We start from the raw sequence: 144,179 nt of genomic DNA on the forward strand, positions 1-144,179 counted from the left end.
TACACATCCCTCCCCTTTCTCAATGTACAGCATCCATCTGGCAAGAGGAGGCTGTGTGGATTTCTTGCTGTTAGAAAAGGCAACGCAGCACATTTCCCTTCAGAACAGCCTATTCAGCTGTTTTCCTTTCTACTTTTTTAAAAAAGAAAAAAACTGTAATCTTTTGTAAGCAAACTATAACTTGAAACTTAGCCATAGGTTGTCTGCATTGCCCTGCAGAAGGTGTTGTCAATCTCTCTCCCTCCCCGCTCCACAGCGTTTGCTATAACCTGAGCCTTCTGGCTTCTCTGCTTGATCCGTGTTGTTGCTTGTGTCTTTTGCGGGGGCTGCTGAAGCGGGTGGGGAGGAGAGAGACGCTGCACAACTGTGGGGGGAGACAGCTGATCTTCCGGAATGAGTGAACTGTCACTCATGCATACCCTAAATTTGGGGGTGGGGGGAGAGATTAAGGCAGCACTTTTCCTCCTGGTTTAATTAATAGCTATAGGATTAATAAGGCAAACCACAGGAGGCAATCTGAACGCGATCAAAAAAGAAAAGAAAGTATCGTGGAAGGAGACTTTTGCTGCAGAGCCGGCTTGAGACCTCTAATTCAGGAAGGAAAAGGAAGGAAAAATGATACCATCTGCCAAGATGACTTCACAGTCCTCATGTACCTGGAACTTTATTGCTGACAGCGTGGATCCTTAAATCTCTGCGGCTTGTAAGTGTATGGCTCATGGCTACATATGGGATGAGTCCACCTGGAACTTGGAATGTGTAGGGGGGGGGGGAGACAAAAGCAAGCCGGATCTCAATCTACTCTGGAGTGAGCACCATTTTTTTTTAACACTTCTCGACTCTTTGTGTATATACAACTGTCTTACGGAAGTGACATCCGATTTTGGCTGCTACCTTTGAGTGGAAGTAAGCCCCATAATTGAACCCAGTGGAACTTATTTCCGAGTGCACCTGCACGGTGGGTGCAATCCTAGCATGCATATAAGTTAACAGGAGCTTCTGAATATACGTGTGTATAAGATCAGGAACGTTTAGAGTGGATGGGGCCGCTGTCACGTCTTCTTTCAAGGCAACTGGTTATTATGGATCGGGCTTTGGAGTCTGACTTTGGGTCAAAGCATGCATGAGATGTGACTGTCCAAGTCGACGTCTTTTCATTGGCGCAAGGGACAAGGGAAAGGATCTTTATATTTTGCAGCTGACTGTCTCTTTCTCCCAGCTGAGAACCCCCTTTCCGTTCTCGAGGGACAACACACCACTCCTTGGGCTTCTTGGAGTAGCAGACATCCGTTCTTTTTGCTCAGAAAAGTCGCTTGCAAAAAAATCCATGTTGTTTTGTGAAACTGACACCAGTTGGGAACCAGTTTAAATTAAAAGAAAAAGAAAAAGCAGTCATCTGAACCTGGGTCTTTCTTGACATCAAGTCCTCTTCCAAAGCAAGCTGCCCGATTTCGGCTGAGATCCCCCTACTTGGGGGGCGTAAGCGGCCATAGAAATCCGCAGGGCTTACTCATTCAGCAGGAAGATTTAGGCTGCAAGAGCCGCGGAGCCCTTTGCAACCAGAAGTGCAGTCGGAAGCATTTGCGGGAGGGGAAAGAGGGCTTGGAAAGGCCCCCTAGTTTGTTTGCCTCAAGTCCATCCCTCCCCCCCCCGCGCCCAAACAGGGCTAGCTTTGCAGGTTGTCTCCCGCGCTTAGGACCCCCATCCTCTCTTAGTGGCATCTAGAACAGAAGAGAGACTCTTCCCCTTCTCTGCATCAGCTTTGGAAGCAGCAGGTGTTGGAGGAGGAGGAGCTGCAGCAGCCGGAGGAGGAGGAGGAGGTCGAAAGGGGGTGCATGGTTCCCCCTCCCTTCTGCTCCTTAACTATCAAACGATTTTATTTTCAGTCACCTCTCTCTTCTCCCGCCTCCCTCTTCTTCCTGGGTGGATGCCTTCGCCAGTGGGAGAGGGAGATCGAGAAGGAAGCAGCGGCGGCGGCGGCGTCTGCCGGCTGGGAAATCCTTGTGTGTGAAAGAAGCGGGTACTGCGGACTTTGCCCTTGGCAGCAGCTGTGGGTGCCGCTGGCAGGAGCCAGAAAGAAGGAAGTTGTGCCCTGCGGGGGGGGGGAATCTCTGTCCCCTTCCAGCTCCCGCACTAGGTCTCTAGATGCCCCCTTCCCCCCGCCGCCTCCTTTCTCACCCTTGACCAGCATCTCCTCATCCTGCTGCTGCCGGAGCGCGCTCGCCGTCTTTGGGATGGTGCTGCCTTGATGGGGAAGAGGCGGCGGCGGAGGAGAAAGGCGCCTACCTAAGCGGGTAGGAGAGAGGACCCCTCCCCCCCCCTTCCTCGCCTATCTCTGGAGTGAGGGGAAGAGGCAAGCGTGCGATCAGCCGCCAGAGGATCCACAGCGAAACTTTTATTGCAGCTTCCACCCACCCACCCATCCCCCAGCCATCCTCACCCCCGGACAGCATCCTGCGCGCTTGCAAATGGAGGGACTGCGGCTCGCAGGAAGATTCCTGGTCTAAACTGGCAAAGGGGGAAGCAGCAGCAGGAGGAGGTGGTGGTGAAGAGCAGGGCACAACTTAAAGGGCGATCAGAGAGGAGGCGCCCCCTCTTTTTTTCCCCTTTTTAATCATTTCTTTTTAATCTCCGCGACTCTCCTGGCTTCTCTTCGCCCCTCGCCACTTAGGAGGCTCTCTAGGGGGGAGAACACACACCCAGATTATTGTCCTGGACTGTTGAAGAGGACACCCCCCGACCGGCTTTCCTTTCCTTCCTCCTCTCTTCCTGCCCTGCTGCTGCTGAGCAATGGGCTTCTTCCAACCCTCCGCTCCGGCTTGATCCTGTGTCGCAAGGGAGGCAAAATGGACTTGGCCGGTTTGGAAAGACTTCGGCTGTAACTGAATGGCGCGCAGAGATCCTTAAGCCCCTCCTTGGGTGACTCTTTCTTCCTCCACCCCCCTCCACCCTCTACCCCCTTTTGCTGCCTCTCCCCTCTTTGGGTGTCTCTCCCACCACCTTGCCCGTCCGAGAAGCGAGATCGAGGAACTGATGACGGACCCATCGCTCACCCCCCCTTCGATGCATCAAAAGAACCTCCAGGGCCGGGAAAGGTTGGCCTCGAAATTCTCCAGGAAATACTTGGGGCTGCTTTTGGTGTTGTATGAAACTGGTGATTAAAGGGGGGGAGCCTGGAAAGGAGGAGAGGAGACGAACCCTCCCCCCCCAACCTTCACTTTCTCGAGCCTAGTGGCTCCTGCCGGTGGTGGACTGCGATCTCTGGAAGTGGAGCTTGTGCGTCGAGGGCTCTTGCTCTCCCTTCCCCGCCTTGCCCTTCTCGGTCAGTTATGCAGACTCCCTGTGGTGGTTGCTGCTGCTCCTGCTGCTGCTGCTGCTAGGATCCGATGCTGGCCGCTCCGGAGCCAGGGGATGGAGATGGGGGGCTGATCATCGCCAGACGACGGTGAGAGGGGAAAGGAGAGAAAGAGCTGGAGAGACGGGGGCGCTGATCCACTTGGGTTCAGCGCGAAGCGCGCGTGGGCTTCAGGCTGCTGCTCGGGTCTCCCTCCTCTTCCCACCGCAGGAAGCCCTCTCGTCTCTAAATGGAATTAGTGGAGATCGAAGCCCCTTGTGTAAGGAACAGACATGATCCATGGGCGCAGCTTGTTTCACAGTAAGTACCGTAGATCTCCGCCGGATCCCTCAGGGCCAACCGTGCCCTGTGCTGCCCGCTGCCCACATTGGCCGCCGCCACCTTCTTGGGCAGAGAGCATTGTGTGTGACCCAACTAGTAGAGAAATCAGGTGCGGAAAGCTTAATGGCGTAGGTGTAAATATTCCCCTCCTTTTCCTCCTTCGCCCCCCCATTAAAATATATATAAATAAAATTTAAAAATGTAGCTACTGAAGATTTGTTTGTTTTGACTAGGATGAAGTTCCGGAGGTTCCAATCCTAGAGCTTGTAGCTTTCAAAGTCATGCGTAAAAGAAAGAGGTGGGGGGGGGGGAGAGAGAGAAAGAAGGATGCCCTGCAAAACTCTCTTTACCTGCCCCCACCCCTCCTTGAGCTATTGAGGTTTCAGGCCGCGGTAAGCTCCCTTACGGTAGAAGTCAGCAGCACTGGAATCGATGGGACTTAACCACGTAATTGTGTAGGGGCAGCGATTAGACGTTTACCAGTCTGGCTGCAGTCCTAAATCATTAACTTGGAAATAAGTCTCATTGAAATCAGTGGAGCTTACTTCCATGTAAATGGGTCCAGAGCCCTCTACATTTTCTAACTCTTCAGCTCCATTTCAGGTTTGATGCTGCGATTTTGACCAAACCAAAATGACACATCCATCTTCTGTGCCAGTTCTAGGACATCAGCATTAATCCGAAGTATAAACTCATTGATTACTGTAATTACTAAGGATTAGTGCCAGTACTGAATTCGGACAGTAGTTGTAGTCATCATCACGGAAGGATGAAATCCAAGTATTTGGACTCAAGTTGCTGATTGTTGATTCACCCAGTTTTGGAGCAGCAATCTTTCTTGGACTTATTTCACTAACTGGATTTTTAATTTTTTTAAAAAAGTTGTTATTGTGTGTGCATTGTGTTAAGCACATTGCAGTTAAGCAAAAGTTACAGTAATGGAAGGGAGATGAGTGGTTCCACACACATACACACAATTCATTAATAGTGGACAGTTTTGGTTTTTTAAAAAAGAGAAAATAGTACAAAAGTGGAGGGCATGCACGTATTGACATACAGAGGGCACGCAGCTGAGACCAACTACTAGGATTAAAGCCAATTTAATTTTGTGTGAGTGTGCTCACAAACATTGTGTAAAATGCCTCTGATATCTGTTTTCTTTGTGAAGTATCAAAATGGTTTGGAACATTAGTAATGGCCAGGGAACTTGCCTTTGTCATCTACTTATTTGCCCTGTTCGTGTCTTAAATTGACTTAAGTTCTATCTAAATAATGTGCAGGAAGGCACTTGGAGTCTACACAAACTGCACACACAAAATCTAAGCTTCCTGAGCAGTGTGGAATGTGGGGAAATAGTGACAAGGATGACCCAATGAGAACAACTCTTGTTTTACCTCTTTTAAAGCTCAATGAATGGGACTTCTGTGTCAAGATAGCAGACTGTCCCTTTCCCCATTTGCTGCACAGTTTGCCTTTTTGATGGAGGCCATAGAAAAAGTAATCAAAAGAAGGGAAGATAGATTTTGTATTAGTACATTTCTAATCATGTGAATGGAATTAATTTAAAAAATCAGTTATGTATAACCACAGCCAAGTTGTTAGTGTTCAGTTGCCTAGTAGCTAATAGGAATGCATAACATCTACAGTACTTTTTAATGTGCAAATGGGTTTGTGCTATCTAGCTCCATTTGATTAGAATCAAAGAAAATTCTGCCATTAAATTTAATAGGATGTGTGTTCCTTTTATTGTGCCTGCAACAGTAAATCACCATTATGCCCATTTTTCAGATGTAGGTGGAAATAACTGTATGATACCCTTCAGTTTTGTAATTTTCAGGAGTTGACTTCCAGAGCTAACTGAGGTTGTGATTCCATGCAGACTTAATGACCAAGTTCATGAGTTTTTGGATCAGGGTGCAAGGCCACAACATTTGATGAAGTTAAACTCAGGACCCAGTCATCGGTATTTTATGTGGAAGTCTATTAAAATGAATGGTGACTAACTGCAATTAGAATTGAGGTATTTTCCCAATTCACGTTAATGAATGGTGTTAAGCATGCATGAGATGGCACAGGACATAATGCATTTGTATTATATGGCATTGCATAAACTTTCTGTTAACATTGACTTTAAAGCCACCAATTCACAATGCATTCTTCAAAATATCTTCTTCCAAGAACAGCGCTGTTCCTTACTTTTCTGGAATTTTTGAAACATCACTGGCTGTACATGACCAAAAAGTGTTGCTCAGGGAAATCAAAATGTTTTGCACACTGCTAAGAATTATGACTTCATTTTCCTATATTATTAGAAATCATGTAAAACTTATTGAGTAACTTGGCATATGGATTCCATTCTGACCTCTTTGGAGTTATGTCAGGCATGCTGGAACAAATGTTTTCAGCTATTAGAACAATGCAACTGGAATATAGTCCCTATTTTACCCCTCCCCTTGTTCTGTGGCCTCCAGCAGGTCACATAAGTTTTATGAGTCCCGGTCTCTGCATTTCTAAAATGCCATGAAGCAATTCCTATGCCACATAATTTCTGAAAAGTGTTTTGGGACTCCAAGGCAGCAAAAGATATGTGCTTGAAATTACACATTGGCTAAATGAAGAGTTTTGCCCATGTCTTACAGAGTTATGAATTGGCCTTGTTGCTAGGTTGTCCTTGAGTGCTAACTAACCTTTGTGGCATGGAATCCAGCTATGCCACCTGAAGGCAGTGCTTCTCTTTCAAGGATGTCACACATTATATCAAAAGGCAAACTATCTATCTATATAGCTACTAAATGAACACAGTCTTCGCCATCTAGCAGGACCACTGCAAATCAGAGTGACGTCATGGGCACCTATTGGCTACATAGTCCCCTGACATCCTTCTCACCTCTGCAGCCATTTAGGATGCAGTTTCAAGGCATAGTCTGAAGTTGGTTGGACGAGGTATGTGAAACTGCCAAGTTGTTAATATTTATTAATTACATTTTTTATCCTGCCCTGCCTCCAAGGAACTCAGGTCCAAGATCACCAAGTGAGCTTTGTGAATGAACAGAGGCCTGAGTTCAGGTCTCCTTCTTGTAGCCAGTGCACTGACTGTTTCTTCAGTGTGACATCTCCAAATGTTGTCTTGAAACTATGTATAAGGTTTCAACTCCTGTGTGAGACTTTTCCAGGCTGAGCATTCCTCTGCCAAACACTATTCATCTAAGTGTTTTTTTTGGGGGGGGGAGAGCGGGGGGGGGCAGGGATGGACATATTCATCTGTGTATGTGTGTGAGAGACAGACAGACAGACAGAGAATATATATAAACTCTCTTGTTTCTGCTGAATCGTTATGAAAATCACAGTACTGCTTTTAAATTGGAACCCGTAGGACAACCCCACACTGCGTAAAATGAGGTGTGACTACATTTTGAACTGATAATATAGCTGATGCCCCAATATTATTCAGAAAGGGCCTCCAACCCTGCAGAGAGGGTGTTTTTTTAATGGGGGGGTGGATTGCAGGTGGCTGCAGTGGAGAAGAGGCAATGAAAAACTTTCTTTCTGTGATGTTCAGTAAGTTAATTTATCTTAAGATCGAAGCCATAATTGTTAGTGGCATCCATGTGACAAATGTGAAATATCATTTCTCTGGTCTAAGATATGTGTATCTTAAGATAAAGGTTTTGGGCTCTAGCAGTGTATCAAACTGGCATCTTGACTGGAACAGTGCAGAGATGGAAGAAAGGATGGAAAGGTGCTCCATCAAGACTCAGCACTTCAAGACTCTAGAAACTAGTGTGTCTGTATGAGCAGGGCAGGTACAATTGATATTTTATCTGATTTATTTAAACCCAAGTTTGATTCTTCCTAAAGCATGTCTAACAATATTTCTTGGTACCCACAAAGGATGAATGAGTGCTCAGGATAATGTGTATTTTCAGTAGTTTCTTCTCATTTTATCCCAATGTCTACTAGCTTGGAGACAGTAGAATTGATATGGCCTGACTGATGGAGGCTTTGTTAAATTTGCTCATTGGATGACCTTGAAGAAACAAGTACATCTCCTAGTCTTTGTTCATCAAATATAACAACAATTAACTATGCCATCACATGATTACCACCTTGCTTGTAATAGGGATTGTGGAGAACTAAATGTGCTAAATGCACCGTAGAGTGACCAATTTTTCAAGCCCTCAAATTGCAGCTGCACTGATTCACAAATATGTGAACCCTTATCTAGAAAAGACATAGTGTGTAGTGCCTTCAATAAGCACAGAATCAATTTCTTATTTCTTTGCACATAAAATACACATGAGTAAATGGGTAACTTCATTGTGCTCATGTTTCAAATGGTAACAGCTCTGAAGCCTTACTGAGCCTCATGCATTGCAGCAATCCATCTCTGAAGAAAAAGTATGTTGACAATCATGCAAGATTTATATAAGAAACAAAAACTTCCAAGTATCATTTGCAAATTGCTCATGCAAATGATATTCAGTAAACTGAATGTATTCTTAAGTATGGAGTAACAGCAGCAGATGCTGCGGCTTACAGAAATGGTGGTTATGCTCTTCCTTCTTATTAAGTCCTTATTATCTCAAAGTATTTTCTCTGCTGAGTCAGCTTCTGATCCCAAAGTGCTCTGCCAGTACAAACCCCACTAAACAGGATTTCTGCTGGAGGCATGCTTTGAGGACTGGCTGGAAACCAGCTTGGCCTTATTCACATGTCTAAGCTCACAATATCGCAAGTTAAGCAGGCTTCTAACAATATTTAATTAACAGAAAACAACTGAATTCCTGTGGTCCATGTTTTAGTCTAGTCAGTTATATTACTGGCACACTCCACAAATGGTCTCTCGCTTATTAGCCGAGGTACAAGGCAAGCTACCAGAATAGTTCCAATGGCACTTACAAAACACTAGATGCAACACAACAAACTTTTTGAGAACTGAGCAGTAGTAGAGTTAGCTACGGAACCTAGTGGAGCATGCTGTGGCCAAGGAGGTCATATAGGTGGGGCCAATGTGGTCACATGGGCGAGACAAAGGAGGTCACATGGGCAGAGACAAGTTGTTCTGGTTTTCTTCCCATCCTCCTACCTTGCAAAGGTGTAGACACAAAAGGATTGCAGTTGTTTAAGTCCTTAATACCTAACTAAACTGAAAAGTGTTTAACAATGGTTTTAGAAGGGGTTCCTGCTGTCACAATTTCTAGTGTGGGTTAATGTCACAATAACCACACACTACTCAGAAGTCAGCAGCACTAAATTCTATGGGGATGGCTACCAGATAGGACTGAATCCTCAGGTTAGTCTTAAAGGTGCCACATAGAACTGTTAACAAGGTCCTTTCTAAATTTTCAGCATTATGGAAAAAGGTTCCCCCCTACTTCAATTTTTTCACTTCTATGCCTTCTTTCCAGATTATGGAGGGCTTTTAAATGGACTAAGGGTGCAGGAGACCAGGGTTAAAGTCATCTATGAAGCTCCCTGGGTGAACTTGGGCTATTCACTGTCAGTCTATGTCTCAGGTTTGTGAGGATAGAATATGTAAGAGGAGAATAATGAATTGATTCAACCCAGAAAAGTTGGTCATGGGCAGGTTGCAGCATGAACAAGTCAATTCTATGGGTTTTGGTGGCTGCCTTAGGGTGCAATCCTAACCATGTTTACTCTGAAATAAGTCCTGTTACATTCAATGGTGTTTACTCCAAGGTAAACAGAGTTGATTTAGTGACTGTGTTTACATCACCTCCCCAAACAGGAGTTCTCTGGATTTCTCACAAGCAAAACACAACAGCTAAAAATGTGCATTGAAATCAAAACATTATTAATGTGCAATTTAAAACATTGTTAAAAGTAGACTTCAGGTTAATACTTTCCCAAGAATATACATGTCAACATACAGACGCTATACATAACACAGGACATGAAAAGAGTCTGAAATGCGCTTTTTAGCTTTAAGTGATTTTTGAGTTGGGATAGGAGTGAAAAGGCTGTGGGGAGGAAAGACTGAAAGAAAGGAGTGGGCTGGGAGGGACAGGGCCTGAGCACTCATAGGAATTAAGGCAGGAATGAAATCCACCATCCTACCCAAGCCATTTCTTTGGGGCAGAATTGCTTGTTACAGGGGTGTGACCAGCTAGTAGTGATTGTCTAAGCAGAGATGGGCAGAAGCATTTAAGAAGCCCCTCAGTCAGTGGAAATGTATTAATAATGACTGTGGGTGACAAGAGAAAGACTGGACTATGGCTCTGGAGATTTTGGGGGGCTCTTGGAAGGGTTATGCGCCACTTTGCCCAACAGAGGAGCCTCCCTTGTGGACAGGCCAATTACAAAAATAGACCAAGAATAGACCATGTTGACAAAACCATAATATTTATTAAAATTATACTGAAAGACACTGGAGGATTTACTGTAGTATACCAGTTCACCTGTTTGTGAACCAAACAGATGCTAATAATTTGGTGTGGCTTAAGTAGACCAAATAAGATAATTCAGCCAATTATTAAGTGTCCTTGTAGCAAGTGGAATGTCAGATCTAAATAACACCAATAGTAATGGTTTCTAGAGTGCCTACAACTATGAGGAACTTCTATCTAAATTAATACCCAGTTCAATCAAAGAGTATTAAATTGTGTTCCTGTCACCAATGTGCCTTTTGATCTTCAACACTGTTCATATCCAAAAATCAGATCACATAGCCAAGCACAACTACAAGATATACAGAAATCGCTCCTTCTTTGTTTATTATTTGTGAAATGCTGTAGCTCTTTTGATTGCTGTTACAAATCTATTATTATAACTAATATATTTCTTTATTTTTTTCAGTTGTAGCAAGTTTTATCATCCTACATTGGGCTGGGGCAACAAAAAAAGGAGCAGGTATGTTTTTTATGGAGAATATTTCCATTATCTAGAGTATTTTAAATTATTCAAGCCTTTAAGGCATAAACTGGGTTTATATTTATGTTTTTATTCACCTTAGTGATTTTCGTATAATGTTTGCATCCTTGACAACTAAAAATGATTATGGAACTTCAAAACAGAAACAAAAAAACTTAGGCTTACTTAAGGCTTAAATAATAATTAAAAACATAGTAAACAAGATTCCTTATTTACAGATAGTATGGATAGTGGCCATACTGATCAGTTTATTTAATGCTGGTCTGAAGTAAGGAAAGTCCAGGACACAGGAAGAAACAAGAGCATCTTTTAAGAAAGGAAAGGAAAAGGAAATGATTAGCTGATAGCCATAAAATATCTGGGTAAAGTAAATCTGTGGTGGCTACATTTATAAAATCAGTGAATCACAGATCTGGAAAATGCAGAAAGCAACGCAGCCCTGTCCCCAAGGATAAGGTACAACTTATGATGTCACTAAAATTCATGTTTCCTGGCTTGTAACCTGGAAGGCTTGTATTGTCCCCCTCAAATATAAAGTGAGTATTACATCCATGAGAGTTCTTGTCTGACTTGGAAATACAAATTCAGCATCTCCACAAGAACAGAGAGTGTTCTTTAAATTTAAATCTATTCATAGTCAAGTATAATAAAAAAATAACAGTCCATTGTAGTCCAATCTTATATCAGTCTAATATAGTGTACCCAACACTGTTTTGCCCATTTAGAATTTTCAGGTGATGGTAGGGAATGCGGGAGATTTTTCTGAGAGCTCTCTAAAAATACTTGTAATTAGTGATCTATTCTTAAATTATTACTGTTGTTATTTGTTTCATTTCTATAGTGCTTTATACTTTTAAGAAGAAGAAGAAAAATCTCAAAGCAGTTTACAACACATTAAAACATCAAATAAAACAATCCAGGACAAAACATTACTGAAGAAAGTTAAATATATAGTATACATTCAAAGCAACATAATCAACAGAAAACTAAAACGTTATCTTAAAATTTTCAAACTAAAACACTACCCTTTCACCTCCACTCTCCCATTTTATTCATTTGTATCCCACTTCGCTTGAAAAAACAATCGTGGCATGTGCGGGTCTCCCTTTCCCCATTTTATCCTCACAATCTTCTGTGAGGTAGGATAGGCTGAGAGGCAGTGATTGGCCCATCGTCACCCAAATGAGTTTCTTGTCTGAGTGGGAATCTGAATTCTAGTTTTTCAGGCCCTAGTCTAACGGTTGTACGATACAGAAATGTTCCTGTCTAGCAGGATTTCTACCCAATGTGAGCAGTTGCAAGGATGCGCAAAGCCCCAAGTCTAACCAAAACTCTCTTACTTACGCAGCATTCCAATATAACTCTTTCACAAGTACCATTGCACACAGACATATTGTGCTACCATCATCCTGTCCCTTTTAGATGTGGTAGTCCCTGTTGCCCTGAAGGGATTAACTGAGTTACGCAGAGAGAGAGAGAGAGAAGTACACAGTGATAAGTACACAATTATCGAACTAACAGAACTGAACCACAGGGGCAAAGCAACTGCTTGTATACATTGTTGAAGGCCTGGGCCACGTGATTGGCTGTCTAAACTCCCAAGCTGCAAATCATGACTCGCAGTTTAAGGGCCAATGCAGAGGCCCAATTCCTGAAATGTTCTGTGATTGCATATCATGTATTCAGGGGCTCTGAATCCTTAGTCCAGGCTCAGGCTCAGGCAAACACAGGCCACTGAATACATAACAGAGAGGAAAAAGCAACTCAGGACAGATTAATAGAAATCACAAGATCTCCTTCATAAATGTAGCCATCTGCCTATGCAGCTTGAAAGTCAGTAAGTCTCACAGTCCCTCCCAATCCAGCCCAAGAAATTGGGGCACAATTACTTTTGCACAATTACTTTTAAAAATTTGTTTTTGACTTCTTCTTTTTTTAAACACAATGATTTTAATTTTTAATTTTATATTTTTGTAAACTTAGAGGCTTGTTTGTTTGTTTTTTTACAATCAAACAGTAATTACATTTTGTTAAATGCAAAGAAAAATGAATGAATAGTTGAAATACTGTTATTCCAGTATCCATTGCTGTCTATGGAAAAGTCTCCCTGTCTATCTAATGAGTTCACTTTCACCATTATAGGCAGCAACTCTGGAGCATGGCTTCAATGCAAAGGATGTATTTTGTGAGATGGAATATAGGAAAGGGAGTAAGAAACTCCATGCAATTCTTTCCCTCTTCTTTAAATGTATTGTTATGATTTTTTGGGGTGCATTATGTTTATATTGGAATTCTGCCTGGGTCAGAGGAATGTGCCACAGCGTAGGCACCGGCAGATATTCCTGTCGACCTCCCCGCGTCTCCACTCTGCTGATAAGCAGGCGAGGTCTCGGCGATTCATCTCAGATATGTGAGAGGAACACACCGTTCATCCTCTCTCCCCTTTGGTGTCCCCCAGGAGGGGAAAGAAGCAGACAGAAAACTATTTACATCCTTTATTTCTGCCTCTCATATCAGTACAGAGAAACATGTCTGCACTCGACAACAGCAAGAAGAAACTCCTCCCATGTACTTCCAGTACAGGTCATATGACACACACTCTGAGCTAACATCCGGTGCTCAGTACAGAATGGACTGCCCCTTTGTTTCCATGGCAACAATCAAAAACATCCTGTCTGGCTTTCCAGCCACAAGCAGCTGACTGAGCTGCTGGAGCCTTTGCTTGCTGCAGCATTGGTGCTTTATGGTAACATACTCCCCCTAAAGTATCAATGCGTGCTGCGAGCAAAGCGTCATCCAGAGAAGAAAACAAACAGTTGTTATACTTATAACATTCCCCTGTTGCTTCTGTTCCACCCTTGGAACTACCCGCCACTGGTTTTACCAATGTACCTCTCTGGTTGTGTGACTTCACATTTCCTTGGTTAACAACTCTCTGTTGTGCCTTTGTCTCTGACTCAGACACAGCTTCAATCTGTCCTTGATCATTTACAACAGCAACATATGCAAGGTTAGCAAATTCCTCTGAATACCTCTTGGGTGGTACACCCTTCGTTGCTCTCTCAGACCTACGTAAGAGCTGCTGCTCTTCTCTGCTTTCTGGTTCAGCCTCTGAACACTCTGGAGAACCAGTATTAAGCTTTATCAGTGGTTTATCTTCCTCTTCTGAGGGTCTAGTCATCATTTGAGATTTCCTCTCAATGACTGTGACAACTGAGCTGTCTGAGCTATCAGTGTCATCATCATCAGTCCCACTGAACCCAATAAGATCAAACTCATCATCATCATCATCAGAATCATCTGTGGAAAAAGTTTGAACAATCACTCTTTCCTGTTCGGGAGCACTCTCTAGAAATTTTGTGAGAATCACCTGACCAGATTCAGACAAAATTACTCTGTAGAGACCTTTTTCATAACCTACAAAGATGCCTTTGGCATTCTTTACCCCACTTGGAGCTTCTGTACTCACATGAGACCCGAAAACCTTGAAATAGGCAACCGAAGGTTTTCTATTAAACAGCTTCTCAAAAGGAGAACATCCCAACTCTGTTGAGACTTTTCTCAACCACACATGAAGATAGGACGCTAGAGATTCGGCCCAATAATCATGTGGTAAATGTGAACTTAGCAATTGCGCATGCATCCCCTTTTGCAATTCTTTGTTCACCCTAACACAGACACATTTCTTCCATGCTTCTTCGGAAGTAGCAAGTTTGTGTCTTATCCCTTTTCCATCCAGGAACCTCTGGAAATCCTGTAAAAGAAAAACTGGCTTGTCATCTGTGAAAAGACAATCAATGTTAGCATCATGCATACTTTTAACCTTGTCACAAAACTCCTGAAACTTTTCTAAAGTTTCCTGCGGTTTCTTCATCATATAAACCCAAGAATAATTAGTGTAACAATCAACACACACAAGGTAATATTTTGCACCGCCTCTAGATGGTTCTAAAGGACCAATCACATCAGCATACACCCGCTGAAAAGCTCTGTGGACCTTCTTAGTCACCTTCTTGGTGTTCACACTGGTCACACCTGCAAGAGAAATTTCGTTAGAATCAGAAGTATTACATTTCATGTAATCACTTTGATCAAAAGTCAACAAATACAGTCCATCTTTCTCTTTGGCAGTAAGAAACAGTTCTCCATCTTTGTAGATCTTGCATCTTTTAGCATCATAGGTCAGTTTCAGTCCCTTCTTTGCAATCTGCGACACACTCAGCAAATTAAATCTCAGTTCTGGAACCAGGTAAACATCGCTTATAGTCAAGTTCAGACTCTCAAGATACACAGTTCCAATTCCGGTCGCTTCCAGTTCTTGACCGTTGGCTTGTTTCACAGTGAAGCTTTGCTTCTTCAACGTCGAAAACAGTTCTCTGTGTGGGCAGAGGTGCTTCGTGGCGCCGGTATCGATTATGAATGCGTTCCCAACATCTGGCGTGGTTCCTTTCGCCATCATAGCCTTTGCAGGTTTCACCTGGCACTTGGTACGGCTTTTGCTTGATGCCTCAGGCTTCGTCGAGCTGTTCTTGGCTCCTTTTGACTGTCGTGGCTTCTTACAGTTCCGCTGTAGATGCCCAGTCTGTCCACAATTATAGCATCGGACGGCACTCAATGCTACAGCATCACCAGCAGTGGGAAGATTTGAACTCTGTTCTTGCCTCCCTCTGTCTTTCACTTCCAGTGCAGCAAGTCTGTCGTGTTCGTTCAGGACGACGGCAGACACCCTTTCCGCGGTTAGATCCTGAGCAGGTAGCGAACCAAGCTGACTGGCAACAACTTTGTAGGTGCGGTTCAGGCTGTTTATCATCATGAAGCAAAACACTTCCTCCTGAAGACGAAAATTGCGTTCCACCATCTGTTGACGCAGAAACTTCATCTCTGTCAGGTGCGCTTGAACATCTTCATCAGGCGCTAATCTCAGATTGGTCAACTTCTCAAAATACAGCAACGCTGAAGAACCAGCATCTCTCTGATGCGTTGTACGCAGCGCGTTCCAAACCTCTTGCGCAAATTCCAAATGCTGTATATGCACAAGCTGCTCATCTGAGACACACAGAATTATAGCAGTCCTAGCCTTCACATTCTGTGACTCCCAAGCACGCGTTGGTGCTGCTGGGATGGGATTCTCAATCACCCCAAACAGTCTCTGATTCTGCAGCAGGGCCTTCATCTTTACAGACCAAGATGAATAATTGTCATTGGTCAGGAGGGGTGGAGAAGGCAAACCTCCCCCCTTCTTGGCATCCATTTTGAGTCCTTGCATTGACTCTAAAAACACAAGCCTCTAAAATCCAATAGCTGGCTTGTTTACTCTCTTGACACCTGGCAACTCTGACACTGGCTGCGTTGGAAAGTCCCTTCCACCAGTTCGTGAGGACCTAGTCATAACAAAACTTTGCTTTCGCTTCTCTGAAGCACAAACTGACTTCCAGCCCTCTCGAGTAACTTTCCATTTCTCCTCTCTGAGGCACAGCCTTCTGAAGGACGTTGCCTAGCAACAGCGCATTCCTTTCCTCGGACAGGAAACCACAAAAATGCCTGGTATGCAGTCCTCTTCTAAGTTGGAGCTGCTTTCCCACACTCGCTTTCCGTGAAGCAGAGAATGAATCATTCTGCATTCACTCTTTTAAGCCCTTAAAAGTCTCATACCTTGAGTATCGGCTTGGCTGTCAGCTTCTTCTGGTCAGCTTCTGGCTGCAGAGAATCAGCCTCTCAAATCAGGCTTCCATGGAGCAGAGGAGGACAATTCACCAACCTCTCATCCAGATGTCTGATGGACAGCAACCATCCGAAGGCTGCCACTGTTGGAATTCTGCCTGGGTCAGAGGAATGTGCCACAGCGTAGGCACCGGCAGATATTCCTGTCGACCTCCCCGCGTCTCCACTCTGCTGATAAGCAGGCGAGGTCTCGGCGATTCATCTCAGATATGTGAGAGGAACACACCGTTCATCCTCTCTCCCCTTTGGTGTCCCCCAGGAGGGGAAAGAAGCAGACAGAAAACTATTTACATCCTTTATTTCTGCCTCTCATATCAGTACAGAGAAACATGTCTGCACTCGACAACAGCAAGAAGAAACTCCTCCCATGTACTTCCAGTACAGGTCATATGGCACACACTCTGAGCTAACATCCGGTGCTCAGTACAGAATGGACTGCCCCTTTGTTTCCATGGCAACAATCAAAAACATCCTGTCTGGCTTTCCAGCCACAAGCAGCTGACTGAGCTGCTGGAGCCTTTGCTTGCTGCAGCATTGGTGCTTGATGGTAACAGTTTAGAGCCTTCTAACCCCTGGATCCAATAAGTATTAAAATATAAGCCAGGCTAGCTTCCTGATGAGGTGTTTGGTCTGGTTGATGGGCCAATAAGAGGAACAGAGGAAAGGGCTTGTGTGCCAGATGGCAAATGAATGGGTAGGGGGCCCTCTCTCAACTCACGAATAGTTAGAGTTGAAGGCAGAGAGTTTGGAGTGATGCGGGCTAGAAGCAAAGCAGCAAGCTGAATAAAGTGTCAGAGAATTGTTTGAATCCAAGGCTGTGGCTATGGGAGAAACAAGACCCTTTTGGGGTGTTAATGCTGTGAAGCCCTCCATCATAGGTTCATATTGTATATATGTATATAAACCATATATTATAAAGACACCACAGTCTCCACTGTGACTCATTCTGAAGGAAACGCAAATTGGGTAAGCACCTGGAACCCCTGGAATCTTATACTGCTCGGAGATTGGGGTGGCATGCAACAATATTGTGCCCATTGTAACCTTCACCAGAGCCTTGGGTTCTAGAATGCTTCCTCTTCCACCTGCTTGTGTAATTCTTGGGAAGGGAGATCCTATGGCACATATATTTGACAGCTGAGTTTCTAAGCATATTCATCTGCAGCTGTAGCGGAAAACTGCCATAGACTAAAAAATGAACAAGATGGTAATAGGACCCATGGTATTTTTATATACATATATAAAACCAGAACTAAGGTGTAAGCTACATCTGCTATCATTATTGTAATCTTTTTCCCCGCAGAAAAGCAAACCACGTCAGAAGGACAAAAGACAGTACAGTGTGGAACGTGGACAAAATACCCAGAAGGAGGCATCTTCACTTCTCCCAATTACCCCAACAAATATCCTCCTGAGAGAGAGTGTGTCTACATTATAGAAGGTGATTACCCAAGTCCTTCATTCTTAAATTACCCTTTTATCATAATTAATGTATCTTCTTCTGTAATATCTACCTTTGGATAATGACAGTTTGGTCAAATGTGGCTGCAATCCTATACATACCCAGGAGCAGGTCCCATTGAATGCAATTAGGCTTTATTCTGAGCACACACACACATAGTACACTTCTGAGATACACACAGGCTTGTGTTGTATTTATTTTTAATTAAAGACTTAATAAAGCGGGAGGGGGTTTATTGGTAGAGGAAAATAGCCATCTTCTTGGGCCTCGGTCATTACTATGCTTTCACAGCCAATTATAAAAGAAAAGAAAAGCTATATTATGACAACTGTTTGCTTTGTCTCAGCCTCGTCTTTCTTTCTCTTCCTGAAGATAGTAAGAGAGCACTGGAAACTGCCATATTCAAACAATTTACACAGTCAAGGACATATAGTACCATGCAATGGCAGCTTCCAATCTGTTACTCACTCTCTTTTGGCCAACAGAGAGTACTGCTAAAATAAAAAGATTAAACACTGAGAGTAACAGCTGCTATACTTCATTTCCAGTAGGTGATACATGGCATGGCAATATACTTACTAGTCTTTCTCATCTCTCTTGTTGCCTTATTGAGAGATAAAAAAAAATATTGAGTCTAAAATGCTAGTTTATCAATATAAATTGCTTTTTAAAAAGAAAAGAAAGAGTATCACTGTTTGTTACAAGAGTATCTCTTATTTCCTGGGGCCAGTCTGGAAATGACTGATTATAGTGATCTACAAATAGATGAACAGAACTTGGCGTATTGGGAAAACAGAAGTATCAACAAATGTTAGAATGAATTTTGAGATCACGGATCACGCCTGATGCCTATTGTCCAAGTCCCCACATTGTTCAAAAAATTTAAAAATCCTGTAGAGTAAATGAAGCAACTGATAATTCAGTTTTTCTATATTATAGTTCTTTCTTTAAGGTAAGCCACCATTTAGGGCCCTCATAAGCTGGCTTCCAAAAAAGAAGCCAAAAAATTCAAATCAAACAACATAAATAAGTCAACCATCATTAAATTAATAACATGTATTTAAACTTAAATCTAAGAAAATGCATCATGAATAGCTCAGTAATAAACTGTCTGCATGAGATATGATGTAAGATTTGTATGCTTTACACGTCATCAGGAAAGCTGAGGCAATATGTTAGTTGTAATATCTTTCTATATAATAAACATGAGTGACTGCCAGGGTTTTAAGTTTCAGAATACAAGAAACTAATCAGTAGGCCCTCAGGCTGAGACTGTTTTAAAAGAAGAGTCTGAAAGCCTTCAACTTGCTTCAGTGGAGATGAATATCATATGATTACCTAGATATTTATGCCTGGAGGAAGTAAAGTTTTATAAACAGACAAAAAACCAAACAAACCCAAGTAGTGATTCATCTAAATTTCTTCTGTAATGGGAGTCTTGGGAATAGGGAAATACTTAGGTCAAGGGTGAGAAATTGTATACAGTACAATAATTGCACTGCTGCATAAGACCAGTGGTCCATCTGGCACCCAATTTTGTTTAACCACAGTGGCCTGAAAGAGATGAAGGGACTAACAGTTCTATCTAAGATTTGGTGTTAATCTGTAGTTAGGGGTAGGCTGTTGTTCTAAACATAAGAGGTTGCAGTTTTAGCTTCTGTGGCCAAAAGGCACTGACAGATTTGTCCACCATGACATTCCAAAATTCCAAAATTTTGGCATTCACAGCATCTCCAGTCACCCTTGAGCTCTGATTGGGAGACATCAGTTTCCATATCTACAGTCCAAGTACCATGATATGATGAGTACCTTATTTTACCCTTTGACTTTGCCAAGCCCAATAATCAAGGACCGTTTTTTTGATTCCGAAAGTTACCATTCACACACTATAGAACTTGAACCTATAATAGACAGACTAGAGAGCATGAGCAATTTAGAAACCATATCTCATGCTTCAACTCTAGTAATTATCATCATTATTATCATTATTTACCCCTTCCTTTGGTTAAATAGTGCACTTGACATTTTACTTCTTTTAATGCAGATTTTTGAGTACACCATGTTTTGAACATTCCTCAGATGATCAGGGTAAATTAGGATATATAATTTCATATTCATCTTATATAAAGCCCAATGGACAGCACTGCATTGATCTTATTAGATGAAGGTCTGGTGGTGTGTGTGTGTGTGTGTGTGTGTGTGTGTGTGTGTGTGAGTGTGTGTGTTTAGAAATATTCCTGAAAGAAAAACTGTGCAATACACAAAATTGCAAGATGGTAAGTGAATGGAAGTTATCATTTCCTATAAATAGTGTGGTATTAAGGCCAATACTGAATGCTGAATGTGGCTGGGTTTTTATGTTGTAAAAGACATAATATGCCTAGATTCAGGGCAATTTTACACAGTTCTTGGCAGCATATTCAGGTTTGCCACCAAGTGTACCAACAGGGAGCTGCAGCCACATGTGTCTGTGTGATACAGGCCTTTGATGCTTCTAGACAGAAAGCATCTTAGTTATACTAGGAAAAATATGTAACATGTGTAGTGGACCTTTTCCCTACAAAAAAGGGGAAAGAAATGTAGGGTTGTATCATTCAGAATATTTTATGTATGCTTGGTCATTCTTTCCCACTTAAATTCTTGTTTGTTATCATAAACATTGAATGCTTTAAAACTGCAGTAGCAGCCACAAATTAAACCTTCCACTCTGCACATTTCTATAATGTGGATGAACTTGATGTATTGGGCTTGATGTACTATAAGCCATGCAAAATTAGCAGCAGCATTCCATTGAAGACCATCTCCATTTTTGTAAAGCTAATAACATTTTTCTTCTTCCTTTGTAACACTATCTGTGTTGAAGAGCAATGATATTTTGCTGTTCCAAAGCACATCTATATAATTATCTGCTTGAGTAATAATATTCACTAATTCCATTCACATTCCTTGTATTCATAATGCTTTCTTCAAAGCCAGCAGAGAATATCCGTTTGAAAGAAAAATGACCCTAGCTTCCTCTGTTCAATTGCTGAGCAACTGGAGATATCAAGGATTATTCCAATCCATTAGTAGGGAACCAGCTCACATTTATGAAGGGGAGATTTTTAGATCAATCTCTCCTTTCCAGACATTCTGTTAAACTGAAACAGATTTTTTGCTTAGCTTCAGCTGTCAGCTACATGAAATTACAGGCTGGTAAGAATTAAAGCCTTAATTGTATGGGGCTATTTCACTGCAACTGTTCCTCTGCTTCTAGTTAGAACCCAAAGCCTTTTTAAGCAGATGTAAAACCTCAAGATGGCACTTGTATAAGATAATTAGATGAAAAAGATGACAAGACATGCAAGCATTAAGCAGTCTTTCCCATGTTATTAGGAGTCTTTGAAGAAAGGTAATTAGAACCTAAATTAAAAAGATTGCTAAGAGTTCAAGTAGTAAAAGCTCATCACAGAATGGCTGCACTATATAGCCTTTAAATTTTGTAGCAACATTTCCTTGCATCTTAGGCTTTTACTTTTGGTACAGAACTCAGCCCCCTGACCCCTAAAAAAAAAAAGGAACCTAAATAGACTTTCTCAGCCACAGCAAACTATATCAGCCAATAATATGTCTGTTTGAGGCCATGCAGCTCTTACATTCTTCCTTTTCTCTCACCAAAGTTATGGAGAACAATAAGGTACAATGCAAGTAAGGTGCAATTACAATTGGTTCTTTTGTAACCTCTGTGGTTGTTAGCACATGAACAGCTCAATATCATCCTGAACTGCAAGTATTGTATTACAAGCAGAGACATCCACTGCAGTAGCAACTGCGGGATCCTATGAGAGACAAGCTGGGGAAAGTTGGACAGCTCTTTCAACTATTGCTTAAATAAAGAAAAGAAAACTGCTTGCTTAAGCTTTCAGCTAGAGCAGCCAACTTGTGATTTTAAAAGTGCCTGATCTCTGGGTGCAGCCATGGCCAGAGTCAGAAAGTGCTTGATCTGTGACAGATCAGGCAGCAGAGTCTGGTGGGTTTTGTAAGGCCAGGAGAGAAGCCTCAGAAGTCCAAGAGCAAGTGCCACCCCCACTTATAAAAGCTACAGATAGTTAAAGGCCAAAAGCCTGGTTACAGAGGAAAGTTTTTGCTCCTAAAGATATAGAGTGATGGCACTGGGTAGCCTCTTTGGGAAAAGCATTCTACAAAGGGAGTCACAACAGAAAACGGCTCATTCTTGTGTTGCCACTGTCCAGAATTCTCATGGAAGGGGGCACACGAAGAACGGCCTCAGATGATGAGTGCAGGGTCAAAGTTGGTTCATATGTTGGTAGTCCTCTCACAGCTGAGGGTGTATACACTGTGGTATTTTCTGTTTTATTAAATAAGCTGCCACTGTAAACTTGAAGTTAATGTTTTAGACAACTTGCGTAGCCATCCACTGAGACGTGTTGTGTTGCCAAGGCGAAATGCAATCTTTCATGCTGTACCTGCTCACTTTAAATGGAGTAAAAAATAAATACAGTCATACCTCGGGATAAATGCGCTTCAGGTTGAGCGCTTTCAGGTTGTGCTTTGTGGTGACCCACAAGTAACGGAGCGCATTACTTCTGGGTTTCGCCGCTCGCGAATGCTCAGGTGGTCAAAATGATGTCATGCGCAGAAGCAGCAAAACGCAGCCCACGCATGCACAGTCCCACTGTCGCGTCTTACGTTCCGTTCAGGATGCAAACGGGGCTCTGGAACGGATCCTGTTCGCATCCCGAGGTACCACTGTAAATTGTTTGTGTATTTTGTGCCCAGGGTCTCCAATTCATTGAAGGTGAAGTACTAGAATTCTAATGCTCTTGCCATCAATGCAACATAATTCTAGTCCATTGCACTGATGGCAACAGGATTAGAATCAACTGTGATTTTTATATTTGTGTCTACTGTAGAATACCACACATGTATTTTGCACTCTAAGATTTTTAAAAAGTGACCACTTTTTGGCATATGACAACTTACAGATCATCTGTGCAAAATCCATGCTGTGTTAGAATTTTCCTGATGGGACCTTAAATAAGTCTGTTTCTGAGCCTGAACTAAAAACAACAAAACCTGAAGTATTGTCTTGTGGATTCACCTGCATGCACACCAGAAGATTGAAATAGAAGTATACATGAAGACCAGGAAACAAACAGTCAAAAATCATCTGAAAAGAAAAGGATACTTAGCTCAATCACATTTTGTTGGAAAAGAGACTTTGGCTGGATTTTCTGGCAAGATAACTTTTATTTTAGATTTAGGCGATGAAGAGATAAAGTTTTCTAAAACAGGGAATTTAATTCTGTTTCTTGTTTTTAATTTGTCATGTGACCCCATTCTCTGGCAAAGTGCATAGGAAGCTCTTAAATAATCCTTTGAGCCATCACATAGTGCTTCTCCGGAGCTCAATCTATTTTGTTAATCCAAAGCATGGCTATGAGGTGAATGGCTGTATAGTTTAAACATTCCTACAGGGTGAACCATAAAACGCAGGGGTTAAAATCTGTAATATATTAATTTCTTTTTTTTTTTAATGCCTTGTGGGCTGTAGTCCAACTCACACTAACTTTGGATTCACTTAACAGGGCTTACTTCTGAGAGGACATGTGTAGGGTTCTGGTGTTAATGTAGTTGTTAAAGATAGAAGAAGATGAAACCTGAACAACTCCAGGAGTTAAAGTGAAACATTTACATAATGTGTATAATTAATTAGTGCTTCAGTATCTTAATTCATTTTGCTATTGTCAGTACCATTTACCATGAAGGAGTTGGTGGTATGCCCCCTGATCAGGAAGACCTCCCTGGATCCAGAAGTGTTAAACATCTATTGCCCAGTGGGCAAGGTGGCAGTCCAGATTCAGACAAGTTAGCTTCAATCATGGCACTGAACCTGCCTTAGAGATTTGGGAGGGGGCAGTGTGACCCTGCTCATTCTCCTCATTGATTTTTGATACATTTGACCATGGTATCTGTCAGGGGTTCAGGAGCAGAGGCGAGGGAAAGGGAGGAAACAGAGAGCGAGGGGGAGGAGGCAGAAGAAAAGATGAGTGATGACGACGACCCGAGATCTCCGAGTCTTTCCAGTGAATCAGAAGATTCACAAAAAGGAGCACCAGTGGCCAGGGCAAGGGGGGAGACTAGGGGGACACCCCAGGAAGATAGAGCCAGAGGGGACTCAGAGGGGAGCAGTTGGAAATCGGGACCGGCGTCACCGCCAGAGAGCAGGGATGAGGAAGGGCGCCAGGGATCAAGCGCTGGCAGCTCACAACAGGAGGGAGGGCACGAGTCAGGAGTGGCCACACCTCCATCGGGGAGCGAGGAGACGGTTAGACGGAAAGTGGAAGGTTGGGCGCGCGCGCCAAGTTCAAATGCACAGGAAGGTGGCGCAGTAGGCAACCCGGAAAGGGAGCCAGGTCCTAAAGCCCGGCGCAAGGAGACAGAAGGGTCCGGGGGGTCAGCGTCAGAAGAATCCCGGAAGGAAGAGACCCCGGGGGGCAGAGGGACCCAGAGGAGAACTGTCAGGCGGAAAAGGTGGAGCAGGGCTAGGATATTAAGTTGGTGCACAAGGGGCGGAGACTCAGACGGAGCTTCGCCGATCTAAGCATAAGACGTAGAGTTGCACGCAGCAGCTTGAGAATGGAGACTGTAACTCAATAAAGACTTTTAATTAATGATCGCTGGCTGGCGTGATCCTCTGTGAGCTAGGATCTGGAAGCAACCCTGACAGTAAGCTCCGTCTCATCAAATTGTGGGCATCCATGGCCTCGCGGAGAGGAGAGAAAGCGGGTGCCTACTAGCGAGCTCACGAACGGCAGACAATATGACGGCCGAACAGCAAATAGCGGAACTGAGAGAAGCAGTGTCACGACTGAATGCCGAGGCGCTGGCATCCAGGAAGAGAGAGGAGGACGCAGCTGCCGCCTACAGGGATCTCCAGGTCAGGTTGGACGTGCTTACGAAGCAAGGGCAACAGACACCCAAACCAGAGGGGATTGGGTTGGGGAGACGCACAGGCGGTCTGGTCTCTCACTTCGATGGTAATTTGCAACAGTACCCCAACTTTAGAGCAGACGTAATGTGTGCACTGCAACTACTGCACAAAGACTTTAGAGATGAACAAGAGAAAGTGGGGTTCATCATGTCCCATTTGCATGGAGACGCAAAAGCATGGCTGCGCAATTTGTGGAGAGATAAGGATCCTGCGCTCCAAAATGCGGACGCCTTTATTAAAGCGATGGATGGGTGTTTTTTATCAAGCATTGACGTGGATCTTGCCCGGAAGGAGGTGCATGGACTAAGGCAAGGGAGAGCCAGCGTAAGGCAGTACCATGCCCGCTTTTTCGCTTTGGTCAGTGCCCTGGAATGGGACAGAGATTCGGCTCCTGTCAGAGACCTTTTTTGGGAGGGCTTGCACAGCTCGGTAAAAGATGAGATTGCGAGGGGGGAGAGACCCCGGACCACGCAGGAGATCGTTCAGAGGGCGCTGGCGGTGGGGGTGCGGCTGGAAGAACGTCCGTGGAGCAGGGAAGAAGGGCGCAGCAGGCGCGAACCAGCCAGGGGCTCCTCCTTCCTTCCCAGAGAAGCAGCGCGTGCGCAATCCACGCCTCCAACAGGGGGAGGGGTGGAACCGATGGAGGTTGGGAGTGCAAGGGCTCAGTCAGCAGCCAGAGCCCTAGCACCGGCAGCAGTGAAAGCGAAGCCTCCTAGAGGGAACAGGAAGTGTTACATCTGCGAGGATCCAGGGCATATGGCGAAAGAGTGTCCCCGGAGGCTCCACAAGCACACTGCAGCTTCGGCAATGGTGACTGCAGCAACGCAGCAAGGAGAACCACAGCAGGGAAACGACGATGTCTGGCTGGAGGAAGAGGCACTGGGGCCCAGCCAGACGTGTCAGTGAAGCAGTCCCCAGGGAATTTACCGCCCATGGACCCCCTCCCGCCCAAGCCAGTAGTGAGGCTCACCGCATCGCTCCAGCTACCCAATGGAATCACCATGGACGTGCCAATCACCGTCGATTCGGGAAGCAATGCAGACTTCATAGGGCAGGACTTTGTTGACCGGCACGCTATACAGTTGCTGCCTGCCACGCTGCCCCTGCAGGTGGTCACGGTGGATGGCAGGGAGCTGCTAGGGGGGCAAGTGGTGAAGCAGACGCCACCTATGGTGCTGCGGCTTGGAAATCACAAGGAAATCATCAGCTTCAACGTCACTCAACTGTCGGACACGCCTATTGTATTGGGCATGAGTTGGCTGGACAAGCACAGCCCGACGCTGGCTTGGTACCAGAGGCAGCTGACCTTCGGCTCTTCCTTTTGTGCTGAACACTGCATCATGCCCCGGCAGGAAGGGGAGCAAGAGGAGTCACAGCTGCTGCTAGGCACGCTGCAAGCGATTCCCCACAAGTACGCGGAATTTTTGGAGGTTTTCTGCGAGAAGGAGGCGGACAGGCTACCCCCCCACAGACCATATGACTGCAAGATTGACCTGCTGCCGGGGGCGGCGCTGCCCAAAGGGAAGCTGTATTCCATGTCTGAGGACGAACTGCAGGAACTCAAAGAGTTCATAGATCATAATTTGGAGCGCGGTTTCATCCGAGAGTCCAGGGCAGCGGGGGGCAGTCCGGTATTCTTTGTTAAGAAGCGAGACACGCCCCAAAAAAGACTCGTGGTGGACTACCGCATTTTGAACAGTGTGACCAAGCCATCGGACTTCCCCATGCCCCGAATCGACGACCTACTCGCAAAGGTACGGAAGGGCAGCGTGTTCACCAAGTTGGACCTGCGAGGGGCGTACAACCTCATTCGCATGCGGGAAGGAGATGAGTGGAAGACGGCCATGTTCACGCCCCTGGGCACCTACGAATATAGAGTTATGCCTTTTGGATTGCAAAATGGCTCCCACGTTTTTCAAGCTTTCATGCATCACGTGTTGGCGGGGCTCCTCTACAAAACGTGCGTCTGTTTCTTGGATGACATCCTGATCTTTTCGGAATCGCAGCAGGAGCATGACAGACATGTCAGGGAAGTGCTGAGCAGGCTACAGCAACATAGGCTCTACGCCAAGCTGGAGAAGTGCCAATTCGACGTAACGGAGGTGGATTTCCTGGGCTACAAGTTGTCTGACAAGGGGCTCGCCATGGACAGCGCCAAGGTTCGAGCGGTGTTGGATTGGAAGAGCCCACGCAACCGGAAGGAGGTCCAACGATTTGTCGGCTTCGCGAATTTCTATCGCAAGTTCATCAAGGGCTTCGCTATGCAGACAGCGGCCATCACGGACACGCTTAGCTCCAAGAAGAAGAAGTTCATCTGGACGGAGAAGGCGGAGCGGTCCTTTCAGGCACTCAAACGTCTCTTCGCGTCGGAAGAGCAGCTGCTGCATGTCGACCCCAGCAGGCCGATGAGGGTCGAGACAGACGCCTCGGACAGAGCCGTGGGAGCAGTCCTGCTGCAGAGAGACCCGCAGGGGGTTTGGCGGCCGGGGGCGTTTTACTCCAGGAAGCTCAGCAAGTCCGAACAGAACTACACCATCTGGGACAGGGAGTTGCTGGCCATTCATGCAGCATTCAAAGCGTGGCGGCACTTCCTGATCGGCGCCAAGCACACGGTGCAGGTCTGCACGGACCACAAGAATCTGGAGCACTGGCGCACGGCACAGTTCCTGAACCAGAGGCAGATACGTTGGGCTGAGTTCTTTGCGAACTTCGACTTCCGAATAGAGTATGTCCCGGGGGACACCAACATCATGGCGGACGCGCTCTCCCGTAAGCCACAGTATCTGGAGGACGCCACGCCAGCGGCCGCCATGCACATCTTCGCACCCACAGTGTGGGCGTGCGCTGCGGCGACGGTGGACCTGGAGGCGGTGCGACGAGCGTTGCAGAATGACTCCTTCGCGCAAGCTAAGATGGCAGAGATGCAAAGAGGCACGGCGGCGACCGATGGGTTCCAGCTGAAAGATGGATTGCTCATCCGTAAAGGGGCCCTCTACGTGCCGGGAGACGAACTTCGCGCCAAGGTACTGCATCAGCTGCACGACGCGCCCACTGCCGGGCATTTTGGCAAGGAGAAGACGGTGGAATTAGTCGCCAGGGATTTCTGGTGGCCCGGAATGAGAGGGGAGGTCGCGGACTACGTGGCGAGGTGCGACACCTGCCAGAGGGCCAAACCAGTGCACAGACCGCCGGCCGGACTGTTGGAACCGCTGCAAACTCCGGTCGAACCATGGGAGAGAGTCGCCCTGGATTTCGTCACGGATCTGCCCAGCTCGAGGGGCAAGACGGCTGTGCTGGTGGTGGTGGACTTGTTTTCCAAGATGGCACATTTCATCCCGTGTGCAAAGGTGGCCACGGCGGAACAAACCGCCAAACTGTTCGTAGACCACGTGTTCAAGGTTCACGGTCTGCCACGGTCTATTCTGTCCGACCGCGGGCGGCAGTTCATCTCGAATTTCTGGCAGAAGCTGATGGGCTTCCTAAACGTCAAGATCAACCTGGCGTCGGCAAGACACCCGCAGACCAACGGGCAAGCGGAGCGGGTCAATGCCATCATGCAGCAGTACCTGAGATGCTATGCGAATCAACAGCCTGCGACGTGGGTGGATTACCTGCCGCTCGCCGAGTTCGCCTACAACAACACGAAGCACGTGTCCACGGGGGTCACGCCGTTCTTCGCCAACAACGGGAGGCACCCCAGAACCTTCCCGGGACTGGAAAGAATGGTGGAGGGGGAGCCGCAGACAGCAGATGCGTTCGCGTCGGAGTTGCAGGAGGTCCACGATCAGCTGCGGCGGCACCTGGAGCTGGCCAAACACGCATACAAGGTGCAGGCAGACAAACACAGAAGGGTTGGCGAAGAGATCCATGTGGGAGACTGGGTCTGGTTAGCAGCCCACGCAGTGCCGGCCAGGTCGTTGGCCAAGAAGAAACTAGGGCATAAGCAACTGGGGCCCTACCAAGTCGAAGAGCAGGTCAACCCGGTGGCTTTCAGGCTGGCGCTTCCGGAGGGTTCCAGGATGCATCCGGTGTTCCACAGATCGGTGCTCACTCCCTACAAGGCACCTCACAGATTTCAGGAACCAGGAACGGCGCCGAGTCCGCTCCGAGAGGGAACCGGGCAACGGGGAGTGGCACAGGAGGTGTGCATCAATGAAGTCACGGAGATTTTGGACTCCAGATGGGGGGAAGAGGGGGTAGAATACCTTCTCGCTAAGGAGGGCACCCCGGCCAGTGCCAACAGCTGGGTGCCGGGCTACGCTTTAGACGAACCTCTGCTCAAGGAAGAGTTTCATGCCCTCTTCCCACATAGGCCAATGCCAGCGGACTTTTTCGACGACTGGCTTTTCACGCCCACGCTTTCAGCCAGCACGTTCCGGGGGTTCGACTCGGATGAGGAACCGACACGAGACGCCAGTTCCCCGGAAGGGTCGCCCTTGGGATCTGCTTCAGAACCCTCGTATTGGTGGGATGATCGACCAGAGGAGCAGTGGCGCAGGAAGTGGCTGGAGGGTCCAGGACGAGCAACGCCTCCAGAAGGAAGCGAGGGAGAGACGGACATGGACGTTTTCGGGGACGACCAGGGTTTCGAGCACGGCGGCACAGAGATGGAAGCAGAGGTGACCGTCGTCGACGAGAGCAGGGAGGAAGAACCGGAAGACTTCAGATGGAGGCCCGCCACGGGAAGCGAACTGTACCCGACATTCGTCCCCTTGACACGGCAGCACCCAGCTCCAGCAACGGAAGGCGGGGAGGGGGGAAGAGGGGGCTTCGAGGGGGGGATGGATGTCAGGGGTTCAGGAGCAGAGGCGAGGGAAAGGGAGGAAACAGAGAGCGAGGGGGAGGAGGCAGAAGAAAAGATGAGTGATGACGACGACCCGAGATCTCTGAGTCTTTCCAGTGAATCAGAAGATTCACAAAAAGGAGCACCAGTGGCCAGGGCAAGGGGGGAGACTAGGGGGACACCCCAGGAAGATAGAGCCAGAGGGGACTCAGAGGGGAGCAGTTGGAAATCGGGACCGGCGTCACCGCCAGAGAGCAGGGATGAGGAAGGGTGCCAGGGATCAAGCGCTGGCAGCTCACAACAGGAGGGAGGGCACGAGTCAGGAGTGGCCACACCTCCATCGGGGAGCGAGGAGACGGTTAGACGGAAAGTGGAAGGTTGGGCGCGCGCGCCAAGTTCAAATGCACAGGAAGGTGGCGCAGTAGGCAGCCCGGAAAGGGAGCCAGGTCCTAAAGCCCGGCGCAAGGAGACAGAAGGGTCCGAGGGGTCAGCGTCAGAAGAATCCCGGAAGGAAGAGACCCCGGGGGGCAGAGGGACCCAGAGGAGAACTGTCAGGCGGAAAAGGTGGAGCAGGGCTAGGATATTAAGTTGGTGCACAAGGGGCGGAGACTCAGACGGAGCTTCGCCGATCTAAGCATAAGACGTAGAGTTGCGCGCAGCAGCTTGAGAATGGAGACTGTAACTCAATAAAGACTTTTAATTAATGATCGCTGGCTGGCGTGATCCTCTGTGAGCTAGGATCTGGAAGCAACCCTGACAGTATCCTTTTGGAGCATCTCAGGGGGTTGTAGGTCAGTGGTTCCCCTCCTACCTCCAGGGCTGTTTCCATAAAGTAGCTATAGAATGCTAGTATTCAGTGCCATTGGAGTTGTCCTGTGGTGTCCCCCCATGCTATTTAACACCTATAGGAAGCCTCTGGGAGCTGTCACTATGAGATTTGGAGTGAAGTGTCATCAATATGCAGATGATCCCCAGCTCTGACTCTCTGCTTCAAATGAATCAGGAGAACCAGCTGAGGTGTTGGACCAGCGCTTGGAAGCAGGGGTGGGTTGGATGTAGACCAATAAACTGAATCCTGAAAAGACATAGGTGTTATGTGTCCCAAATTCTCATGTCTAGGAAGCGGAGAAAGGGCCTGCCTGGGATGGGATTGCATTCAGTTGGAAGAGGCAGATTCACAGTTTTGGAGGGTTCTTGGATTCAACAGTCACTGGAGACTCAGGTAGTCTCAGTGGCTAGGAATGAATTTTTTCAGCTTCAGAAGGTTGGTCAGCAGTGGCCCCGGCTGGACAGAGATGACCTGGGCAATGTATTCCATGTTCTGGCAACTTTCAGATTGGATTAGTCACAGGAGTCAGCAAACTTTTTCAGCAGGGGGCCGGTCCACTATCCCTCAGACTTTGTTGGGGGCCGAACTATGTTTTGAAGGGAAAAAATGAATGAATTCCTATGCCCCACAAATAACCCAGAGATGCATTTTAAATATAAGGACACATTCTACTCATGTAAAAACACACTGATCCCTGAACCATCCATGGGCCAGATTTAGAAGGCGATTGGGCCAGATCCAGCCCCTGGACCTTCGTTTGCCTACCCGTGAATTAGTGTAATACATACTACATGGGGCTGCCCTTAGAGTTGACTTAGGACCTTCTATTGGTCCAAACTCATCAGTCAGATAGGTGGCTGGGGTTCCATTCAGATTTCATATAACTCCTGTTTTAAAACAGCTGCACTGGGTGCCAGTTGATTTCTGGGCCCAATTCATGGTGCTCACATTAAAGCCCTAAATGATTCAGGCTGCAAATACCTGAAAGACACCCTGAGAAGACATCCTTGGAGCTTTTTCTTTTTGTATTACATCTGTCTTTAACTTTCTGGTGTGAAATTCCAATTCTTCATTATTTAGGAAGTCAGAATAGATGCTGAAAATTATAATTGATTCAGAAATTTCTGCACCAAAGCACTTTGGTGACCATGTACATAGGGCAAGATACAGCAAAACTGTTGCATGTGCGAAATGAGATCTGCTTGTGCAATGGGACGTTCCCCCCTTCTCCTTCCTCTGTGCCCTCTAAACCCAGAACAGGTTTAGGGTATGTGTAGGAGGAGCTAGTATTCCTGTTGAACAAGTAGAACTTGTTCCCTGCATGCACGTCCCACAACAGAGACAGGTACAACTTACCACTTTCTGAAGCAGTTACTACTAGATTTGGGCAGGCAGGTGGGTGGCAGATTACAAAACAGATTTGGAAATTGCTTCGTTTGTACATGTCTGTTTTATGGTAGTATTTTATTTCATTCATAAGTATCAGCATGTCTGTTGCTACATAGAATGAAGGACTAGGCCTTCATATATGAGCATTGCCCTTATTCCTTATTAGGAGCCCTGCTATAGAGGCAGATGGGACTCATCAGCCTGAGATGGTAGCCCATCTAGAAGAAAGAAAACTCTGATCCTAAACCTCCGCTGCCTTGCAGGATATCTTTGAGAGAAGAAAGTCTAGGGAGTAAACCCTACACAAATCCAGAGTGGAGACCCTAAGACAGTTGGATGGTGCCTTGTACATCTCCTACTCACAACACCTGCAGCCAAGCTGGTGCCAAATGTATTTCTCTGCTTTCCTTTGGACCACATCAGCGAGGCCAAGAGGTGGGCCTCGTCATCAGGGGAGCTCAGGACCTACATACACACTGCCCAGGCTTGAGTCCTGGGGATGTCACTTCAGTGCTGGAAATGTAACAGTTTGACTACATCCCTGGAGGATGTAGTTTTTCTCTTGAGACAGGTGGATGCCAACAACTGTAGAATCATTGCCCAGGGTTATGCTTAGAGTTCCATTCACCTTTACCAGGAATTCTGAGGACCACTTCTTATAGCAGGTGACTCTCCCTTGCTTTGTCAAAGCTTGCAAGAAAAATTGCTCTGCTGCTATGAGAAGAGCTCAAGCAAGCACAGGGTCATGAACAGAAAGCTTTGAGTACACAAAGATTTAGGTTCTTAGTTTCCTGATTGTTGTATTATAAGATGCCAAGTGTTGTCCCAGAACATAAAATCCAGTAGGGTTTTAAAAAACAAAACAAACAAAAACAAAATAGAGTTTCATAGGAAAATCAACAGATCCTGCAAATTAATAATGTGAAATATGTATTTTGCCTACTCCAAATAGTGTAGCTTCTGAACATAAACTAAGTTACTTTTCCTTAAAAAACAAACAAACCCTAAGGATATATTGTGTTGAATAGTTGACAGACAGACTCTGCACTTGAAAGCAAACATAGACTAGAAAACTAATGGTTTTGTTTTAATTTTAAATTTCAGCTGCCCCAAGACAGTGTATTGAGTTACACTTTGATGAAAAATATTCCATAGAGCCTTCGTGGGAGTGTAAATTTGATCATATTGAAGTGCGGGATGGACCTTTTGGATTTTCCCCAATAATTGGTCGTTTCTGTGGACAACAAAACCCACCCAAAATAAAATCCAGTGGTAGATTTCTTTGGATTAAATTTTTTGCTGATGGTGAACTTGAATCTTTGGGATTTTCTGCACGATACAATTTTACACCTGGTGAGTATAACCTCTAATTATTTTGGAGGAAATATTTTGGTATTTATTCTGAGTGGAATTTGGTGATATAATGACATAACATGGTTTTAATATTAAGGCAGTGGCTGTATTCAGACATAACATAAAGCCATGGTTTGCTCAGCAAACTGTGAACTATCTCACAAACAAGCAAACAAGCTATGGGTTGTTTCTCCAAAGCTTAGTTTGTTTTCCAGTTGATCTTGCCTTGTACTTTTGTACCTTGCCAAGTGTCTGGGGTGCGGTGGCCAAACCATGATTGAAAAAGTCTGTTGTGTTTATGCGTAATGCCAAACCTTAGTTAAAAACAAGTGATGATTCATAAACTAATAAGAAACCACGACCTCACTTGTAGCTTGTTGGTAAAAAAAGAGACTTTGTTGGGTGCACTTTCAAACAGACCACACTTGGGCTAACAGTGTGTGCATTGGCCAACCAATTGGGCAAAGTTGAGAGATATAACTTAAACAGATAGTTTTAATGGAAATAGAAATATGTGTGTTCTCCTTTCCTTTTTAAAAAACAGAAAACAGCACTTTTTTCTGAATTTATTCTTGGCTTTCTACGGTGCATTTTTTAATACACACCATTTCTGTTTATTGCTATAGAGTGGCTTATAATGGTTGAAAAAGCTGTAATCATCTTCCTTGAATGATGAAAATGTTGGATAATGTAACTATATTTTTCATGCAGGGAATATTATGATCACACAATAGCCAAGTTGGTTCAAACTTTTCACCACATGTTGGCTCTCTCCATAATAGCATCTTTATTGTGTGCAAGAAGGATGGAAGTTGCACACAATAAGCTTAGTCACTTGGTGAACAGATTATTGGTAGGCTTATTAGAGTTTACCTAATGCCTTTATGCTGTTGATAGTAGAATAAGTGCACTAATGCACTCCATACAACAAAAGTGGAAATATGTCATTAGTTTGTTTTAAAATGATTTCAACAGAATAGCATTTGAACATTACTAGTAAAAATATTTTGTATTGCTACTTATGCTGTTCCTATTTCCTTTGAACATTGCCTTTTATAAAGGCAGAATCTGCTGGAGTAATTTCCCCCTTTCTGTCTATTAAAGCAAAATGTTTTGCCAAAGGATTCTGAGATCCAAAGAATAGCATGCATTCAATTAAGTGCCTCCATGAAAGATTTCCCTAATCTTAATTGCTGTGGTCCAATTATGCCTTTTGTCAAATCATCTGGTTTAATTTGTGAGGCTAAAATGGAGATTTGCAGTCAAGTTTAGTACTGAAGTATTTCCCCATCTCATTATATATATTTTAAAGTTTATTTTAATTTGTGCACTGCAATCAGACTGCAGTGCAGCAACTTTCAAAGGATTGAATGGCATTCCGTAGGTTTATGGAGGAATAAGTGGGAATTTATGGAGGTTTTATAGATTTATGGAGGAATATTGTTTGTTCTGAGAGGGATATGCTTTTGATCATTTATGCTATTTTATAAGTTCTTTTAGTTATTTAATCTATAGCACCTGCCACAAATACCAGGTCTGCACTTAGGTATTTTTCAACTGTCCCCACATGACTAGGATGTTTAAGGGTACCTAATTTATTAGGGTGTTAAAAGATACCTAATCTTAATTATGTATCATTACTTGACTGAGCACCAGTCATTTAGACCTTTCAAGTACCTTTCTTATTAATCAGTCCAACAACCTGCATCTCAGCAGGGATTGAAAAGGACCTCATAGCAATAGTAAATAGTGGCAATTGAACGTGCCTCTGCATTGGCACTACAGGTTGCCAAATCCAGCTGCATCTAAGACAACTCTGTTTAGTACTCCAGTCTAGCAGCCTCCATCAAAAAAGTGTGTCCAGTTTTTGCACACAAGTGAATTCAGAGTCGAGAAATTCATAAGAAGAACTAGAAAGCTTCCCCACATTATGAATTGGGCCCATATCATTCTGAAATTGGATGCATGAAAAAGAGGACATGTCCTGGAAAAAAGAGGGCATATGGCAACCCTGTGGGGAATTATCACTGTGAAGGGTGAGGGGTTATTGGTAGTAAGGAAGCATTGATAGAGACAAAATAGTAGACCTTGACTGGCAAAGATGCTTACAACATGCTCAGGAACAACCTGTCCTTCCAGGGATCATGGGACTGTATAGTACAAATCCCATTTCCCTGACTTATTTCTTGCCAGGAAGAACTCTGTTATATTTAGCAAACACTCCCTACACCTTCAGTTACCACCACCTTCTCCTTCTCAAGGGCAACTGTCCCCCCACTGACCTTGGGGCAGAAGCCTGAAGTAGGAGGGTTACCTAATAATGGGATGGATCAAAGATTGGGTTGAACAGGAGTAGTTCTACACTGTTTTGAAGGCATGCATACCAGCTGTGGTGGATCAAACTCTTTATATGGTGCACAAGAACCATAGCCACCGAGTATGGGTGGAAAGTAGAGCCAGTTGTAGTCAGTAACTAGGTGGGGCAACACAATCGTTTTTCTTTGTTTCCAAGTGAGGAAGTTGAAACTAAAAGTCAACTTATAAGTAGCAGGAGCATAGAAACAAAATTATGGGACTGCTCGTGATTATGGGACTCCTCATGTTTATAAAGGTGTGTAGTATGAATGCACACAGTAATATTTGATTAAAGCAGCCTGAGTCCCAGCAATAGCAATTGGATGCATCACGGAGCGGAAGATTAATTGTAAATGCTTTAAGTCAGCCTATGACTTAAACTTCTGCATTTTGGGCGAGTGTTTTCGTTCAGTCTTTTGCATTTTTCCATTTCTAGGTTCTGTATAAGTTTCTCCTTAAATCCCCAGATAGTAGTGATCTGCCTGCAATTACAATTTAAATGCTTATATATCCTTAAAAATGGTTTCAGGGACTATCTGCTGAATTGTCTCTTTGGATGTGAACTTTATTTTGGCTTACACAGCACAAGTAAATGATCTCTTTATACAAGTAGTTAGTTCTTCCACGATAGCTACTTACCAGCACTTTATGTACAAAAAAGGGTAAAGAACTGCAAGAAAGAACTAGTGACTGATCCAAATATTATTGGAGCACAGCTCAGAAGGTGCATATAGGTAGACTTGCATGCTCACTTCAATATGAAGCAAGCATTTCAACCCTGAGCGTTCTTTTTCAGCCCTCATTTAAATCTGAAACAGAGAGGAATTTAAACTGTCGCTGCCTTCCTTCTATACAATCACACACAACCCCCGCTCTTGCTTTTGCTGTCCTGACAGCAGAGAAAGTGAAGGGGAATCAGTCTCTCTCCTCCTTTCTAATACATTGCCATGCTGTAATGGCTGTGTGCCACATGCAGAGAGTGCTAAGAAATCAGTAGTGGTGTGCAGTGGTGCAGAGTTGCCCTCTTGACATTGGAGTGACAAGGTCATGAGCATGTGGTTGCACCAGTGGGACCATTGCCACTCGTGTACCCAGATAGTGCACCTTTTCTGTCACCTACCCTGTCCAGGTAAGTGGCAGGGACACCAATGTTGGGAATGTGGTAAATGGCTATGGAGCCACCGTGAGAAATTATGCATATCAATAACACTTGAAAAACCTTGTTGCCAGAAATTAATTGAATTTGGCATGCAGCCATAGGAACGGGGGTGGGGAGTAGAGAAACTTCCCTCCTTCCTCTTACCATTGCTACCAAAGCAAATTAAAGGTCAGTGAAAATGAGAAAGGACTTGGTAGAAGGCAAGCAAGCAAATGGGTGAGTGAGCGAGCTGCTGGATGTTCAGCAGTAGGGACCACCCCACTGTGTTTAGTTACATCATTGTGGGCACAACAGACTCTGAAATAGACTTGGGATATGATGTGAAACAACTGATATATTTTGGATTAAGCCATTTAATTTTTAAGCCAAATTCTGTCTTTGATTAGATCACTAGAAAGAACTAAGGAGCTTCACCTAAGGCAGGAGTGGGTAACCTGTGATTCTCCAGTTGCTGGACTGCAAGTCAGCCACAGCCAATATGGCCCAGGTGTGCTGCAGGTGTGCCTAGAGGAAGCAGTAATCTGGACCCATTCCAGTCGTCTTTCAAGTTTGGTTTTAGCACTGAAGCAACCTGGGTCACCCTGATTAATGACCTTTGTTGGGGAAGATATAGGGTATATGGTTCTCCTTGACCTCTCATCATGTTTTGACACCATTAACCATGGTATCCTTCTGGAGTGACTCAGGGACATAGGAATTGCAGGCACTGTATTATAGTAATTTTGCTCCAACTTGCAGGGTCAGCACCACAAAGTAGTATGAGATGGTTGCTCAGTTCCATGGCTTTCACACTGTGGGACACCACAAGGTCAATTCTGTCTGTATGTTAGTCACCATCTACATGAAATTGTTGGGACTTATCATCCAGTAATTTGGAGCATGGTGTCATTAATATGCTGATGACACACATCTCTGTCTGAATCAGGAAAGGCTGTGAAAATATTGAATTGGTGTGTGTGTGTGGTTTCTATGTCTGGGAATTAGGTGGATGACATGTTCTGGGATGGGTTGTATTCCACCTGACAGAATAGGTTCATGGTCTGGGAGTCCTGGATTCCATGCTGCCACTTGGCTTTTTTGACTAGGGGTGCTTATGCCCAGTTTAGGCTAATTTCCCAGCTACAGCTGTTCTGGGCAAGGGTATCCTAAAATAGAGCTGGAACAGATTGAAGGTGTTAAAATTGAAGTTTGGAGCAAAGCAGAAGCAATAGGTCAGCAGAAGGCTGGTGAAAGAATGCAGGAGCTAAACTGAGGGATGCAGATTTATAAGTATTTGGCTTGGTTAGGGAAACAGTCTAGTCTGGGTTTAGCTGGAGGAATTTTTCCTTCTTACTTTCAATTCACCTTTTATATACACATTGTTCCATTACCACCATGCAACAGTGCTGTAAGTGAACCAGGTATACGAACCAGTTTTATTTACAATGGCCTAATCTCTGCAGTTATGCCCTACTTTTTGTAGGAGAAAAGTTGCCCAAATAGTATCACCAAATGTTTGGGCCTCCATATATGAAATTCACATTTTGTGTGGAGGGGAGAGAAGGGTGGACAGTACCAGTTGGCGGGGTGCTGTTGCTTATCCGACCTCTTGTCAGCATTGTCCCTGTGACATGCTGGGAAGGGTGAGTTACTGTGGTGACAATTCAGGAGTTCTGCTAGTGTGTTTGCACTCCACCAGCCTTGCATTTGATTCAGCCTTCCCCTTCACCCTTCTGGTATGCCACAGCAACAATGGTGACAGACGGTCAGGTAATCAGTGCTCCACCAGGCTCCACCAAGTGCAACAGGGGAAGGGTATGCCATTGTAATACAGGCCCAGTAAATATGTGAAATAATCTATCTGCCTGTGTGGAAACTGATAATTATTTCTTATTTTCATTGATGTCAGGCTTGTATGATGCTGATAGATATTTCAGACTGATTCTGATCTGGATTAGCTTGATGTCAGACATCACACAGTGTATGCATTTTATTTTGCTAATACTTTAGCATTTGTCCTGTCTGGAAGTATTAGAGGAAATGATGTTGTTGGGATATTTGTTGAAGTTACCTCTACTTTCGGAAGGTGGCCCACTGGTGTGGGCATTTTGTCTTGTTGCAATAATTTCCTCCCAAATGGCATGGAATTCAGTTTTCTTCTGTCTACACAGACAGATGTTTTGAAGGCATCTGTTGCTCAGAGCCATTTTCTGCAGTGAGTCAATTTTGTAGTGCAGCAGACAGTGGAGATCCAGACAGACTGAGGCTGTGCTCTAAGCTGATCACTCTTATTCATCTGGAATAATCAGATTTCTTTTTATCTTGGTTTCTCCCTCTTGGAATCTGCAAGGCTGTGGCCTCAGATGGCACATTATTATTCTCAATTCCATCAGTTGGTGGAAAGCATCTGTGTTTCTGTTTGGCTTCATTGATGTGAATGTCAGCATACTGTATAGTCAACTATATTGCCTCTCATCAGAAACGAAAAGATATGTGGAACATATGAACAACAGCAGGCTTAACTGCTGGGAAATCAAAGGAATATAAGCAAACATGTATGCTCCTGAGGACTTGCAAAGCATTTAGGAAATTCTAGAGATTTTGAGCTTTGGATCTTCAAATTTTACATCTTAGGATCAGTGTCAGTATTATGATCCTTTTGGCTCTAAACCCAAAACCTGTAATGTTTGAACAACAATGAAATAATATGTAAACTGTAAGAATGTGAACAAATAAGTGCACAAATAAATTTTGAACTGTAGTTTTGGAAAAAAAGCTGAGCTCATCTGAAATTACAAACATGACTGGACAGCAATATTTAAGGAAGGAAGGAAGGAAGGAAGGAAGGAAGGTTGATTTTGTGGCAAGCCAGCCTTTTCCTGTGATTGCATTTCCTCCCACTTTTAACACCAGGAAGTTCAAGCCAGGCATTTGAAGACAGAGAAGTTGTTACAAGGTTTATTTCTGAATCTTAGTTTCTTTTCTCATAACAAAAGAGGGGGGAAAGGTTGTGTTTTTAGCTTTTTATAAACAGAGCTACTCAGAAGGTGCGGAACTCCCTGATACAGCTCAACACATCTTGTTAATATTACGATCTGATTCAGGAAAGTGGGAGTCTGTCTTGAATCACCCCAATTTGCATCATTATTCAGAGAACTCACCGGGGCAGTTCACACACTTACTAGTGCCTGGGCTGGCACCATCCCTAGGCTAAGGCTTCTATCCCCTGGTCCTCTCACTCTGGCCAGGTTGTTATTGTTTTAATTTGTGAGCATTAGCATTAACAGAGGGCTTTTGTGCCAGACTTTGTGCCAGAGGTGCTCAGACCGAACCACAGGAATTGCTCTGCACATTGAAATGCTACCTGGAACCCATCCATGTACAGGAAAGTGCATTGAGAATGCTCATTGGGTGACAGCCAATGACACTTATCCAATTGCACAACAGATTTCTGTTTGCACAGTGGGACTTCTCTTTCCCTTATAGCCCCCCATCCCATGTCCCAAAATCTTCTCTTGAGGGCCCAAGGACCACACGGGAGTAGAAATGCACAATACTGAATGTCACCCATGGTGCTTATAAAAATGCGCCAAGTTTATCCCTTTTGTTTCTCATTTAATGTATTTGTATGCGGGGTCTATCAAGTTTCCTAAATCAGAGGTACTTCTGTGTATATTAAATCTGAATATTTGCAATGTTGCTGTCTTGCCCAGGCTGTGGTATTAGTTACTGCAGCTGGGTGGTTCCCCCCCCCACTTCATCCCCCCCTTCAAATGTCATAGGATTATAGGGATACTATTCTTCTCCATTTTGGGGAGCATATTTCATCTGATCTTTCATATGACAAGGAATGTATGAGATACTACATAGGGTTGGTTCAAAGGTCACGTGAACTTTTACTTGCCATTGTAACTGGCTCCAACTGGTACATATGAATTTCTTTTGAAGAAGTAAATGAAGTGCATACATTGCAACTTTTGACCCATCCCAAAGTTGCAATGTATGCACTTCATTTATTTATTAATAATATTTGTTAATAACTGGCTCCAACTGGTACATATGAATTTCTTTTGAAGAAGTAAATGAAGTGCATACATTGCAACTTTTGACCCATCCCAAAGTTGCAATGTATGCACTTCATTTATTTATTAATAATATTTGTATAATGCTTGAGATGTAAACTCTCTAATTCATTTACATTAATCACAATAATATCATTCAAAAAGAAAAAATATATACATATAAGCAAGAATACAATTAAATACATCAATCAAAAAAAAGAACCCACCAATCATGATAATGATTAATAATGCATAATATCCCAATAATACTGGACACTGCCTTGAGATTAAGACTAATCCTGCTGTTGCATAAACAAATGCACTGAAAATCTAAGAAAAATGTTGATAATGGACTTTCAAAACAGCTGCAGAATAAAATCAAATAAGAATAAATTGTGTGCCAGTTTTAGATTTGTTGCAGACCAAGAGATGCAACCCAATAATTTGATGATTGGGATGTTTGGTGAATGACACCAGATAATGAAAATTGTTAATATTTCTGAGAATGCCGTGATCACTGTGTCATACTGAAGTTCTTCTGTAAGGATTGGATGCCACTGTTCCTTATACTGAGCTATTTGATGTTCTTACACAATTAGGTTAGCTATTGTGCATCTGTCATAATTAAAATGTTTGCATTTTTGTCTTCATTTGCTCTTCTAAATCTGTCATTTGTTTTGGAGAGAGGAATATAAACATGTTCATATTTCTACTCATCTGTTCTGGGAAAATCTGTTTCTTTTATTGATACATTTCTAGCGTTTTAATTGACATGCACATCTCTCTTTAACACAATTTTAACACTCTACGTATTCTTTTGGCTGTTGCTCTGTGGACACTTTGTTAAGGAAGTGGATACTTTTTCCCTTTTGTGGTACTTTGACAATTTTTAACTTCACACAGGAGAGTAGAGGTCTCTTTAAAAATATGTGGCTCTCTTGCCTTATGATTTCCCTTGAGAAAAGCATAGGTTTGTTTTTGCTGCTTGAGTATTAAAGATACTTCTATATAAATCAACAACAGCAGTCAATCAAAATGATGGCCTCCAAAACATGAGAGTTTCCCTAGATCAGTAACAGCCAACTGCCTGAGTGACAGACCCCTGGCATCATTGCAAATTTCTCTGGGGAATCTTTCTATTTCATGCTTAGAGGGTACTGATGACTTAGAAGTGATATGCATGTTTCTCACATAATGCTTTTAATCCAGAAGAACATACGTTTAAAGAAGATTGGAAAATGTTTATTGAATATATGGGGGGAAATTGTGTACACTTGAAAACATTGACTGCATTAAGTTAAATTCAACAGTGTAAACAAATTTTGAAGGATGTAATAATGGAATACTGAATGGTTTAGTTCATGTAAATTATGCAGGGATTTATGATATGCAAAATGAATCATGGTAAGAGAAGAAGGGATGTCATTGACATTTTAAGGTTGTTTAAACAAATATTCTAAAATGTGAAACAGAAAATGTAATTAAAAAATTTACAAAAAGAAGAAGAGTATAGCAACATCTTAAACCATTTGGGAAAGACAGTTTATAGATACACTTTTCAGATGTCATGTATGACCATTTGGTGGAATCGGTATAATTAAAAAAAATGCAGTCCCCTTTCCAGGAAATAAACATCAGGTTAAAAGAGGACGGGGAATAGAGTTTTGATGCACAACACTTACACAAGCCTCAGTGCAGCTCAGAATGGGATAATTAACATATAAGCATGGATGGTGTTCATCTGTATTGCATTGCTCTCAATGAGATGCACGTTCTGAGAAATATTCCTACTGTATTCCCAAATAGTCAATATTTATACACTAGCCCACTTCTGCAATACAGGCATGCTTGTTTTTTTAAGGATAAAAAGAGTCCTCCATATACATAATTGTTTCAAAAATGTATAAATAATCCAGGAGGATACTCTGAATATATTCCAAAGATAGCCAAGAATATTTCAAAGTAGGAAAAATCTCTGCAGAAAAAATGGTCAACTGTGTGACATTTCATCTTGGAATGTAAGGGCAGATCTTATTTTTCCTACTAGATATTCTACTAACAGATAGTTCAGTCCATGCTGTGTCCCAAGTCATTGAGAAGTAAGTACCATTTTAATGAAGCAGTAATTCTCTCACAGTATTACTGGGAAGGTTTGGGCATATACTATAAAATATTGTCTCATAGTAGGTTATGATATCCCAGATAGTGAATCTACTTGTGACCAAACACTGTAGTGTTCTGAGACAACCTTTACAGGCACTGTGGGAGCAATCCTGTACACTGGTACCTCAGGTTAAAAACTTAATTCATTCTGGAGGTCCATTCTTAACCTGAGGTACCACTTTAGCTAATGGGGCCTCCCGCTGCTGCACGATTTCTGTTCTTATGCTAAAGCAAAGTTCTTAACCCGAGGTACTATTTCTAGGTTAGCGGAATCTGTAACCTGAAGTGCCTGTAACCTGAAGCATCTGTAACCTGAGGTACCACTGTATCAACAACCAAAATGAGTGGGTTAGGATCCAATGGATCTTTGGCTAGAACATGAGTTTCTCAGAGCAGCCAAACTATGCTAGTTTAACTCCCTCATCCTTGGCTGAACCAGAGATCCACCACCAGATCTCCCCCATCCTGGCTCAGCAGAAACCCAGCTGTTAGCTAACTCAGCAAAAATGGTGTTGTAACTCAACTCAAATACTGTTTTAAAGACTTAGATGTAGCCTGCTGCTGAACAGAGCTTGGTTCTGGTGGAACTTTATACTGACTTAACTTACACTGGCTTGTTTTATACCAGCTTCCACATGTGCCACCTTGCCCCCACAATTGATGGGGCCCAGGGCTGCAAGATGTCAGCACGCCCCATGATGTCAGCATGCCCTGTGGCTTACTCAGAGTTTCCTGAAATTACAGCATTGGCAGTAAAAAAAAGTAGCAGAAAAAATATTCCAAATGACTTTTTTTTTTTAAAAAAAAGGAATACAAAAAGGATCATACAATCTTTTGGTTAGCAAAGATGCAGGCTTTAAAATTTCATTTTAGAGAGGTTCAGTTCACTTGCAGGGAGCTGTGCAGCCACACAGATCCTTCTTCACTTGCTCCAGGATGCTTGAAAGGGGAAAAAGAATGGGAAACAAAAGACTGCAGGAAGCCTTCTAAGCCACACCCACATTTGTAACTTGAGCTTAGGGCTCACCTTAACCCTTTCATGGATGCAAGTGTGAGTTAGCAACTGTATATTACAATAATGTAATGTAATTATAAATGTAACTGGACTGAACTTGTGTATCATGGTATGGATATGCAATAGCTGGTTGTTATTCCTGCTCCAGGGCAAGCATTGATTCCTGTTAACAGACGGGCATGTATATAACATCTACCCCCACCACATCAGTTCTTGATTCTACCTCCCTGGCCCCAAGCCTGGAGCAAGTACTAAGACATCTTCCTCCTAGCCTATCACATACTAAAAGTGCAGAGGACCAGACAGCTTCTATACCTCCAAGCTGATGAACTCTGGCCCATTGGCACTGAATGGTTCCTGTACCAAATCCCGAGCAAATGATCATCATGACTCAATTTGTTCACTTTTGTAAACCCTTAAAAAAAGAAAAGATATCTTCACAATACCTGCCAAATATAACACCTTTCAGACATATTTTTAAAAAGAAAACTTCTGTAGTTCATTTTTTTGTTTGGGTAATAAAAATGTTTGAGTAGTAAAGGTGTTTCCCTGAATTGTTAGCAACTAGTCCCTTAGTGTACATGATTCAATGTGACAGGAGAAGAGCACAGACAATCCATATGCCATGTCTACTCAGGAAGACCCACTGAACATTCCCCACAGTGTGCTGAGACAAAAAGTTTGCTTCTCTTGTCAGCCATCCTTCCTCCAATGAGCACAGATGAAGTGTTATCATCAACTTGGCTGAAAGTGGGGAAGAGGGCTATATTGTTTTTCTGCTTCCAAGACCAATGGTGCAGGTCAGCAACTCAACAAAAGTGGCAGGGATATTGTTGTCCCTCTGGGAAAAGAAATTACAGCTTTCAAGCACTGGCATAATAAGCTGATAATGATTCCAACACCAGCAGACAAGCAAGCAGTCCTCTTTTGTTTTAATTTGTACCATTTGGCTGCCATATGGAAGAAAAAAAATGAATAAGCAGATTGTTAAATCCTTTGCAAGCAAGCTAAAAATGATTAAAGTTGACAACTTTGCAGACCAATTATTTGATTATTTTTGTGACACAGCCCAAGCAAGCACTTATAAGTGCCATTGATTTCAGCAGGGAAGATATAAGCACATACTTAATTTTACTAGTCAAGTGGGAGCTAGAAAATCAATAGCTTTAGAACTGCTGAACTTTGGGTGGATTGTGCCCCATATTTTCTGAAGAGAGGTATTTTTAGAAATGTGGATTATACTGATTTTAGGAAATGTAAAGGTAAAAACATTAGGGGGCATGTAGTACTGCATTTTGTTCTAAACCATCTAGTACAAAATCAGCAGAATTTATAGAGAGGTTAGATTATTCTTTGGTTTTCCATCTTTGGAAATAATGTTTCAAAGCATTTTGAAATTCAGATAAGTCCTATCCTAATGCTTTTCTGTTTGTGAAGTTCCAGTTTTGCTGATTGTCTGTTCTTGCAAGACAGGAGCATCTGGTCAGTCCTTTGCCCCTTCTGTGGACTTTTGGTTTATGTTAATAGTTCTAAGGTGGCAGGAAATAAGCCATTACACCACTGCACGCATTGGCCAACCCAGCTTACTGTGAAACTAGTAATGCTTCAGAGAGCAATACCATTTATCTGCACACTTCTTTCCTTTCCACTTGAAACTCCACCAAAGTGGTAAACCAGGGATACCCAAAAGGGGCTTATTTGGAATTTTGAGAGATTACCCTGTACACTGTCACAAAATGACTATGATGGATGTGTAGCCAGCCACAAAACTACCCATTTAACAGAAGGCAAACTCTCTCAGGGAATGCAAACACACATTGAGAGAAGCAGAGTACCAACCCCACAGAGGAAAAACAAGGAAGTCTACTTCTTTCCTTCTCCCCCTTAGGTGGCTTCATCCCTCCTCCCCATTGCGTTGGGTCTCGTTGTTGTCCTTCCTTACCCTTTTCTGTTTGCCTTTTAAAACATTTTTTACTGGGGGCTTTCTATTATGGTCTCACTGCTTTCTGTTTGTGTGCTCAGGTGCTATTGTAAAGTGCTTAGAGATCTATGATTGTAGGTGATGCATACATTTTAAAATAAATAATAGTTCCTGATGAAATGAAAACGAAATCTAAACCCAGTTTAGACTGCAGGCCTAAATATACTAGGAGTAAGGAACACTGGAAAAAGGCGGAGTAACTTTATTTTTTTATTTTTTTAAATGTTTATTGGATTTTCACAAAATATAAAAACACAAACAATACACAATACAAACATACACACACACAAACAAACATGTATAATTTCAAATCCTTCTTTTCTTAATACTTACTTCACCGACTTCCCCATACCTCCCCTTTCTGTATCCCAATTCCCAAATTTGTTTCAGCAAATCCTCCCCCTTAATTTTATTTAATTTTTCCTTATTCTTTTCTTTTACTTAATCTTTTACAGCTGTAATCCCCTATTTTTTGTAACCGCAACATTTTAGCACTCATTAAGGCGGAGTAACTTTATAGTAACCATGAACTGTTTACATAGTAATCTACCTTCCACATTTATTATATTTTCTGTTAAAAGATAATTTAAATATTATTTATATGTTTATGCTCCTTGATAAAGTAGATGCACATGTTATTTGTTTAGCACTTGTGTATAGCAGCAATACAGCTTGAACGCAACAAATGTTGGCTTCAACTTCCTCACTTCCACAGGGTAGTAAAATGTGACGTCTTCTAGTCAGGCTCATGGTACTTTTGAATATTTGCTCATGCACAAGTTTTCAAAGTGGGCATGCAGTAGTAGCTGTTTTGCTTAACACTCAAAACATACTTGTAAGTAGCCACTAGCCTGGTCACCAAATTACCTCCACATGACCAAGCTGGAAAGCTTTTATAAATTGTAAGAGAATTACTTAGTTATCTGGACCACAGAGGAACTACAATGACTAACACATATACTGTATATGTCCCCAGGTAAACTGCTGAACATATTTGTGGGCTAGTGGTAGATTATTTATAGGACTAATTTGCATACATATGCAATTATCTCTTGTGTGATGCTTTGTGAGTTACAACTTAATAATAATAATAATAATAATAATAATAATAATTTATTTATACCCGCCCTCCCCAGCCAAGGCCGGGCTCAGGGCAGCTAACAACCAATAATAAAAACAAGTTGATTGAAATACAACTTAAAAAACAAGGTTAAATACAACATTAAAACATTAAAATGCAGCCTCATCACAGGAGGAGAAAGGAAAAAACAAAGAAGGAGAGGGAATCAAATTGACTCCCAGCCAAAGGCCAACTCTGTCTTACAGGCCCTGTGGAAAGAAATCAGATCCTGCAGGGCCCTGGTCTCATGAGACAGAGCGTTCCACCAGGCTGGAGCCAGTGTTGAAAAGGCCCTGGTTCTGGTTGAGGCTAATCTAACTTCCTTAGGGCCCGGGACCTCTATGGTGTTACTATTTATGGACCTTAAGGTCCTCCGTGGGGCATACCAGGAGAGGCGGTCCCGTAGGTACGAGGGTCCTAGGCTGTGAAGGGCTTTAAAGGTCAGAACCAGCATCTTAAATCTGACCCTGTACTCCACCAGAAGCCAGTGCAGCTGAAAAAGCACTGGGTGAATATGCTCCCATGGCAGAGACCCCGTGAGGAGCCTCACTGCAGCATTCTGCACCCGCTGGAGTTTCTGGGACAGCTTCAAGTGCAGCCCCGCATAGAGCGAATTACAGTAGTCAAGCCTGGAGGTGACTGTTGCATGGATCACTGTGGCCAGGTCGGGGCGGGAAAGGTAAGGGACCAACTGCTTGATGCGGCAAAGATGGAAAAATGTCGCCTTGGCTGTTGCTGTAACCTGTGGTTCTTTGGAAAGGGAAGCGTCAAGGATTACACCCAAACTCTTACCGGAAGGCAGTGGCACTAACTGGGCCCCCACAAGAGAAGGGAGAATGATTTGTAGACATTTTCAAGAATCAAAGCACTGAGTCATTTCAGGTTTCGTGAATGGCCCTGTTCAATCACTCTGGAATCATACAGTCTGACTAGCCAACTTGAATCCAAAAGTTTGTGTATATCAGAAAGTACATTCATTGCTTCCCATTACTCCTGCCCTGATTAAACCTGGTGGGTTTAAGTGCATTCATTTCACAAGTGTTTCATAAAGGTGTTTTGATAATGCTGAATGTAAAGCATGTAAGTTAAACCCCTTTAGTGCAACCCTGTGCATGCCTACTGACGCGCAAGCCCCACTGAGTTCAGTGGGGTTTGCACCCAAGTAAATAGGTATTGCATTGCTGCCTTAATTTTATAACTGTTTCCTAAACCATTACAGTACAAAACACGAGCATAGGCAAGTTCTTGCTAGCACTAGTGGGTTAAATTCCCCTGGGAAATGTATCATTGCAGCCATGTTTTCCAATAATGAATTTGGCTCAGATATATTATTTTTTTAAGAGACAAAAAAGCATGCAAAAGAATAGAAGGCTGAATGAAAAGACCCTGCAGTGCTTTTTCTTTCTTTCTTCTTACTTTATCTGCAAGCCCATTCATGTGTTAAATGCTCATCTATCCCTGCCTGTCAGAGATACTTCTATGTGGGCTGACAATCTGTACAACACAGTACAATCCATATTGCTTCATTCAAAATATTACAGACGCATACAAACAAACCCTGTAATATTACTGTCAGCAGAATTATTCTTGCTCTTGGAAAGCAGAGGCAGCAGATTTTTGCCGTGCTATTAAAATGCCTACCGATATCACTTCGACAAATATTTGCTCTTGCTTGGAGTCTGGGTTCTTCAAAATTGTTCAGACTCTGATGGCTGAGCTCAGTTGCATTCACATTTAAATCCTTTTCATGATGGCAGGACATGGAAATTGTTATGTAGATCATTAGTTCTTGCACCCATTTTCAGTGGGGGGGATTGTAACACAAGATGAAAACAGTATATTATATTGGATGCCATTCACTGTCTAATTACGTTAAGACACTTAGCCACCATCAAATAGTTCACTAATGTATCAAAAGCATTTCCACAACAAGTATACTGCAGTTGCTTGGCACAATGACCGCTCCCCGCTTAAAACGGGGGGCGCCCTTTGCGTGGATGCGCGCAGCCCTGGATCTGGAGCGGCCCCAACAGCATAGGCTTGGCTTTGCCTTCCCTCAGGTGTGATACCTGGAGGTCTCCGCCTACCTCAGTCAGTTGTCCAATCCCACCTGGGGGAAGCGTTGCCAAGGAGACCAGGCCAGGTAGGGGAGGGATTACCTGCCCACACAATAGAGGGAGGATCTTACCTAGGAATCCTCACTTGGCTCCAGAGCTTCTCCCACCCTACCCACCCTCAGTTAATGTCTTATTTTGCAGGTTAACTTTTCTTCACAGGTTTTGCAGGTTAACTTTTCTTCACAGGTATGCGGGCGCTGCTACGTTAAGGGCGCTGTTAAAGGGCCGGAAAGGAATTTCCCTGCATTGGCAGGTTTCGCCTTTCCCGTAGCAAAACGTCACAACTTTGGCAGTATCAGGCCTTGGGCGGAATCCTTTAGTCCATCTTCCTCTTTGCGGCAGCGATACCAGGGTTCCCCGTTAAAGGGGTTTTCTGAAGGGAGGCTTTGGCCGTACACCGAAAGGTCGTCATTGCTCTCTCCTGCGGTGGCGGCGTTACGGGGGCGGCCATCTCTGCTTGAACATATGTTCTCCAGAGCCGGCCCTTCCCCCCCCCCCACACACACTGGATAACCCTGATGCTCCCTAGGTCCCCGGCTGGGGACCAGGGAGGGAGAACGCCCAATGCCTGAGCCAAGGTCTACCCACATTTGAAATTTAATAAAGTTGTGGCCAATTTAATCCCATAGCACGTTGTCTTGAGTCGTTATTCCACATGACGGGGGGACCGTGCAGGATCTGGGGGCTCCGCCTGCCCACGCAAATATAATCCAAGACCGTGTAATTATCAGAAAAGTCTGGAAAGGGGACATTTTTAATACATGTTGTCTATAACTGCTGATACATACAAATTCATACTAGGAGGTAACAAGCTACAGTAGGCCTGCTATACGGAATCATAGAGGTTTACTGAGGTAGCATTAACCCTGATTAGTTGTGTAGTTCTGAGGGATTTTTTCTTCTGTGTGCTTGGTTGAATGTCTCCTTGCAATGTACAAGGCCTGAAGTAAAAATGACAACACCTCCCTGTTCTTTCTCTTCAAATTATATGCTATTTTGTTTGGGTTCCTCAGTAAAGCGTTATCAGGATTCCCCCTCCCCGCACACCTCCAGAATCTGTATTACTTATATGACTTTGCTAACAATCCTCCTCTGTATGTGCAAAGTCCTAAATTATACTTATCCAGGTTCCTTGAAAACTCATTTGCCTAATAAGAGCCATAAGACCATTACAGTGGTACCTCGGGTTAAGTACTTAATTTGTTCTGGAGGTCTGTTCTTAACTTGAAGCACCACTTTAGCTAATGTGGCCTCCTGCTACTGCCGCGCCGCCACTGCGTGATTTCTGTTCTTACCCTGAAGCAAAGTTCTTAACCCAAGGTACTATTTCTGGGTTAGCGGAGTCAGTGGCATAGCGTGGGTTGTCAGCACCTGGGGCAAGGCAAGTAATTTGCGCCCCCTAACCCGTGGATTTGTGCCCCCTAACCCGTGGATTTGTGCCCCCTTAACCCTAACCCCCAGATGTTGCGCCCAGTGCGCCGGCCCCCCTGCACCCCCCATGCTACGCCACTGAGCGGAGTCTGTAACCTGAAGCGTATGTAACCTGAAGCATATGTATCCCGAGGTACCACTGTATATTTAACCTTGTTAGTTCTGCCATGATGGATGTTTATCAGCTGGTGGCAACATGGAGATTTTTTCTTTCTCTCTGGTGGCACTAGTTTTGCATAATGCTTGTCCTGCTGAAAAATGAGATTCCCTACTGGGGTTGGCATTCTGGCAGCCCTTGAAGTCCCACCTGTTTAAACATGATTTCCCTGATCTTCTGACTTGAACCTCCTGGTGTAACTCTTTTAATTGCTGCTTTTACTCTTTTAATTGCTGTGCTCCTTTTAACAGATATGTTACACTGTACATATTAATTCTGAATGTTTTGACAAAATTATTGTGGGTTTTTTTTAATTCTTTGTATTTTGTAACTAAATACATTTTTAAACCACTTTGAAGCCACCTTCAGGCAATTAGGCTATATACACATTAATAATTAATAAAATAGTAATCGATTTAAAATGATGAGAGTTTTGAATCTACGGTACTTCCCTCTTAGCATTTGTATGATTAGAAAGTGTCACCTTCAAGTTGTTAAGTTTCACCTTTTGTATTCAAGCAGTCTTTTTAGTGGCTAGATAGGCACAGGGAATATTTGTACTTGCATATTTATGTGGATGTCTGTGTGTGCTTTGGCGTTTTATGTCTTCAGATTAAAAACTGGCCCCACGCTAGAAATTGAGGATGTTTAGAAATGATTGTTGCAGTAAATGCAATCCAAAAGAACTGAGGCACGTTAAAGTTCAAATGAAATCAATGCGACATAAATGCTGCAATTGTAATTTAGTTTAGTTGTTTACAACCACTGATCATTACAACAGTTTTTAAACTATTAACAGCCTGATGCTTCACAGGGAGAAAGTAAATGTGCATAAGACGGCAACCTTTGTCTCATTGATTTCAGCATCTAATTGGATTGCAGTACTTGATGATGGTGATGATAGCAATGCTATGTAATTTGAACAGGGGCAGGAACCAGAAAAATTGATCACACTGTCACATTCACTGTTTATAAAACGCTAGTGAAGAAAACAGTGTTAACATATCTTACTCTTCTCACACATCAGTCCTTTAGATAGCACCGGGAAGCCAGAGTTGTTGTGTAACAAGACTTACAGACATTATTTGCCAGATGGTATGTGCTAGCTGAGGCTCAAGAGACAACGTTATCAAATATGTTTCAGAATAAGAGTTTTTAAAGTATGATGATTTCTGTTCTGTTTTCTGTAGAAATTTTATACTGGAATCGTGGAAATTAATAAGTGTACATGAGTATTTGCCTGCAAATGTTTTATTATTTCAGTATCGTATGCAAGAGGTTAATAGAGGGATCAGGCAACTTGGTTATTAATGGTTACAGACTATCAACAATGCCTTTGCTAGGATGGATTTAAATAGTATCTAATAATTATAGCCTATATTGTGGGAAGAGATTATGCTGTACCAGGAATTGTTCCTATTGTATGTTCAACTGAAATTGTACAAGGTATTATAAGATTTTGCTAACTATAATTCATTTTAACTAGACTCGTGCAGTGACTGTTCATAATGACATTGTGCATATAATGCTATGTTTGGATAAACAATTAGTATATGTCAAGTCTCATTTCTAGTTACCCCAATAAGGAGCTGGTGGTTCTGTTCACTCATGCATCATGCTAGAGGCTACTTCATTTACTTCAGTTTTCAGAAATGCTCCACTCAGATAGTAGTAGTAATAAGAATGGACTGTGTCCAATCCTGGTAGTATTCAAAGTAGACCCACTGAAATTAATGCACATGACTAATTTAGTTCCGTTCATTTCACTGAATTTACTCTGAGAATGACTTTGTTGGCTACAGTCCAGGAATAATAATAATGGCATAATTAATTCAAAGTTAAGCATTGATTTTAAGTTCCCTTTATTTCATTGGAGAATTAAGTATATGCTTAACTCTACTGAATTCAATGGGGATTAAAAATGCATTAGAATTTATAATCTGTTTTTCATGGGTGCTAAAATCACATCTGAGTGGTCTGTGCGAATGCCTTTACTGGATGCCAGTGTTATTAGCCTCAGCTCCCCATAAGTAATATGGAAATGAGAGCTAGTGACTTGCCTTAAGGCTGAAGACACTCAAATTTCATCTATGACTTTCTGGCTCAAAGCACATTCCCTACTTAAATGTGGCACGTTTCTGGGATACTAAAAGTGTTCCCACTGAGCTCTGTGTTCACATATTCCACCATACACAAAAATACTCTCACAGAGTTTTAAAGTGTAGTAACAGCAACAATCACAGCCAAGTCCTATGTATGTGTACTCATACTAAGACATACCAACTGACTTTAGTAAGCATGCATAGGATTGCTGCAGGCTGAATTTGCTATCTGATCAGAGGTTGGCACAGGGATGACACTGTGTCAGTTCATGACACACTTTCGAATGAAATATTCTGTTTAAATGGGAGCCATTATTACTGCAGCTTTAAACGAGTCCTTTTGATTAGGTTAGGAGAAATCCTCTCATTTGGCAGCCAAAACTTTTATTCAGTTGAGTGAAATTTAATTATTGCCTGCCTGCTGGATAAGCTGCTGACCTACACATCAAAATCCTGGATGCTTGCACTGACCAATGTGCTTAACCTGATGCTGAAAATGAAAAACTGTCCTCCCTTAAGTTCTGTGTAATTTTTTTAAATTTTTTTTGAATCAGAACCTATCCAATCTACTTCTGTGTCGCTTTAACTAGAGCACCAGTTCCTTTACTATGATCACATGTTGAATCTTCCCTCTTCATTGAAGCTAAAAACACATGTACTGGTGGTGTAAGTCTTGAATAAAGGGATGTAGCATAGCAAAACCAGATTTGGGGGGGGGGCTTATGCTGGATCCTAAGCCCATTCAACTTGGCCATGTGACCTGGCAACCCAGAAGAAATTAAGCTGGCAAAACGAGTGGTGTAACTCAAGCACTATTTTTTAAAGGCTTGTTCTGCCTTTGCCATGCTTAGGTTGACTCAGCCAGTAGTAGCCAAGCTGTTAAAAAGTGTTTGGATCTGGTGTTTCTGGTTTCTGTCATGGTGTCCCATTGCAACAGAAGTCATGCTGACCTCATGACCCGGAACACGCCGGCTCCTTCGGACTGAAAGTGGAAATGAGTGCTGCACCCCATAGTCTAATTCAGGCATAGGCAAACTCGGACCTCCAGATGTTTTGGGACTACAACTCCCATCATCCCTGACCACTGAATTAGACTATGTAGTGGTTAAGAGCGGTAGACTTGTAATCTGGTGAACTGGATTCGCGTCCCCGCTCCTCCACATGCAGCTGCTGGGTGACCTTGGGCTAGTCACACTTCCTTGAAGTCTCTCAGCCCCACTCACCTCACAGAGTGTTTGTTGTGGGGGAGGAAGGGAAAGGAGAATGTTAGCTGCTTTGAGACTCCTTCGGGTAGTGATAAAGCGGGATATCAAATCCAAACTCTTCTTCTGAGAGAGGGCCGAGTTTGCCTGTGCCTGGTCTAATTGGACTGGACTTAATCGTCCAGGGGTCCTTTACCTTTTTTCATTCTCTTATATGGAAAAATGAGGGCATAATGATAAGCTATTTTATATGGTATTCAGTGTGCAATATACTGTAAATTATAGCATGAAAACAGCACAATATGACAGGTGTTTCTGGGCTACTAATATGGAATTATTCAACATCACAATGTAGGAAAAGAAGAAAACACTGCTGTTTTGTAATTGAAATTGGACCCTGCAGAACTTATTGAAAAGTGAACTATGATCAAATGTGTAGATACAGCACAAGCAGTGGCCCTAATTTCACATTATGTGGTCATAATCACTCTTTTTCCAGTCTTGTAGCAGTATTAATTTGGACTTGCACCAAATTGCAATCATCTGTAAAGCTAACAAAATATATATCAGTCAGTGCATGTAAGTAATCAAAGACTCTGAATTTGATGTTTAGTTATTCTTTAGACAATGTGAAGCTAAATTTCTAAGACTGGTGAGGAAGTGCCACACTTTAGGCAACAAAATATATTATAATTAAGTGTGGATCTTATATACATTAGAGTGATAGGGGTGGATTTTTAATAATAATAATAATAATAATAATAATAATAATAATAATAATAATAATATTGGTGTCAAGCTTCTCTGCACTGAGTTTTTCTAATTCACACCTTAGTCCTTCATTTTTTTCCTGGTTCCACTAAAAATAGGAGTAATCATTGCATATTATGTGCAGTATTACATTTATTTGTTTGTTTATTAAAAATATTTTTGTGCTGCTTTTCTGGGCAAATGTCTGCACATATTCGCTTATTGTCAGGCTTCCACCCCAAAACACAACTACAGCGACTTTCACTTGAAAGTAGGGAAGAGATCTTTATTCAGGCTGATAGCAGTGTAGGCTCAGCAGCAAGCACAAGGTCCCAAAGTCAAGAATCCAAGGTATATGAGCGAGGCAACTGAACCGAAGCTACAAAGATATCCCAACTGTTGATATGCCCCTCCTACCAAACTTTTAAATACAAGGTGGGGTGAGCTCACTTGTAGGACTTCCTTGCCCTAGGGATCTGCCATGTGCACACATATGCACACCGCCCAGGCAAATTTGTCTTATCCCATTAGAAACACTATTGTATTCTTCCCTGTTGCCTCCAGCTCCACTGCCACCTCCTCCCGTTTAGACCCTTCCTTTGGCTAGTTGAAGTCCCCAAGCCTCCATGAAGATGTTCTGAAATCCACAGAAGAGACAAGAGATAGAGCCCCTTCGACATCCTCTCTCCTGCATCCCTGGATGTTCATCTTCCACCCCATTTCTACTCCTCCTCCTCCTTGCTCCTCCTCCTCCTGCATCTGGGACTGACAAGTCATGTCAGATCTTGATTGGCACCATTAAAAGGGGCCCATGACACATATGATCAGGCCCATGCAAGAGTGGGGAGTAGCTGGGTACACTTGCCTCAGACTTTGGAGGATTAAACTGGCCAGGGGCTGCTGCCAGGGACCAGCTGCTTTTTTGTTTTAGTTTGTAACTTTATTTTAACAACACTCCTGTCCCAGGCTCAGACGAGCTCTGCAAAGGCCTGTGTATGATCAAAACATACACATTATTACATGAAGTGCTTTTTTTGGTTAAAAAAAAATAAGGTGCCAGTGTTCATATATTGATATGTGGATGCCAGCACAGAACGGCTGCCATGGGGTGCTGGTACTGCATACTGCCTTGGTTTTATGCATAATATGCATAATATTATTTGCATATTGTGCACATATACAGTAGAGGTTTCCTAAAATAACCAGCACATAAACAGATAACTGTGATGTTGTCTGTATAAAAGGACTTAATGTGTACTTTTACGAGCGCCTTAGACATGAGCAGGTGCTCAATGAAAGAGGCAGTCCAATGCACAATTGGGTTGGAGCCACCAAACGAAATGTATAAATACATTTAAAATGCATTTCTCATCCATCCTTAACCCTTTACATACATCTGAGAACACTCTCAGCCAGAACGATTTTCATTTCAGCTGGTGGACATTATAAGAACTTTGTAACTAAGAATCAGTGCCTGAGTTTTTCTCCTCCTCTGCCCATCCCTTTTCTTTTTACTGCATGTCTTTTGCATTGTAAGCCTAAGGGCAGGGACAGTCTTATTATTAATCTTTGTAAGCCACTTTGAGACCCTTTGGGGCTGAAGAGCAGTGTGAAAATGCTTTTAATAAATGTGCACGTTGTTCAAATTTTACAAGGTTGCTTAAAGAAACTCCGATATAACGTTAGTGCACATGCAGCCGTTGGATTTACTGGTTCATTGTGAAGCTGCCCTAACTCTCTGCAAGGATAGAAGCAAAGCACATAACTATTTGACAACAATTGGGAGAAATGAAGAACACACAAGAAAATGTAGGAAGCCTCTTGGTGGTACTTTCCTGGGGAATTTGCCTACAGATGAAGCTGAATACATTAGGTATGCTCCTTTCAACGTAAATTTTGCTTTCAAATGGAAAACACTGAAGTTACTCAGCTGATATGATAAAATCTTCTGGGAGATAGACTGGAGAAAATTTGAATCTCTACAGAGAATATTGCTCTGTTCCTTCACAGCTTCTTCTGATATACATTAAGATAATAATATTTCTACAGGATTTTGATGTGGTTAGAGTATGAACGGATGGGTTTATCTTTAGCCAAAAGAATATAGCTCTAATTCACTTTTCAGGTATAGGCACACAACGTATTTGGGCAAAAGACAATAAGAATATGGCATTTTCTTCATTTTTGCCTGGTGAAACATGGTCTCCAAAAGAAAAAAAGAAAAAAATTTGCTGACCAGGCGACTGTGTGTGTGTGTATTGTATTGTTCTGTGTGTGTGCGTGTAATGTGTTGCTTCATCTGTTTGTGTGTGACTTGTCATTGTGCATGTTCCTGTGTGATATATTGGGACTCACGGTTGCAAGTGCCAGATTGCTACACATCTGCCAAAGAACGCACATTAAACATCAATAAAAGTAGCCCATAAAAATGAATTAATTCACATTTACATTTTACCTGTGTCAGATTGTGCCTCCAAATCTCATCCCAGCAAGACATGTGTGTTTGCATGTGATTTTTTTCCTATATGTTTTTGTGCATGGCATGCTGCACTCAGTTGCATGTGAAATGGTGATATAGTATTGCATGTTATTCTACATGTGTGTAGCTTGTTGTAAGTTAGGGTACTTGTCTTAATTTCTGTACCATATAAGCAGCAAACACATCTTTTAGACTCTCACATACATGCTTTTTGGTCATCTTAGCACTGATTGACCTTCTAATTCCATATTAATTTGTCACTGATTGCAATATATATTGCAGTGACAACTTGTCTAATGTCTGTTAAACTGTCAAACTGCATGAAGATATTTATCAGGTACAGTCATACCTCGGGTTGAAGCAGCTTCAGGATGAATATTTTTGGGTTGCACTCCACGGCGACCTGGAAGTAATGGAGCGTGTTACTTCCGGGTTTCGCAGCTGAAAATGATGTCACGCGCATGAACGGAAGTGACGAAACGCAACATGCACATGTGCAGACACGCAGTCATGTCTTAAGTTTACTTCAAGATGCGAACGGAGCTCCGGAATGGATCCTGTTTGTATCCAGAGGTACCAATGTATTAGGGAGCAATCCTATGGCAAGATGCACTGGGTTCGGCAGATCTCTGGCTGAGTTGGCAGGTTCCCAGCACAGCCATGCTATGCCAGATTAACTCCATCAAAAATCTATTATAAAAACTTGAAACTAGGAAAAATAAAAGTTAAGTGAAAATTAGCTCCAGGACTAAGATGCTGTCTTTTTTTTTTTTTAATCACCCTTGACATTCCCGATTTTATGCATTTTGATTTGTCCCTTTCTCTTTCCCCACTTTCTCTTTCTACAAAATCAGTTCTATGCTGGAAACTAATAAGTCATAGGACAAAAACCTGCAAAAAGTTCTGCGCTGAAGACAGACATTCAGGCCTCCTTCAGCCACGAGCCAGAGCTTCTTGAGCAAAGTTTTTCTTCCCTTCTACTCTATAGCTTCTGGGGTGATCACCTCCACCATGCATGCAGGTTTGCCCCCAAAACAGAGCTCACTAACAATTTACAAGCATCCACAAACTTATTTTCCACCATTCATTCAAAAGCACTTACAAGCTTGTTCTTGCTGAGGTGTCAAATCTTCCTAGGAATAGTCTGCCAACCAGCAAACTGAGGGAGAAAGCTAGCTGTTGTCTGTTGTAAGGGGTACAGAAATATTTGCCTTGGACTGAATGAACCAGCTGGAAAGATGTGTGCCTGGCAGCGTCCTAGAGTCCTCTAGCCTCCTTCCTAAAGCCTAGTTAGTGCTTTCCCAACTTTGGGAAGAAGGTGGGAAGACTCTAGGACTCTGCCAGAGCCTCACACCTCCTTCCCAAACCCCAGGACCTCACTTATACAGCTTTAGGAAAGTTAGGGGGCATCATCTTTTGTCTTCATGTGCCCCTTGTGTAACATAGCAGTGTGTGGCCTGTAGGTTCCATGTTGAAGTACTCTTGTGGCCTACTTAGCATGAAAAGCTGGACCTGATCTAGTCCATCATCCTGTTCTCAAAGTGGACAACCCGTGAAAAGCCTGCAAGCAGGAACTGAAGAGGATTTGAGTGCAACAGCACTCTGTCCACCTGCAATTCCCAGCAATTCAGAGGTATACTGCTGTGCACTCCAGATAGTTTTCATATGTGAAGGCTTTTTATATAGGCCAGCCAGGAAAGATTTCTGTGTTTATCATGGTTAGCTGGTAAGTTACATACGCTTCAGGTTACAGATGCTTCAGGTTACAGACTCTGCTAACCCAGAAATAGTACCTCGGGCTAAGAGCTTTGCTTCAGGATGAGAACAGAAATCGTGCTCTGGCGGCGCAGTGGCAGCGGGAGGCCCCATTAGCTAAAGTGGTGCTTCAGGTTAAGAACAGTTTCAGGTTAAGAACGCACCTCCGGAACGAATTAAGTACTTAACCCAAGGTACCACTGTATATATATTACAATATATAATAAAATATAATAAGGTTATCAAGTCACATCATGCTTATTTATTCCCCCTCCTTTTTGCAATTAACTATACTCCATTAAAAAACTGACAAAATCACAGTTCAAATAACCTAAATAATCAATTACAACAATGCTAACAATTACAACAATTTCTAAGGCCAGAAGACTTTTCATTCATTTAGAAGAGCGAATGCTTTTTTTATGACTGAAATTAAAAACAATGATGTATAGACATATGAAAAACCACCATTATACAGCATATGCTACTTCTCAATAATGATTCCTCATGAATCTTTGTGTTAGTGTTTGATATGCTTGCAAACATCTAGACAGAAATGTGTGTGTGTGTGTTTTGGTATTTTCAATTACATGGGCATTTCTTCCTGGTGGATCTTGTCATGTCTTCCTGTCCTGTAGCATCATCTTAGTGCTATCTGTGACAAGCATGCAGGCTGTTGGTTGATTAGATAACTAGCTGTCTCCAGATTTTCTTCTGCTTCAAGAAAAAAAGAATATATTTCTTGCTCAAGTAAGACTTCTGATAGCCAGGCTAGACTGTTCTGACACTTTGTGTGATTATGATTTATCATTTTAAGGCCGGCAATACAACCAACTGAGCACCTTCCTTCTCTCCTGTTGTTTGGCTTTGGACATTTCATCATTGCTGAAGTGTTTCCATCCCTTGAGAGACAGAGAAGAATTTCGAAGAAGATGTGCTGTGGAACTGTGAAAAATGTGTTCTTTGACCCTCCAAAGTAAATGCATATTGTACATCTGTTACTGTAATTCCCCTTATTCTGTGCATGGTAGAAAATAAACAGAACACAAGTGATTTGAAGCCAAGCTTAAGTAGTTCTGATCCTGTAAAGCCTGTCCTCTGCTCTAGCATATTTTTCACAGGAGAGTGGTAAGAAGGATGTGGTTTTTATGTGAACAGCATCATATTGGCTAATGTGATGGACAGCAAACTCCAGAAGTGGGGAGGGAAAATGGTTATAAACAATGCTATCTTCCATCAGGGTAGCACATCAAGAGGGTAGCATCCAGTCAGCTGAGACCACAAAATAATAATTTGGTAAGTAATGCAAAACAGAATTTATCTGAACACATAGAAAAACCATTTACAGATGGGTAGCCGTGTTGGTCTGCCATAGTCAAAATAAAAAAATTCCTTCCTGTAGCACTGTGTATCTGAAGAAGTGTGCATGCACACGAAAGCTTATACCAAGAACTAACTTAGTTGGTCTTTAAGGTGCTACAGGAAGGAATTTTTTTATTATAGAAAAACCATAACTTTTTTCAGCTGATGGAAACAAGCCCTGTTAAATTAAGCAAATTAAAATCAACCTATATAAAATATAGATTTTGTAAGGCAGAAATATAAATAAGTTTCAAATAAATTCATATAAGAAGATACACAGGATCCTGAACACCATGTTTCTCTTGTAACATGCATTTTAGGGGCAGTGTTTTCAGGGTGTTCTTAACCTAAGGCTACCAGATGTACCCGTTTCCCGGGGACAGTCCCCGGCTTTACAAATCAGTCCCCATACAAAATCCTATCATTCCTAAGTAAGTTGAAAAGTGTCCGCGGATTCATTGAAAAAAAATCCGGTAACCTTAACCCCGCCCCCCACTGACTCTCCTCTGCAATGCTGTTGTTACTCATCTTCCCCAAGGTGAGATCCAATGAACTAGCCCAGCCATGTGTCAAGGGAAACATCTTGTGAATTATCTTAGCAAATCACTGTTTGAGAGAATGGATTTGTCAAGGCAATATGTAGATCTGCCCGTAAATACCTTGCTCAAAGATGTTAAGCAGTGCAAATCTATGCATGCTTATTCAGAAGTAAGTTCTATTGAGTTCAATAAAACTTATTTATTATAGTATTTATTAATATATAGGTAAAGCTTCCATGAACTAAAAAAAAGTCCCCAGAACTTATATTGACAATAGATAAATATCAATAAAGCAATTAATCTTTAAGTAGAGTTTGGTCACAAGCTCATGAGTGCTAACTGTGCACCCTGAAAATCATAGATGTTCTGGTTTCTAAAGCAGAAGTACAGCCTGATCCTATTTATATTAACCTGAAAATAAGCAACATTGAGAATTTACAGAAAGTGTATGTCAGATTGAATTCTTAGGCCTGTTAATAGTGTTTTGATTGATATGAGTTATAATCACATTAATAACAAAAAAAAAGAAACCTTTCAGGGACCTGAAAGGCAATCTTAAAAGGAACCTGTCTCATAGTTTTGTGATAATTAAAACATTTTGTTGTGATTTTTGTCTTATCTGTTGAAACAGGAATAGCAATGCGTTAATTCAGATTGATTCATTCTTGAAATTATTTGCTCTTCTGACCCAATAGTGATATTTTGGAACAGCTGATTTTGAAATAGCAGCTTTCAAGTCTGGTGCAGCCTGTTCAGTTGAAGGGCATGGATTTAAACTGAATTTGAAAAGCCTAACATTGGCTAAAATACTAGTACATACTTCAGCCTAACTGTGCTGGAATGAGAGTGTTAGAAGTCTAGTTTTTGTTTGTAATTCAGCTGAATTGACTCAAAAATAGATGTCTTTTGCACACATGAGAATGTTTGGTTTGGGTGTGCTTGGGTTCCAACCATGAGTTGGCATCTGACTAAGGAGGCAATCCTGCAGCAAGACCCACTGGGATGAGCTGCTTAGGATGCAGTGGATCTCTTAGCTAGTACACCAGTGTAATTTGCTCATCCTGGTTCAAAGCTGGGTGAGCAAGGCTGGCATAGATCCCCAAAATGGAGCGTAGTGGGACAGAAAGGGAGGACTTCGGCTGGATCCCAGCCAGTTCAGCTCAGTTATGTAATCTGGCGACCTGGCATAGACCACTATTTTAAAGGTTTGTGGCCACCCAGTAGCCAGGATTAGGCAGAGCAGCAGCAGGAGTCTTACTACTGAACAGGGTTTGGATCTGGTCTACTCTTAACTGATACTAGTTTACTTTACATCACATTCTTGTGCATAGGATTTCTCCTTAATCTACTATTTTTCTGCCTCCTTAGCATGCAGAATTGGTGGTTTTGTTGAAAAACCCCCTTTTTGCACCCACTTGCACCCTCATCTGTATGTCATACTTTGGAGTGGATACGATTTGCTGCTCATCAATCCCTTCCACCCTTCCTTCATTCTCAGGTTAACGTTCACTACCTCAATCCTCAACGTTGAAATAAAGGCGAAAAGGAACAGGATAATCTGTCCTTGCCAGTTTAAAGGACTTCATGTTTCTGCAGGAAAATAATTATTATAATTGATTCTCTAGTAACTTTTTTGATGGGGTTTTATTGATATCCAGCCTGGTCCGCGAACCAATTAAACTGGATACTTGAATTAGCTGAATTCGTTCCACTGTAGCCTGTAGAATCAGCTTAAATCCAAATAGGCCAGTTTAATTGATTTGTGGAAGGAGCCAACAGTGTAATTGGAAATTGGGAAATTTGCTTTTAGTGAAATCAGTAGGAACTTAAAACTTTGACATACTACAACAACCACTGCTCTTCCTCACCCCTTTCCTTCCCAGTAGAATTGGGATTGATTTGCTTTGTTGCAGTTCTTTGTTAGACAACACAACTAACAGATAATGTATCTGAGCTGTGGGGAAGGACTGTAGTTCAATGGCAGAGCATCTTCCTTGTATGTAGGTTCAATCTCTGGAATCTCCAGGTAGGACTGGAAAAAACTTGCCTAAAACTCTGAAGAGCCACTGCCAGTCAGTATAAAGAATGAGGAGATAGATGGACCGCTGGTCTGATTGGGATAAGGCAGCTGCTTCCTATGTTTTTAGACATGTGCTAGGGCAGGGGTGGCCAAGCCCTGATCTGGCACCCCAAGCATTCTGCCCCACTAAGATGCCATGTATTTTGTTGGTGGTAGCAAAGAAACAAAACACACACAAACACACATATTATAAATAAAAATGGGGCATGGGAGTAGAACCCAGTGCCCTGATCCATCTGTTGCATCTCAATTTCTTTCAGTTTCTTATTTTTCAAATTAAGTTCAGTTCTCAATATTCCCACATCAGTTTTGCATTTTTTATAAACAAAAACAAAACACTCTTATTGAACACATTTTTGCAAAGCAATGTCCCTTAATATTAAGCATGTTATTTCCCTCCACTGATACGGGATGTGCATTTTTATGCTCCACCACTGAACAGGGTTTGGGTTGGGGGTTTCTTTACAACAGCTTAATTTACACCAGCATGCTTTCTTAGTTGAAATATGTGTCCCTCCTCCTCCTGCTGCTTTCTTTGTTGGCTGATATACAGATAGCATTTTCGTGGATGCGTAACACACAGATCACATTTTTCTACAAGGAAAATAGTGAGGAAGGAAAAAGGTTAAAATTCCACACCTCGATTGCTCTAGTAGCCCTGACCTTAATCTTTTCTGCCCACAGTTTCCATTCTTTAAAACTATGGGAGAGCCAAGCTCAGTTGTCCCTACGGCTCTGAACCAGCCGTTGATGCGGCTAAGTACTGTTGAATGTAGGTCAGAAACAGCTACTTCTAACTAAGATGGCTGTACTTTAAATGTGTAACCTACCGCTCCCATTGCATCAAAAGCTTCATGCCTTGATACTTTTAAAAATTCCATGTTAGCATTACTAAGCAGCCATTCAAAAATGTTTTCTCTTTTTTCTGTACAGTTTTTATTTGATACCTATGTGTCCCCTCCCACATTTTGAAGTGTAAAGTGTCAGGTCTGATTTTCAACCCAGCGGAATTAGTATAGTGCAACCGTACCCTACAAAACTGCAACACAAAAGTTGGTTCTGATCCCTTATTAGTAAACTTCAAATTATCTTCTTTCTTTTCTTAAGAACCGGAGGAGGGGATTATTATTTCTTTTATGAAATAATGAAACTAGCTGTTGCAAGAAAGACTAAGCTGTTGCCACTACATGTTTCGTGTATCTTTCCGCCTTGTAAAGTATAATACAAAAACAACAATAATAAAAATCAAGTCCCACTCTGTGAGTCAGTCTGTGAATGCTGGAGTAAACTGTAAGGGAAATTAGAAGGTTCCCTTATTGAAGGTTAGTAACAAGATAAAGAATTCAATGATGTTTATTGATTGCATGTGCAAAGTAGAACTCACTATAAAGAAGTCTCTACAATAGAATTAAACTCAGTACGCACATAAATACAGCTGTGTAAAATCATCAAACCCTCCCTTCATTATGTTAGTTTATTCAGCCATAAAGCATCATTTAAGTGACACTAACCAATTAGCAATTTACACCTTTTGACATGTGCAGTTAGTCCCTTTTGTTGCTACCATATTTTACACCACCAGCTATGCGAGAGTGCTTAATCTGCATTTCTCTTTGAAGTGTCTACAGCATGATTTGTTGCATTTTCCAAGTCTCCTGATGACTCTGAATGTTTCCTTATCTGTAACATTAGCCTGCTTACTCCCTTCCAATAACATCAAACATGGCTTTGCCCTCTTTCCACCTAGCAGTTTCTCTTCAAGACAACTTAACTAAATGATTTAACTATTTTGGTCCCTACAACAGCATGACGGGAGCACATCACATCAATATTAGTAAATGGCAGCACTATGTTTCCTATTGGACTGGTTCACAAGGCACAGGAAGCCAAACAATGGCTTCCGAAGGCTTTGGAAAGGTGAAGGCTCCTGGAAAGGAGATCACAGCTGTTATTCTTTTTAATGCTATGCCATACTGAGTTAAGCCAATGTCCTCTGAGCTGGGACTTTTGGTTACTGAGAGTTCATGGTTAGTGAGAAGGGAGTTTAAGCATGGGTCCTAGTTCGGAAGATAAGCTAAGCCAAAAACCATCAGAGATCTAACAAACTACAGTTCCCAGAATTCTTCTTTTTTGCCAGGGGGTGGGGGGAGAGAGAAGGTGCTTTAAATGTGTACACAGCGTAATTGCTTATGGTTACAGTGTATGAAGGCTGGACTTCCTACTCATGTCCATTTATTTGGATGGGTATGCTATGAGTGAGGGATGCGGGTGGCGCTGTGGGTAAAACCTCAGTGCCTAGGACTTGCCGATCGCATGGTCGGCGGTTCGAATCCCCGCAGCGGGGTGAGCTCCCGTCTTTCGGTCCCAGCTCCTGCCCACCTAGCAGTTCGAAAGCATCCCTAAGTGCAAGCAGATAAATAGGTACCGCTTTACAGCGGGAAGGTAAATGGCGTTTCCGTGTGCTGCACTGGCTTGCCAGAGCAGCTTCGTCACGCTGGCCACGTGACCTGGAAGTGTCTCCGGACAGTGCTGGCCCCCGGCCTCTTAAGTGAGATGGGCGCACAACCCTAGAGTCGGACACGACTGGCCCGTACGGGCAAGGGTACCTTTACCTTTACTATGCTATGAATATAACTTATAGAATCATAGAATTGTAGAGTTGCGAGGAGCTCAAGGGTCATCTAATCCAACCCCCTGCAATGCAGGAATCTCAACTAAAGCTCCAAAAAAGGGGAGTCCACCACTACTCAAGGGAGTCTGTTTCATTGTTGAACAGCTATTATCATAGAATTAGAAGGAACTTAAGAGGTCATCTAATTAAAGCGCCTGCCAATGCAGCATCCCTGATAGGTGGCCATTCAACCTCTGATTAATAACTGCTAAGCTAACAAATAAGAGTCTACCACCTTCCATGACTGCCTTTCCTACTGATGAAGATATCCTACCATCAGCAAGTTCTTCCTAATGTTTAGTCTACATCCCTTTTCTTGTTAGTTGAACCTATCGGTTTGGGTTTCACTCTCGGAAGCAACATAAGACAAATTACTTCCATCATCTATGTGACAGCTCTTCAAATATGTTAAGATAGCTGCCGCATCACCTCCAACCATCTCTTCTCCAGAATAAACATATGCAAGTACATCAACCATTTCCCACCGGGCTTTGCCTTCAACCTCCTCAGCATCTTTTTCACTTTCCTCTGAAAACACTTCAGGTTTTTTTGAATGGGTGAGATGCACTCATGAACTCATAATGTATCTGTGACTGCTAGTCAGGACAGCTGTGTGCCTCTGAATACTAGCTCTGAGGAACAACAGTGGGAGACAGTTGGTATGATTTTGCTGGGATAAAAGTATGATATGTGGTTGCCTTAGGTCAGTTGAACAAGACACTTCTGCATGCAACTGAGCGGTAGCTTGATTTCAAAGGGCTTTACTGTGATCTTAGGTACTTGTGGTGGGTATTTTTGGCTGTAAATAAAAACCCCGCACTGTTAGAAAATGATCAAAAGGGGAGAAGTGGTAGAAATTTCTGTCGCAGCATTTTAAAGCACTATTCAGCAATTATGACAAACCACATGTGGTTGTTTCTGCTTGTGTGTTGTTGTTGTTTTGGGGGGTTTTTAGGGAAATGTAGCAGATGGGGGACTGTGAAGCTTTTTAATGGTAGCATTGGGAGTGGGTAATAATTGGCCCTTAAAATCCCCCCAGTTCCAGGACCTGGGCAATTTAATTCAATACAGTCAATCTAAATTAATGCAGGAACTAAGAAAAGATTTATATAACTGGGGAAGTTTAAATCTCTCTTGGGTAGGAAGAAGCTCCATCATAGAAATTAGCATTATGTATTGCATTTTGTTCTTATTAAATACCATGTTGAAAATGAATGATTGTTTAATTTAAAAAATGGCAGAATCTTCTGTTAAATGTTGTGTAAAGGTAAAGGTAAAGGTACCCCTGCCCGAACGGGCCAGTCTTGACAGACTCTGGGGTTTGTGCGCCCATCTCACATCTATTGGCCGGGGGCCAGCGCTGTCCGAAGACACTTCCGGGTCACGTGGCCAGCGTGACAACGCTGCTCTGGCGAGCCAGAGCCGCACACGGAACGCCGTTTACCTTCCCGCTGGTAAGCGGTACCTATTTATCTACTTGCCCCCGGGGGTGCTTTCGAACTGCTAGGTGGGCAGGCGCTGGGACCGAGCAGCGGGAGCGCACTGTAAATGTAAATGTTGTGTAGGTAGGCAGTAAACCCAGACTTATGTCAGAAATGTTCTATCAGCAAAATAAAATAAAATCAGATGGCTTGACATTGTGAAGGACAGCAACACCACACTTCAGTGACAACCCAGTGGGGTAGCTCATTAGCAATGTGTAACCTGTCCTACTTCTCTGTCCTCCCCACTGCCTGCTGCACCTAGGCCTAGGGGTGCTGAAGTCCCATTGAGCCACAGTGGTCTACTTGGGAGTAGTGGAGACTGCCTGCCAAATTCTAAGTGTACTACCTGGCTGCTTCAGTCCCTCAGCCCTCCTGATCTCCCAGGCAATTTATACCACCAGTGTAGAAAAGTTAAGCAGTCTGGGATCAGGGAGAACCAAACCACCCTTGAGTGTGCCCAGAAATATAACTAAGCAATTTATTTAAGGGGGAGTATAAAAAGAGGAGGAGGGATAGAAGATGGAGAAGTAGTGGCTGTGTACACCTATGCAGAAGCAGAAGCAAAACAAAACAAAACACCAAACCAGAATATTGGTCTGATTATATATTAGGCATAATGTAGCAAAACACGTTCTTATGGCCACCTCTGATGATGGTAGGTGGATGAGGGACAAAAGAACACAGGAACCGTATCGATACTTATGATCCTGTGTGCCCAGGAGGCCTTGAGGGACAAGTTGCTAGGCTGAACGAATCACAAGGCAGGCACGTATTTCAGGAGACTGACCTTAACATCTTTGGAAAACTGGGAGATGGGACTGTCATTGTTCACTATTGTCAAAGTTGTCCAACTACTCTATTCCAAAAGTTAAAAATGGAAAGAGTAATGCTGGTGGTCAACAAAAGAGGTTTAAAGACTGTCTCACGGCAAATTTTTAAAAATGTAGTATAAACACCAACAACTGGGAAAGACTTGCCTGCGAGTGCTCCAATTGGAGAACAGTCTTTACCAAAGGTGTCATGGGCTTTGAAGACACTCAAACTCAGAATGCAAGGGAGAAATGTGCTAAGAGGAAAATCCACACCGTGATCAACTCCTGCCCGGAAACCAATGTCCCCACTGTGGAAGGACGTGTGGATCCAGAATTGGCCTTAAAAGTCACTTACGGACTCACTGTTAAAACCATGTTTATGGAAGACAATCTTACTCAGTTACGAGTGATCACTAAAGAAGAAGAAGATTGTCAAAGTTGTCCAACTTCCCTGCCAGTCTTTCCTCTGCATCTGTATAGGAGGGGAGACATGACTTCTCCATTTGGACAAGATGGAGAACTAGAGAACTTGCTCTTCTTAAAAGGCCAGGCAAAGAGAGAGTTTGCCAACCCTCATAGCTCCCTCGGCAAATTTGGATTTTTGAGTCATTGCCTTGGACATCACCCCCTCTGGTTACATCTTCCCCCCATTCCTTGGAACAGCCCTCCTCCAATGAAATACAGGAAATACACATGCACCCAAACTTCGCTTTTCCAAGGGACATGGGTAAACGTCAGATCCAGTAGAATTAATCTGAGCCTTGAAAATCACAGAGAGCTGAAAGAGAAAGGAAAATGGCGCCATTCTTCCAACTTCCTCCTTCAGCTATGTACTTTTCAAGGGAGTAAACTCTCACCACCTGATAAGCAAAGGGGCAATAAGTTGGGGTTGGGGGCTTAGAGACTTTGGGAATGCTAGGGAAGACTTCAAGGTCACGACTGCATCTACAGACACCAGTTTCCCTGGGTTGTTTACATGCCAAGAGTAATAACAGTGGTCTGGACTGCAGGGTTGACATACATTCACAATATCTGAATACACACTATACATTTAAAGCACCCCCCCAATAGATTTCCAGGAACTGTATTTTGTGAAGGGTACTGGGATTTATAATAATAATTTTATTATTTGTACCACACCCATCTAACTAGGTTGCCCCAGCTACTTTGGGCAGCTTCCAATAGATATAAAAACATAATAAAACATAAAACATTAATTATAGTGCTATGAAGGGAAATTGCAGTTCCCAGAACTCTTGGGGGGGGGAATATTCTGTATTTAAATATGCTATATGGTCATAGCTGTCAACTTACAGATTTGAAAATAAGGGACCAGCAGCCTCGAAAATAAGGGACCAGTAGCCAAAATAAGGGACCTGCAGCCTCACCTGTTCCAGGCACTCCAGTCTTCCTGTCCTCCTGCAGTCTTGTCAAACTCATGCTGGTAGCTTCGATAACACTGTCCAACCAACTTTGTAACCAGAGGTTCAACTGACTAGAATCTGAATCACATGCACCACAAGGCCTATGCAGCCTCAACTTAAGATGGCTCCCCGGCCTGGCTTTGCACTGCAAAGTTTGCAGCAGCACGTGCAACAAAATTGCGTCCAGCATTCAAAACCCCCCTCAGCTTGCATTAACTAGCCACACACAAGGCATGCAAGCTCCACCCCACAGTCATTCGTAGACTTCTTATTGGGTGAGCAACACAGCCAAGCAACACAGTTGGAGCCTCCCTCCTCCCTGGCCGGCAGGGAGGGAGGGAGAGGAGTTGCTTCCTCTGAAATTTAAGGGACATCATTTAAGGGACATCCATCAATAAGGGACAGCAGCGGGACATGGCACTGGAATAAGGGACTGTCCCTTCAAATAAGGGACACTTGACAGCTATGTATATGGTGTGTACGCAGCCAGTAAATCTTGCATACCAAACAGACTAAATAGTACTGGATTAGTCTGCAGAGTTGTATTCTCTCACCCTATCATAGTAACCGGACTCAAGTAACCCCTGATCTGCCAGCCTTTTTAAACAACTTTTTAAAAACCACACAGCTAGCACTGCCCCCCTAAATTTCAATCATAGCTGTGATTTTACTAATCAGCTAAAAATGATGCTTGGTGAGAGTAGGCTCATTTCTCACAAAATGAATGAGCAGAATTTGTTGTTTAGTCGTTTAGTTGTGTCCGACTCTTCGTGACTCCATGGACCAGAGCATGCCAGGCACTCCTGTCTTGTCCTCTGTCGTCCCCTTCTCCTTGTGCCCTCCATCTTTCCCAACATCAGGGTCTTTTCCAGGGAGTCTTCTCTTCTCATGAGGTGGCCAAAGTATTGGAGCCTCAGCTTCACGATCTGTCCTTCCAGTGAGCACTCAGGGCTGATTTCCTTCAGAATGGAGAGGTTTGATCTTCTTGCAGTCCATGGGACTCTCAAGAGTCTCCTCCAGACCATAATTCAAAAGCATCAATTCTTCGGCGATCAGCCTTCTTTATGGTCCAGCTCTCACTTCCATACATCACTACCGGGAAAACCATGGTGAGCAGAATAGGTTCTGTATATTTGGCATTATATTTCTGATTCTACAAGGGGTAAAGGCTTCCTTTTTTAAAAAAAAGTACAATGGAAATTGGGACCTATTAATGGTACAACAGAATGTATCTACCAGGGTAAATAGGTTTATCTTCAGCATAGACCAAAAACTCTAATGAAGGTGCCAGACATACCTCTGTGGGGAAGGAATTCCACAAATTAGAGGCTGCTGCAAAGAATGCCCTCTCCTGGATCACCACCACCCAAACTTCTGAGGGCAGTGGAACTACCAAGAGACCCTTTCCATTGATCTTAGCACACTAAAGGGCCTATATAGAAAGAAGTGGTATTTCAGATATTTGGGGCCTATTTGGGTTCAACGGCTGGAATTGAGCCTAGAAATGAACTGTCAATCAAAACTTGATAAAACCCAACTAATCAATCAGTATGGCAACCCTAAGTGTACATTATTGTTGCTGTAGTGCTTAAAAACACCTGTTTTAAAATACATGTTTTATATGGCTTTATACACTGGAAAGTTCTCAGTTGGCCAGGGCTCTTTCTGGTGTGTCCACATCAAATGACTTATGGTCAGTACTTAACTGAATTGCACACAGCAAGTCAACTATAAGTAATTAGCTACCGTATATTGTATGCAATTTCTTCCCTAGTTTACCAGTCTATGCTTACAGGCATTGTTTTGGATTTGTTTTTTATAGGGTTCAAGGCATCCTTGGTTTTAACAAATAGCCTTTTGCAATAACATCAAGACCTGAAACGGCAAAAAAATTAAAAAGTGTTCTGGGCAGCTATGGTTTGTTTCTTCAAAATAACGAACATATTTTACAAATGCCTTTGAAAATCAGGCCAAGCAGCTTCTTTGCTTCCAGACGGAGGATTTAATTAAAGCCCTGCTGGGACAAATGAGCCTTTGCTCTGACTTTGGTTGCTTTTGATGATGGGTGAACTCCTCAGGCATGTATTATGCAGCAAGTCAGATAAGTTCATCATCGTGGCCACTTCTTGACCTACTCAGTGGCATTATTAACTGTAAGTCATTGTTGCATATGTTAGGTCATTGGTGGCCCGTAAGTCAGAGCAGCAGACTTTTGCGATGTACCAGGATGAGACTAGATGGCATTGTGAGCCAGTCTATAGTCGGGCCTTCATTTCTGCCTATCTCGTGCTATGCTCACTGCTAAGCAGTTCATTAGATGAAGTAAAATCCTGCTGTGGTGCTGAGGGCCAATATATTCACATGTGCTGCAGTGGTATTTTCCTTTACTGTGTGGTTGATGTGGAAAAGTTGACTTCTATTGCACTCAGTGATGTCTCCCTGTCTATTTATATTTCACCATTGATACAGCAATGCAGATGTTCACAAACTGCATGACTACTGTGCTGGTCTCTCGGGAGCTGTCAGGGCTTGAAATAGTTATAACTATGCAGTGGAAACTTAGAGGGGGGAAATGCAGTTCCTGTAGGCCAGGATTCACTAGCTTCAGCCATGATGTATTCCTGTTAATGGGCTGCAGGCAGGCAAATTTGTCAGGTTATAACCCAGATTACCCTCCTGCCTTTTTATTTTTTAACAGACCTCCAACTATTATAAGATAGGACAACCACAGTTTCCTTGCAATTGACACATTTCTTCACTCTGGTTGTTACTCTTTTCCAGTAGCTAGAACCCTGACTCACTGCAGAGTTTAAAAACAAGTAACTAAATAAATAAATAAACAAAAAATAACCTTCTGACAAGAGCCTTTGAATAAACTATTTTGACAAGTTTTTCCTTCCTGTAGGACAGGAGCAAGGCTTTTTTACAGGGGGAACTTGTCAGAACTCAGTTCCAGCACCTCTCAGGTGAGAGCCATTGCCATTCTAAGAGAAAGAGGGAGGGTGTTCATGGTGCATTCCAGCACCATGGACAGGAGTATCCAACATGATGTCCTGCAGAAGTGGTTGTAGATATGTATTGTTTTGTGCTGCTTATGCAGGAACTCATGGAAAACCGAGTGAATGGTAAATCAGACTTTATTATTAGTGAGGCCTAAGAGTCTGCCTGCATAGAATCTAATTTCTCCCACTAGGATACACCAGTGACTCAGATCTGGCCTCTTGGGTCATAGCTGTTTCTCTTAAAGGGGCCAAATGCCAGATATATTTTTTTTTGTGTGTGAATACAGTGGTACCTCGGGTTAAGTACTTAATTTGTTCCAGAGGTCCGTTCTTAACCTGAAACTGTTCTTAACCTGAAGCACCACTTTAGCTAATGGGGCCTCCTGCTGCTGCTGCGCCGCCGGAGCACGATTTCTGTTCTCATCCTGAAGCAAAGTTCTTAACCTGAAGCACTATTTCTGGGTTAGCGGAGTCTGTAACCTGAAGCGTATGTAACCTGAAGCGTATGTAACCTGAGGTACCACTGTAATGCATATATTACATAATGCAACTCTTATCATCCTTAATCATTGGACTTTCTGGCTTAGGCTGATGGGAGTTGTCATCCAATAATAGCTGGAGGGCAACACGTTGGCTACCCCCACCATGGGAGCATAGCATATTTCCTGCGAAAATGTGAAAACAGCAGCAGATTAGTCCCCTGAAAATGGCAGCATCAGCCAATTTTTATGTGCACTTGTTTTAGTGAAAACCCCAGATACCAAAATTAATTAGTTCCCCTCTTATTAATATTCCCAGTAATATTGAAATCACAAATATGGAAAGAAATTCAGCAGAGGAGGATTTCATAAGTAGCTCTGCTGTTAAAGGTATGGAAAATAGACGGTCTGATCTTATACATAGTCACATCTCAGTGAATGGGATATAGTAGTGTTCCCACTAGTGGCATTAATGGCCTAGTTCCCACTTTATTAGCACAGGATGGGTGTAATTGAAAAGTGCACTTTGGTGTTGCACCACCTATCTTTAAGGAAGATGTGTGGAATGTCCCCTTTACTCTGGTAGCAGGGTGGACCTTGATATCTAAGTTGGAGGCCCTAGTTATGTATCTACTTCCCAGATCTGTGAGATATGTGACCACAAGAACTTTGGAATTCCCTCCCAGCACATTGACAGTGAACAGCTACACTTCAGATTTTGGGAAGGCTTTAAATGCTCATTTGTTTCAATTGTCCTTTTCTGGCTAGATCTACACAGCTATAAAAAAACGCATTGAATATTCTTTGCAAAAAACCATTGTAAAGCTCACAATTGAAACTATAATAGAGTTGCTATTTTAGCTCTACAACATTCATAACACTGTATTTTGACTAATGTAGCTGAGTCCCCTGATTAATTTTTGTTATAATAGAGGCTGGAATACTATAATTGTAGTTTTTATGAATTCTGGTTTTAGTAATGTTGGATTGTAGTTTTTATTGTTGTAAGCCACTTTTTGGGTTTCCCCCACAAAACCTGCATATAAATATATTTTTTAAAAAAACTTTTTTTAAAAAAATCATATGATCTTTCCAATAAATGTGTTTGGCAATATCCACCCTCCCTTCCCCACAGGTGGGTGGGGTTTGCGGCACCAAGCGAGGCTCACCTGGGCGGGTGCCACCCACCTGCCTGAGCTGGCCTTTGACGTGCCCCCGGCCAGGGAGGACAATGGACAGCCGGCCAGGGGTGGGCTTGTGGAATCACACTATAGTGATAAGAATTAGGCTTTGGCTGCTGCACAGAGAACTGTGTCAGTTTATTGGTCCATCTAGCTCAGTATCAAGTGAGTAGCAGGGGCACAGACACATGGCTGGGAGACGTAAACAATGATGTCAGAAGGATATGAAATGCAGAAAAGTACAGATGCCATTCACAGTGGCCATTCACATAAAAAACCAGACATTCTGTCAGGCATGTGCTAAGCCAATTCACACATGTAGTGTGATTCAAAACCCATTGTGTTGTTTCAATCCACAGATGATAGCACAACACAGCTATCCCTCTGGAAACAGTTTTACAATTACTAAGCACTGCTTCTGGAAAAGAGGATTCAGTGGTACTTGTAGTGATGGTGGTATAGGAGACAGTGTGATGTTTTTGGCCAGTTCTGGATTCTAGTCCCTCTTTAGCTATGAATCTGACTGGAAAGGTTTAAGTTAAGACTTTTTTTAAAAAAAAACAACTGCTTTGAGTTTCTTTTTTTGTTTTTACAATCAACTGGTATCTAGATTGCATGGAAAGAAAGAAAGAATGAATGAATAAATAAATAAATAAATAAATAAATAAATAAAGTCAGTTTCTTTCAACCTAACCTACACCAGAAGGTTGTTGTGTGGACAGAGGCGGCATGGCCTCATGTATGCTACACTGAGCTGCTTGGAGGCAGAGTAAGCATAAAATGCAATAAACACATTGTACTGTATGTTCTTACTTAAACAGATTCCAGTATCTAATTTCTATAATTGCACATGTGCATTTTCTTTATCTGCACATTTTGAAACATTATTTCCAAGGCTGACATACTGCAGTGTAATTCTGACGGGCGACAAACAATGTAAAGTTAATAAACTCATTGAACCAATTAAAAAGTATTAATCATCAATTTTAGTAGGCTGAATCCCAGTAGATTTCTGTCAAGTTTTCTAGGCCAGCAATTTTGTGTGTGTGATGGGGGGGGGGGAGAGGAATAGCTGTTTATGAAGGTGAAAAATCAGACATGCCTGCAAAGAGGAAAGGTGAATAAATGTATATTTATTTATAAATATTTCAGATTTGGTTTTTTCTCTCATGCTGTATCCTGAAACCTGGTTGCTGCTTATAACAATTTCAAAATGCAAGCATAAAATTAGTTCTAAGTGGTAAAGCATTCACAACATTCTAAAAGCATTCTGGAGGCTACCTAGGCTTTTGCAAATCGGTGGTTTTCTGTGTCTCTGAAGCAGTCAGTCATTGATGAGAATGCCTTGCTACATAGCCTGAGCACCTGCTTTTTTGAAGTAATGGGCAACAGGATTCTCCACCATGCACTAAAACCTCTTAACCCATACCCTTGCTAGCAAATCTCAGCACCAGCATCATATTATCTCATATATTGCCAGAAAGCTCTAGATCCATTCCTGGCATAAACTCTTTTTCTTGAGACCGATTGGAGACCCAGCAGGCATCAATTAAACATTTGATCCCTATCAGAAGACAATTAAATGGTTAGAGCTTTGTGGTCTCAAAAGACTTTTACATATCAGTGCTGCCCCTGTTCCAAACGCTTCCTGTGGAAGCATAAGTTCCAAGAAAAATCACACTTGTAATACTACAGAATTGGTGATCCCTTATCTTGTACATTTCAGTCCTGTGCCTGTTTTGATCATTGCATTCATCCTGTATCAAGATTAAACATCTACTATTTGTAACCTGTTCTCTGAATATAAACGAAAGCTGAAAGTAAGTTTTGCAACTCTTGTAACTGATATGGTTGTCATTTAAACAAAGCATTGTCTACAAAGTGGGTAAAATTCTGAAGGATCCTTTCTTGTCCCTGAAGCATACTGTATTTGTATTGTTGGTATATATTTAAATGCCTAATCTGTTAATGGTGAAACTGGCCTTTAATGCTAAGTCTTCTTTTAGCAAGTGTTATTTTCATAGGAGGGAAAACGTATTATCACAGCCAGTTGTTCATATAAAGGGGGGTGGGGGAATCAAATTCAGCTTGTTTGAGCAATTTATTGTGCTACATTATCCTTCAGTGGGTGACTTTGTTCTTTAAAAGCAAGTCACATTCTTGAATGCACATTAGTAGCTCTTTTCTACAGGGGCCACCTAAATAAAGACTAAGCTAGTTTGCAACTGAATTTTTGAAGAAAAAAATTAATTGTTTCTTCCTTGATTTTATTTTAAGATCCGGATTTCAAGGACCTTGGGGTTTTGAAACCATTGCCAGGTTGGTATGTTCAGTGTTTCATAACACTTGGAAGTCTTCAAATTTTAATTGAGAGATATATATCTATATCTATATATAAATATATATTTCCTTTCCCCTCCACCTTCTTTATTGGGTTTGATTTTGTTGTTGTTATTGTTATTACTCAGTTTGTGAGTTTGAGATGGGAGGATCTGAAGGAATTGTGGAATCTGTGCAAATTGGGAAAGAAGGGAAAGCTTCGGACACCGAGGCAGTTGATTGTAAATGGTACATCCGAGCACCACCAAGATCCAAGGTCAGTCTTGTTCCATTCTCTGATTTGGGGACTTAATTTAAAGAAGTGGCTTTACTAATACAACATTTATTACTTTGTACAGACAGGCTTTGCTTAATATGACTTGCACTATTGAACCTGTAAACTGTTATTTTCCTTTATAAGACAGAAAAGCAATTTGTCACCACACAGAATAATAACCGTCACGTGTTCTAAAGCATGATTTGGGCTGTATAATAAATTGGTCATTTTGAGCTAAAGGGATGTTTTAGATTTAGGCGGGTCCTTCTACTTTGTTCACAGCACAGCAAATGCACTTTTTCCTTTTCCTCCCCCCCCCCAATTTCTTGCAAGGAATTCATTCTTCTATACCTCATTTTTCCAGGACTTAAAGAGTAACATTTTATCACTGGGACAAAGAATGCTTATTATTAGAACATAATAAGAGCCTGCTGGATCAAACCCATGGTCCATCTAGTCCTGTTCTCACAGTGCCCAACCAGATGCCTATGGGACGTGACCACAAGGGCATTCTCCTCTCCTGTGGTTTCCAGAAGCTGATATCCAGTAGGATACTTGCCTCTGACGGTGGAGGCAGAACATAATCAATGGCTTCTAGCCTTGATGGCTATCATTTCTGTAACACTAGAAAATATTCAAAGCACTTCATAATCAGTTTCCTGTAACTCTTCCAACAGTCATGCAAGGCAGATCACTCATGTTATTCCCAAAGCACACGTGGGGAGCTGAGGATGATATACAGTGGTTTGCCAAAGATCACCTGATAAGTTAAAGGGAAAAATGTGACTCAAACCAAGGACTTTCTGATTTGTAGGTAGCTCAGTTAATTGTGCTTGGTAGTGCTGTGCAGGGCTGGCCCATCCATGAGACCAGGGCGACAAGTGCCTCAGGTGACAGGATCCACAGGGGCAGCAGATGCCAATGAATATATTTATTCCTACCTTGTTCCTGATGTAGATCTTCACTCACTCCTTCTTCCCTAGCATATGGAGCTGCCATTTATTTGGTGGTTCACCTCAAGTAACAATATGTCTTGGGTGGCCCTGGTGCTGCGAAATTTGTCTGTGAGTGTGTTGTGGTAGAGACGTATGTGCTTCAGAGTATCGAGCTATGTTGCAGACCAGACCACGTGTACCTCATCCTTTTGTGAACTTTCATTGTTATTGTTTTACAGCCAGTGTGTACAATTGCACAGCTAAATGTCCCACCACCTTATTTTAACTATTGAAAATATTTATATTGTCTAGCACCAAGGACATGTGTCTACCATTTAAAAAGATTGTAGTAGATACGAGTGTGCTTGCCTTTGCAACAAGTCTAATCTCTGTATCTCACTTTGTCTGTTTCTACCACTCAGATCCATTTTTTATAATGTAATAGTAAACACAAAACCCTCTTTTAAAATATGCAGTTCCACTTTTATCACAGGCTTTTCCACTTTAAAATCTCAAATCCGGAACATGTCTAGTAAAAGGCAAAAAGAAAAAGGATTCTGGACTTTATTGATTTTTCAGTTCTGTCTCTGCCTTTATTTAATCAACTGGAACAATGGTAATAAATTTAAAAAGGTTAACAAAAAAATCCTATACATATCTACACAAAAGTAAATTTCATATATTTTAATAGAGCTTACTCTGAGCTAAGAGGCATGAGATTGCAGTCTCAGTCAAGAGGATTTACTTTTGAGGAAACTTGTATATGATTGCCCTGTAAGGCTGCAATCCTATGCATGTGTAGTTAGGAATAAGTCACATTCTCCTTAATGCGTTTACTTTTAAGTAGACATCCATAGGTCTGATAATGTGGAAGCGCAAATCAGTAACATTATTTTCTATCAGTCTTATATATATTTTATCATAAGTTAAAATTCTTATGTAGTCGTGTGATGGCATACTATATGGAAAATGGAGATTAATTAGTCAGGTGTTGTGCTTTTGTTTATTTATTGTGACATTCGTATGCCACCACCTATCACAAAGTTCTCTAGGTGGTGCAAAATAAATTGTACTATGGTAGGCTGATTTTAAATATACTTTGGGGGTCTTTATTTCGCCTGATTCTAGTTATTTTGATTGGAAATCTTCACCTGTAGATTGCAATGCCAGTAGTTTTAATTGTTCTGGAAGAGCCGAAACACACACACACACACACACACTGGAATTCAACATCGAGCCATTCCAATCAGTCCATCTGCATTACAGCTTGCCAAATGGATCGATACTCCCTCCTTTCTCACAGTGTTCTGGGGCTTCTTCTCCCCCACCCAGCAAATTTAGGGAATGCAGAGGAGAGGAGGGGGGAAGGCAACAATGCACAAGTGGAAGTCCTTTCACAGGGCTTCTGCTGACAAGGCTGAATAGGTAAACCTGCCCTGAATATCTATAATAAAATTGAGGGTCTAGTAAGCAGGATGCACCAAGGCCTGGGGGCCTTCTTTTGTTTATTTCTCTGGAAATAATGAAAACAGAGCTAAAGCTTTTGTTGGAGCCATGCCATAGTACCATGGGTCGTCCCCCCACATCCCCCCCTCCACATTGCTCATATAAAAATAGCTCCCCTTTTCTCTGCCTTTATGTAGAAGTAAATTTTTCTTTATTTTTGTACTGAATGCTTGTTAGTGTAGCCCAAGTTTCTCTGCCTGGCTGTCTGTACTTTATTAAATAAGCACTCGCTAGTGCATCTTCCTCAGTTAACTCCTTTGGGGACGAAGTGTAGGACTTTTGTTGTTGTTGTTGTCTCCACAATCAGGAGGAGATATTTCAGGGCAGAACTATATACTATTCCTCCACTCACTGTGTGTTTTCAAAGCCCTGTGGCAGCGGCTGCTTCACACAGGTGGAACTTTCCATCAGGTGAGCAACAGGCAGAAGGGAAAGCCCTCATCCAGAGTTTTTCTTTCATCTCTCTCCCAGCCACTTTCTTCCCATCATGGATTCTAGGCCTGTGCTCCCTAGGGGGGGGTGGAGAGCTGGAGAGATTGTTTATGAACAAAGAGTTAAGCACACTGCTCCTGCCCACTGCAACTCCAATAGAATTGTGGGCTTCTGGTCCTTTTGCAAAGGAGAAGTTGCATCTAAGCCAGCCATAGGCAAATTCGGCCCTCCAGATGTTTTGTGACTACAGCTCCCATGATCCCTAGCTAACAGGACCAGTGGTCAGGGATGTTGGGAATTGTAGTCCCAAAATATCTGGAGGGCTGAGTTTGCCTATGCCTGATCTAAGCTTTGAAGAGAGACATGTAGTTCTTTCTCCTCTCAGGCTCAGTCCTTGCTTTTTTTATATATTGCTCAGAATTATTGGTATGTATAGCTGCACTTGCTCACAAATGACATTTTTCTTTTAAAAACACACACCACATAAACAAGAGGAAAAAGAGTGCACATACAGCAAACAAATGAAGAGAATTTGAGGTAGAACAAGGGTGATCCTTGCAGGCGATCCTAAGAAGTTAAAAGTGAACAAAATGCAAGTGAGGACTTCTGATTTGGACACATTTTCAGGATTTCATTGGTTGACACCTGATTAAAGTAACCTTGGCTATGTATGTCAACACTGCCCTGGAAGGCACATTATGCCATTATGCTACTTCAATTCTTCTTAACACTTGGGTTTTATTGGTAAAGAGACTCCAGGATCTACTGGCTGGCTTTTGTGGTCTGAAGCTTGCTGCTACTGATAAGTGAATATGGGTAGATCTGATGCAGCCGCTATTTCCCCCATCACCTCATGGCAGATGGCTCATTCATGGAATGCACATCGCTAAGGTTTTGTAATGAGAAACAGCATGTTGGCCATATCTAACCAGCAGTGCAGTGCACCTTCCTGCAAACTTAACCTCCCTTATATGGGCAACTTCACTCTGGCTCACAGTGCTAGATCAGTAAATTAAACGATCCATATCTTTCCCCACTTGCTCATGTTAAAGGTGTGCTGAGGACGCACCTGACTGATCCATCTCATCCTGGCTCAACAGCCATAGATCTGTAGATGTCATAAAGCCCCCAGGACCTGAGAATAGCTCCTTTCTCAATATCTCTTCCAACCAGCTGGCAATGAGAGTAAGCCAGATAAACAACCCTTAACCATTAAGATGCTTCAGATACTCTGATCAGGGCAGCTTAGCTTAAAATCCCCACCTGGCCACACCAATTCTGCTAGTTTTAATTAGAGACAGGAGAGAAAAATTATTTGTCCTTCCTGGAATACTATGCAAACTAAAAGGCAGCTTTTCCATTGAAAATCACACTTCTCTGAGTTTTGTGATGCGGTTCTTCTTCTTCTTCAACAACATCATCATCAATATATATATATATAAAAATCAGGGGAAAGTATTGATAAATTCGGATGGTCCGCCCCCGCCACTTAATGGATCCAAATGGTTTCCAGAGAGTGGTAGGGGATGCTTTATCCCATGTTGATGGCCTTTCAGCTGATTCCCTGGTGGCCCGCTGGAATGTGGAGTTAACCAGGGCTATTGACTGTTTGGCTCCGAAGCGCCCTCTCCGATTGCATGGAGCCCGGACAGCCCCGTGGTTTTCCACGGATCTGAGGGCAATGAAACAATCGTTGAGACGGCTAGAGCGCCGGTGGCGGAGAACTCATTCCGAATCTGACCGGACACAGGTTAGAGCTCAACGTCGAGCCTACCAAGTGGCGATAGCAACGGCGAAGAAGAATTTCTTCACCGCCTCTATTGCATCTGCAGAAAACAGCAGCAGGAGACTTTTTCAGGTGGTTCACAATTTAGCGGAACCACCTGCAACATCGGGGCCCAGTACGGGCCACATGTTCTCCTGCAATGATTTTGCAAAGTTTTTTTGCAGATAAAACCGCTCAGATTCGGGAAGAAGTAGACTCCACCGTGGGAGCAGGGCCGGGGCGGGAGAGTGCAAGAGTTCTGTCTGGTCAAGTTGAGTGGGATCAATTCCAATCTGTTGCCTCCGAGGATGTGGACAGGCTGCTTGGACGAGTGAAACCAACCACCTGTCTCCTGGATCCTTGCCCATCCTGGCTAATAAAAGCAAGCCGGGAAGGGCTGGGCGATGGGCTTCGTGGGGTGGTGAATGCTTCCCTCCGTGAGGGGGCCTTCCCAGACCCGCTGAAAGAGGCGGTTATTAAACCGCTTCTTAAAAAACCATCTCTAGATGCGGCCACGATGGCCAACTATCGCCCAGTCTCAAATCTTCCATTCCTGGGCAAGGTGATTGAGCGAGCGGTTGCCGAACAACTCCAGGCACGCCTGGAAGAAGCGGACCATTTGGATCCCTTCCAGTCGGGATTCAGGCCTCATCATGGGACTGAAACTGCCTTGGTCGCACTGGTTGATGATCTCCGGCGGGCTAGGGACAAAGGTGAGAGCTGTTTCCTAGTTCTGCTGGATCTCTCAGCGGCGTTCGATACCATCGACCATAGCATCCTTCTGGACCGTCTTGAGGGGCTGGGAGCTGGGGGCACTGTTATACAGTGGTTCCGCTCCTTCCTCCTGGGCCGTGTTCAGAAAGTGGTGGTGGGGGATGAGTGTTCAGACCCCTGGGCTCTCACTTGTGGGGTGCCTCAGGGTTCTGTCCTCTCCCCCATGCTTTTCAACATCTACATGCGGCCGCTGGGAGAGATCATCAGGAGGTTTGGGCTGGGTGTTCATCAGTATGCGGATGATACCCAGCTCTACCTCTCTTTTAAATCAGAACCAGTGAAGGCGGTGAAGGTCCTGTGTGAGTGTCTGGAGGCGGTTGGAGGATGGATGGCGGCTAACAGATTGAGGTTGAATCCTGACAAGACAGAAGTACTGTTCTTGGGGGACAGAAGGCGGGCAGGTGTGGAGGATTCCCTGGTCCTGAATGGGGTAACTGTGCCCCTGAAGGACCAGGTGCGCAGCCTGGGAGTCATTTTGGACTCACAGCTGTCCATGGAGGCACAGGTCAAATCTGTGTCCAGGGCAGCTGTTTACCAGCTCCATCTGGTACGTAGGCTGAGACCCTATCTGCCTGCGGACTGTCTCGCGAGAGTGGTGCATGCTCTGGTTATCTCCCGCTTGGACTACTGCAATGCACTCTACGTGGGGCTACCTTTGAAGGTGACTCGGAAACTACAACTAATCCAGAATGCGGCAGCTAGACTGGTGACTGGGAGCGGCCGCCGAGACCATATAACACCGGTCTTGAAAGACCTGCATTGGCTCCCAGTACGTTTCCGAGCACAATTCAAAGTGTTGGTGCTGACCTTTAAAGCCCTAAACGGCCTCGGTCCAGTATACCTGAAGGAGCGTCTCCACCCCCATCATTCTGCCCGGACGCTGAGGTCCAGCACCGAGGGCCTTCTGGCGGTTCCCTCATTGCGAGAAGCAAAGCTACAGGGAACCAGGCAGAGGGCCTTCTCGGTAGTGGCGCCCGCCCTGTGGAACACCCTTCCAGCAGATGTCAAGGCGATAAACAACTACCTGACATTCAGGAGACATCTTAAGGCAGCCCTGTTCAGGGAAGTTTTTAACGTGTGATATTTTATTGTATTTTTGGTTTTTATGGAAGCCGCCCAGAGTGGCTGGGGAGGCCCAGCCAGATGGGCGGGGTATAAATAATAAATTATTATTATTATTATTATTATTATTATTATTATTATTATTATTATAAAAATGCAGCAGGAGCAAGTCTCTCTACAGATAGCAAGTCTTCAGCATTAATCTCTGTTACTCGTTTCCCATTCTTGCCCTCTCCTAGTCAAATATAGATGGTCCAAATACTGACTAGATTAGCAGACAAGACTTCCAAGCCAGAAAACATGTGTCTGTTTGGCATATGTAAATTTTACCATCTCTCTTTTGGAATTTAAACACTGATTATTCCAATTAGACATGAAGCTATTTGTTTCTCAAAACATACAACTATTAAGTTCTTTGTGGGAAGATTTATAACCATATGAGTGGATATGTTTTTCTCAGCCCAAATGTAGTTTTCTGCTTTGGATGAAAGAATGGAAAAAATTCAATGAGCTTTTCTAGGATATTGGCTGAGTCTTCTGATGGTTTCTTGACCTGCCCAATCAATCTTGTTGTCAGAACAAACCTTCAGTGACTGATGAAGAAAGAGAATTCATCAAAAGTGATTTGCTATAAAGAAATTATGATCTTACTGTTACAGAAGTTATATGTTATTCACCCTTTGCAGTGATTCTTTTCTCTTGATGTATGCAGTCAGGGCTTTTTATTGTGTTCAATTTTTTTATTTTATTTTAAATAATAAACTCCAATTCAGCCTACATTGCTTTTTTCATTATTATGATGAGACTATATCATAAATGTGACAAGACAATAATTTAAACCATAATGTGACCAGGGGCTATAAATTATATGTGCTGCAGCTGCAGTGATGCTTTATCACTTTTGTTGCTAATGGCACTGGCATTTAGCAGTGACATACCAAAGCTCAAGCAGTACCAGCATTCAGCTCCAGAACGTTTCATTTATTTTAGCCAAAACAACATGGAATTGATGGTTTGGAGAGAGGTTTTCAATGAAATTTTCAAGCAGAAGTATGAAAACATAATATGCGATGATTGTTTCTTTCCCTTCTGTCACACAATTATGTTTTATAAGATAGCATTTGCAATGCCAAATGCACAAATGCAGGCTTATAAAATAGTAGTGCTCTTTTTGAAGCAGAAGCACAAAATATTCGCTGTTGCAGCAACAGACGAACACAGCTTCTTCTCTGATTGTTTCAGCTTGGTTAACAGTAGGTAGTCTCAAGTGGCTGAATCCTGCCATGAATTACACAGTTCTGAATTAGGGCTTCTATCAAAAGAAAAAGCCTAGTGAGGGTGCAGATTCAGGGAGGAAGTTTAGGTGGAGGGGAGAGTACATTTGCACTTTAACTTCTGGAAGTAAGAGGAAACATCATGTTTTAATATCCTGTTGCAATAGGTTCTCTCTGTGAAATCACCACTTGGAATAATCAAGCGTGCCTCCAGAAGACCTGTTTATTGGGCTTTCGTAATCCTGCTTTGCTTGTGCAGAGGCTGTGTGACCCACTGAAATGGAACATAAAAAATATAATTTTAATAATAATAAACCTGAGGTACTGATTGATTTAGATTATTTGCATGCCACCTTTCCACAGTTGGTTCTCCATTTCCAATTCTTCCAATCTTAAATCTAGTTCTCCACATTTCTGAAGCTGTTTGCAACATAAAAAAAATCCTGTGAAAATTCTTCAAAATTTTAGTGTGAATTCCTCCTAATAAACAATTTTTGTTTTCAGTTTTGATTTTAAAGCAAATTATCCAAATACAATGTAGTGTAGTATGTTATTTCCACCAATATATTCCTTTTATGCACATTCCTCCTAATTTACACCTATTTTAAAGCATTGTTTAGTTGGAGACCCACACCACAAAGTTCAGATAAGTGTGAATTTTGAAGGATGGCTGTGTTTTAGTTCTCATGTTGTTTCAGACAGTGCAAATTTGATAGATTCAGCTTCAAATTTGAATAAAATCTCTCACCCATTTTTAGTCCAAAGTGGGCTTATTATAAAAAACAAAACAAAAAAACCAGTGGGAATTGTGGTGGAAGTTGTGGGGTGTGAGAGTAATTCACAACATACTAATAAATTCAAGTAAGACAAAAAACAAACAAACCATAATTTAACCAGCAGAATAAATTAAATATTGTGCAAGAAACAATCTAAGCATAATACATGAGTACAAATGTGTACAATTCACACATAGCTTTTTCATGTGTTCTTTTGGAGAGAGAGTGCTAAAAGGGAGGGAGCAGGCCTATGGTTGAGCAAAAGACAGTAAATCTGACATGATACATAGGTTAGTCTGTCCACCCCTTTCCAGTTCTACATTTTTAAAAAAATCATTATACCTGGGTGAGAGGGTGCGTGCGCACACACATGCTTATGCACACCTAGTGGAAGATAAGCAATTGCTGTGGATTCTGTGTGTTTGCCACAAATGCATGAAAAGGACAAATGATTAAAGTGGTTAGGATTTTCTCCACTGCACAAGCTTTATTAGAAAATAATCTATTTTTTGAAAGAAAATATTTTCAAATAATACTGCTTGAAATCTTGAGTCAATTGCACTTGATTAGTAATGTGTGATATGCAGAATAAATACTGCTCTATCTATTATAATGCTGGGGAGGCTAAAGAGCTTGTGGATTAAAGCAAAGTGTTCCATTTTTACAGAGCAACACAAGTAAGAGTTTGATCAGCTTATGCTGCTTTTCTAAAGCTAGCTAGATTGTTCAGGAGTAGGATTCCCTTAACACCAGTTTGTTTGCAACATAATCCTCTCTGTCATGCTTACTAGTGTTATCTCCAGCAGCCATGGGGTAAAAGCTTAGTCTAGCGACTTGAGACTAAGGTTGCAAGTCAGGAACTTTGGGTAATAAAACATACCTCATCTGTATAGCTGTGCTGTTGTCTATCTATCGGTGACTTAATTTCGTACCCCCTAGGCTGAGATGAAATACACTTTGGGAATTGTCATTACAAAGCAAAGTTGGCCAAACATTAATGAAGATTTCAGATGAATATAGGAGGAAAAACAGGATGTACATCTGGGGTAGTGACATGGCTATCAAATTAGGTACTAAACTGCTTTTAAAAATTAGTATAAAAGAAGTTGAAGACTGATGAGCAATGACCCCAATTAATTAATCAATCTAACCAAAAGAAAAGTGTAAATTAGGGAGTGAAATTTATCATGATAGCTCCTTTTATGCATAGGCCTTCTGGCTCCTTGAAGAAGGGACACTGAGGGAGAGGCCTCCCTTTTTGGAAAAAGCTGTAGCAGACCCAAACGTCTTTAGGAAGATTGGGAAAGATTTTTGTCTGAATACCATAGAAAACCTCTGCCAATCAATGCAGACCATACTGAGCTAGATGGACCAAAGACCTTACTCTGTCTAGGTCAACTCCCTATATTCCTATTTGCTTACCTTTCTCTTTTCCTGCTTATACACATATCATCTCAGAGATGCATCAACATATATGCAGTAGATTCCCCCACCCCTAAAATAGTTGCCACAGTTCAGTTACGGATAGGCTGAAGGTCAAGTGTCTTAAATTTTGCATCTGATAGTCACCATTAGAAGACAAACTGGGCGTGGGCATAGCTTAGTTTAGTTCAAATGACTTTGTGAGAAGGAAGTTTTCATCCTTTGGGTCTGTGCTACATAACATACTGCGCTGAAGTCAGCTGGAAAGACTCCAGCTCACGCTGCAGGGCCCAGTGTAGTGCAGCACAGGGAGTGTGTCAAGCTTAGACAAGAGAAAGAAAGTTCTGATTTCTGCATAGCTAACTGCAGTGGGGCTCTTGGACAAATCTCTGCTCTGCTAGATCTAAGTAGGTAACTGGATGAAATTCCTGTGAGCAAAGGAAAAGTGAAAGTCTTTCTGCCTTTGGAACTCCTCCTCTGTCCCCTTCTCTCTCAACCCCCTCATCTTTCTCTTTTGCCTAGCGCCTGCTTCTACATTTCCTTACATTGGTATCCTCTCTGAAATATGTGGAAGTCTCATACATTTCATTGGCACACCCCTCTAAATAATCAAAAGCAGACACAGGATATAAGACAGGCGTAGGCAAACTCAGCCCTCCAGATGTTTTGGGACTACAACTCCCATCATCCCTAGCTAACAGGACCAGTGGTCAGGGATGATGGGAGTTGCAGTCCCAAAACATCTGGAGGGCCAAGTTTGCCTATGCCTGATCTATACTCCATAGAAACAAATGATCACATTCTTTCCACCCTTTCTTTTCCTTTCTTTTGTTTTGGTCATACAATTTACTGATTATTCTGTGTCAATTGGTTCCATGTACATTTGCATTTTTTTAAAAAAACACCATACCATGCAGATGTATGACAACTCTGAATAACAGTTAAAGCAAATTTGCTAAAACAATAATATATTGTTTTAAAACAATAATATATAGTTTATTTTACTATAAAATGATACAGCTGAATGCAGGAAATCTGATATTTAATTTGTACAAATTATGTACATTGTAGGATTGTTTTATAAATTTCTTTATTTATTTAAAGTTTTTTGTTTTTTTGTTTAAACTGGCTCTTCGACAATAACAAAAACACACCCAAAGCAGCATGACACAAACATAAAATGGACTGGTAGGGAGGAGGAAATAAGCAAACTCAGGTCCCAGTACTTTGTTACAAGTTCTTCTAATAAGATCTGGGATAGAAACAGTTCAAGGAGAGTAGATACAAAGTTTGCTTCATAAGTGTAGCAGCCCTGCAGCCCTTCTCAATAGCCTTCTGCTGGAGCCTGACAGATTGCTTTGAAACTTGGCTTTAAAAATGGTAGAAGGCAGTAAATTTTATTCAAATGCATCTGTTTGCATAACTCCTGCACTGTTTGTCTATTTTTGAATACAACTCAAGAGCTTTGGTTTTTACCTTCAAGCTGTTTACAGCTTGGGCCTGTGTACCTGGAAGAATGTCTGTTCTTCCCACATCAAACTGCTTGTGTCAGGTCATCAAACAAGGTTGTACTCCACATGCCCTGCCTTCTGAGGTGAGGTGGGTGGAAAATGGAGAGAAGACATTTTTATTGTAGTGCCCTGTTTATGAATTTTCTCTTCTCTTTGCTATCTTTTGATGCTAATCTTTAAGAAATAAGAATCTTCCAACCAACACTTCTAAAGTTTTCAGTTTTGGAGCACAATCTAAAGTAAGTCCCATTGAATTAAATGGGATTTACTTCCAGGTAAGTGTATGTAAGATTGCAGCTTTAATTGTTTTAACCTGCTGTTTTTAAGTGCTCACCTGTTCAGTCTTATAGTTGCTTACTTGTTATTTCTGTTTTGATTTGTAATGATTTTCTTATTCTGTGAACTGAATTCAGAAACTGTTCATAATATATAAAATGTACGAAATAATTAAGTTATGTCAGTGGAACAGCTTTGATGTTTCACTACATCAGAAATTACAGAGATGTTAACAACAAGGTGCTTTTTTAACCCTTTAGAATCCACCCTGCTTGAGGAAATATGAAAGGAAAACCAATGTCTTATTTCCAAAGGATTCCTGGGTTCTCAAACCTTAGATCTTATACTTTCCCCATGAATAAAGGGATGAAATTGCAATTGTATTCCTGGTTCTTTTTCTCAGAGTGCAAAAACCACAATTTTTTTAAAAGTACAGTAAAAAGCTTTTGAGCTTTCTGCTCCAGATTCAGTAATACAGAAAGCCTTCCATTTTGATTTTTGTTGTTGCTGTTATGGCTGATTCACACATGCAAGTAATTACTTGATGTGACAGTCAGCAGGTGATGCTCATGCATGTGCTGACCGTATGCATATTTAGAGGGAGAATAGTCATCCCAATGGAAATTACTTTTAAAAAAATATTGCTCAGTTCCATTAATAATCCTGAACTTTCCCCAGAGCATAAACACAGCCAGTGTTTGATTACACACCAGTGGATTTGTGGATTTTTTTTCTAAAGGGAAATAATGTTGCTGAAATGCCTCTTGTTCCAATGATGGTTTACACTGTCATATTCACTGTTTTTTTGTTTTGTAGATATATTTACGGTTCTTGGACTATGAAATGCAGAATTCTAATGAATGCAAAAGGAATTTTGTGGCTGTCTATGATGGAAGTAGCTCAGTGGAGGATTTAAAAGCTAAGTTTTGCAGCACTGTTGCTAATGATGTGATGCTGCGCACAGGTCTTGGAGTAATCCGCATGTGGGCAGATGAAGGCAGCCGAAGCAGCCGATTCCAGATGCTCTTCACATCTTTCCAAGAACGTAAGGCTTTATCAGGATGTCAAATGATTCAAGTCTTAAAAAACCCCAAAAAAACCTTAATGGTGTTTCTTTCATACAGAGTGAGACCAAAACATGAAATAGCCAAGTAGGATTTTTTTAAAAATCCAATTCTCCACAGGTACAGTACCTGAACATGAAAGAATCCCCAAATGGCATCAATGAACCTGGATTTTCTACCCTTGATATACACACTTGGTGATACATGCATCAGGTCTTATGGCAAATGAGAATAGCTGTCAGCGTTTCCCTTTTTTAAAGGGAAATTCCCTTATTCCGAATAGGATTCCTCGCAAGAAAAGGGAAAAGTTGACAGCTATGCAAATGAGGAACCCAGGCATACAACCCAAATCCCCATCCATAGCGCCTTGGCTTTGCTGTGAGTTTGCAGAATGGAGGGGGAAGACAGGATGGGGATATGAGCAATGGGTGCTATCTTGCCATTCTCCACACCTGCAATGATGCCCATGTTCATGAGCCATAGGGGAAAGACACTGTGGGGATTACTCTGAAGTTACATTCCTCTGAACTGTACCCACTGGATGGGCTGGCTAAAATGGATTTCTAATGCTTATGGTGACCTTTGTAATTTTGAACAAGCTGTTAGGCTCCTCTCCTTATTTCCCCATATTATTTATATACTGAGAGTGGTATACAGAGCTTGTGCAAGAAAAAACTTGCAAATATTGTAGAATTACAGTGATGTTAAGCATTATTTGTTGATATCCACACTGATACTGTTATCTTTTTCATAAATGAATCATGCTGCAGATAATGAAGTTATAGTTTTGTTTTCATTGTTTAAAGCAGACAGATTTTGGACACACTTAAGTCCCCTGTAATCAGTCATCTTAAGTGCACTTAACACTGTAATGTCATCTCCTTCTAAAATCAGAAATACAGATTTGTAGACTATTTCAGAAGTAGCTGCCATGTTACAGAAGTAGGCCATGTTTTGTGGTTTATAGACATGCAGTGTAATCTGGTTCATACATATTCAGGAGTAAGCCATATGGAGTTCAGTGGGACTTATTCCCAGGTAAGTGTATATAGGATTGCAGCTCTAATGTTCCATCTATAGCTCATAATACTTAAATTCATAAAACTTAAATTTCATGTGCTTCAAGACTACTGAAGTCAGATGGGCTGTACCAAATGTTATAGTGCAAGCATATATATGTCTCCTAGGAAGTAAATGTTAATTTTCAGTTATCTTACTCCTAGCCAGGTAAGTGTGTATAGGAGTGTAGCCTTATTGCGCAATCCTATATGTTTACACAGAAGTGTGTCCTACCGAGTTCAAATGGGCTTACTTCCAGGTAAATGAGTACAGAATTGCACACATTTACTGTGCAGGGAGCTCCACTGAAGTTAATGGGACTTACTTCAAAGTAAACATGCACAGGATTCACTGTTAATCAACTTCTTCAAGCTAACCTAATTGTGGATCAACTTAACATAAAATAAAATCTCATTTCCCCAACATCCCTGGGTAACGTTTCAAAGAATTTGATAATTAAAATCTGGGATGAATGTAAGCTGCTCCCAGAGCAAAGCAGGAAGAGCGATTGGAAGAAGAAAAAAAATCCTTCTATACCATCTGATTCACTTAAAGAGACTATTTTAAGACTAGTGGGATCTAAGGCGGAGTTAGGCTGTAAAATTTCCATAATGCATTGGTTTGTGCAATAGCCCTGAATAAGGTCGAAATGCATTTCAGTCTGGAGCCAAGTGTGGATTCCTAGGTAAGATCCTGCCTCTATTGTGTGGGCAGGTAATCCCTCTCCTACCTGGCCTGGTCTCCTTGGCAACGCTTCCCCCAGGTGGGATTGGACAACTGACTGAGGTAGGTGGAGACCTCCAGGTATCCCACCTGAGGGAAGGCAAAGCCAAGCCTATGCTGTTGGAGCCGCTCCAGATCTAGGGGCTGCACGCGTCCACGCAAAGGGCGCCCCCCATTTCAAGCGGGGAGCGGTCATTTCAGTTTATTTTATTGAATAATTTCAAGTTATGTTTGTAATTGTTTATATTTGTGATATAAAATAATTTCACAGTGCCAGATTTATATTCTTTAAATTTGCATTATCTGGGTATGTAGATCCTAGTTGGTAATTAGCTTGTCTCTATTGGGACTTATTTACTTTTTGCTCAGGTTAGGCCAAGAGAAAGTAAGTGGCCCAAGGTCATCCAGTGAGTTTTGTGGCAGTAGAGATTCAGTGCTAGTGCAATTTATATAGATAGTTATAATTAAAGCAAAATATTATGTTTAATAGAATAGAATACCTTTATTGTCAATGTACAGCCTGTGTACAATGAAATTAACTGAGCCTCACTCCCTCCCCAAACACTCAATCTCATTGCACTCTGTGTGCCTGTTGCACAACACACCAACCCCAAAAGTCAGTTGCACTGTATTATTTTCCATTCAGCAGCCTAACAGCTCATGGATAGCAACTGTTTTTTAGCTTGTTGGTACGACTGATTATACTTCTATATCTCCTGCCCGAAGGTAGAAGATTAAAGAGGTGCTGGCCCCGGGGTGTGAATTGTTCCTGAGAATTTTTCTTGCTCTCCTAAGGCAACGATCCCTTGTGATGTCATCTAGCGGGCTCAGGGGACAGCCCATGATATCATGTGCTGTGTTCACCACCCTCTGTAAAGACTTTCTGTCTGTGGCTGTCAAGCCAATGTACCACACTGTGATACAATATGAGAGGACACTTTCTATTGTGGACAGGTAGAAGGAGGTCATCAATTGTTGTTTAATATTGTTCTTTCGCAAGACCCTGAGGAAATGGAGTCTCTGTTGGGCCTTCTAACCACCTGAGTTATTTTGTTTTTCCAAGTGAGTTTATAGGTAAACTCCCAGGAATTTAAAGGAAGAGACTCTTTCCACACAACCCCCTCCTGATATACAACTGGACTAGTTCCCCTCTCTTCCTTTGAAAGTCCAACACCATATCCTTTGTCTTGCTAATATTTAAGTACAAGTTATTATTTAAGCACCATGTAGATACTTTTTGAACCTCCTCCCTGTACACTGATTCATCTCCACCTGTAATTAGACCCATTATGGTAGTATCATCTGCAAACCTAATAATTACAGTGGATGGATCAGATGAAATACAGTCATATGTATACAACGAGTACAGGTAGGGACTCAGCACACATCCCTGTGGGGTGCCAGTGCTGTGCTTCAGGGAGGTAGATGTAACAGGCCCAATCCTAACTGTTTGTGTCCGATCCCTCAGAAAGTCTTTAATCCATTCACAGATGGTAGAAGAAAGGTCTAGTTCCATCAGCTTTTTGATAAGAATGTCCGGAAGGATGGCATTAAAAGCCAAGCTATAATCAATAAACAACATTCTAACATAATTCCCCGGTCTCTCCAGATAACTTCCTGCAAGGTGAAAGGCTGTAGCTATGGTATCATCTGTTGACCTATTTCTCCTATGGGCGAACTGATGTTTATCAAAATCTGGAGGAAAACATGTCCTAAGGTTTTGAAGGACCAATCTCTTGAAGCATTTCATCACTAAAGATGTTAATGCAATAGGTCTGTGGTCCTTTAGGCAGTTAGTTGCTGTTTTCTTTGGCTGCTTTCAAACATGATGGAACACAAGCCGTTTTCAGAGAGATGTTAAAAATCCTTGTCAGGACCCCTGCTAGTTGATCGGCACAGTTTTTTACCGCTATCCCCAGCACCCCTTCTGGACCAGCAGCTTTACTGGGATTCACCGCCCTCAATGCAGCTTTCACTTGATGGTCATATAGAATAAGGGGCTGAGATTTTGTAGGCTGGCAGGCAGGAGCTATGATACCTGATTTTTTTTTACCCCATAGTGGGCGAAGAAGATGTTCAGCTGCTCTGCCAACAAATCATCAGCCTTAACCGTGTTCCTCGTATTGCCCTCGTAGTTGGTTAGATGCTGCAGTCCCTGCCACATTTGTTTTGTGTTCTTATCAGCTAGGCAGTTCTCCGCCTTAAGCTTATATCGTTGTTTTGCTGCCTTAATGCCTTTCCTGAGCTTTGTTCTTGCCCACTGTATATATCTATGTTCCCTGCCTTGAAGTCAGTATCCCGAGCTTTCAGGAGTGACCTTACTTCAGCAGTCATCCAGGGTTTGCAGTTCCCATAGATTCTAATGCACCTCTCCATTGTTACATTATCGGTGCACACTTTAATATAAGAAAGTACTGTGCCTGTGCATCTGTGCAGATCTTGGTGTTCAAACATGCTCCGATCAGTACTTTCAAAACAATCCTGGAGCTGACTGAAAGCGCCCTCTGGCCAGATTCTAACTGTTTTTATAACTGGCTGAATTCTTCTCGTAAGGGGGATATACTTCAGACATAAAAAAGTGAAGAATGGTCAGATGAACCTAAGTGGGGGTGGGAAATTGCCCTGTATGCCTGCTTGGATTGGAATACACATGATCCAAAATATTCTTTCCTCTAGTGGGGAAATTCACATACTGTTCAAACTTAGGAAAAACTGTCTTCAGGCAGTTAGAAGTCAAATAACCAAAGGGAAAGAGTTGCCATGTCTGGAATGAAGCAATTCAACTTTAAATAATTATTGTAAATGAGACTGAAAGGGTGCAGTCATTTAGCAAAAGATATTGACGCAGTTGTGAACAAATAATATGATTTGGTTCCTTGGGAAGGGGAGTCCCATGCAAAATTATGTTAGTATTTTGAATCAATATTTATCCAACTGAGGGTTCTCTGAATGAGAAGTGGTATTCCCAAGGTGCAAATACCAGCAAACTGACTAGCATGAAGCTTACCTGTGTTTAAATAAATGCATAATCATTTGACATGAAATCTTCTCTGGCATTTTGTATGTGACTGAGAGCAAGTCTCTGAATATACCTGTTTTAGAGCATCATATTCACTAAATTTGGACTGGATATTTATTTATTTTTGAATCTGATGCATCCTGTTGCACAGGAATTGTGTTTCTTCCTGTTCCTGTATGGTGCAGATTGAAAAGTAATTTAAGCTGCTATTCATAAATCAAGCTGGCTTCAGAAATAATACTCTGTATTACCCTGACGCCATTGCTGTTTGTTTATTTCTGTGTTTGAAGCAATCCTGAATATCCAGAATCTGATTCATTTAAATCAAAGGCATCATATTCTGTTACCTTAGAAACAACCCTGACGGCACTGGGGGATTCAGTACTTATGAAAAACTGAAGCGTAAGCACACGGTCACCAGTTCATGCTTGGGATATAAGTGAGAATATTTTTACAAGGCTTTCAATTTCAAAAAAGGAGCACAGGAATCTTCTTGTTTTCTGCTCTTGAGAGACCCTCTAAGGGATTGCTCCCACCTTAGCTGTATGTTTTGAAACAAATAACGTTTTCTTTATATAAATACTTGTCACCATGTATTACGTATTATTTTGCTGGTTACTAGTCCAGTAGGCACATGCTCTTTTCAGGGCATATGACCATCTTAGCAAAGGTTTACAAGTCACTTGTAGTATGGAGCCATATTGTTACCTGCTTGACTGTGCTTTGTGATAAACCCACAGCATTCAGTTTCCTCTGACCACAGTGAAATCTGTATGTGTATTTTGGCAGATCTGGTCTGAAGGACTTAATGACACCATTAGTTGTTTCTGTGTCAGTTGTACTGAATATTAATTGCAAATGATGTGTGCTAGAAAATAAAGCAGATGACTGATATGCCACCAGGGAGGCTCGCTGTATTAATGAGAGCAAAAGTGTGGGAATTTCTGCTTCTGTAGGCACACACCATTCTTCAGGGGACTTCAGGAGAGAGAGAGAAGGTTTGGACCATTCAGAGCAACAGTAGTGGCAGATGGCATTTCACTGTTCTATCAATTGTCTTCATTAACTGTTGCAGTTTGATAGAGCTCAGATAGACACAGAGGGAGCAGGATGGCAGGGGAAGGCTGTCTTAGCTGCTATTTCAAAACACATTTAACACTCTTTCTTTTAGTAACACCCCAAAACTGTAGTTACATCTGGAGAAATAAGCCCCAGATACTCTTTAACACTCAGTGTAACATTTGTTATCCAAATGGCCTGAAGAACTGTTTACCAAAAGTTGAATTGGGACTCAAAAATACTCACTAAATTGTTGCTAGCAGCAGGGTTTGTTTGTGGGTGGGATGTCATGCGAGGAGAAGGGATAAAAATGCTCCAGTCACAGTAGCTCCCTTAGGAGTATGACTGGTGCTGATATTGTTATCATTTTGACACCAAGTTAAAATGTGTTTCCTGTGCATTCAAAGGGTTTTTAAGTTGGTGATAGTTTAGCTCATGGTGCTGCTTTAACTGCCTTTATTTTTCTTTATTTATTTAATAGTTGGTCATCATATGACGCTTATCTGATGCTCTGAACTCCACTCTGGTGTCTGTATAAACGTAGGGTTGTCTATAAATATTTAAAGAAAAAAGAAAAGGGGGGGGGACCTAAAACCTAAAGGATATATGTCAGCTCAGATGGTTTTAGAATTCATATCCTCCTTCCTTTTTGTTTCTCAGTATTTCTGCTGATCACTAAATGGAGGAAGACATCTTCAGTGCATAGTGTAGGACTCTAGAACTTTCCCTTTTTCCATGGAAAAAGAAAAGCCTCTGTGGTCATTTCCTCCTTCAACTTTCATGTATATGAAGCAACACCGAAGCAGTATGGAAGGACACAAGTATTGAGGAATGCAGGATATGGGACGTAGGCAGTGGCCAGGAATATATTTACAGGTGTAGCCATATTGGGAAGGGTGCACACCTGTCTGAATGGACATCTGTGGCTGTGGATGAATGCCTGTATTTTTGAACTGCTGTTGACATTTGTGAATGGTAATGGTAATAAGGAATATCTGCTTTGATAAGTGTCTGCAAATGAGTGTTAAAGGATAAAATGGTTTTGTAATTGGGCCAGAGCCCCATCATCAGTCCATATTTCACAAGTATTATCAGCTATATCAGTGGGGGGTTTTTATGCGGGTACGCGGGGGTACGCATACCCCTAAATATTTTGTGAATCTAAGTTTGGCCTCATTGAGGGGCAGTATTTCAATATGAGTAGGAAAATGAGAGTACCCCTAAGCATTTCTTTTTTTAGGAAAAAAAAAGCACTGGTTATATCAAATCTGGCTCCAACCAACAGTATCCTTTAACACAATACATAAATGTCACACACAAAAAGTAAAGATAGCTATGACGAGGCATAAGAAACATTCCAAAATCCAAAGTAGGGCAGTATCTTTGTTAGGCCAACCAGAATGTCACAAAATAGGGTGCAAGCTTACAAGTTCTCTTAAATTCTCCATCAGGCTGATTGGTAAACAAAGCAAGAGAATGGAGTGGAGTATATGGACTTTTGGTAAAATCATGGGTCTGCATGTTGTGCAAATAATCACAGCCTGCAAACTGCAAAATTGTTTATCTTGTGGTGAAATGCATGGATTCCATGTGTGTTTGGAAAGAGACTTAGAATTATTGAATCATAGAATTGTAGAGTTGGAAGGGGACCCAGAAGACCATCTAGTTCAGTGTCAATTCTCCCTTCATACATTGCCAGAGGATGCACACTTCACTCATATAGCTCCTGTTGATGATACTACGTAACATCAGTTTCTGTCCCCAGTTTTAATGTTCCAAGCACTATCTAATCCATTTAACTAAACTTACCATTTCCACGCACTTAGGAAGTTTTACATGTGAAAAACTTTGATGCATTATTTGAAACATTTGTTCCCACTACCTGAAATCAAAACCTATGGTAAAAGGTAAAAAGGTAAAGGACCCCTGGATGGTTAAGTCCAGTCAAAGGCAACTATGGGGTGCGTGCCCATCTTGCTTCAGGCCAAGGGAGCCAACATTTGTCCACAGACAGCTTTCCAGGTCATGTGGCCAGCATGACTAAACTGCTGCTGGCACATGGAGGACTGTGACGAGTGCCAGAGTGCATGGAAACACCATTTACCTTCCTGCTGCAGTGGTACCTATTTATCAACTTTCACTTGCATGCTTTCGAACTGCTATGTTGACAGAAGCTGGGACAGAGCAAAGTGAGCTCACCCTGCTGCGTGGATTCGAACCACCAATCTTCTGATAGGCAACCCCAAGAGGCTCAGTGGTTTAGACCACAGTGCCACCCACATCCCTGATTGAAACCTATGAGAAGTAAAGAGAAGAGGAATGAGGTGACATGCCTCTTTAGATTATGACACTTTGAAATTGTTCTCAAAAATATTATAGTTGTTTCCAACCCCCCCCCCCACTTTCTTCTTCCCTTTGTCTGTTTTTCAGTCTGAATAATGACAGACATGCTACATCCACAGCTCCCCCAAAGAGCTTAACTTCTGAGCACAAACACACACACTTAAATATAAAGGAAAATTATTACATTGGTGGCATGGGGATCAGAGGAAATCCCTTTATTAGCACCACAGAACAGACATCCATTCTATTACCTTTGACAGCTGGTTAGCAGTAGTCAGTCTCTTGATACCTATCATTCGAACAGTATTTGACCTTCTTGCCACGTAGAAGAATTGCTTTAAGCTCACTCTTATCTGGAAGCCTAATTTCTTCAGCCATATATATATATATATATATATATATATATATATGCAGGTTTTGGTGTCTTCGGGTGTCTTCCCGTGTAAGAGTCGGGGTGTCTGTGCGACGTTTCGACGAGGTCTCACTCGTCATCTTCAGGCTGGTGCTTTCGGCTTCTTGTTACTGGAACAGAGCAGAGTCTGGTGTTTGAGTTCCTATAAATACTGTTGAGGGGTGTGGTGTATAGCCTCCAACGTTCTGGGCAGAGAGGAAGTTCCTAGATTAGTGTGCCTTTTCTTCTTTTGTTCCTTAATTACTTGAGGGATATCTTGGGTGATTTCATGAGTGATATTCTGAATATCACTGGGTGGGTCATTAAGTGTAGATTAGTTGCTAAAGCTTTCGTGTCTTGACCTCTTGAGCTTGTGAAGAGTTTTTCTGAGAAGATGGCTGTGCTGCATTTAGTTGTGCTCTGGCTTGGCTTCGTGTATAGGGGCGAGCTATGGTTTTGTGTCTTGTGCCAGCCAGGTCTGTGTAGGGATTGCAGGGGGGTGCAGCATCCGGAGGTGCCACTATAGTTTGGCTACTGGATGGAGTCTGTAATATGTCTGTGGAGAGGGTCTGGGTTTGGGTCTGGTGTGGTTGATTGGTGACGGCGTTCTGTGTGCCTCTGGTTCTGGTGTCGGTTTTTGTGGGGAGGGCTAATTTCCAGATGTCTGGCAGGCGGGACGTGTCGTCACGCTTGTTCATGTTGTGAGGGTGTTTCTCTATCTCGATGGCTTCCATGATTATTCTCTTGTGGTGATGTTCCATGTTAAAGAGCAATTTGGAATCTGCAAAATTAATTTCGTGTCCTGTTTCTTTCATGTGTTGGAAAAGAGAGGAAGTTTTTTCTTCTTTTTTGACGGCATTCTTGTGTTCTGCGATACGTGCATTTATTCGTCTGTTTGTTTGTCCAATGTACGTGGCTGGGCAGACTTTGCAGGGTATTTCATAGACCCCTTGGTTTTCCAGCTGGATTTTGTCTTTTGGGTTTCTGAGGATATTGGCTATTTTTTGGTTGGTGCAGAAGGCTGTTTTGATATTTAGACAAAATCCAGCTGGAAAACCAAGGGGTCTATGAAATACCCTGCAAAGTCTGCCCAGCCACGTACATTGGACAAACAAACAGACGAATAAATGCACGTATCGCAGAACACAAGAATGCCGTCAAAAAAGAAGAAAAAACTTCCTCTCTTTTCCAACACATGAAAGAAACAGGACACGAAATTAATTTTGCAGATTCCAAATTGCTCTTTAACATGGAACATCACCACAAGAGAATAATCATGGAAGCCATCGAGATAGAGAAACACCCTCACAACATGAACAAGCGTGACGACACGTCCCGCCTGCCAGACATCTGGAAATTAGCCCTCCCCACAAAAACCGACACCAGAACCAGAGGCACACAGAACGCCGTCACCAATCAACCACACCAGACCCAAACCCAGACCCTCTCCACAGACATATTACAGACTCCATCCAGTAGCCAAACTATAGTGGCACCTCCGGATGCTGCACCCCCCTGCAATCCCTACACAGACCTGGCTGGCACAAGACACAAAACCATAGCTCGCCCCTATACACGAAGCCAAGCCAGAGCACAACTAAATGCAGCACAGCCATCTTCTCAGAAAAACTCTTCACAAGCTCAAGAGGTCAAGACACGAAAGCTTTAGCAACTAATCTACACTTAATGACCCACCCAGTGATATTCAGAATATCACTCATGAAATCACCCAAGATATCCCTCAAGTAATTAAGGAACAAAAGAAGAAAAGGCACACTAATCTAGGAACTTCCTCTCTGCCCAGAACGTTGGAGGCTATACACCACACCCCTCAACAGTATTTATAGGAACTCAAACACCAGACTCTGCTCTGTTCCAGTAACAAGAAGCCGAAAGCACCAGCCTGAAGATGACGAGTGAGACCTCGTCGAAACGTCGCACAGACACCCCGACTCTTACACGGGAAGACACCCGAAGACACCAAAACCTGCATTCCTGTACCCGTGAAAATCTACGAAAGCATATATATATATATATATATATATATATATATATATATTTGGTGTAACTCTTAAGTTCTCATAGTTTTGCTATCACTAAGAAAATCCAATGCATGTTGAACTTGGAACATGGTTAGCTTCTGTGTCCTTTGTTTCCAGTGTACTATTCATTTTGGAAGAAGCAACTTCATAAACAGAGGATGCCATTAATTCTTGTTCTTGATGTTAAAGGAAAAACAAAATAATAATGATCTTTTTAAAGCTGATCACATCAAAATGGGATAATTACCAGGAACCAAGAATGTTTCAGAGCCTCTTCAGGTATACTTTATTTGCATCCTTCTGTAATATCATAGGAAGAGGAACTTGTTAATCTCTTCCATGGAGAAAGATGCCTGAGCTTCCACTTCACACAAGGACCACAGAAGTGTGGAAGGAAAATGCGTAGCACAACTCATGTGCACATCATCTGCATAATGCGAAATCCAAAGAAGGAATTTGATCAAGTTCCTACTATGAACTATTGAGGGTTCTTGTTTTATATGGCTCTAGAACTCTTTTATACCCCTTTTATTCTCCAGCGGGTGGTGCTGTGGGTTAAACCACAGAGCCTAGGACTTGCCAATCAGAAGGTCAGCAGTTCGAATCCCCGCGATGGGGTGAGCTCCCATTGCTTGGTCCCTGCTCCTGCCAACCTAGCAGTTCGAAAGCACATCAAAGTGCAAGTAGATAAATAGGCACCACTCCAGCGGGAAGGTAAACGGTGTTTCCATGTGCTGCTCTGGTTCACAAGAAGCAGTTTAGTCATGCTGGCCACATGACCTGGAAGCTGTACGCTGGCTCCCTCGGCCAATAAAGCGAGATGAGTGCCGCAACCCCAGAGTCGGTCACAACTGGACCTAATGGTCAGGGGTCCCTTTACCTTTATTCTCCAGCAGCGTGAGTTCTTCAGTTATGATCATATTGTGGAAAGGGTCATCCAGAGCATTTATTGCTAAAGCAGCAACTCCATGAGTATAATTAAGACTAATTTATTCTAAGAATGCCATCTCAAGGACATCACCATTTTCACACGCACACACACACACAAACTATTTGTGAGAAAGAGAGAAAGGAAATTTGAAGTCCATTCAAATTACGAGGTCACATTTGAAGTCATTTAGTCCAACCAATTGCTGATGCAGGAAATCCACCACTGCTGTATCCCTGATAGGTGGCTATGTGCTTAAAAGCCTCTAACAAAACTACCACCTTCTGTGGCAGTCTGATTTACTGCCAGTCTGTCTTGGTCCAGCAGTTTGGGAGGAAGTTCTTTGTTTGCTCATGTATTTGGTGAATTGTCAGAAATAAAGCCCTGCAAATATTTGAAGACTATTACATACTCTTAGGGCTGAAACCAGAAATAGAAAGAGAGCGAAACTCCAGTGGACTTGTGCAGTGGACTTTCCTGGCTCCTCTGTCCACTTCATTTTCCTGCATTGTCAAAAAACATTCCCAAGGGTCAAGGGAACTGCTGGAAAAGTGGGTGATGGGGCATGGGGAGCTGCACTGGAGCAGAGAAACTGGAGTAGAAGTGCCGTCTGATCTTGCAAGATGTATCTTGATCCAATTTTGAATCAAATACAACAATGTATTTTATGCATGCTAACTGAAAAATATTTGGTAATGAATTATTGTAGCGCGGGGGACATGCGTTAGAAACTCAGAAATCAGTATTTGGACACTCTTTCCCTGTATAGTAACCCTCCCATATATTTTGGACTACAGCTTCCATTGGCCCCAGCCAACTGGGGCACCAGTTTGGGGAAGGTTGCAGTCGGGCATGCTCCTCAAAGAGTGACTTCGTGCAGATATAATGCTGATTTTGATTAGGCTTTGATATAACTTCTGAAAACAGAATTACAGTTCATTGTTTGCTGTATTGTACTATATGAATTGAATAGGTTCCAGGAAACACCTTTATTAAATTGGAATTTCACTGCATTAACTTACATTTTATAACATTATTCCGTTCTATGAAAAGATTTCTTCTGCACAGGGAACAAGATTGAAATTCAAAAGCACCTAGATAAATTAGAAGGCTGGGCAGAAAATGAAATAATAATTCAAGGAAGACAAGTATAAATGACTACATACTAGGAAGGAAATGTATAAAAGTATAAGCCCTAGCACCCCTATAAGGATGACCTAAATCTGAACCTCCCATTACTCTGTTTGATACTTTTGATGATTGTTATTCTCTCCAAGTCAAATTATAAGAACAAACCAGAATCCTTGTTAAAGAATGTGGCATAGATAACAATCAAGGGAGTATAAAAGTATTCATGTTATGGAGGAGAAACGAGACATCCCTTCACCTGTAGCTGCTCTTTAATTCCATAAATAGTCAACCACCTACAGAGGTGGATTTAGGAGAGTGCAACTGGTTTGGTTGCACTTAGTGCAGAGCCTTGGGGATGCTGCAGGGGGCGCTTCAACAATATACACTGGAAGGTGAGAGACATGGGGCGGCACCAAATTTTGGCATTGCACAAGACATCACTGAAATTTGAGACCCCAAGTTCTGCCACTGCCACCTACCACCATTCCCCTACTCTTCCCCTACATTTCCAGTGCTGGTTTCATAACATCATGTTACCTGAAAAAATTCCCTTTCCCTTTCCACTGTATTAAGTGAGGCCCACTTAATTTTGCTGTGCCCTGATATTTATCTGTTTGTGGCAACATGGAGACAGGCTGGTGGTGCCAGTGTTGTGAAATGCCCTCTCTGCTGAGACATTAAAGGGTTCATCCATATTGGCATTCTGCTGGCTTTTGAAAGGCAACATAACCGTTAAGGCAAGCAGTCCCTTCAGTTTCTTGACCCAACTGTTTTAATTACTTTTTAAGTGTTTGATTTTTATGCTTTTTAATGGGCTTGTTTCATTGTACATTTTAAATGTGGTTTTTTTAAAATCTTTGATTTATTGTAAGTGGTATACAGTAGCAGCGGGTGGAGCACTGGAGGTGGAACGCCACTGTTCTCCAAGCTTTCAAACACAGGGTGCTGCTGGTGCTTCCTGGACAGAGAGGGGCAAGGCACGGGGAGCTTGGCACTGTGCAGTGGAGCACATTGGAGCCAATTTGGTGCACTTGCCATTATGCCCTCACTCAATGCTGAGCTCCCCATGCCTCTCCTCTCTCCCTCCGGTAAGTGCCAGCAACACGCTGTGTTTCAAGGACAGGAGAGCAGCCATTCACTTCCCCATTGCTCCACTGACCATGGTAGCTGGTGTGTGTGTGTGTGTGTGTGTGTGTGTGTGTATTACTAATATCAGCAACAACAATGTTTTGTTGCATTGTGTTGATCAACTGTGATCTAGAACAATTTGAAGATCATGCTTTGAGAGGCTCACACTCTCATTCTGAACAGATAAGTTGGAAGTAAATTCTATTGAACCCAACAGAATTTACTCTTATGCAGCCTACATAAGATTGGAAAGAATTAGCTGCAAGACACAAAACCAGTATTATTATGAAGGTAATAATAATAAAAAATCAAATGTGAGATTTATTGGCTATTTTGGTAGCCTCTTGAAACCGTGACCAATAGAGGCTGCTTTGAAATTGGTGTTAATGAGAATGCATTAACTTTAATGTTGGCTCTTCTGAATGTGTATCATGAAGGAACCAAAATGCAATATGTTAGTCTAATGTACTAATTCCAAGAATCTACATCTATCAACCCAGTATAATCTATTTCCCTACCCCTTCTGTATTGTTATTATATACATAATAATGTTTATGAGGTAACACTTAGCATATGAATATGCTAAGATGCTGTTTGTAACTAGTTAAATGTGCATTAAACTGACTTTTGTCCCTGATAGGAGCTAGTGGTTGCATTCACATGTAACACTAAACTCATGACTTAGGTGTTGTGCCACAGTGAGCCCAGTGGACCAGGGAGTAGCAAAGTGAGCATAAGTTCATTTTCTAGTTCCAGTAAACTATAGTTAAGCTTACTGTAATGTCTGAACAACACCTTTGTGGCAAAGATAGACTAGCGGGCAGTAAAATGTCAGTTAGACTGCCACTGTAGCCTCGTGTTAACAAGGGGATAGCTATGATTGACGAGGTCTTTGATTTTAACTTCAGAATCAAATATATCAAAAGGGTGGTCAATGTTAATTTGTCATTTAGTATACATTTTACCTCATTTTGTTGGCTCATAAATATAGTCTGATAAGACAGTGAGATTTCACCCAAATGGTAGTGATTGTGTTGAGGGAACTGGCTGGTGTAAATAAAAGGCCAATTTCAGTACTGGTTAGAAAGGGTAGCAGCTTTGGAGCTGAAGTTTATTAGTGTGGAATACTGAAGGACTTAGGCAGAAGCCTCAAGGGAATCAGGAGAAAGAGTAGAGGTTGATAGCTGATGGGAAGCTGAAGATCCAACATAGGATCTGATAAAACTGGGGCAAAGAGCTGAACGACATGTGTCAAGTAGTGAGCAAGGCTCTGTGCAGCTGGTTGTTGGGAACCTGAGGCAATAGTTGTTGCTGGACCAGTTTGAAAATCATGGCTGCACCTTGAGAGAAGCCTGAAGGACTTCCAAGTGAAGTTGAATAATGCATGCAAAGTCCTCCTAGTTTTGTGACTTGTATGTTTCCTGGGGAAGGAGAGTGATAGGGTGATTAGCAAGGACTTGGTTAGGGGGTGAAATTGTAATTGTGCATAGCTACCTTCTAACAGGGACAGTAACACTATTATGCAGTGCTATTGTTCAGAGTAATAGTAACTAAGTGAAAATATAAGGCTTTTGAATTGTATACTGTGGAGAAAAAATGAGGAGGGAAATTTAAAAATTGAAAGGTAAATGTTTTGTTTTTTAAAGTGGAAGTTAGCAGTAATAAAAATTGTGTGTGTGTGTGTGAAACTGATCTCAACAATGTATTTGTGACTGATGGGGAAAAACACAAATAGGTCATCAAGGTGGCTAAGAAGTGGTTAACAGGATCCAGACCTGGAGCACCACTCATATTTTTAATCACTGTCCATAGGGAGAGATTTAAAAAGAAACAGCTGTGGGCAAAGGCTGCTGTTTTTCTTTCAACGGGATGATCAGATTAATTCGTATCCTAAGGGCTAAATTACAATTTTGGATCCTCTAGAGTAAGTTTGCCACCTTGTGTCTGATGTTTGCAACAGAACATAATAAGAACTACTGTACTGGATTAAACTGCAGTAATGTCTAATCTACTCTTTTCTCTCTAGTAGTGTTGAGCAAGAAGCCCCTGGGAAACTCACAAACCATCATCTGTGGTTTGTAGCCAACATCTGCTAATCAAAGCTATCCTGCCTCTGAACATAACCCTCTAATTCCCATTTGCTTGCCTTTATCACCTAATTGAAAAGCTTCCACTCTTTAGCTTTTATTTAGAAAAAAAGTTCATTCTCTATAATGATACCTAAATTCCTTTCCTAATAACTCCAATGCTGAATCAAAATTCAGGAATTGGAAAAAAAGGAATTGCCTTTTCAGCATCCTTCCCATTATTTATTTCTATTTAGTTTGTTTATTACAACTGCATATATGTTCCATAATGGAGGTTCTCTAGCCAGCTCACAAAGCAAATAAGCAAACCACATTAAAGTACACAATTGAACAATGTAAACTATGGCAAATTTATTTTATAAGTAGATAAAACAAAATTGAAGCTACTTATGCACAGGAACTGCATGATCATGCCATAATTTATTGCAGAAGCTTTCTCTGTCCAATAAAAAAATGATTTGCCTGAACTATATATTATCTACAATCACATGGTACATAAATTTAATTAACATTGAGGAATGGTGCAAAATGTGAACAATTTCACAAAACATGAAAGCATTATACTGATTATGGTCCCAATATCTTTGTTGTACATCATCACAAGTAAATTTAGTCCCAATAGCAAATAGATGAAAGTAGGGGTTTGGTCTTAGTTGAGAATGGAAAAACTTTTTAAAAAGTATTTCAGTTTCTCATTTTTCCAATCTTAAATTCAGTTCTCCACTTTTCCGCAGGAATTTGTGGTGGTGGTGGTGGTGGTGAATTTTAAAAACTTCATTAATTTTCTGCATTGTAGTGTGAATTTCTTCTAATAAACCCTTTCAGATGCAGTTTTGACTAGTGTGCACATATTTGCAAACAATTTCTCTTAATATAATGCATCCCCCCCCCCATATTCCTGCCATGAATATATTAATTGGTTGGTTGGATAACTGCATCTCAAATTTTGGAGAAAAGCATTCAATTACTTTTTTTATATATAAAAAAAGATTCTAATTATTTGTCCTTGTGCTGCCTGTGGAAATGATAGCCAGTATTACTGTACAATCTAACTCTGTGAAGAGAAAAATGGATTGTCATTCTGAAGGTATAACCTTAACTTAGATCTGGGAACTTTCTATTGCTGAACAATAGAAAAACTTTCTATTGCTCCACTGGGTTGTAAAATTCTCATTGAGGACATTGGATTTCCCTGTGAAAACTGAAATGGCCTCCAGTAACACTTTCATCTTGGGGCTTTAGTAATATTAGCAACTTGATTCTACCAGTTTGTGAGCCTTAGGCAACTATGCTTTGCCTTCTGCTCAGGGACTGTGAAAATCTTTGTTCCTGCAATATCAGAAGGGCAAACATTTATTGTAGCTGTACTTATTATAAAATATATGTGCTTGAACATGCCACTAAAGGACTCCTTATGACAAGCTATTCAACTCGGTTAGTTCATTGACCCCAATTTTCTCCTACAAGCACTGCATCCTACTGAGGTCAGTGGCGAAACTTACTGCTTTGAATTCCAGAAAAGCCTTATTATTACCCCTTCTCTCCCATACACACATATTCATAATGCCAGCTGGCCATTGTAAGAATTACAGTTTAAGAAGTGGTGAACCTTTGCAATTCATTTTGGCATTTAATGTGAGTTGTTAGGGCCATGAATTATATATTATGAAATGAATTTTGTGCTGAGAAATTCTGAAGCCTATATAAATGATACAAAGTAAGTAAATCTGCAGTACTTGTTTTTTCATATTTTTCTGTTTCTGCTAATCATGGTACAGAGCTTTTTATGTAGATGTTTTGCTTATGACCATAATAAAGGACTTGACTTGTAAAGCGTTACAGAGGACAGAGTGAAGCCGCTATATTTGAACTCTCTCTCTATTTGGGACCCTTTATGTTTTGTGGGATTACACTAGAATTGTCTACACACTTTCAAGCCTCTATTTACAATTACATGGGCTAAACACCTTTAAAAAAGAGTTGGAAAATCCAGGTTCTGCTTTACGGCGTATTGGATTATATGACATCTTTATTGGTATTGAATGGGAGGCTGGAAATACTCTATGAGTCCTACTGATGCGTTTTTTTCTTCCTTTTTTTAGCCCCCTGTGAAGCCAACACATTCTTTTGCCATAGTAACATGTGTATTAATAATACATTGGTCTGCAATGGACTCCAGAACTGTGTGTATCCATGGGATGAAAACCACTGCAAAGGTAATGCATAAGTATAGGGACATGGAATTAGAAAGATGCTACTTTATGCTCATTAGTGCCACGTTTTCTTTGCTATCAAGTGGAAGTTGACTGTGATGAATGTATGCCACTATTAAATGTGTCCTTCCAATAAACTCATGATAGAGATGGGATGCAGGTAAACAGTTGATATATAAAGATTGTATAGCTATATAGAACAAAGCCAGAACAAGGATTTGATAAATGTAGAGCAATGGGGAAGCTTTAACACAGTAGTGACAGAAAAGATGCACAATTACTGTATATGCTTCATGCATCTTCTTTCCATCCTGTCTGAATGAGTTCATGTATTTCAGATACACATTTCCTATCATGGGCTAGACCTAGACACATCAAAAAAGTGTTTCAGAAGAACGTGCTGTAAACATCAAAGTGGGAAATCACGTTGGAGAAAAATGGGACTTCACAGTGCCATCTGGTGTCACACTGTAATATCGCATATAAAACGCCTTTTCTTCCTAATGTAGCTGAGTCCATGTTATCTGTCCCTTTCAACACGTAGAACCCCTCCACACAATTCACATGTGACATGGACTAAACAGACTTGTTGCATAAATTGCCTTCACCTTTTGAAAAGTGGTGCTGATGATGTTACCAATCCTTCATGAAATGGTTCTAAGACCCTGAAACTAATCTGTAGCTGCAGCAATAGCAGCAGCAGCCTACTGTGTCATGGAGATACATTTTCAAATATCATGCTGATCACAAGTAAAGGTGCCTGCCAGCAAGTCAGCTGCTATCAATATTTGCTCTAAAAATGCATTTCATTTCAGAGCCATGTCTCCTAGGGATATCAAGCTGAATTAAAAGTTGAAACATATTCACAGCATGCCATGAAATGCTGTGTAAATGAATGCCTTGTTCTTGAAAAGTGGCAAACATCACCAGCTTATTTCTTCTTTAATTAGGAAGTATAGTACGGAGGCGGGGAGGTTAACTACCCCATTAGGGAATGTATGAATTCTGTATCCTGTTTTTATTTCCCCTTCAGATATATTCGCTCTGTAACTGGTAGCTCTTAGGACTGGGTTTAGGAGGAATTAGCATTCAGGTGTGATTAGGAACTCATTGTGTGCAGGTCCCAGACATGTGAAAGCCTACGTCTTTTCAGACGTAGTGCCACATGCATAGTTGTTAGAATCAGGAACATGATATTTGGCAGGACCAGTAGGCATGGGCCTCCCATGGAATGCCCTCCCATCAGTTGTCAAAGAAATAAACAACTATCTGACATTTAGAAGACATCTGAAGGCAGCCCTGTTTAGGGAAGTTTTTAATGACTGATGTTTTAATGTATTTTTAATCTTTTGTTGGAAGCCACCCAGAGTGGCTGGGGAAACCATCTCCAAGCATTTATCCATCTCCAAGCATTTAGTCTGTACATGGAGATAAATGTCTGTGTGAACCTTATGTGCTGGCCTGATATTTTCACTGAGTGTGAGTAGGGATATAAAGGACATATCAAACAGGGAATCACATACCTGGCTGTTAAAATGGCTTCCTTCAATGAAAAGGGTTTCATGGCATACTGTTCTTACTGTCTGCTAAGCCAAAGTGTATGTAGGTAAGTTTTTCAGTCCTGTCTTCATAGTGCCTTTGCACGGTTCAGGACATCTTACAACAATTTAAAATCACAATAGGATATAAAAGTGCATAGTCAAATAAGTAAAAAAATGCAACAGAGGCAGGGACCACAGATAAACACACCAATGCCTATGTTCAAATTATCACAGAGCTCCTGATAAACCTTTCAGTTTCCGTTGTTTAAAGACCATTCAGGAATACTTCACAATTTTTCTAAAGAGCTAGCTGTAAACCTACTCTGCACCCTCATCTCCTATCCTTCTGCATCTCCTATCAGTTTGCGCCTTAACTTTACCCAAGGAAGTAATTTAATTCCACATATTTTTCTACTTGTTTCTGTGTGTTTTGTTTTCTAATATGCTAAGCACATTAAGAGGCTTGATTTATCTCTGTTCACAGAACTTAGGGTTGCATTGACTCATTTTCCTTAGGCATTCTAGTAATAAATAAATTATAGTAAGGGCCAAATATTGATTTTTTTCCTTCCTGCAGGGAGAAGAAAGCATCCTGCCACTTTAAGCATTGCTACTTATTCTAAATTGAAAACATTTTTAATGGTATATGATATCACTCTGAATGAATAGAAATCCTTCACCATTTTAGTTTGCTGTGCAAAGAATTGATCTTAAACATAGCATTCAACCTTCTGGGCAAACCTTCTGGGCAAAAAATATATTCCTTTGCCGGGAATTTAAAAAAAATATATAGAGAGAGAGCTGTTATGTCATTCATGGGATGTGACTTATATTTTTCACATTTGATTTAAATCCAGTCATTGATTAAGATTGGTCAATACATGACCCTGATTCAGGGAAGAAATTTCGCTATCAATTGGAAACTGTAGCTTAGGGAGCACAAGAAGCTGGCATAAAGCAAGCTGGCACAAGTTGAGCCAATGTAAAGTTGGACCAGATCCAAACCCTGTTCTGGAGCAAGGATATTGACAGCAGAGCCAGCCCAAGGTAGAAGGAAAACAAGCCTTTAAAATATACAGTAGTTTGACTTGCACTACCTTTTCAGCCAGGTCACGTGACTGAGCTGAACTGAGTTAGGCTCCTGCTCAAGTCTTCCCTATATGGTCCTGTCCCCCACCCCACAAAAATGCCCTTTTAAGGAAGACTTACACTAGTTATAGTCTCTGGGTTCAACCTCTCACATAGAGCTATGAGGTAGACTTGAAAGTTCACTGCTTTTTCCTGGCCAGCATTCCTCTTGGACTGCACTCCTAGTGCTCACCATATCTTCACACCAGTGATTCCTCCTCCCATTGAGAGGCACCTGCAATAGTAGTTTCAACAGAAATGTGTCAATGAGTCATTCAGTCTAGTAGACTTCTCAGTTTTGTGGACAAAACCTCTGTTTTTCTTATAATAAAACTTGGCAGTATTTGGAAGACAGTTCAGCATATAGTGATAATCACATAGCCAGTGGAGCAGAGCAAGTGCAATTTATGCTACCAGAATGAACAGGCTGAGACAAGAAGCCTGTGAAGATTATCCTTTGGGTCTAGAGCAGTGATGCTATGAAGAGCTATATTTATGAAGCTTGGAATGTATGATATAACAAAAAGGTATGCAACGGCTCATAGTAAAAGATTCCCCACCCCTTTACTTGAAATCTTATTTGTAATAATTCTTGCTTTTCCACCTGAGACAGGTGAGTGTTAACTAATACCAGTGATTTCATATATATCAATGTTAGTAGCTGAGATGGTTTTCAAGGATAAGGAAGCATTCCTATTTAAATTACCGTAAACTGCTAGTTCACATACTGAAGGTTGTCATCATGAGTCCAAGAATATTGCTAATAAGCAACTCACGCTAGACAGCAAAGTTACAGCTATAACCAGATTATATTGTCAAACTTAGGGTGCTTCCAGACAGGGGCTTAATAGTGTAAATGGATCACTGAGATGGCTTTTTTTTTTAACTTCTTAGATTCTCAATGGAAAGGGTAAATCTGGATTAAATCGGGAGGATACTTGCTGAAATATTGATGACAGCATCATTTGGACGCTGCAAGAAATTTCCATGCTTGGAAAACACCAAATCCACCCACACTCTCCAAAAAACACTTGTCTGGAAGCACCCTTAGTTATTTTTGTTAGGTCCTTTAAACATTTTGGTAGAGAAAAGCAGGGCGGAAATACTTGAGATAGAAAAATCAAAAGGTTCCTTCCTGTGACTGCATGATTTCATGTGAATCCCACTATAGAGGTAGATCAATTTTCCAGCTGTATGAAGGAATTTGGCAATGTGAATCACCTCGCCATCAAGATAAAGGATTGTCCTGCCTATTCAACTTTCTGTTCCAGTTAGCCATTCTTATATTAGTTTACAAAGAATATGGTGATAATTGCCAAAAACAATGTGGTAACTATTTGTTTATTTACAAAGAATATTAATTCTTTCTTTCTTTGTTTTTATGTTTCCCCATCAAACAGAAAAAAGAAAAGCCAACATACTGGACCAACTTACCAATACCAGTGGGACAATAATTGGGGTGACCTCTTGTATTGTGGTCCTCCTTATCATTATCTCTGTTATAGTACAGATCAAGCAGCCTCGTAAAAAATATGTCCAGAGGAAAGCAGACTTTGATCAAACAGTATTCCAGGAGGTGTTTGAGCCTCCTCACTATGAGTTATGCACTCTAAGAGGGACAGGAGCTTCAGCGGACCTTGCAGACGTTGCAGATGACTTTGAAAATTATCATAAACTGCGGAGATCATCTTCAAAATGCATTCATGACCACCACTGTGGATCACAGTTATCTAGCACTAAGGGCAGCCGTAGTAACCTCAGCACAAGAGATACGCCTATCTTGACAGAAATTCAACCCCAGCCTGTAAAGCCTCTCATACAGCCCATGAACAGAAGAAATATCCTCGTAATGAAGCATAGCTACTCACAAGATGCTGCAGATGCGTGCGAGATAGATGAAATCGAAGAGGTACCAACCACGAGTCACAGGCTATCCAGACATGATAAAGCTGTCCAGCGGTCAGTATCAATAGATTTTTGATGAAGACTATTGTATGAGGACTGGGTTCAAGCCTAACTCTTCCCTCTTTATTTCTCTAATTTATATCAGTTCTTTACTTTCTTTTACTTTCTAAGATCCATTCACATAGCTTGTGATGAGCTTATCCGTAGCAATTGCTCTAAAAGGAGTGCTGGGAGTTATCATGCAAACACTGCATGGAAACAGCAAAGGCAGAGAATCCAAAGCTGTCCTGGCAAACGCTTATATCCTAAGACACCGACTAGCGGCTGTCACTCTGATCCATGACCGTTTTGCATGGGAACCCCTTTGCAGCCATAGTTGAGAACCAGATCAAAACATGCTGTGTGAATGTGCTTCTTGGACTCTTTCTCGCTCTGCTTGTTTTCACTTCCGGGCCAAATTAGATGTGAAACAGGAAACCCACTTGAAGGATTGCCTATGCAGCTGCAGCTTTGGGATCACACCTAGTGCTGCTGTTCTGCTAGCACGTGAGGCTTCTGCTATGAAAATTTTCTCTCCTGTCCGCTACACCCTCAAAATCTCCTCCAAATGGATTGGGGACACTCCAGAGCAGGTTTTGAGGGTCCACAGGGAGAGGAAAGGATGGAGAAGTCCCATTGTACTCAGCACTGGATTCAACCCTTAGCTTTTGTTTTGTTTTGTTTTGTTTTCCTAATCAGCAGCCCCACACTTCTGGTTTGACAACCAGGGAAGTGGCAATCCAGGAAAGGAAGTTTACTCCCTTCCTTCCTTCATCTTTTCCTGATGACTTTTCCCTCCCATCCTAAAGCAGCTATGAGCTCTGTGATGACAGGAATGGGGGGCATCTGTATCCTTCTCTCCACATCCAGATCTAATAGCTGCCATTTGAGTGGGGGGAAAGGGAGGAAAGGGTTAAGCCTTCTCCTAATTATGGATCTCTCAGGTCACACAGTTTGGCCATCTGTTTCTGCCCCTTCTTTCAGCTCATGATAAATAGCTCAATCTCCATACTGATGTCAATATTTTTTCGTGTTTTAATTTTATTTAAATACAAAACTATAAGAAAATGCAGGTACTTTGACCATACCAAAGACTTTTTCTTTGCTAAAATTAGTTGGGATTTCTTTTGAAAAATCAGTATGCACATGATTACTTTTGTTTATTTCTTACTGAATTTGTATCCTATCTTTTCTTCAAGGAGCTCAAGGTGGTGTACAAAAGTCTCTCTCTTCCCCCCCCAAAAAAATTTTATCCTCACAATAATCGTGTGAGGTAGGTTAGGATGAAAGTTAGTGACTAGTACAAGGTCACCCAGTCAGTTTCATGGCTGTGTGGGAATTTGAACCCTAGTCTCTCAGTTCCTAGTACAACACTAACCATTACAGTTTTTCAGTTATATTCCAGAAAACCTGAATTGGATAGTTTGATGAGGAGAAACTCCTTTTCCATGAAACATGGTTTTCTATGTAATAAATGACAATATTTCAAAGCATTACAGTATGATTTCTGTAGCTGACCATAGTACCACTGCTTGTCATATTTATTTGGCATTTAGACCACAGGATAATTTTTATAGCTTCAGCTTGATATTCTTTTAGATTTGCTTATGGGAAAAAATGTAGTGGAGAAGAGTTTTCTGATTCAAGTCTGGCATGATTTCTGTTTTAATGACTAGCACGGAGATTCTTATACTGTGTATTGCACCTTGAATGCTTGTAAATAAGAATGATTAGAAATTTGCAAGTAAATGCAAAAAGAGAAATACTTATGTTACAACTTATTTGGAAACAGCCAGAACTTTTTAAAAATAGATTTGTGTTTCATATGCATGCTTTATTTCTCTGTGTTTTAATGTTCTGTTCATGTGCTCCACAATGTTTCATTTTGTACGTCTAGGCCATGGGGTATCCAAAAACCTCAAAGCATCTTGTCAACTTCAGCCCTGCCAACTTGAAATGGGATGAGTTGATGGGGCACTTTGAGGGTTGAGAGCATTACTTTTGTCAATCCGCATGCCAGTTTTAAGTGTCTTGGATCAATTTGATCAGGGTTTGTAAAGTATTCTTCATTTAAGAATGTATATGCATATATTTCTTTTTTTTCTATGCAAACATTATTATGTTGAATGAAATAGCCATAACATTCCAGGTTCTGCCTCATTGGGTCTCTAAACAAACATGAATCTGAGTACAACACAACTAGGGTGTAAAAGGCAAACTGAAGGTAAGTGAACAAATATATAGTTCCCAATTCATCATCTCTTGCATTCCATTTGTTTTCTTTGAAAATGTCTAGTAGTTGTATATCATTTGCTGTGTGTGTGTGTGTGCCTGTGTGGGGGGTTGTTGTTTTTTCCTTCATTTTCTTTTGCTTTGCTTGAAAATGGTGCTAAGCTTTCGGCATACAAATAATTTAAAATTATAGGCAGGAAGCTGCTATAACTTAAACAATGCATACAATAAATTAAATTGGTACCCTCAGTTGCATTAGACCATCCTTGCTAAGTATAATCTGCATCTCAAGCTTGAATTCTAAACAAGTGTTTGGCATGAACATCCCCCTTTATTTAAGAAAATGATTGTGTAAAGTGTTTCAATAGGTAATAACTTCCAGCCTGATCCATGCTGTGGCAGTTCTAAATTTAGGGAGCTCTGAATTTAGATCTGTCAGCATATCTACCCTAGTTGTACCCATTGCTTCCTGAGCAATGTATGAAGAATTTTATCCTCATAACATCCCCATGAGGAAATAAGACTGGTGATGTCCTACTCAGAACTGGCTAGCAAATTTCATGGACTGAGTGTGGATTTAAACCAGAGTATTTCCATTTCAAGCTCAGTGCTCTATGCATTTCACCACACTGGCTGTCTGACCAACTGTCTAATACCCTGAATTGTCTCTTCCCTGCATTACTGTTTTGGATATGCTATATGCATGGCCCCCAGCTATTGGGAACATGTAGGAAGCAGCAAAATTTGCACTTGATCTCCAGTCTAAACAACAATTTTCTACCTTGAATAACCAACCAGAGAGGAACTGCCAGGGGATAAATTTGTAACTCCCAGCTGGGGATCATGCACAGTGCTTTGTCCCTGCTGTGAGAGCAGCACTGGTACCAGGTCACACTCCGCTGCCAACAGCTGTGAATCAGGCTGTTTGTTTGATGCCACTTAAATGCTTAGTTAAATTAAGATATGAAGACATCTGCTATCTCACTGTATTGTCATTTAGAATTTATGATGTTGGAAAAGGGCTTGGTTAACAGCTTGTAAGAATTTAATCTACTTGTTCCTTTTATATTGATGTGCGTTTTCATTTTGCTAGCACTAATTACAGTTTTCTGGAGGGTTTGGACACATGATATTATTTTTTGTTTCCCCCTTAATATCTCTACAGTCAGCATCTAGCTGACAGTTTTCTATACAAAACTATTACTGCCACAACCTAAGGCTTCATATTATTCTGTTGTAGGTGTGGACTGACACAAAAACAACAACTTTTATGCTAGGGAAAACTCCCCATGTTTATTCCTGTTGAGCACACTGACCTTTCCTCTTATTGAAAGGAAACCTAATGTTGGTGCATGGGGAAGAAAAATAGGCATAAAAGGATAATTCCTAGATGCCAGGATTCAAGTTTGGGCAAGTATTCCTTGGTGAGAGAACCCCAGCAGAGGTTTAAAAATCACAAAACATACAGCAAAGTAAAGAATGGAATTATAGGCTATTAGACCTTTAAAATATGCCCTTACTATTAGTAAGATAGACAAGCTTTTGATTTTTCAGAAGGGAGAAGTCATAAGTCATTCTTTGCTTTATGCATACAAACATTTTGACTACAAAAATTACTTAGCCAGTATTTTCTGGCCTTGAGTGAATGTGGTGGTGGTGGAGAGACAGAATTCTCACTTTGAGTCAACTATTTTTATTCACACAAAAAAATTTCAAATATTTCTTCTTACCTTCTTATAGATAGTTCTATTTGACAGCTAGTTTTTTTATTCTGGAATTTGGCTCAGATGGAATTACATGTTCTTTAGTCTCAGATCTATTTTGACTTGAAACTGAAGAACTTTTGCACTGCCCTACGAGCCAGTCGAGTTGCTGATCACAATCACTTACCTGTGCTTTGGAATTTGGAGGTCAGACTATTGTTGTACTACTGCGATCACACTTTTTCCAATTACTGGCATACCAAAACAACACCCTAAATGACTTTGTGTCCTGGTGCCAAATTTCTGTCTACAACATTTCCCTTTTGTCTATTTAAAAGCAGGTCATACAATCAGGCTGCCTGCAGTATTGTGGACAATGAAGTCAATGAAGCACTTATATGCCTAGCTGTCTTCAAGGTTCTAGTCATTCATCTTAATTATGAGCACATTTATTTGGCAATATAGAGCAGTTTACAAACAGCCCAAGTGTGGATATTCTACATGTGCAGTGAGCCTCTCACCACCGCCGCCACCACAAATACTTGGAATATGCAGACATTTGTATGAAAGGGGCTTACATGAGTACAAATTGGTTTTTTAGAAAAAGAAAGGGAATTAAAGGCACCAAAATAATGTCATTCATTGTGTACTTGTATATTATATGTCCTGTCAAATACAATTATTCACATTGAACTTGTTATATGTACATTGTTTTCATTATGTAGACTGCTTGGGAATAGTGCGATCCTGGGTGCTTTTGAATATACTACAGTGAATTGTGAAAATGTCGACCCTGGAACTGCAAGCTAGAGATGTTCTGGACTCTGACCAGCTATTCCAATTTCATGAGAAAAAACCCCACACATCAGTCAGTAATGAGTAAAATTAATGGATGGCAATAAGACTCTTATTACTATCATTGCTATCATTTATTCTTATTATTGTCATCATCTGTTTTCTTTCTTTCTTTATATTTATTTTATTTTGTTCTGTTTTGTTACAAAGAAAAGATAACCCAGTTTCAGGAATAAAATGATTAAATCAGGTACTATTTATCCATTCACAATCACTTCAGTAGATATATTTGTTGGATATATAAATCTAACAATATGACTGAACTCAACAACGAGGAACTGATTTGCATGTATGTTGCTGAATATTTGAGTTGGCAAACAACAACAACAACAAAAATCCCTTTGATGAGATACATTGTAAAAAGCATGCATCCATACTTACTGCTGTTCCTATCCATTTCTTTGTGTCATATGCTTGCTAATTGTAACTTTTTATATAAAGATACATAAAACAATGTATAATAATTTCTTACACTGAGTTTTGTAGTACTCTTTTCTTTTACTGAAACAAATAAGCTTTCAGCAATGTGCTGGAAATGGCTTTATATTACAAACACTAGTGAGCTTTCCAACTGAATATACCTCATGCTTCTCCTCTCAAACAACTGATTGGTGATATGTCAGCTGTGTACAGGGCTATGTGCACACTGACCAGACTAAGAATTAGGTGTGATTCCCCCTCAAACTAGACTGCTTCATTGTGTACATTAGACTCCCAAATGAACTGGGGCAACGGCATATAGAGCTGAAATGATATTTGCCATCTCACCAATGAAAAAAAATTAATCAAATTTTTGAATATGTAATTTTAACTCAGAGTTTGATACTGGAGCAATTAAGTTTAGATTTGTTGGTAACTCTTGGTGGTTTGGCAGGCTTCAGATAGGAACTCTGATAAACTATAATGTTCTACATAGTACTGCATGATAATTACAAAATGCTGTCAGGCACTAAATGTAGTCCATTGCTAAATATCATTTATTTATTTATTGTCAAGTAACATCTACCAAAATATTGAAAGCAAATATCATTGGGTGCTATATGCAGATATCATATATTTATGGAATATTCTGCAAATATGTGGTATCCAAATAATATATGGGAAATTCAAGAGCAGAGTTTTAAGAAAACATTTTGGGGGTGGGTGTGCATATTTGTTTAACTCTCTAAGTGCATTTTAGTAGTCATTATTAATGTCTGCCTTTATAAACAAAGCAGTTGAGTAAATGGTGATTATTATAATGGACTCAAAGAGCAGGACACTTTTTCACTTTTAATTTATTATTGCTGGGGGTTTTTGGGAGAAGCTGGCTAAGCCTTAACTTTGATCAAATAGCTCTCCTCTTCAGCTCACCAATGGAAAATGAAAAGGGTAAAATTAAGTATCTAGAAAATTTCCACCTTTTTATTTAGCCCTACTTTTTGTGTATTTACAGCAGCTTGACACATCAACATTATTATCTGCGGCCCTCCAGATGTTTTGGCCTACAATTCCCATGATCCCTAGCTAACAGGACCAGCGGTCAGGGATGGTGGGAACTGTAGTCCGAAACAGCTGGAGGGCTGAAGGTTGGGGATGCCTGACCTAAGTCTTCCATTATGGTTTGCTGCTATTTTAGTTTGTGTATCTCTGAGGTGGGGAAACTGTGGCCCTCCAGACATTGATAGACTCCAACACCCATAAACAACCAGTCAACATGGGCAATAGTTGGGGAAGATAGAACTTGGAATTCATCAGCAACCAGAGGATTTAGATGCCATTGTGCTAAAAAAAACCCTATTGCTGCCTACCTCTCTTTCCTATCCTTTCTTTCCACAGCACAGGTTTTGGTGGCAAGGGGTTGAGATAAATAGAAGAAATCCTCAACAGAGGTTATATAATGGACGTTATGGGCAATAGCATTGCCTTTACTGCAACTACATTAACATATTGAAAACCATAAGCTTTGTAATCTCCATTTTAATTTCACAGAGTGTCTCTTTAGGAAATATTTGAATTAGTGTAATGCAGGAAGTCAAGGTACAACAATAATGTCCACCTTCTAATATGACATAATATTTAAGCTTTACAGCTTCACTAGATACAATTTCTGGTCCTTGCAACTTCATGACATGGTATGGAAGACTGCTATGAAGGACAGGCCACGAACCTTGTATTTTATTTGGTGAGCCCAAGCTATCACTCTAATAATAGCAAGAACCTGACCCATCTGTTCAGAACTTGCAAAACAAATGTTAACATCTCAAACAGCCCTGAGGAACATGACTAGCATTGAAGACACTGTGAAGGCACACTAGTAAGGATACTTCTTAAAAAGGAACCAAATTATCCTCTAATTGATTAGAGACAGAGAAATTATTTCCAACGTTTTCCTGGACTGCAGGGTAAGACAGCAGTATAGCCTAATGAAGACCATGAATCAAAGAAGATACGTCAACCCAAAAGAAGATAGCAAATTGTGGTAAGTTGTTTATTCATTCTCATGCTTGTTTGCACACAGTCTTATAAAATGTTGCAATTGATGTTTGAAACATAAAGCACATGTTCATGAGCCTACAAAATCTTCAGCTAAACATTGTTGGAGATATCCTGAATCATATACAGCAATCTAGCTTGTCTCTGAAAGAGAAGGAATGGGACAAATTTCAGTACTCCAGAAGTTTGTATTGGGGTATTTAAGACTATCACAGATTCAAAATATATATATAAAATAAAAAATTGTCCAGTAGCACCTTAGAGACCAACTAGGTTTGTTCTTGGTATAAGCTTTCGTGTGCATGCACACTTCTTCAGATACACTGAAACAGAAGTTACCAGACCCTTATATATAGCGGGAGGGTGGGGAGGGGTTTTTCTCAGGAGGGTAGTAGGAGATGGGTGATTGACTCAATGGGCATGCACACAAAAGCTTATACGAAGAACAAACTTAGTTGGTCTCTAAGGTGCTGCTGGACAATTTTTTATTTTTATATACGGTATGTTTTGACTGCGTCAGACCAACACAGCTACCTACCTGAATCTAGAGCCATGGAAGGCAACAGATTCAAAAGTTATATATATGAATGAGGTGATGTTTGTTTGTTTGTTTGTTTGTTTGTTTGTTTTACTGTGGAATCATATTTATTAAATGTAAGAGTCACAGTTGATGGGTGAATTCAAAGTCTACATGTGAGTTTGTGTCCCATCAAGCAGAGGAAAATCCATTATGATGGGTACTTAAGAGCTCAGACAAAATCAAAGGGCTGTCTCTAAAGCTACACAGTGAGGTTTCATCTGAGCACCAGGACTTCTGTTTTGTCTCCTCCCCCTGCCCTGCCCACCGCAAATCTGCTAAAGAGGGTGCCTCAGATTTGAAGATTTGAAGTTAGGTTTGTTGAGCATTCCCAGAGCAGATTTCAAACTGAAACTTGAAAAGTTTAAAACATGCAGTTAGATAAGATACACGACTGAAAACATTTCAAAGTTATAAGGCTTAAAATGTCAACTTTCCGCCAGCTCTGTTTTACCATTCAATGACATTTTGAAATTTGCTCCATCTGTGTGTAACATTGCTGAATTACTGGGCAAGTGTCAAATAAATGTGAGTTTCACAGACATTTTTAAAGTCTCCTAAAAATAACTAACCTTCTGTTGTCCCCATTTTCCAGGAGATTTATGAATGTGGCAGCGTGATTTGTTAGAAATACTTTAAAATCTTCTGCAAATGTGCTAACACATAACTGTTGCAGCAAATGTAATGTGTTACAAAGTTTTTAAAACTACAAATTGTATATGAAATAGCAACACACACACACACACACAGAGAGAGAGAGAGAGAGAGAGAGAGAGAGAGAGAGAGAGATCACAGCCGAAGGATACCTAGATTTCTTATGGGTTTGCATTACTCCAAAACACAATGAACCCTCATCAGATCTTCAAAACACCTACGTGTGCCAGGACTTCTGGCAAGAAGCTTTCTACTAACCGGAGAGGTTGGAACAGAGGCAGCTTTCATCTGTTTCCAGGTATTTCATGCTACACGTAGCAAAGTGTGTTTCATCTGCCATGATGAAGGAAAATGACTTAAAAGGATTCTCCGGTCCATTTGCTGAAACTATCAGCCCTGTTTTATCTAGACAGAAAATACATTCAGTTACCCTGACTCAATGTTCAGAAAGGATCTATTATACAAACACATGATAAAAAGAAAAGTCAGCATTAATTTTCCTTTGTTCTTAATTTCTTTTTATTCAACTGTCTTCAAATTATAGAACAGTTGACAAGCATATCCCACTGCCAGCATCATATCTACTGAAAACAAGCATTCAAACAGTGACATTTCCAAAGCTTTGAGGAGGCTCCTGGTTATTTGAGCAAATGTACTTTTAACTTTTCTTTAATAGAGTTCAGAGAGAGTTCAGAGAGAGAGAGAGGCTTGTTCATCACCTATTTTAATGCCGGTCTATACTGCTCATCAGTTCTTCCTGTACAGTGCAGTGCAAACAGCTTCAAGAGAAGAGTGAAAGAGACTGGAGTATGGAAATAAACTATGTTTCATCCAGATGGAGACATATAGCAGTAGAAAAGATAGTCAGTCTAAGACCCTGGTTACTTCTAAATGACTTGTTTATTGAGCATTAATCCTGATTTATTTTTTGCACAAAGTTTATGAGGAAGCTACACAATGTCCTTTGTTTGTTGAACACCCATTCTTATTTGTTTGGAACAAACAGTGGAACGGACTCCCTCAGGAGGTTATGGACTCCTTCCTTGCAGGGTTTTAAGCAGAGGTTGGGTGGTCATCTGTCTTGGATGCTTTAACTGAGATTCCTGCATTGCAGGGGGCTGGACTACACGACTCTTGGGGTCCCTTTCAACTGTATGAGTCTATGATTCTATGTCTGTGAAGAGGTTGTATATGTTGCATCAATTAATTATTATCCTACATTTGCCAGTTCATTTCTTGTCTGAATTTGCTGATATATAATTGAATGTTGCCCTCCTGTCAGTGTGTTTGCAAACACAATACCACACAACTTTGCCCCTCCCACTCGCCATCCCACTAAGCAGCAGTAACCAACCCACTAAGAAGTCTGCTGTTACTGGCAGCTATGGTTTTTGCCATTTTCTTTTCCTCTTTCCAAAATTCTAATTTTCCCAGAAATGCTACTGCATGTTGTCCCTAGGTAAAGGTAAAGGGACCCCTAACCATTAGGTCCGGTTGTGATCGACTCTGGGGTTGCGGCACTCATCTCGCTTTATTGGCCCAGGGAGCCGGCGTACAGCTTCCGGGTCATGTGGCCAGAATGACTAAGCTGCTTCTGGCGAATCAGAGCAGCGCACGAAAACGCCGTTTACCTTCCCGCCGGAGCGGTACCTATTTATCTACTTGCACTTTGACGTGCTTTCGAACTGCTAGGTGGGCAGGAGCAGGGACCGAGCAATGGGAGCTCACCCCGTCGTGGGGATTCGAACCGCCGACCTTCTGATCGGCAAGTCCTAGGCTCTGTGGTTTAACCCACAGCGCCACCCATGTCCCTATGATGTCCCTAACTTCTCGCTTTAAAATCTGAAAGTGTACTCAAAGTTATTTCCTGGTTTCTTTCTTCCCAGTTCTATGTGAAATAATCCAATGTCTTTATTTTTAAAAACCCAAAATGTACAGGCATCACTCTAATCCTTAAGTGCATTTTTTTCTATTCATGCTGATTCAACCTGGTGAGCTGACCTTTACAAAATCACCACACTTTTAAACAGGGCTATTTTTTGTGATACACACTAAAAACAATTTTAAAAGATTGAGTTACAACTCTGGCAATTATGCACACCAGCGCCCAGCAACAGCACTTTAAGGAAGAGATTTAGCATACTCATTAACATGCAATAATGGACTTAAGAGTGCTTTAATTCCACAACTGTTTTTAAAGCAAGGCATTTATGTACATTAGTGCGCAGTAAGGGAGCTTAGAGAGAGTCCTTTAATTAGTGCTGTGCCAAAACCTTTCCTATAACCTGCAACAGAAAAAGAAAGTGCTGAGAACAAATATGAAAGTAAATGAAAGTGTGATAGTTTTGCATAGAAAGTTAAACACCAAAAGTGCTTTCAATGATCTCTCCTCCCCCATTTTTTAGAATGATATAATATAGAATTAAGACATTTGTGTGAAATATGGGAGCAATCTTCAATAGATCTGAGAGGAAAATGATGAGCCCTCCAGTGAAACAGTGGCATGCCTAAGATACCAGCTACCAACTTGAGCTCATCAAATTTTATCCCCCTGATTTCTTCCCTATACAAGTGTGTGTTTATGCTGGGCAAAACCTTCCCAAAGGAGCTTAAGACAGAGGACTCAAGAGAAGGATGAGGGTTTGTCCTTGGGGGAACTGCTGCTAGGAGCCTCCTGGGTCCTCCAATTCAGAGTAAGAGTCTCTCACATTCTTCTCCACTCCCCAAGAGCTAAGGACTACAAGATTATGTGAGGACCCTTAACAGTCATCCAACTCCATTCATTTCTAGAAAGCTTTGTGCTATGAAGAGGCTTCCATTTCTCTGCCTCATTCTGAGGGAACATGAGGATTTCTTTGTGAGGAGAATCAGAACTTACAGGGTTAAACAGTTCTGTGTGACGTCTCACATTCTGAGGCGTGGTTTTGTTCACCTACTTTTCCTTAGGATGACCCTATTTTCATTGGAGAAATGTTGGAGGATATGGAGTTATCCAACCCCTAAGCTATCTGAATCCAATCCTATATAGGGAAGGGTATTTTTTTAAAAAAATAAATGTTTAATGTTTTATTATGTTTTTAGATATGTTGGAAGCTGCTCAGAGTGATTGTGGCAACCCAATAAGATGTGTGGGGTATAAATAGTAAAATTATCATTATGGAATGGGACACCCCTTTTTTCATTGGAGAAATGTTGGAGGGTATGCTTTTCTCAATCGTTGATACAGAATGGGTTTTCTATACTATAGGCCCAATCATGATATATAAGAATCTAGGTGTTTGTACTGACAATACATACAGCTCATTCAGCAAGGCCCTTGATTGTTGAGGTGCCTTGGATTCTTGCCTCAAATTCCTGCATTAGATCATTGACTTCAGCTACTGACTTTGCCTCTGAATGAGAAACTGCTGAGTCTCCTGTGAGCCTTGAGCTCAGAGAACAGAGCAGGGGACAGCTATCTTTTCCTCATATTCAACACTCGGATCAACACAGGGTCATGATGGAATATCTCCCTGGAGGCATTTCCAGACCCCAGAAGCTGAAGGGCAAGTAGGTGCTCTGATGAGCTGTGGCATGACTTCTATAGATTAGAAAAATAAATGTTGGAATTAAGAACACCTAATTATTTAACGTGTAAGCATTACTGCCACTCACAGCTGAACAGCTGGTAGCCCCCCCCCAACACCTAGTATTTCCTTCCCAACCACTGTGGAGAAAAAATAACTGACAAATGTCAGAGGGGACCTTTGTTCAGCGCTTCTCCCACCTACTAGGAAATGTTGTGGATGAGCTAAAATGGGGTAATACATCATGAGGAGATCCCATCCCCTGGGTTTCCTATAGTAAGACTGGGAAATTAATAACTATTTATTTTGCTTTGATTTTTACTTTCAGTAGTTAACAGTAACTGTTTTGTAACTTGATTGTTAGAACCACAGCATTTTCCAGGCAATGTGCTAATTTTCTTACCTCAGAAAGGATATGTGCTGTGAAAGTAAGCCTCATTGTTACAATAAATGTGCTGGTCATAAGTCACCAAAAGACTCTTCTTGTTTTTGCTTCTATGAACAAATATAATGTCAGTGTTATATCTATGAATTGGATTATTTGTGGTTAATAAAGGTTTACAGACTAATGAACAAGACATCAATTTCTTAAATTTACTGAGTAGAACAAATACAGTACTATAATACCCAGCATGTAAATAGCAGGCAAGACACCATCAATTTTGCCTAGTTTGTTCAGCTGCTGATTTAAAATCTAACAGGCACCTTGGCACCTAATCTAAATCTCTATTTTTTTACATTCTTGCATAGCATGTAGATAGAATAAATTCATATTCAGAGGTTTAAGTATTGGGGCTTTGCCACCTATTTGTGCAGGATTCAAATCTTGGTAAAGTAAAAGTTTTTAAAATAAAATAGTACACCCTTTAAGTTAAAATAATGGTGTATAATACCCTATATTAGCTGGCTTTTTCAGTGATGTAAAAACATATAATACTATTCTTGGAGACATCCAATGTCTTGTCTGTGCCCCAGAATTGCAAACCCACATTCCATAGTCCAAATTATTTTTTTAATCCTCCTCTGTGCATCATGGAGAAGCCCAGGGTCAAAGCTCCCTTCCTTGGGTGTGCAGAAGTAATCGTGTGTTTTTTGGATCCAGGCAATATTTCATTGTGGATGTTTAGGTTGAGCAGAAATAGTAAAGCATTTGAATTCCCTATAACCCTTCATTGGGCAGAATTAGGCAGAATGGCAGAACTCATCATTCTACCCAACAAAGAAAGTTTAGAGCTTGCATGTGTCTGCAGTGGCCTGTATTGGTCCAATAAACTATATAATTCAGTCTACTTTGAACTATCTTTAGAACATATATTTGCAGAAGTGGTTTAACCCATCATTAGTAAACTAAATCCTTTCCCCTCCCCCTCCCAATGCTCTTAGCCAGGGGTCGGCAACCTAAGGCCCGGGGGCTGGGTGCGGCCCAATCGCCTTCTCAATCCAGCCCACGGAAGATTGGGGAATCAGCATATTTTTACATGAGTAGAATGTGTCCTTTTATTTAAAATGCATCTATGGGTTATTTGTGGGGCATAGGAATTAGTTCATTTTTTCCCTTCAAAATATAGTCCTGCCTACCACATGGTCTGAGGGACGGTGGACTGGCCCATGGCTGAAAAAGGTTGCTGACCCCTTCTCTTAGCTCTGGGAAGCTTCACAAATGGAGGATATCCCTGGTGTACCTTGAAAATATAAACTTTATGTTGCCATGTTGGCATTCTTTTACTGTTTCTTTCGGATGGTATTGTTTTCAGTCATTTAAACTGAAACCACTTCCTGAGAAAGCCTAGGAGAAATATGTTAGGATCCAGCTAATTTAGCATATTAATTACCTAAGCCCTAACATATGGCGTTAGGTGTTTGTATTATCTTAACAGATAAAACACATCCTTTTTGCCTGTGGATACCTTGGAAGTGCTGGTGTTCTCTTGTGGAGCCAGATGGTTTCTAATTAGCAAGGTAGTTGCCTGCAAGACCATTCTTCACTGCTGACAAATAACTCCAGTCTCATTTCCATTTAAATGGCTGTAGCATGTACCTAACCCAATTAGAAGGAAGTTCTTTGATTTCATACTGCGTAGGAAAAAAAATAACAGTCACATTCTTTTCACTCAGAACACTGATAGGTTCTGTGGGTCCTGGTGTTCCTATACTTTCATTGATACACTTCTATAATAAATGATAAATCAATAAGGAAGAGCATTGCTATTCTGTTAGTACCCCAATATGAAAAACAAAATAAGAGAGCTGATATATTATTGTGATAGTACTTTGCCTTCTACTGTTCCTTGTAGAAAATTGCGTCAACTTGCCTGATACTATTTCAAAATTCCAAAGAGGTAAATTTGGGGCTGACCTTGATGAGATGGAATGCAACTAATGTGCATGTATGGTTTTGGTTATTTTATGCCAAAAGCAACCAAGGGGGAGTCTGATAAGCCTCTGGACCACGAGGATGGGGAGGGAAAATTTTAACTTTCATTCCCTGACATGGCCCCAATTTAAAAAAGAAAAACTCCTCTCTGAAGTTGTTATTTGCCTTTTGAGGAACTCTCTGCTGATAGGAACTTGGAGAAAATAAGAGCTTTCCTTTAAATGCATATGGCAGCTTTGGGGTGGGGATTTTTGCTGGGAAATTCTTTGGTCTTTGGATACAGTGATGCCAGATCATTTTGAATTAGCAAGGCAGCTGCTTGCAATACTTACTTACATAACCAAAGCATGCACATTGCTTGCCTTTATGGAACATCCAGTTTTGCCCTTAGTCTCCACTGATGGAACTTTAGCCTTAGCACTGCATTGAATACAAGCCAAGGTAACTTAATTTGTGCATAACAAAAGTGTTCAGAGAATTCTGCATTGGAACTCTTGTAAAGTAATCCCAGTGATAGATTCACATAACCCTGCCAGTTCTGTTTTTAGATTTATTTCTCTCCTGCACTTTCTTCAATATCTCATCCTCAATATAAAACAGCCAAAATTAATACTCATAAAGGATTAATATAATAAGATACAAAGAACAAGTAGCAGTAAATAGAATGGATGGTTCCTTATGTCAATTTATTACCAGTTTTATCCTGACAGACCATGCATTTAATATCTCAGTTGCATCAATTCTTGATTTGGCCCATGCTCAAAAGTTAATTCCTGTCATTCCAACCTTACTCACTGACAAACAGCATACCTACCTGAAACTGCTGGTATGTCTTCTGTAGGACAAAGACGTAAAATTCTATAGCTTATTTGTCTTTTTCTCAAGTTGGAAAACATCCATTTAGTTCCTATTTCTATCTTGCTCTGCTGTCAAAAATTTTGTGTCCCAAAGTGGCTCATGTCAATGAAATAATGAGACACAGTTTCTGTCCTAAGATTCGATGATGATGATGATGATGAAGAAGAAGAAGAAGAAGAAGAAGAAGAAGAAGAAGAGTTTGGATTTGATATCCCGCTTTATCACTACCCTAAGGAATCTCAAAGCAGGAGTGGGGAAGCAAACCCAGTTCACCAGATTACGACTCCACTGCTCTTAACCACTGGCTTAGAGGAGGGAGACCATGTTTGTTGGGGCTGGTGTGAGTTGTAGTTCAGCAACAACTGGAGGGCCAAAGGGTCCCCACATCTGCTTTAGATGAACTTCTTTAGTCTTCCCAAACACAGATAGATGTGAGAGCGACCTTTTTGAAATTCAGATCCCTTCATACTTCCCTCTTTATTAGAAGGGATAATGTCATTTCTAAAGTGGGAGGAAGGATTGTCATGATCCCACAGTCAGACTCACCACATCTGAAGGACAAGGCAATGGCTTTAGAGGAAGTGTCAGAGTGCGAGAGGGAACTGCTCTCAACACTAACCCAGAGGAAAGACAGACATGAAATGGTTATCATTGAAGTTCCCTGGAGACAACAATCAAAGGTATAATCAGGCATATAAAGGGATACGGTATGAAAGCAGCCTTAGGGAAGTGAGTTCAATATAAAAAGGAACATTTTATATGATCTGTGTGCTTGAAATAAGACAAGCTCTTAAAAGGCAAACTTTTCAGTGAGGTATCCTGACTGTGTGTGGAAAATGAAATTGATTCATGTACTTGTTCTGCATGTTGTTATATTTCTCTGTGAACAAAAAGATATCATTTTAAATATTTTATCCTTCATGCCATATGCTTTTTGTCAAATGCCTCTGCATAAAGAGAGAGGAATTTATTCACTATAATCACTCTTGTCTGTTTTCTAGTTTCAAAGGAAAGAGATTGTGACAGAGACATTCATTCACAGGTGTCCTGAGTGTCACCCTATTGTGTCCTCTGGAACAGTGGCGTCACTTTGGCAGGGGGAGGGGTTAGCAGAAGAGGAGGAGATTCCTTCCCCAGTCACAACTTGGAGCAAGGGTTTGAAATGGGCATGACAAACTGTTAAAATGTTGAATTATGTAATGTTTTGTTTTTAATTTGGCATGAATTGTATTTATTTTCTCAAGGTGGTAGCTGAAGAGCCAGCTATCTGCTTGCTGGGCAGTTTGCAGGACAGGAGATCATCCAAATGGCCCATTGTGTCTTCTTACTGGATTTGTTCCAATAACCAAATACAGTAAAGTATGTTCAGCTGAGGAAACTGCTGATGAAGACAAGAAACCTTATTGCGGCCAGGCATGGCTAACCAGTAGTGACCAGCAGGTTTTTTTCCTGTGCCATTCCTTCTATGCTCACTTAGAAAGCAGCAAGTAAAAGCAGTGGTCCACAAGTCCTTAGTCCCTCCTTGGAGAAAACTTCTTACTGTTTGTTTATTCTGATGAATTTCATTGAGAATAAATTTTGCTGAGTGATCAGTGATTGCTTTCTAATTGTTCATATTTCTTGAAGGCAGTGCACTTCAAATACAATGTATGACCCGTATGCAATTTTATTTTATTTTTTTTATAATAATTTTTATTGCATTTTTTCCAAATTACAGAAAGAACAAAAGGAAAAGCAGAATAGAAGAAAAAAAGAAAAAAGAACAGAAAATCACCACCATTTCAACAACTTATTTCAAATTTCCATTGGACTTCCCCACATCTCCCACATAATGCATTCTTGATAATAAAATTATCAGCAAATTATACCCTTATTTCGTGTGTTTCTTTATATTTTCAGTTGCAATTTAAGTTTAAATCTCTTATTCTCCATTTACTCTAAAGATATAACATAATGTCATTTTTACCCATTTAAACTTTGATTCTTTCATAAATGTTATCAATTTCATAAATAATTAAATTTCATTGCTGGGGCTAACGTTCCAAATCATACGGCGTCTTATGTTTCATACAACTTATAATACTTTTGCAAATAGTCTTTAAATTTTTTCCAGTCCTCCTCCATTGCCTCTTCTCCCAAGTCTCGGATCCTTGCAGTCATCTCGGCCAGTTCCATGTAGTTCATCAATTGCGTCTGCCAATCCTCCAGTGTGGGCAAATCTTGGGTCTTCCAATGCTTAGCGATAAGGATTCTTGCTGCTGTTGTAGCATACATAAAAAAAGTTCTATCCTTTTTTAACACCTTCTGGCCGACAATGCCCAGAAGGAAGGCCTCTGGTTTCTTGGGGAAGGTGTACTTAAACACCTTTTTTAACTCGTTATAAATCATTTCCCAAAAGGCCTTCAATCTTGGACAAGTCCACCAGAGGTGAAAGAATGTCCCTTCAGCCTCCTTGCATTTCCAACATTTATTGTCAGACAAATGGTATATCTTAGCGAGCTTGACTGGGGTCATGTACCACCTGTATACCATTTTCATAATGTTTTCTTTCAAGGCATTACATGCCGTAAATTTCATACCGGTGGTCCATAACCTTTCCCAGTCCTCAGACATAATGTTGTGACCAATGTCTTGAGCCCATTTTATCATGGCTGACTTAACTGTCTCATCCTGAGTATTCCATTTAAGCAGCAAGTTGTACATTCTCGATAATACCTTGGTCTTTGGTTCTAACAACTCTGTCTCAAGTTTCGATTTTTCCACCTGGAATCCTATTTTTTTATCTAGCTTAAAAACCTCATTAATTTGGGCATAGTGTAGCCAATTTTGCACCTTGTCCTTTAATTTTTCAAAGCTCTGCAACCTCCAATTACCTCCAATGTTTTCTATTATTTCCCAATATTTCGGCCAATATGCCTCCATATTGGATGTTTTCCGAGCTTTGGCCTCTATTGGTGAAATCCACCTCGGAGTTTTACTTTCCAATAAGTCTTTGTATTTTTTCCAGACCATATATATTGCTTTTCTGACAATATGGTTTTTGAACATTCCATGTGTTTTCCCCTTGTCATACCACAAATACGCATGCCAACCTAACGAATTGTTAAAGCCTTCCAGATCTAGGACATCAGTGTTTTCCAATAAGATCCAATCTTTCATCCAGCAGAAGGCCGCAGCTTCATAATATAACCTTAAGTCTGGCAGGGCAAACCCCCCTCTCTCCTTTGCATCAGTTAGTATTTTAAACTTTATTCGGGGCTTTTTGCCCTGCCAGACAAACCTAGAAATATCCCTCTGCCACTTTCCAAAACATTCCACTCTGTCCACGACCTGCAAGGCTTGAAACAAAAACAACATTTTTGGCAAAACGTTCATTTTTATAGCTGCAATTCGGCCTAACAAGGATAATTTCAATCTTGACCAAATTTCTAGATCTTTTTTGACTTCTGACCAACATTTTTCATAGTTATCTTTAAATAGATTCAAATTCTTAGAAGACAGATTGACCCCCAGATATTTCACTTTTTAAACAATGTTTAGTTCTGTTTCCTTCTGAAACCCCTCTGTTTCAGTAACCGTCAAGTTTTTCCCTAACACCTTAGTTTTTTGTTTGTTCAGCTTAAAACCCGCCACCCGACCAAATTTCTGAATCAATTCCAAAACTCTTTTTGTACTAGGTTCTGGCTCCTGTAATGTTAAAACCAAGTCATCTGCAAATGCTTTCAGTTTATATTGTTTCGCTCCGACCCGTATTCCTTGTACCTGCCGATCCTCCCTTATCATATTCAGCAAAACCTCCAGGACTGAAATAAACAACAGAGGGGATAGGGGGCACCCCTGGCGTGTTCCTTTTTCAATATGAAGTTCTTCTGTCACCACATTGTTCACTATCAACTTAGCTTTTTGTTCTGAATAGATTGCCTCTATTCCATTCTCAAACCCCCTTCCCACTCCCATCCCTTCCAAGTTTTTCTTCATAAATTTCCAAGAAATGTTGTCAAAGGCCTTCTCCGCATCAATAAAAATTAACACTGCTTTAGTGTTAATATTTGTTTGTAAAAGTTCCAGAATGTCGATAATATTCCTGGTATTATCAAACAAATGTCTACCTGGGAGAAAGCCTGCTTGGTCCTTATGGATTACTTCATTTAGTACTTTTTTAAATCTGTTAGCCAAAACATCCGCAAATATTTTGTAATCCACGTTTAGGAGTGAGATGGGGCGGTAGTTCTTAAGTTGAGTCTTTTCAGTTTCCACTTTAGGTATCAGTGTGATGAATGCTTCTTTCCACGTATCTGGTGCCCTCCCTCCCCCCATAATCTGGTTGCAAACCTCCATTAATGGTTGTATCAAATAGTCTTTTAACATCCTGTAGTACTTGGAGGTGAGTCCATCAGGGCCTGGAGATTTGCCTAGTTGCATATTCTGAATGGCATCCTCGATTTCCTGTTGTGTTATTTTACAATTCAAGATTGATCTCTTCTCTTGAGATAATTTTGGTAGGCCGTTGTCTTTCAAGAATTGTTCTATCTCAGTTGCTTCCTCGGATTCTTGTGTGTACAGTTTTTTAAAATATTTCTGGAAACACTTTCTAATTTCTCCCGGTTTCTGAATGTTTTTCCCTTCAACTTCTAAGTTGGTGACATAATTTAATTTTTGTCTCTTTTTCAACTGCCAAGCAAGCAGTTTCCCACATTTGTTCGCAGATTCAAAAGATCTTTGTTTCATTTGTTTGATTTTCCATTCCACTTCTTGGTTAATCAATTTCGCATATTGTGACTGGTGAAATTTGATTTCTCTTAAAGTCTCTTTTGATTTTGGATTCACTCTTAATTTTTTCTCTCCATCTCTTATCTTCTCCAATATCTTATCTTTTTTACTATTCCAAAGTTTTTTCTTGATCGTATTCTGTTGTATCAGAAACCCTCTCATAACAGCTTTGCAATTTAACAGCTTTGCAATTTTAAAAAGGAAACTTGTAGCTGGCTTATGCAAGTCTCAACTATTTCTGTGTTTCTGTTGAATTAAATTAGAAATGCATTGTATGTCTTGTTCTTTAAAAACATTGGTGAAGAACCTGCAGCCCAAAGTCTCAGCCAAATTTCACATGGATGAGGGCAGCCCAGCACAAAGGAAGAAGGTCAGAAGACAGAAAAAAGAGGAGAAGACAATTGAAAAAAGAGGAGAAGACAGTTGAAAATTCTGAAGGCCTGAGATGATTGTGACATATGGGGTGAGCTGCACCCTGGGACCAAACTTGACATATAGTTCCCTCAAACGTGTGCCACAGCCCTGCAATGATTTTCTCCTGATCTCTTTAACTCCATTGCATACAGTCATCTCTGCCCAAACTGGTATATGATATGCCCCTGTGGAAACTACATTTTCTCTTACACCCCATGAATGGTCAACCCCAACAGAGCCCTTTAATCTGATTTGGGTTACTGACCAAATCACACATAAGTCCATACAGCAGTCCCAACTCTGCACTTTATAGAAAACAACACACCAGAGGTATGGGAGTCTATGAAAGTGGTAGAATGGGGTACGTGCTTCAAAGAAAGGTTTCTAATGAAGAAAAGGACAAATGAGCAAGTAAGATCCTTGGAACAATTCCTAAGTTTTTATTACAAATTTATATTGTCACTGGATCATGTAATATACATAAGCAAATAAAAAATGGAAGGAGTTGAAAGCTTTAGCTTTAGTGTTGTTTTTGAAAGAAATTTTCTGAAGATGGATAAAGGTTCCAAGCTTATGGTTAATAGATTGGGGGGGACGGGACCATCCTAGAATTGATGGCACCATAGGACAACTGGTACAAAACTTTATTCATCATCACAGATCTGCCAGAGGTTTGTGGATTTCTGTAGTTCTCTATATGATTTCTGTTATTATTATTATTATTATTTATTACCACTATTTATTACATTTGTATACTGCCCTTCATCCGAAGATCACAGGATGGTTCACAACATAAAAATACTAAATGAAAACACGAAATACATAATAAAGCAAAAGCAAAACAAAGCAAAGCAACAACCCAGTGTCATGCAGACACATTTAAAAGGCCATAACATGTTAATCAGTCAAAGGCCTGGTTGAAGAGAAATGTTTTCGCCTGGTGTCTAAAGATATGTAATTAAGGCTCCAGATGAACCTCCCTAGGGACAGCAATTCACAAATGTGGGCCACCCTCTGGACCGCTCATGGAGGAGGCACATGAAGAAGGAATCCAGATGATGATCGCAGGGTCTGGATTGATTTATATGGAAGAGTGGTGGTCCTTGAGGTATTGCAGTCCTGAGCCATTTAAGGCTTTATAGGTCAAAACAGCACCAAATCAGGGCCCATTAATTAACTGGCAGTCAGTGCAATTGGGCCAGGATCAACGTAATAATGCTCAAGCCATCTTGCCCCAGTGAGCAACCTGGTCACAAAATTCTGCTCACCTTCCCTAGAACAAATTCACCATTTCAAAATGGCATCTTCCTTTGCTGGGAAAGGTGGACAGGGCATCTTTGGATAAGCATCTCTCTACAGAAGACATTGCTGATGCCATTAAAAATCTTAAATCTGGGAAAGACCATGGAACCAATGGGTATACTAATCCCTTTTTTAAAGCTTTTAAGGAATCCTTGCTATCCCATCTAACAAACTTGTTAAATTATATTTTAGAAGGAATCCCTCTATCCTAAACATGGTGACAATCTAGGATTGTGGTTATCCCCAAACCTTTTAAGGATCTGTCAAAAGTGGACTCTTACAGGCAGATTTCTTTCTTGATCATGGACTACAATATTTTCACCTCAGTTCTAGAGTAATAACTCGGGTCTAAATTTGTATCAATTTTGCAACAAATGTACTCTAGTTCTTAGGCTAATATATGCATCAATAATTTGGAATCAAGACAAATTGAAATCCAATTAGTTATGAAGCTGGGCTCCCTCCTTCTCTGTTATTATTCACCCTTGTTATGGAACCCCTAACAGCAAGAATTGAATTGGCTGTGCAGTCAGCTAGGATTAACATCAGTGACAAAAGGTTTTATATGGATGATAAAGCTGCTTTTACAACAAAACCCATTAGCACTTTTATTGCTTTAAGGGAGGAACTAAGTAATTTTTGCTTATTATTGGGGCCAAACGTTAACTACTCTAAATACGAAGTGATATTCTACAGTGTGGATCCCAAAAATTCAGAGTTTTCCAAGGTATCTAACGTTCCAATAGCACACAGTAAATTTAGATATTTGGGTGTTCAAGTGACAAAGAACTTAAATAGACAGTATGCAGTAAATTATGGAAGCATTTGGAGGGCAATCAATAATGACCTGTTAATGTGGAATGAGCTTAATTTATAGGGTAATGAGTAGAGTAACAGCAGTTAAAATGATAACCCTTCCACTCCTTATATTTTTATTTCAAATGTTGCCAGTATAATTCCCTATGTCACATTAAAATAATTGGCAGAGAAAGCTGAATGCTTTCATTTTTCAATGCAAACACCCATACAGAAGAGCTTAACTATGCCAACCTTCGCAGTGTGGAAGTTGGTTTTTGTCAGCTGAGACATCTCATTCCTATTACTGTGGCTAATGATAGCAAACCCTGGGTAACTTTGGCATCTACACTGCAAGATGATTTTCCTTTAAACATACCCTTTTCAAAAGCACTCATTGCATTGGTTGATTAAACGGCTCACTAAAATTGCTTTTCATCTATGGATTAAATGCGTTGCACTGCTGGCTCTCCTTTGCTACCCCTTGGTCTACCATCGAACTTTTCTTTTCTTTTTTAAAAAAATAATATTTATTAGTTTTCCAACAAATTAAACACAACACTACAAAAAACCAAAAAAGAAAAAACATACAACAATACAATACAATATAATACAGAAAACACTACAAAACACTAGCACATACAACTAACAAAACAAAACAAAAACCATTTAAAACACAGCCCAATTTCAATATCTTATCTTTCTTTCACTTATTTCCACGACCTCCTCACGCCTCCCTTTTTGTATTCCACTTCTATTAATTGTTTCAGCAATTCCTTTCCATCTTCCTCTGTTTTCTATCCTATAATTGTCTTAACACATTCTAACCTTATTTTTCCCTTTAATACTCTATTAATCTATTTATACTTAATTCCTTATAACATTTCTACTAAAGCCATATAACTTCATTCCAACATTTTTCTAATATTCATTAATTTTACAGTATTTCTGTAAATAGTCTTTAAACTTTTTCCAGTCATCTTCCACCGACTCTTCTCCCTGGTCTCGGATTCTGCCAGTCATTTCTGCCAATTCCATGTAGTCCATCAACTTCATCTGCCATTCTTCCCTGGTGGGTAAATCTTGTGTCTTCCAATATTTTGTGATGAGTATTCTTGCTGTTGTTGTTGCATACATAAAGAAAGTTCTATCCTTCTTTAACACCAATTGGCCGACCATGCCCAGGAGAAAGGCTTCTGGTTTCTTAAGGAAGGTATATTTAAATACCTTTTTCATTTCATTATAAATCATCTCCCAGAATGTCTTAATCCTTGGGCACGTCCACCAAAGGTGAAAGAATGTACCTTCAGTCTCATTATATTTCCAACATTTATTATCGGGCAAATGGTAGATTTTTTCAAGCTTAACTGGTGTCATGTACCACCTATAAATCATTTTCATTAAATTTTCTCTTAGGGCATTACATGCCGTAAATTTCATACCTGTGGTCCATAACCGTTCCCAGTCAGCCATCATTATGTTATGTCCAACATCTTGTGCCCATTTAATCATAGCTGATTTCACCGTTTCATCCTGAGTGTTCCATTTCAACAGCAAGTTATACATTTTTGACAAATTCTTGGTTTTTGGATCTAACAATTCTGTTTCCAATTTTGATTTTTCCACCTGGAAACCAACTTTTTTCCCCAATTTGTATGCCTCCATTATTTGATAATAATGGAGCCAATCTCGCACTTTGTTTTTCAGTTTTTCAAAGCTCTGCAATTTTATTCTGTCTCCATCTTGCACCAGAATTTCCCAATATTTCGGCCATTTGGCCTCCATACTGAGTTTTTTCTGTGCCTTCGCTTCCATTGGTGACAACCATCTTGGGCTTTTCTTTTCTAACAAATCCTTATATCTTATCCAAACATTAAACAATGCTTTTCTAACAATATGATTTTTAAACACTTTATGTACTTTTACCTTATCGTACCACAAATATGCATGCCAACCAAATACATTGTTAAAACCTTCTAAGTCCAACACTTCAGTATTTTCAAGAAGCAGCCATTCTCTCAGCCAGCAAAAAGCAGCTGATTCATAATAAAGTTTAAGGTCTGGCAGGGCAAATCCACCTCTTTCTTTGGCATCTGTTAATATCTTAAATTTTATTCGAGGCTTCTTGCCCTGCCAAACAAATCTAGAGCTATCCTTCTGCCACTTCTTGAAACAATCCATCTTATCCAAAATTTGCAATGTTTGGAACAAAAATAACATCCTTGGCAGCACATTCGTTTTTATCACAGCGATTCGGCCTAACAATGATAACTTCAAATTTGTCCGTACTTCTAAATCCTTTTTCACTTCAGTCCAACATTTTCCATAATTATCCTTAAATAAATTCACATTTTTAGCAGTCATGTTAACCCCTAAGTATTTCACTTTTTTAATCAATGTTAGTCCTGTCTCCTCCTGAAACCTCTCTCTCTCATTCATAGTTAATTTTTTTCTCTAAAACCTTGGTTTTCATCCTATTCAACTTAAAACCTGCAACCTGTCCAAATTCTTGAATCAGTTCCAATACCCTTTTAGTACTAGGTTCTGGCTCCTGTAGAGTCAATACAAAATCATCAGTTTGTACTGTTTAGCTCCCACTTGTATACTTGTTTAACCTCTTGGTCCTTTCTAATCATGTTTAACAAAACCTCGAGGACCGATATAAAAAGCAATGGAGAAATTGGGCAACCTTGTCGTGTCCCTTTTTCAATCTTAAACTCTTCTGTCATCACATTATTCACAATTAATTTTGCCTTTTGTTCTGAATAAATTGCACCTAAACCATTTTCAAAACCTTGTCCTACCCCCTGTAAATTCTTCTTCATAAAACTCCAAGAAATATTGTCGGTGGTCTACCATTGAACTTTTCAGGACAAAGGCTGGATCTAGACACATCAAAGAAGCATTTCAGGAAAATGTGTTGTAAACTCTGTAAGAGAAATTGCCTCCACACCACCATATGATGTCACAGTGTTATAATGCATAGACAACACATCTAAAATGCTTTTTCTTTACCAATCTAACTGAGGCAAAAGATAGAACATATGGCATTTTGCATTAGCCACCTTATGGTTTGTATCTCTGAACAGGTTTTTCAAAGGATGCTACCATCTAAGGCTTGGTAGTCTGCAAGAAAAAACCCGCCTTTTGTCTATTGGGATGTCAATTACATTCTTTTCTCTTCAGTCCTACCAACTTGGCTCCACCCCACCTTCCACCAGACAAATTAAACCATGGCTGTTTCTTATGATTGTAGGACAGGCATAAGCAAAATCCAGCCCTCCAGATGTTTGGGACTACAATTCCCATCATCCCTGACCGCTGGTCCTGTTAGCTAGGGATGATGGGAATTGTGCCAAACATCTGGAGGGCTGGAGTTTGCCTATGCATGACCTAGCATTCTTGAACAAGCTTCTCAATAATGAAATCAGTACCCATATAGGAGTCATTAATGTGCATCAAAATTCATACTGAGTTGTGGTCAAGGGCACTGGCTTGATGTACCACTGGCCATCTGTTCTACTCTAACTCCCCTCTCCTTCTGCCTCTATATTTGCTTGTCTCCAATATCAGCCCAACCTGATGCCAATCTGTTATCTCAGTGTACAAAACCAATATTTTGCTGGCACAAATTTTATTAACTTGCTTTGGTCTCATCTTTCAAGAACAGATGGTGAGTAAAAGATACATCTTGTACTGATTGGGCTCATTCATGTTTTAAAGTGTGTTATATCTGTCAGTGAATAGTTTTATAACACCCCTCTTCTCTTTTACACCAACAGCATTAACTACAGTTCATGTTGCTCATTTTCTTTCTATAAAGGAGCAGATGGCGTGCTTGATGCTTGTTTTCCCTCCCTTCAACCTGGAGCAAATAACAGCCAACCATGGAAGTGCAGTGCCATGAAAGGTGAAGCTTTCAAAATGGCTTCTTTCTTCTACAGCAATTGGCTCCAATGATTTCCATTTCAAAGCAAGACTTTGAACAAATTAAACAATGGATTAGGGAGGCTGGAATCAGGTTGTGAAATTCATGCCGGCAGCCTTACAGAGACTAAATGGGGAGGTCATGGAAGTTCAGCTGTTGATCAACAGCTCTTCTGATTGCTTCATCCAGTCTCTCCTCTGCCCTCATCACTATGGACTGAGGGAGTCTGAAATAATTGACTGCCAGCCACAGATCTGAGAGAAACATCAGAGAGGAAGCGAGTGCGAAGCATTAGGGCTGGGCCAAACTGCTATCTCCTTTAATCCTTTTCTCCAGTCTTAAGTTCAGAAATCCACATTTCCTCATCAGTTTGCAACATTTTTTCTTTCTTCCAAGGTCCTTATGAAAATTCATCCTCATTTTAGTGCAAATTCCTCTCAATATACACATTTTTAATGCATTTTCCTAAATATATGCAGGCTTGGTTTTTTTAAATGTTATTTTCACTAATATATGCATTTTGATTCACACTTTACCCTGCTTTGTGCATTTGCATATACATTACAAGGATGGAAAACTGCGTTGAAAAATTCAGCAAAGTGCAAATTTCAAAAGATAGCTTTGATTAGGGCTGTATATTGTTTTGAAAACTTTGAATAAGATAGATTTACATTTAAATGCAAACTAAATAATTTTTTTTTCTCCCACCCCTATGCATGAAGCCTGTCTTTTCTGTACAATTGTTATGACCCAATCAACTTGGCCTGTAAATATGCTATAAATCTTTACATCCTATCCATTTATATGTTGCAGGGGACAGGATCATTTTGACTTAAGTAAAAGCATATGTGAATTTTGCAGTTCACTCTTCAATTATGATGACTGTATATTAATAAACACTTTGTCACTTTCAAGAATAACTGTTTATTTAACACTTACTATGATTTGTTGTGGGGAGGTTAGACAATGTTGTGTCAAGCAGTTGTTATTGCATACTTTCCAGAGTGTGCCAGGTCAGCCAGTAAGCTTTGTTCCTGAGAGGAAACAGGGTCTCCCTAGTTCTAGTCAACTACTCTAGAATACACCAGGGTATTTGTTTTAAAGATATATTGAGAGCATTGCAAGCTAAGAACCAAAACAAAGATCAATTTAGTCTTTGTGTACCTTTCTTCCCCAGCTATTACATGTTCCTCCAAGCTGTTTTGTTAATGTGTTGCAAGATTCTATTCAAACAATTGCTCTAAGACTGTGAGTGTTCATTCTCCAGAACTATCGAGTGCAATATGATAAAACAAAAGGGAAAAGAAAATAGCTCTAAGCAATAATTAATTTATATCTTTGGTGGGAGGAAGTCATCTTCTTTCCTAAGTAGAGCAGAGACACCTAATGGCAAAGATGGGGATATATTTCTGTAATTCACAAGAAATCCCAAGAAAGAAAAAAAAGAAACAAGATCTGCAGAGAAAAGTGATACAGTAATGTCAATTTTTAAAATGTAACAAATTTCACTTCATTTTTATTGATCAAGGGACCATTTCTTTTTGCATTTCTATTTCATTTATACTTTATCCTCCCAGGATTTTATCCCCCACATAATGTTGCATTGTGCAATTGACTTTATGTCCCCATACATTGCATCCCTATGGAGCAATAAGTAAATAAGTGTACTGAAATAAAGTGGAATGAACCTTGAGATGGGGGTACTTTTGACCAACTTGGGTTGGTTCACCAACTGCATCTGATGCTGCAAGATCCTGTCATTTTGGCTTGGTAGCTCACTGTGCAATTATATGCACATTTACTAAGAAGTAAGTCCTACTGGGCTTACAACCAGGTGAGCATGCTTTAGGATTGCATCCTTAGTCTTTTTCAAGTATTACCAATAGGTGTTAAGTTACTGTGTGAAGGCAGTCAATGGGAGTGAACATGCTACTTCTGCCCACCGTCATCCTACAAGTTTTGCAACCCTGGTTTTCTTGTGTTCTAAAAGCAAGTGGTAGGGGCTTAAGGAGTCCACTGATTAAGCCCACTGATTAAGATGGGCAATGAGTTGATGGGCAACAAGAACGAGATGAATGGTACTAGCACAGTCATCCCCACTGCCCTACCTCATGTGTCAGCACCTAGAGAGGATTCTTGATAGACTAACTGTGTATGTGGGATATCTTCGAAGATACTTCAAAGTCCACTTTGTCAGAAGTATCTACCTGAAGCACCTCTGTCTTGTCAGGATTAATCCACAGTTACTTGGTCCCAATCCAGAACTTCCACAGCTTCACCTGACTCAGAAAATAAGAACACAGCTGAGTGTCATCAGTGTACTAATGATTCCTGTTTGAGTATCCAGATGATCAGAGATACTTCAGACATACTAGGGATTACTACAGAGAAGAAAACACTGCACAGGCTAGGTTTGATCTCCATTTCTCATTTTTTTGTTACAAACTAAGGTTCAGTTTAAGGGATGCGGGTGGCGCTGTGGGTTAAACCACAGAGCCTAGGACTTGCCGATCAGAAGGTCAGCGGTTCAAATCCCTGTGTCGGGATGAGCTCCCGTTGCTCAGTCCCTGCTCCTGCCAACCTAGCAGTTCGAAAGCACATAAAAGTGCAAGTAGATAAATAGGTACCACTCCAGCGGGAAGGTAAACGGCGTTACCGTGTGCTGCTCTGGTTCGCCAGAAGTGGCTTAGTCATGCTGGCCACATGACCCGGAAGCTGTACGCCGGCTCCCTCGGCTAATAAAGCGAGACAAGTGCCGCAACCCCAGAGTCGGCCACGACTGGACCTAATGTTCAGGGGTCCCTTTACCTTTACCTTTAAGGTTCAGTTTGCAACATCTCCATTTCAGTTTCTGATATTTTTTAAGGTGTCACAAAAATGAATCAGTAACTTAGTATGCCTCACTCCTAATATCTACATTTGCAAGCCCCTTTACTGCACTACTACAAATTGTTGTTATTGTTGCCCAGTTTTCACCAGCAGGTCCCAGGGTGGGTTACAACAATTACAAATTAAAAGCAGTTGAAATAGATTACAATCACAGGAATAGTCTGGTCACTGAAAACACACATCTCAGACGTCAAAGTCAGGGTAAAGAGGTGAGTCTTCAGCGTTCACTGAAAACTGGATAGCTAAGATGTCAGATTTACCTCTTTGGGGGAGAGAATTCCACAGCTTAGAGGTTGCCACAGAGAATGGCTGGACCACCTCCACCCTTGGATTTCTGAGGAAGGCAGAACCATCTGCTTATCTTAATACCTTGGAGGGGCAATGGGCAAGGAGGCAGTCTTTCAAATATTTGGGGACTAAGCCATTTGGAGCTTTAAATACTAACCTGAGCACCTGGACCTGAACCCAGAAATGAACTGAAAGCCAATGCAGCTGTTTTAGATTAGGAGTTATATGAATCCAAAAGGTAATCCAAGCCAGTAACTTGGCCACTGCATTTTGGACCACTTGAAGCTTCTGAGTAATCTTCAAGGGCAGCCCCATGTAGACCACATTTCAATATTCCAGTCTGGAAGTTACCAGAGCATTGAGTACTGTGGCCAAGTCTTTTGTGGATGCTATATTCCTTAATGTATGCACCTGTATGCACACTTCCCCCAAAATATATATTTCTGTACAATTTTTTTCATTGGAGAACAACACTACAAAAAAAAATTAAGTAGACGTGTTTCGGTTTATTTTACTGTTCAAGGATCTGTGTTAAAATGCAAAGCATTAGAGATTCCCAATCCCTAACTCTGGCAAATTATACTGAAATACTATTTCAAGTACCAACATCCAGCTAAAATTGCCTCTGATTATGGTACATGAGGCGAAATTACAAGGACTGCTGACCCTTTCATCATAGACTCAAACCGGTTCCTTCTTCATCTAGATCCTGTGCGAGAAATGTGTGGCATGTTATTCACATTTCCATCCATATATTTACTTGACTCACTTTGTCTACAGAATGAGTCTTCTCTTGTACCTCCAGCTGCATTCTGAAACAACTGCATTGTAGTTTGTGACAGTGATTTTTTTTTTTTGAGGGGTAGGGAATTTAGGGATTTGGGATGCAAACTTCCATTACAAATGGGACCCAGATTCCTTCCTCTTGGAGCCTGAATCATTATGGAGTTCATGGCTGCCATCATTCAGGACTCTGTACCACTAGTTCTCCACTTAAGTGCAGGTGGTGCTGTGGTCTAAACCACTGAGCCTCTTGGGCTTGCCGATCAGAAGGTCAGCAGTTTGAATCCCCGCAATAGAGTAATCTCCTGTTGCTCTGTCCCAGCTCCTGCCAACCTGGTAGTTCTAAAGCATGCCAGTGCAAGTAGATAAATAGGTACTGCTGTGGCAGGAAGGTAAACAGCATTTCTGTGCACTATGGCCTCCATTGTGGTGTCCCATTGCACCAGAAGTGGTTTAGTCATGCTGGCCACATGACCTGGAAAGCTTTCTGTGGACAAATGCCAGCTCCCTTGGCCTGAAAGCGAGATGAGTGCCACAACCCCATAGTTGCCTTTGACTGGACTTCACCGCCCAGGGGTCCTTTAAAAAGGTAAAGGTACCCCTGCCTGTACGGGCCAGTCGTGTCCGACTCTAGGGTTGTGCGCCCATCTCACTCAAGAGCCGGGGGCCAGCGCTGTCCAGAGACACTTCCGGGTCACGTGGCCAGCGTGACGAAGCTGCTCTGGCGAGCCAGCACCAGCGCAGCACACGGAAACGCTGTTTACCTTCCCGCTATAAAGCTGTACCTATTTATCTACTTGCACTTAGGGGTGCTTTTGAACTGCTAGGTGGGCAGGAGCTGGGACCGAAAGATGGGAGCTCACCCCGCCACAGGGATTCGAACCGCTGCCCATGCGATCGGCAAGCCCTAGGCAATGAGGTTTTACCCACAGCGCCACCCGCATCCCTAGGGGTCCTTTACCTTTACCTTTTTTTTTACTTAAGGTACTCGGAAAAGAAGGGGAAACTTGTAGGCCTCTGCTAAAACTGCTATGTGGGACCATTTCTTTATAGCCTTTTGGGTGCCAGCTTAAGAATTTTTTTATTCAGTCGGGCATTTAAATATGCTTTACAGTGGTGCCTCGCAAGACGAAATTAATCCGTTCCGCGAGTCTCTTTGTGTAGTGGTTTTTTCGTCTTGCGAAGCAACCCTATTAGCGGTTTAGCGGATTAGCGCTATTAGCGGTTTAGCAGCTATTAAAGGATTAGCGGATTAGCGGCTAAAAGGCTATTAGCGGTTTAGCGGCTTAGAAAAGGGGGGGGAGCAAAAAAAAATCGGAACACTCGCAAGACGTTTTCATCTTGCGAAGCAAGCCCATAGGGAAAATCGTCTTGCGAAGCAGCTCAAAAACGGAAAACCCTTTCGTCTAGCGGGTTTTCCGTCTTGCGAGGCATTCGTCTTGCGGGGCACCACTGTATTTTATTTCAGAATATTTTTTAGCCCAACCAACATCCAAAGGTCTCCCAGCTGCCTGGGCTTTGGAAATCTTCCAGATCTGTATAAATGGGAGAATTTTTGGTGGGGAATGTGTTTTCCCTCGCTCCAGTTGGACATATTTCAAAGATGCATTTTAGAAGTCATTCATATGC

At 41.4% G+C, this 144,179-nt stretch overlaps 1 protein-coding gene across 3 annotated transcripts; it reads left to right on the plus strand.

Annotated features, from left to right (window-relative positions):
- The first annotated feature begins 782 nt into the window (after positions 1-782).
- NETO1 (neuropilin and tolloid like 1) lies at positions 783-117,348 on the plus strand. Of its 3 annotated transcripts, none has more exons than XR_014222805.1 (11): positions 792-3,655; positions 10,493-10,546; positions 17,592-17,729; positions 32,850-33,098; positions 76,236-76,277; positions 76,427-76,554; positions 89,104-89,332; positions 107,364-107,477; positions 111,544-112,102; positions 114,223-114,311; positions 116,748-117,348. XR_014222805.1 is itself a non-coding variant. In XM_082235266.1 (11 exons), exons 1-10 carry the CDS (start codon positions 3,628-3,630, stop codon positions 114,295-114,297), a joined length of 1,602 nt encoding a protein of 533 aa, XP_082091392.1. In that variant the 5' UTR covers positions 794-3,627; the 3' UTR covers positions 114,298-114,311; positions 116,748-117,348. The 3 variants fall into 3 exon arrangements, 2 of the variants coding, with proteins under 2 accessions (XP_082091393.1, XP_082091392.1); XM_082235266.1 differs by having other exon boundaries at positions 794-3,655; positions 114,237-114,311; XM_082235267.1 differs by lacking the exons at positions 76,236-76,277; positions 76,427-76,554; positions 107,364-107,477; ... (1 more) ...; positions 114,223-114,311; positions 116,748-117,348 and having other exon boundaries at positions 783-3,655; positions 89,104-89,235.
- Positions 117,349-144,179: the final 26,831 nt, after the last annotated feature.

The sequence above is a fragment of the Podarcis vaucheri genome, assembly GCF_965113315.1.
Source record: "Podarcis vaucheri genome assembly, chromosome: 8".
NCBI classification, from domain to species: Eukaryota; Metazoa; Chordata; class Lepidosauria; order Squamata; family Lacertidae; genus Podarcis; species Podarcis vaucheri.

What these genes read in the sequence shown, in the direction of transcription:
- NETO1 (XM_082235266.1), top strand. Translation starts at nt 3,628, where the DNA reads ATGATCCATGGGCGCAGCTTGTTTCACA. An exon ending in GAGCACCACCAAGATCCAAG is followed by an intron (nt 76,555 to 89,103) that starts GTCAGTCTTGTT and finishes TTTGTTTTGTAG; the next exon opens with ATATATTTACGGTTCTTGGA. An exon ending in CTTCACATCTTTCCAAGAAC is followed by an intron (nt 89,333 to 107,363) that starts GTAAGGCTTTAT and finishes TCCTTTTTTTAG; the next exon opens with CCCCCTGTGAAGCCAACACA.